The sequence below is a fragment of the Eubalaena glacialis genome, chromosome 4, assembly GCF_028564815.1.
Source record: "Eubalaena glacialis isolate mEubGla1 chromosome 4, mEubGla1.1.hap2.+ XY, whole genome shotgun sequence".
NCBI classification, from domain to species: Eukaryota; Metazoa; Chordata; class Mammalia; order Artiodactyla; family Balaenidae; genus Eubalaena; species Eubalaena glacialis.
In genome coordinates, this window is record NC_083719.1 from 180,346,853 (window position 1) to 180,491,031 (window position 144,179).

The 144,179-nt window shown below is 39.7% G+C and overlaps 4 protein-coding genes, 2 long non-coding RNA genes and 1 pseudogene across 11 annotated transcripts; 5 read left to right on the top strand and 2 right to left on the bottom strand.

Moving 5' to 3' along the window:
- Nucleotides 1–18,828: 18,828 nt before the first annotated feature.
- Nucleotides 18,829–28,309, top strand: LOC133091355 (olfactory receptor 7D4-like). Of its 2 annotated transcripts, none has more exons than XM_061190569.1 (3): nucleotides 18,829–19,070; nucleotides 20,518–20,605; nucleotides 27,290–28,309. In XM_061190569.1, exon 3 carries the CDS (start codon nucleotides 27,306–27,308, stop codon nucleotides 28,278–28,280), a length of 975 nt encoding a protein of 324 aa, XP_061046552.1. In that variant the 5' UTR covers nucleotides 18,829–19,070; nucleotides 20,518–20,605; nucleotides 27,290–27,305; the 3' UTR covers nucleotides 28,281–28,309. The 2 variants fall into 2 exon arrangements, with proteins under 2 accessions (XP_061046552.1, XP_061046553.1); XM_061190570.1 differs by lacking the exon at nucleotides 18,829–19,070 and adding an exon at nucleotides 19,115–19,181 and having other exon boundaries at nucleotides 20,520–20,605.
- A 14,690-nt stretch (nucleotides 28,310–42,999) lies between these two features.
- On the top strand, nucleotides 43,000–43,934 carry LOC133091359 (olfactory receptor 7D4-like; annotated as a pseudogene).
- A 2,260-nt stretch (nucleotides 43,935–46,194) lies between these two features.
- On the bottom strand, nucleotides 46,195–76,545 carry LOC133091360 (zinc finger protein 426-like). Its single transcript, XM_061190576.1, has 8 exons — nucleotides 76,317–76,545; nucleotides 63,976–64,059; nucleotides 63,260–63,386; nucleotides 62,573–62,656; nucleotides 61,436–61,500; nucleotides 60,681–60,957; nucleotides 56,451–56,631; nucleotides 46,195–46,268 (listed from the first exon to the last, which is right to left on the bottom strand). The coding sequence occupies exons 2-8, from the start codon at nucleotides 64,003–64,005 to the stop codon at nucleotides 46,262–46,264; spliced, it is 771 nt and encodes a 256-aa protein (XP_061046559.1). The 5' UTR covers nucleotides 64,006–64,059; nucleotides 76,317–76,545; the 3' UTR covers nucleotides 46,195–46,261.
- Nucleotides 76,546–76,704: 159 nt separating this feature from the next.
- Nucleotides 76,705–82,213, top strand: LOC133091365 (uncharacterized). 2 transcript variants are annotated; one of them, XR_009700879.1, is made up of 3 exons: nucleotides 76,705–76,747; nucleotides 77,856–77,923; nucleotides 82,055–82,213. It is a non-coding gene; the product is annotated as an uncharacterized LOC133091365 (long non-coding RNA). The 2 variants fall into 2 exon arrangements; XR_009700878.1 differs by lacking the exon at nucleotides 76,705–76,747 and adding an exon at nucleotides 77,425–77,497.
- On the bottom strand, nucleotides 79,117–111,272 carry LOC133091351 (zinc finger protein 177-like). 4 transcript variants are annotated; one of them, XM_061190563.1, is made up of 10 exons: nucleotides 110,822–111,272; nucleotides 103,221–103,439; nucleotides 102,631–102,684; nucleotides 100,599–100,681; nucleotides 99,953–100,060; nucleotides 82,867–82,952; nucleotides 82,131–82,257; nucleotides 81,602–81,694; nucleotides 81,004–81,086; nucleotides 79,117–80,470 (listed from the first exon to the last, which is right to left on the bottom strand). In XM_061190563.1, the coding sequence occupies exons 4-10, from the start codon at nucleotides 100,654–100,656 to the stop codon at nucleotides 79,361–79,363; spliced, it is 1,665 nt and encodes a 554-aa protein (XP_061046546.1). In that variant the 5' UTR covers nucleotides 100,657–100,681; nucleotides 102,631–102,684; nucleotides 103,221–103,439; nucleotides 110,822–111,272; the 3' UTR covers nucleotides 79,117–79,360. The 4 variants fall into 4 exon arrangements, with proteins under 4 accessions (XP_061046546.1, XP_061046544.1, XP_061046545.1 ...); XM_061190561.1 differs by having other exon boundaries at nucleotides 102,631–102,719; XM_061190562.1 differs by lacking the exon at nucleotides 102,631–102,684.
- Nucleotides 111,273–120,753: 9,481 nt separating this feature from the next.
- Nucleotides 120,754–122,318, top strand: LOC133091364 (uncharacterized). Its single transcript, XR_009700877.1, has 3 exons — nucleotides 120,754–121,031; nucleotides 121,113–121,174; nucleotides 122,235–122,318. It is a non-coding gene; the product is annotated as an uncharacterized LOC133091364 (long non-coding RNA).
- A 4,020-nt stretch (nucleotides 122,319–126,338) lies between these two features.
- Nucleotides 126,339–135,213, top strand: LOC133090693 (zinc finger protein 699). The gene is made up of 5 exons (XM_061189054.1): nucleotides 126,339–127,006; nucleotides 127,901–128,027; nucleotides 132,411–132,509; nucleotides 132,911–133,094; nucleotides 133,450–135,213. Exons 1-5 carry the CDS (start codon nucleotides 126,758–126,760, stop codon nucleotides 134,906–134,908), a joined length of 2,118 nt encoding a protein of 705 aa, XP_061045037.1. The 5' UTR covers nucleotides 126,339–126,757; the 3' UTR covers nucleotides 134,909–135,213.
- Nucleotides 135,214–144,179: the final 8,966 nt, after the last annotated feature.

Below are 144,179 nucleotides of genomic sequence, written 5' to 3' on the forward strand. Positions count from 1 at the left end.
TTACTGTCGATATCCTCTTTTATAGCTGTTAGCAGTTGCCTTATGTATTGAGGTGCTCCTATGTTGGGTGCGTATATATTTATAATTGTTATATCTTCTTCTTGGATTGATCCCTTGATCATTATGTAGTGTCCTTCCTTGTCTCTTGTAACATTCTTTATTTTAAAGTCTATTTTATCTGATATGAGTATAGCTACTCCAGCTTTCTTTTGATTTCCATTTGCATGGAATATCTTTTTCCATCCCCTCACTTTCAGTCTGTATGTGTCCCTAGGTCTAAAGTGGGTCTCTTGTAGACAGCATATATATGGGTCTTGTTTTTGTATCCATTCAGCAAGCCTGTGTCTTTTGGTTGGAGCATTTAATCCATTCACGTTTAAGGTAATTATCGATATGTATGTTCCTATGACCATTTTCTTAATTGTTTTGGGTTTGTTTTTGTAGGTCCTTTTCTTCTCTTGTGTTTCCCACTTAGAGAAGTTCCTTTAGCATTTGTTGTAGAGCTGGTTTGGTGGTGCTGAATTCTCTTAGCTTTTGCTTGTCTGTAAAGCTTTTGATTTCTCCATCAAATCTAAATGAGATCCTTGCCGGGTAGAGTAATCTTGGTTGTAGTTTCTTCCCTTTCATCACTTTAAGTATATCATGCCACTCCCTTCTGGCTTGTAGAGTTTCTGCTGAGAAATCAGCTGTTAACCTTATGGGAGTTCCCTTGTATGTTATTTGTCATTTTTCCCTTGCTGCTTTCAATAATTTTTCTTTGTCTTTAATTTTTGCCAATTTGATTACTATGTGTCTCGGCGTGTTTCTCCTTGGGTTTATCCTGTATGGGACTCTCTGCGCTTCCTGGACTTGGGTGGCTATTTCCTTTCCCGTGTTAGGGAAGTTTTCGACTATAATCTCTTTAAATATTTTCTCTGGTCCTTTCTCTCTCTCTTCTCTTTCTGGGACCCCTATAATGCGAATGTTGTTGCGTTTAATGTTGTCCCAGAGGTCTCTTAGGCTGTCTTCATTTCTTTTCATTCTTTTTCCTTTAGTCTGTTCCGCAGCAGTGAATTCCACCATTCTGTCTTCCAGGTCACTTATCCGTTCTTCTGCCTCAGTTATTCTGCTATTGATTCCTTCTAGTGTAGTTTTCATTTCAGTGATTGTATTGTTCATCTCTGTTTGTTTGTTCTTTAATTCTTCTAGGTCTTTGTTAATCATTTCTTGCATCTTCTCAATCTTTGCCTCCATTCTTATTCCGAGGTCCTGGATCATCTTCACTGTCATTATTCTGAATTCTTTTTCTGGAAGGTTGCTTGTCTCCACTTCATTTAGTTGTTTTTCTGGGGTTTTTTCTTGTTCCTTCATCTGGTATATAGCCCTCTGCCTTTTCATCTTGTCTATCTTTCTGTAAATGTGGTTTTTGTTCCACAGGCTGCAGGATTGTAGTTTTTCTTGCTTCTGCTGTCTGCCCTCTGGTGGTTGAGGCTATCTAAGAGACTTGATGGGAGGCTCTGGTGGTGGGCAGAGCTGACTGTTGCTTTGGTGGTCAGAGCTCAGTAAAACTTTAATCCACTTGACTGTTGATGGGTGAGGCTGGGTTCCCTCCCTGTTGGTTGTTTTGCCTGAGGCAATCCAACACTGGAGCCTACCTGGGCTCTTTGGTGGGGCTAATGACAGACTCTGGGAGGGCTCACGCCAAGGAATACTTCCCAGAACTTCTGCTGCCAGTTTCCTTGTCCCCACGGTGAAACAGAGCCACCCCCCGCCTCTGCAGGAGACCTTCCAACACTAGCAGGTAGGTCTGGTTCAGTCTCCCCCAGGGTCACTCCTCCTTCCCCTGGGTCCCAATGCGCACACTATTTTGTGTGTGCCCTCCAAGAGTGGGGTCTTTGTTTCCCCCAGTCCTGTCGAAGTCCTGCAATCAATTCCCACTAGGCTTCAAAGTCTGATTCTCTGTGAATTCCTCCTCCCGTTGCCGGACCCCCAGGTTGGGAAGCCTGATGTGGGGCTCAGAACCTTCACTCCAGTGGTTGAACTTCTGTGGTGTAAGTGTTCACCAGTCTGTGAGTCACCCACCCAGCAGTTATGGGATTTGATTTTACTCTGATTGCGCCCCTCCTACCGTCTCATTGTGGCTTCTCCTTTGTCTTTGGATGTGGGGTATCTTTTTTGGTGAGTTCCAGTGTCTTCCTGTCAATGATTGTCCAGAAGCTAGTTGTGATTCTGGTGTTCTCACAAGAGGGAGTGAGAGCACGTCCTTCTCCGCCATCTTGGTTCCTCTCCCCCTATCCACTTTCATCTTGAGTAAAAGTAACATAAATACTTTTCCAGAAGTACAGTATTTTGGTTTCTATTATATTGTGCCCAGATATTTTGTGTGAGCCTGATTTGATTTTTATGTTGTAATTCTGTTTTTGTGTTCCACTTTTTGTGCGTACTGTACTGGAACATTTTTATGGGGAATGGCAAATTGTCTGGCAGTCCACAAATGGTCATTGAATTCCTGTGTGCCAGGGACAGGAAAACAATGGCCATCAAAAGAGACATAGTACTGCCACCATGGGGCTTACTATGTCTATCTAGGAATTCAGATTGAAAATGAAAACTGGCCGTTTTGTAATATGGACATAGAGTGTCTTACTAGGAGGTGGTACTATGTAGTGGGAGGGACTGTTATTTAAATTGTGAAATAAAGCATGAGTAGGATTTACGTAGTCAGGTCATTGAGCTAGGGTGAGGATTTGCAGATTGGGGAGAAAATTACAGGTGACGGGCACTTCATGAGCAAGATACTACATAGTTGGGAGCTTATTTTATTTTTTAAACTGAGAAAGAGGTTTGGTAGAAGAAGAAGGGAGAGTGGGGGTAGTTAGAGTGGAGAGTAGGGACAGGACCGGGAATGAGGTACTCTGGACAATATTCAAAGGCCAAGGAAACTTCTGAAACATTTTAAGCAGGAAAGTGATTTGACATCATTTACAACTGAAATAGAACCCAATAACTCCTACTTTGGGAAAGGACTTTTGGAAAGATGAGAGTGAAGGCATGGAGACAAGATAGAATCTTATGTTGCGTAAGTTTTAAAACACAATCATGGTAATACAGATGTCACAGTTGTTACGGAAAGAAAATGATGAAGTAATTTGAGAGTTTTGTAGAAGGAGAAAGTGGAAGAATCTGGGCATTTCCTTCACCTATTTATTTCCTAGAGGATATACCCCCCAATTAATGCATGCTTGATTAGCACTTAGTGAAAACATTCAACCCAGGGCTGTTCTTAGGGAACTTGTAAACTATTAGAAGAGGCAACCATCTATCCAAGAAAATAAATGTATTATTAAAATGTATTAGGGTTCTGGAGCTAAAGTAGAGGACCATATTATTTTCTCTATGTGGGAGTAGTTGAAGGTTAAGAAAAGAGTGATATTTAAGTCATAAAAAGACAAGGCGTAGGAGTTATCCATGTTGGACGTGAGGGGAGTAGGAGGTAGGGAAAGTGGTCTGTATTTGGTTGATTACTTTTCTAGGGTGACTGAGGGGAGTGCATGAAGGGTTACTCCCAGATTTGACAGTGGAGGCATTTTACTTGATTGGGAAAAATGCTGAGGGAGGAATCTAATCCTCAATGTAGAACTGACATGAAAAACAAGTAGTATCTTTTTAAATGCTGTGAATCAAGAGAAAATATGAATGTGTTTTAATTTTATGAACAACAAATTCATTCAACAATTTAATCAGAATCAGTGGCTGAGCACTGAAAAATAACTTCTCCATGAAAATTCACTTTGTTATTATAATCTGAGCAAATGCTTATCTACATAAACATATGGTGGTTTTGAGATACCTGTTCCTACTCAAAGGAGGCCTCCGATTCCCTAAAGGTTCATCCAGAGTAACCAGTCTTGTTTGACTCCTTATAGACACTGATGTATTAGGGGACTAGGATCACTCCATAGGTAAATGATGAGAAGATTCCCCTGGCAATGTGGGTTGCCACAAAGCACTGAAGTGTCCATGTGATGTGGCAATTTCCATATTACTTTGTGTATTTGCCACTTCTTGGTCCCAGTGAAGTAGCTGTGACATAGTGAAGTAATTGATGAAGGTTCTGAAGATAAAGTTGGTGAGGATGTGCATATACTGTTGGTTGGGGAGTTCATTGGAAAACAATTTAAAATTTGCACAGGGCTTCCCTGGTGGCGCAGTGGTTGAGAGTCTGCCTGCCAATGCAGGGGACACGGGTTCGAGCCCTGGTCTGGGAAGATCCCACGTGCCGCGGAGCAGCTGGGCCCATGAGCCACAATTACTGAGCCTGCGCGTCTGGAGCCTGTGCTCCGCAACAAGAGAGGCCGCGATACTGAGAGGCCCGCACACTGCGATGAAGAGTGGTCCCCGCTTGCCACAACTAGAGAAAGCCCTTGCACAGAAACGAAGACCCAACACAGCCATAAATAAATAAATAAACACTTAAAAAAAAAAAAAAAGTAAAAGTCTATTAATTAAAAAAAAAAAAAAAAAACGAGGTATGCCTGTACCTGTAATTTAAAATTTGCACATATGCCTGCACATGTGTATCAAGATAAAAGTAAAAACTTTTCATTCCAGTGTTATCTGAAAGAATCCTAAGTTGGAAACAATTCAAATGTGGATTAACAGAAGAATGGACAAATTGTGGTATGCTTATACCATTGGAAAACTCTGAAGCAAATGGAAGGAATAAATCAAAGGTGGATGCAACAGTGTGCATAAACTTCACAAACATAATGTTGAGTGAAAGAAGCCAGACATAAAAGAGAGCATGGCCCTAATAGGGACATGAAAAGATGCTCAACATCGCTAATTATTAGAGAAATGCAGATCAAAACTACAATGAGGTACCACCTCAAACAAGCCAGAATGGCCATCATTAAAAAGTCTACAAATAAAAAATGCTGAAGAGGATGTGGAGAAAAGGGAACCCTCCTACACTGTTGGTGGGAATGTAAATTGGTGCAGCCATTATGGAAAACAGTGTGGAGGTTCCTCAAAAAACTAAAAATAGAGTTGCTGTGTGATCTGGCATTCCCAGTCCTGGACATATATCTGGACAAAACTATAATTTGAAAAGATACATGCACCCTTATGTTCATAGTAACACTATTTACAATAGCCAAGACATGGAAACAACCTGAATGTCCATTGACAGATGAATGGTTAAATAAGATGTGATATACATATATATCTATATCTATATATAGATAGATATAGATATCTATATATATTTATATATATATGATGGAATATATATATCTTTTTTACTCAGCCATAAAAAAGAATGAAACAGTGCCATTTGCAACAACATGGATAGACCTAGAGATTATCATACTAAGTGAAATAAGTCAGAAAGACAGATACCATATGATATCACTTACATGTGGAATCTATAATATGACACAAATGAATTTATTTATGAAACAGAAAGAGACTCACAGACATAGAGAACAGACTTGTGGTTACCAAGAGGGAGAGTGGGTAGGGGAGGGATGGATTGGGAGTTTGGGATTAGCAGATGCAAACTATTATATATAGAACGGATAAACAACAAGGTCCTACTGCATAGCACAGGGAACTATATTCAATATCCTGTAATAAACCATAGTGGAAAAGAAAAAGAGCATGGCCCTCTGATGCAGACCTCATTAGGGAAGGTGTATGTATTAGTTATCCATTGCTGCCTAACATGTTAAAACAAATTTTGAGCCTTAAAACAACACGCATTTATTATCTCACAGTTTCTTTGGGTCAGGAGTACAGATATAACTTAGGCAGGTACTCTTCTCAGGATAACTCTCCGCACTGCAGTGAAAGCATTTGTTGAGTTGCTTTTTCATCATGCTTAATTAGGGAAACTTAACAAGAGCTTAACCAGGGAAGATACTTGTTCTACAGTCACTTGGGTAACTTGAAAAATTCATTTCCTTACAGCTGTAGAACAGCTTGCTGGTGCCAGCTTGAGGCTACCTTTGACTCCTAGAGGCCATAAAAAGTTTCTACACACATGGTCACATACTTCATTAAGCCAGCTATCTGAGGGTCTGAACTCAGAGAGGGCCTGGAGCCTCCGTAGAATTCTAGACTTACACTTGGTGAAGTCAGCTCTCTAATATAATTCCTGTATTGGTGACTGAAATGAGCCTTATTAAATGTAGGTCACCACTGAGTCCAAATTTCAGTCATTCAACAAAGCAAGCTGTTAGAACCATCTCCAAGTCCATGAGCTAATATATTAAGTCCAGACTAACAAGCACACCATGTCAGTCAGTTGGCTTGTTTAGATTATATTCCAATCTTCTTGGTCTAACAACCTTAGAATCCATTCCTACACATGTTCCCTGGTCTCTTCTGATACATATTTGCTGAGTGGATTTCTTTTGTATGTAAGCGATTTTCTCCTGGCTTACGGTGCATACCTGTCCATTTGGATTCTGCACTAGTTGTGAGTCTAGAGACAACAGTAGGTAATTGTGGTGGGTCTTGAGAATGAGCATTCCTTCCAAGGCATCTGCTCCAAGTGAGATTATCAAGCAGAGGAAGGCGAGTCTCCTCAGAAACCTAAGGACTAGCTACTTCCCTCATAAGGGAGGCTCAGAGTGTCTTGGGGGGGTCAGGATTGTGAGTTTCATCTGGGTCCATATAGATGTCCCTGTGCCAAGTTTCCTGTCTCATTCTTCTCTGATCAGTACCCTCATTATCACATGAAAAAGTATGTGAGACTGACTTTAACCGTGTTGAATAATTGAACTTTACATGATTTTTAGCAATATCTTCCCTGTGTTACCACATGAAAAGAGTTTTTAACCTGTCATGGAATCTCTCTGGTCTCAGAATTTGACTTGACCTCCAAGGTAGCAGATCTGACCTTGTCATTTTTGGGGCAGCTATACTCAAAAGAATCCATCACTCATCACATCCATTATAATCATCCTTATTGTTGTACCATTAAGTGTAGCATTCGCCTAGTCTCCCAAGGCGAATACCGTAATCACCATAGGGGATAGCTTGACCATTGTAATTCTGTGAATGTCTTTTCCATTGGTAAGGTGCTGAGCTCTATGCCCGAGTCCAAAGGCTTCACCAAACATATCCCAAATCTTATCTTTTTACTGCTTTGTCTCCAGGGATCACTGTACTCAATTCTGTATGAGTCTGCATGAAATTAGGAGGCAGAAATTACACTTAAGCTGGAGAATTGTGATATAAAGATGTAAAGAGAATTCTAACACATATCCTAGAGTTCATGGATAGTACCTAGGGAAGGCCCAAACTTGTAGGGGGGTTCTCTCCCGAAGACTGGACTTCAGACCTTGCTGGAGAAGGGGGTGTGGCAGCCTGTTAGATGGTGAAGAAGTTTTCTAGGTTGCCAGGGCTAGAAGTAGTCAGCAGTCACTGGGCAAGGAGGAAGCATCCCTCTGGGCTGCAGAAGAGCCATGACTGTGGGAAGATGTAGAGAGGGAATTGGGGTGCCACTGCCAGTGCAGGACCTAGAGCACTAAGTGTCCATGCAGGGAGGCTGTGGGAAACAAGTTAAAGGTGTGCAGATAAGCTGAGGCTGGTGTGAGTGCTCAGAAGAAGATGGTGTTCCTCCCACCCTTACATTCTTTCTTTCTTTTCTTTCTGTTTTTGTTTTTTTGGCCACACTGTGGCTTGCAGGATCTTAATTCCCAGACCAGGGATTGAACCCCGGCTTCAGCAGTGAAAGCATGGAGTCCTAACCACTGGACTGCCAGGGAACACCCCACACATACATTCTTAGAGTAATTAAATACATTTCTGAAGACTGAAATATGTGTTGTGTTATGTACAGTTATTTAGCTATAATGTAGATGTACTTGAAGAGTGATGTGAAGGATCTCTGGTGTTTTTCAATCACCAATCACTGAGTGACTTCATTGGGCCTGACTCTGTGCTATTCTTTGTACTGGTAGACGCTGACATCCAAAACAGACACAGTGTTACCTATGATGTGCAAAAACCAAAAAACAGACAAAAACTCTCCAAACAAAAGCTGATCCTAGTGTTAGACAACACTGTGAAAAAGCATTGCTGCACATAATGAGGTCATCATATTAAAGATTCTGTTTCTCCAAAAATTAAAAAATAAAATGTATATCCCCTCAATAATATTGTTGCAAATATCTCAAACACTGAATGACAGGAGTAGAAGTAGACAAATCTGCAGTTCTAGTGGGAGATTTTAATGTATTTCACACATATTTTTCATTAAACAGAGGAAAATCAACTAGTATATACATTTGAAAATAATGTGGAAACTGCTTAATATACATATATTGCATTGTGTATCTAGTACCTGAGTGAAATCAGAAAGTGCTTGTCTGGGAGTGAGTGTGAAGGAATGGACTGGAAGGGGCAAGAAAGCTTTTCAGGGAGATAACTATGTTCAGTATCTTGAATAGAAAGGTGATCACATATGTATATGCAGTTGTTAAAACTCATCCACTAAATACTTAATATCTGTGTATTTGATTAGACATTAATTATATCCAATTAAAATATACCTAAAGTGCAACATTCTATTAGAAACCACCTGACTAAAGACATTTTGGGCTCATTCAGACCAAGGATCTGTAGTTTGAGACCCCTAGTAGTAAGTACATTTATACTAAGAATCTAAACACAGATTTTTTTATGACCATTATGTTTTGAGTTTTAGTCTTCTCAACTGAAGAATAAGTACTGTGGAGTTAGTGAGGGCGAATTTGTTTCACTGATATTTATATCTGTGGAACTTTCATTGTTTGTCATCATTTGAATACCATTTTGTACATTAGCATTTGGTCTGTTGGTCTTTGTTTGATATATTAAAGGTTATTGATATTTAACAAAAGAAATTAACCCTAAATACAGAATGTTAGAAGAGAAAGGAACACGAAGGACGTCTGTGGAAGAAATGAATAAACATAAAAGTGAATTTGGTAGAAAATGGAACTGATAAATAATATGAAAAGGCAGTTGTTTGAAAAGATTCATAAAATAGACAGATGTTGAACAATGTATGATAGGGCAGCAGACCTGTTTGTTTCCAACTGAGACTTATGGGGGCTTCTCAGTTCTTTCATGTGTTCTGAGTTCTTTTGTAAAAGCTTTGCAATTCTTTTTTTTTTTTGAGTCAGATGTGGAAGAACCAATGATTATTTTCCTTTTGTTTCATTATTTTGTCTAGGAATCAGCAGAATATATGTGCTTTCTTTCTCTCTCTCTGTGTGTATGTGTGTGTGTGTTATTTTCTTACGTGCTTGTTTTCCCATATCACTGATGTCTTTTTCTTTCTTTCTTTATTTATGGCTGCATTGGGTCTTTGTTGCGTTGCACGGGCTTCTCATTGTGGCTTCTCTTGTTGCTGAGCACGGGCTCTGGGTGCGCAGGCTTCAGTAGTTGCGGTGCATGGGCTTAGTTGCTCCACGGCGTGCGGAATCTTCCCAGACCAGGGCTCGAACCTGTGTCCCCTGCATTGGCAGGCAGATTCTTAACCACTGCGCCAACAGGGAAGTCCTCACTGATGTCTTGATACATCAGTTATTATTGTCTGTATTCTCCAGTAGGAATGTTGAATCATAATGCCTAGACATTTTCTTTGTACAGTACTATTAATAACTTCCTAATTATTTACTAAAAGAATAAAGGAATAATAAGCCTGTCATAAGATCCCAAAAGGAGGTTCAAAGCTTCATACTTCTCCAGCATCTATTAAGGGAAGCTTAAGTGTGTTGACTGAATAAAATATTTCATTTTTCAGGGCTTCCCTGGCAGTCCAGTGGTTAAGACTCTGCACTTCCAATGCAGGTGGCACAAGTTTGATCCCTGGTTGGGGAACTGAGATCCCACATGCTGTGTGGTGCAGCCAAAAATAAAAACACTTCATTTTTTTCTCTTCATATAGGCAATAGCAGCCTACACCCTTGCTGTCCAATACATATATAGTGTGTAAGGGGGAGGCGTAAATTAGGCACTTGGGATTAACATACACACACTACTATATATATAAAATAGATAACCAACCAGGACCTACAGTAGAGCACAGGGAACTCTACTCAGTATTCTGTAATAACCTATATGGGCAAAGAATCTGAAAAAGAATGAATATATGTATATATATAACTGAATCACTTTGCTGTACACCTGAAACTAACACAACATTGTGAATACTTCAATAAAATTAAAATAATAATTAAAAAACCAAATATAGTGTATAGATTATACAGTGAAAATATTTTCAGTACCAACAATAACAAATGAAAAAAAGTTAGCTTATTTATAAGAATATATTTTATTTTACCCCATATATCCTAAAATATTACTTAAGCATGTAATCTACTAAAAATGAGATATTTTACATTACTTTCTTCATTTAAAGTGTCCAAAATTCACTGCACCGTAAATTTTTATCAGCTATACTTGATTAGTGTGTATTTATTTATATATATGTTTTGGCCATGCCACGCGGCATGTGGGATCTTATTTCCCCAACCAGGGATGGAACCCGTGACCCCTGCAGTGGAAGTGCGGAGTCTCAACCACTCAACCGCCAGGGGAGTCCCTTGATTAGTGTTTAGATTATACAAAATTTACAGTTGAAAGAGCAGATTCAAATACTGAAGTTGTTCCAAATATATAAGGGACTTATAAACTCCTAGTGAGACATCTGGTACGTGATGGTTGTCAGTAAATGGCAGGTGATGTTACTGATACTCTTGTTATAGAGCACACTGTTTTAGTAGCTTTCATATATGTCATCTACACAGGAAGAACTAATTTTTCATGTTGGATGACTGATAATTAATATATGTTGATTTATGATTGATATGAAGCAGGGCTCCAGATAATGATATCTCCAGGGGGATGGAGATGGCCCTATCCACTTATATTCTTAAGCTGCCCTGAAATGATCTTGGTTCAGGAAAAGAGTGTTTATGCAAATTTCACCTTCAGCCTTGTAGGATGACAGCCTATCATATGTCCCATGATAAGTCCTCGTTAATGCTTTTTTTTTTTTTCCAGAGACTCAGCTTGAGGTTCTGCCTTTACAATGCAGATTTCTTTGGTCTGGGCTGGAGCGGTCGGTCATGCTGCTTGTTGATCTAGGAGGAACTGAAATGGGCCAGAGAATGCTGTTCTCTAAGACAGCTTCCTGATCTGTATGCATTAGGTAGAGTTGCTGCGTGCGTAATCCTATGCAAGTATTTTATTGCCTTGATAAGCAAAGAGTCACATTACTCAGGGCTTATGTTTCCTTACCTGTGAAATGAACCCATTATTCTTTGCCAGGTGGGTAACATGGCACACCATTTACCTCTCTGGCTCCAGGTGAGACAGGACTACTCTGTTATTTCATGGCAGTAATGTGTATTTGTGAGTTTTTTGGGTTTTCATTTTTATTTTATTTTTTATTATTTTATTATTATTATTTTTTATTTTGGCCGTGTTGGGTCTTCGTTGCTGTGCGAGGGCTTTCTCTAGTTGCTGCAAGTGGGGGCTACTCTTCGTTGCGGTGTGCGGGCTTCTTATATGCGGTGGCTTCTCTTGTTGCGGAGCGTGGGCTCTAGGTGCGAGGGCTTCAGTAGTTGCAGCACACAGGCTCAGTAGTTGTGGCACGCAGGCCCTAGAGCGTGCAGACTTAAGTAGTTGCGGCACATGGGCTTAGTAGTTGTGGCGTGCGGGCTCTAGGGCACGCTGGCTTCAGTAGCTGTGGTGTGTGGGCTCAGGAGTTGTGGCTCACAGGCTTAGTTGCTCCGTGGCATGTGGGATTTTCCCAGACCAGGGTTCAAACCTGTGTCCCCTGCATTGGCAGGCAGATTCTTAACCACTGCACCTCAAGGGAAGTCCCAGCTTTTGGTTTTTAGTGTGTGTTTATCCCAAAGTTGCAATGTCGATTTTATTTTTTACTTTTTAATTTTTTGTTGATATATCGTTGATTTACAATAGTATATTTGTTTCAGGTGTACAACATAATGATTCAATATTTTAATAGATTATACTCCATTTAAAGTTGTTGCAAAATATTGGCTGTATTCCCTGTGCTGTACAGTATATCCTTGTAGCTTATTTATTTTATACATAGTATTTATAGTTTGTACCTCTTAGTCCCCTACCCTGATCTTACTGGCCCCTCTTCCCCTTCCCCACTGATAGCCACTAGTTTGTTCTCTATACCTCTGAGTCTGTTATTATATTCATTTGTTTCCTTCTTTCAATTTTTAGATTTCACATATAAGTGATAACATGTAGTATTTGTCTTTGTCTGACGTGTTTCATTAAGCATAACACCCTCCAGGTCTATCCATGCTATTGCACATGGCAAATTTTGATTCTTTCTTATGGCTGAATAATATTTCATTTTGTGAATCTTCTTTATCCATTCATGTGTTGATGGACACTTAGGTTGCTTCTATATCTTGGCTACTGTAAATAATGTTGCTGTGAACATTGGGGTGCATGTATCTCTTCAAATTATTGTTTTCATTTCCTTTGGATATATACCTAAAGGAGTGGAATTGCTGGACCATCTTGTAGAAACTACAATTCCTCAACTACGTCTGAGGAATCTCCATACTGTTTTCCATAGTGGCTGTACCAATTTACATTCCCACCAACAGAATATGAGGGTTCCCTTTTTTTCACATCCTCGCCAAATTTGTTATTTATGGTCTTTTTGGTGATAGCCATTCTGACTGGTGTGAAGTGGTATCTCATTGTAGTTTTGATTTGCATTCCTCTGATGATAAGTGATGTTGAGTATCTTTTCATGTGCCTGTTGGCCACCTGTATGTGCTCTTTGGGAAAATGTCTTTTCAGGTCTTCTGTTCATTTTTTAATAGGATTGGTTTTTTTATCTTGAGTTGTATGAGCTGTTTATATATTTTATATATTAACCTATTATCGGTCATATCATTTGAAAATATTTTCTCCCATTCAGTAGATTGTTTTTACATTTTGTCAATGGTTTATTTTGCTGTACAAAAGCTTTTAAGTTTAATTAAAGCCCATTAGTTTATTTTTGCTGTGGTTTCCTTTGCTTTAGGAGAAAGATCCAAAAACATAGTGCTGTGATTTACGTCAAAGAGTGTTCTGCCTGTTTTCTTCTAGGATTTTATGGTTTCTGGTCTTAACATTTAGGTCTTTAATTCATTTTGAGTTTTTTTTATACATGATGTGAGAAAATGTTCTAATTTCATTCTTTTACATGAGCTGTCTAATTTTCTCAGCACCATTTATTGAAGAGACTGTCTTTTCTCCATTGTGTATTCTTGCCTCCTTTGTTGTAGCTTAATTGACTATAAATGTGTGGGTTAATTTCTGGGCTCTCTATTCTGTTCCATTGTTCTGTGTGTCTGTTTTTGTGCCAGTACTATACTGTTTTGATTACTGTAGCTTTGTAGTATAGTCTGAAGTCAAGGAATGTGGTACCTCCAGCTTTGTTCTTTTTTCTCAAGATTTTTTTGGGTATTCAGGGTCTTTTCTGGTTCCACATAAACTTTAGGATTATTTGTTCTGCTTGTGTGTTGTGAGTATTTTGCTGGGGATTGCATTAAATCTGTAGTTGCTTTGGGTCGTATGGACATTTTAACAGCATTAATTCTTCCAATCAATGAACATGGAATATATTTCCACTTCTTTGTAATATCATCTTCTATTTCCTTCAGTGTTTTACAGTTTTCAGAGTATAGGTCTTTTTTGGTTAAGTTTATTCCTAGTAATTTAATTCTTTTTGGTATGTTTTTAAATGGCATTGTTCTCTTGCTTTCTCTTTCTGATAGTTCATTATTACTATATAGAAAAGCAACAGATTTCTGTGTATTAATTTTGTGTGCTGCCACTTTACTGAATTCATTTATTAGTTCTAATAGTTTTTTTTAAATTAATTTTTATTAGAGTATGGTTGCTTTACAATGTTGTGTTAGCCTCCACTGCACAACAAAGTGAATCAGCCATACATTCTAATAATTTTTTGATGGAGACTTTAGGGTTTTTTATATATATATAGTACCATATCATCTGTAAATAGTGACAGTTTTGCTTCTTCCTTTCCAATCTGGATGCCTTTTATTTCTTTTTCTCGTCTGATACTGGTGGCTAGGACTTCCAATACTGTGTTAAATAGAAGTGGTAGGAGTGGGCATCCTTGTCTTACTTCTGATTTTAGACAAAAACCTTTCAGCATTCCATTGAGTATGTTAGCTGTGGGCTTGTCGTAAATGGCCTTCATTATATTGAAATACGTTCCCTCTATACCAGCTTTGATGAGAGTCTTTATCATGAATAGATGTTGAATTTCATCAGATGTTTTTTTCTTCATTTATTGAAATGATTGTGTGACTTTTATTCCTTTTGTTAATGTGGTGTATCACATTGCTTGATTTTCGGATGTCGAACCATACTTGCATCCCTGGAATAAATCCGTTGATCATTGTGAATGATCCTTTTTACAGATTGTTGAATTCTGTTTGCTAATATTTTGTTGAGTATTTTTGCATCTATATTCATCAGGGATATTGGCCTGTAGTTTAGTTTTTTTATACTGCCTTTTTCTAGTTTTGGCATCAGGGTAATGGTGGTCTCATAGAAAGAATTTGGGAGTGTTTCCACCTCTTCAATTTTTTGGAATAGTTTGAGAATAGGTATTAAGGGACTGCCCTGGTGGTCTGGTGGTTAAGACTCCATGCTTCCAATGCAGGGGGGATGGTTTCAATCCCTGGTTGGGGAATTGAGATCCCTCATGCAGCATGGCATAGCCAAAAAAAAAAAAAAAAAAGGTCTTTAAGTCTTCTTTATACGTTTGGTAGAATTCCCCTGTGAACATGTCTGGCCTGGACTTCTGGTTTTTGGGAGTTTTTGGTTCAATTTCAACACTAGTAATCAGTCTGTTTAGATTATCTATTTATTCCTGATGCACTTTTGGAAGGTTGTATGATTCTAGGAATGTATTTCTTCTAGGTTGTCCAGTTTGTTGGCATATAACTGTTCATAGTATTCTCTGTCTTTTTTTCATAGTATTCTCTTATGATTATTTGTATCTCTGTGATATTAGTTGTAATTTCTCCTCTTTCATTTTTTTAATGAGATTATTTTTTATTTATCTATTTTTTAATTAATTGATTTTATTTTTGGCTGTGTTGGGTCTCTGTTGCTGCACGAGGGCTTTCTGTGGTTGCTGCGAGCGGGGGCTACTCCGTTGTGGTGTGTGGGCTTCTCATTGCGGTGGCTTCTCTTGTTGCAGAGCATGGGCTCTAGGCATGTGAGCTTCAGTAGTTGTGGCACGCAGGCTCAGTAGTTGTGGCTCATGGACTCTAGAGTGCAGGCTCAGTAGTTGTGGCGCAGGGGCTTAGTTGCTTCGTGGCATGTGGTATCTTCCCGGACCAGGGCTCTAACCTGTGTCCCCTGCATTGGCAGGCGGATTCTTAACCACTGCGACACCAGAGAAGTCTGTCTTTCATTTCTTATTTTGTTTATTTGGGTCCTCTTTTTTTCTTCATGAGCCGGACTAAAGCCTTATCAACATTATTTATCTTTTCAAAAGACCTGCTCTTGGTTTCACTGATCTTTTCTATTTTTTTGGGGGGGGCTGTCCTCTGTTTTATTTATTTCATTTCTGATGTTTTTTATTTCCTTCCTTCTGCTAACCTTGGGCTTTGTTTTGTTTGTTCTTCTTTTTCTAGTGCATTTGGATGGTAAATTAGGTTGTTTATTTGAGATTTTTCTTTTTTCTTGAGGTAGGCCTATATCATTATAAAATTCTCTTTTATAACTGCTTTTGCTGCATCCCATAAATTTGGGAAAGTTTTGTTTCTGTTTTCATTTGTTTTGAGGTATTTTCCGATTTCTTCTTTGATTTCATCATTGACCCATTGGTTTTGTAGTAGTATGTTGTTTGGTCTCTACCTGTTTGTTCTTTTCCCGTTTTTCTCTCTGTAATTGATTTTTAGTTTCGTACCACTGTGGTCAGAAAAAATGCTGGATATAATTTCTATCCTCTTAAATTTGTTGAGCTTGCATGTCATCTCTCTTGGAGAATGTTCCGTGTGCACTTGAGAAGAATGTTTATTTTGCTGTTTGGAGGTAGAATGTCCTGTAGGTTATCTATTAAGTCCAACTGGCCTAATTTGTCTTTTAAAAAAAAATTTATTAATTTGTTTATTTGGCTGCGCTGGGTCTTAGTTGTGGCACGCAGGATCTTTAGGTGCGGCATGCAGGATCTTTTAGCTGCAGCATGCGTAATCTTTTTTTAGTTGGGGCACATGGGATCTTTTTAGTTGCGGCACATGGGAACTTTTTAGTTGTGGCATGCGAACTCTTAGTTGAAGCATGCGGGATCTAGTGCCCTGACCAGGGATGAAACCTGGGCCCCCTGCATTGGGAGCGTGGAGTCTTAGCCACTGGACCACCAGGGAAGTCCCTGGCCTAATGTGTCTTTTAAGACCACTGTTTTCTTATTGATTTTCTGTCTGGATGATCCGGCCACTGATGTAAGTTGGGTATTAAAATTCCCTATTATTATTGTATTATTGTCAATCTCTCCCTTTATGTCTGCAAGTATTTGCTTTATTTACTTAGATGCTCCTGTATTAGGTCCATATATGTTAACAAATGTTATAATTGATGCCTTTATCATTACATAATGCCCTTCTTTGTCTTTTATTTAGACTTTTATTTATAGTTTTCTCTGTCTGCTATGAGTATGGCTACTCCAGATTTTTTGTTTGTTTGCATTTGCTTGGAATATCTTTTCCCATCCCTTCACTTTCAGTCTGTGTGTGTCTTTAGCTTTACTTAATTTGTGGTTACCATGGGGTTCATATGTTGACCAGTAACTAGATCTACGTGTTTTAAACTAATAGTCATTTAATTTCAAGCACATTCTAAAAGATCTACATTATTTACTCTTTCTTCCACATATTTTGTTTTTGATGTTGTATTTCATGTTTATCTATTGATTGTTGTAATTATTAGTTTCTTTTAATCTTTGTACTAGCTTACTTAATGGTTGGTCCATAGCCTTTACTATATATTTATCTTTACTAGTGGGACTTTTCTTTCCTATACATTCTTTCTTCTTGTAGTTTTTTCTTTTCCACTTAGAAAAGACCCTTTAACATTTCTCTTAGGGTTGTTTTAGTACTGATGAACTCTTTTAGTTTTTGCTTGCTTGAGAAGTTCTCTATCTCTCCTTCAGTTTTGAATGATAACCTTGCTGGGTAGAGTATCTTAGCTTGTAGGTTTTTCCCTTTCAGCACTTTAAATGTATCGTGCCCTTCTGTCCTGCATAGTTTCTGTAGAAAAATCAGCTGATAGCCTTAAGGGGGTCCCTGGTATGTGACTCTTTGTTTTTCTCTTGCTGCCTTTAGAATTCTCTCTTTAACTTTTGCATTTTAATTATGATATATTTTGGTGTGGATCTCTTTGGGTCCATCTTGTTTGGGACTATGTGTGCTTTCTGTACCTGGATATCTGTTTCCTTCTTCAGGTTCAGGAAATTTTCAGCCATAATTTCATCAAATACATTTTTGACCCCTTTATTTCTCTACTCTTTCTGGGACCCCTATAATGAGAATGTTAGAATGCTTCATATTGTCCCACAGGTTCCTTAAACTGTCCTCTTTTCTTTTTTTCTTTTTCATGCTGCAGGGCTTGCAGGATCTTAGTTCCTTGACCAGGAATCGAACCCAGGCCCACAGCAGTGAAAGCACTGAGTCCTAACCACTGGACTGCCAGGGAATTCCGAAACTGTCCTCATTTTTTTTTAAGTTTAATTTAATTTATTTATTTATTATTTTTGGCTGCGTTGGGTCTTTGTTGAATGGATGGCAGATCTAAAAACACCCCAAAAATGTTTTCCAACAATGTGGAGAATTTTAGTTTTACACAATGTAGGTACTAGATGATATTATTTTTAATTTTCTTGGGTGTTATAACTGTATTGTGATTTTTAGTAAGACAATGTTTTTATCGTTAGCAGATGCAGATCAAGTATTTAAAGATCAAAAATCATGTCTCTGTTTTCAACTTACTCAAATAGTTCACCATAAATTTATTTATCTGGGGAGAGAACATGCAAAATGTTAAAAATGGGTGAATCTACTGTCATGGGGATTCACTCTACTATTTTTTGTTTCGTTAGTTTAAGATTTTTTGAAAGAAAAATGTGGGAAGTGGGGTGTGAGGGAAACAGTCCAAACATCCTGTTAATGGCAAATTCAATTAATCTAGTGTTAGTGTAATAAATCTTCTATCCTTTCTTCTTGGGGGACTGTTTTGAAGCTTGGTGGGGATGTATAAGCCTCAGAAGACCAGATGACGAAAACCAAGTATTCTTGCCTTTTGTCAGAAGAAAGACTTGTGGTCTACACACGTTTTTACTTACATATATATGTATGTATGCCCAGGACACTCAAGTATCTTCTCTTTCTACCGAAAGTGTCAAAAGTAAATAAAGGGCAAAGCTCAATTCTCAGATGAAACCTTCTTTTGCATATAAAAGGTAATAAAGGACCCCTTGAACCATCTTTCCAGCAGTGCTCACCAGAATACGGGGGAATCGCCAGATCCATGAGGACATGAGGGCACGGAGCCAGAGTCAACGTGACTCCAACAGCAGAAATTCTTTTCCTTACAGAAAAAAATGAACAAACTTGACTCTGAAGACTTCTGAACAGAGGTAGAGAATGGGTGGAAAGACCTGGTGGACGCTCTCTGGATGCATCTCCCAACTTGGTTCAGCTGATCACAGGAGCGATCTCTAGGTCACAGCTGGACCTGGAGGACCCGCGGCCCCAGCACACGCGAGCAGAGCGGGCCAGGCCGCCCCCAGGAGGCCCCTGAAGCCTCCTGGGACAAACTCGTCCTTGGACGCCCTCATCCATTCCAGGACCCTCTCGTTCACACGGGCCTCACCAAGCTGGGATGGGACTGACCCCCACGAAAGTGGAATCGCTCTGGGAGATGCAGACTCGGTGCCGGAAAGACAGACTGAACCGCTTGCGTCACTTCCATTCCCTGCCTCGGAGAGGAGGGGCGGGGCTTTGGGCATCAGCCAGGTTAGACCACTTCACACAAGTTGTACGTAGTTCCCTCCGGACTGGATGCGGATGGGCCTTTGGCTCGGCTAAGCGCGGCAACTGGGGACAGGATCAGGCCAAAGGGACGAGGTAGAGGCTAGAAACGGGCCGAAGACCCTGCCCACACCCAGGGGCGGGGCTGCGGGACCAGGCCCAGGGTGGGGTTTAGAGGCTGGAAGGGCAAGACTGGGGTTGAGGGTCTACCCCATAGGATGCTCATCAAAAGCTTTCCCACTACCTATCCAGTTTCCTAGACCCTTTATAGGGATTCTTCAATATTGAAAAGCCTGCTCATCCTTGAAGTGGTGGTCCATTCAGTCAATTCTGTTTTTAGGCCTTTGTTTCCCTTGATTGCTTTTTATTTATATGGACACCATGCTAAAGTCTAATAGTGGATTCCTTTGCGATTTCAATGTAGATATATTCTGTAAATCTGAAAAATTGTTTTCTCTTCAGATACATACTTCTGAGTTTGTTTTTCATATCTAACAAGACAGGCTAGGACTTCCTCTACTATGTTAAAATAGCACTGATACCAGGCATTTTTCACCTGCTCAGGAATGGTACTAAAGTTTCTCTGATAATCTTGTTTACTGTGTCAGTCAGTGGCCTTTGAGAGTTAATAAAAATTTAAAAAACCGTCATTTACTAACACATTTTATGAGGCGTGTTCCCATACATTATTAAAAGTGTTTACATCTATCAAATGGTTATTCTGCTACATTAATTTTTCATCTTTTGCTGTAAAAATTTTTTTATGTAACTAAAGAATTCTTCAGTTACATAAAAAAAATTATTTTTAAAAATAATTTCTGGATTTCCTACCTTGCTTTAAAAAGTCTCCTCAAATTCTTGATCATGTACAAATTTCCTAAATTTCTTCTGAAATATACTGCTTTAAAAACATTTAAATATATAACTTTCATGGAATGTATTTTCCTCTGTGGACTGGAGTAGATCCAATATATTTTCCTCCAGAAATACGAAAAAAAATTTTTAGTACCACTTATCGAAGAACTGTCTTTGCCTGCCTGATTTGAAATCCCTAGTTTATTAAACAACAAATTCTTACATATATACCTGAATCAAGTCCCAGATTATTCTGTGCCAGTAAGATATTTACTAATGCCAATATCACTATATTTCCTTTTGATGACAATAATTGAAGTTTTAATACTAGCAGTAAAAATATAATGGTAGCTAATGTTTTTGCATGTTATTGCTCTAGGTGTTTCATACATTAAAGTTCTTAAATGTAACTACTCAATGATATGGGTACTATCATAATTTTCCCTTTTGTTTTGGGGAACAGCTTTATTGAAATATAATTCCTATACCATACATTTCACCCATGTACAACTGTTTATCAGGTTTTCTTATGTTTTATTTCTTTCCTTTTTTTTTTTTTTTTTTTTGTCATGCCAAGAGGCATGTGGGATCTTAGTTCCCCAACCAAGGATCGAACCCCTGCCCACTGCATTGGAAGCAAAGAATCTTAACCACTGGACCACCAGGTAAGTCCCTGTTTTTATGTCTATTAATCTGTTCCTTGTATTTCTTTCATGTTCATGTATTTGCTGTGTTTTAACCCTATGTAAAGGTCAACTTTTCTGGGTTTAAAATAAATTGCAGTCTTTAATAAATCAAAATCATAACACCAGCCTAACTAGTAATCTAAAAAATGGTATTTAATGCTGACAGACATGGAAAGTTCCACTCTTCATTATGCATGAACCAAATTCACTCTCACAATAACACCACAGATGAGAAGCCTGAAACCTGTAATCATGGCATAAGTCTATGTTGTCTGACATTAGGATCTGTTTTCTTGTGTGTGTGTGTGTTTGTTTTTGCTGCGGCATGTGGGATCTTAGTTCCCCAACCAGGGATCGAACCCGTGCCACCTGCATTGGAAGCGCAGAGCCTTAACCACTGGACCATCAGGGAAGCCCCAGGATCTGCTTTCTTATGGAGAGTTTTTGCATGTCATGGGCAGCACTATATATATATATTTTTGGAGTATAATTGTTTTACAATGTTGTGTTAGTTTCTGCTATACAACAACTTGAATCAGCTATATGTACACATATATCCCCTCCCTCTCTCCCCCCACGCCTCCCACACCTCCAGGTCATCACAGATCACGAAGCTGAGCTCCCTGTGCTATATAGCAGCTTCCCACTAGCTATCTGTTTTACACATTGTAGTGTATGTATGTCAATGCTGCTCTCTCAATTCGTCCCAACCTCTCCTTCCCACCCTGTGTCCACAAGTCCGTTCTCTACATGTGCGTTTCTATTCCTGCCCTGCAAATAGGTTCATCAGTACCATTTTTCTTTTTTTTTTCTTTTTTTAAAAATTAATTTATTTTTGGCTGCATTGGGTCTTTATTGCTGCGCACCGGCTTTCTCTAGTTGCGGTGAGTGGGGGCTACTCTTCATTGCAATGCGCAGGCTTCTTATTGTGGTGGCTTCTCTTGTTGCAGAGCATGGGCTCTAGGTGTGCGGGCTTCAGTAGTTGTGGCATGCGGCCTAAGTAGTTGTGGCTCACAGGCTCTAGAGTGCAGGCTCAGTAATTGTGGCGCACCAGCTAGGTTGCTTCATGGCATGTGGGATCTTCCTGGGCCAGGGCTCGAACCCGTGTCCCCTGCATTATTTATTTGGCTGCGCTGGGTCTTAGTTGCGGGATGTGGGATCTTTAGTTGTGGCATGCGGGATCTAGTTCCCTGACCAGGGATTGAACCCGGGCCCCCTGCATTGGAGTGTAGCATCTTAGCCACTGGACCACCAGGAAAGTCCCTAAAACATATGTTTTAAACCAGCTAGCAAATGAAAACTCAGATTTTAAAAGGCCTAGATTTTAAAATTACTACTAAATTCAGACCCTGAACTGAGGGATGTATTGGGTAAAAAAATGAAAAGAAAAAAACCAAACCACTCAGCCAGCATTTCACAGAAGAAGAACTGAATAAACATCTAACACAAAACAGAATTTTAAAATGCACATATGCAGTATCAGTCTTGTAGGTTTCCTGAACAGGGAGGTTAGTAGCCTCACAAGTACAGCTGCCTCAGCCATTCAAAAACAGGAATGTCCCAATCCCCAGTGAATCACAGACCACCCATTATGTGTCAAGTGGCCAAGCAGTCAGGAGGGAGAAAAGGCAGGAGGAAGACAGCTGCCTGTGAGAGCGGCAGGTCTGGGTGAAGAGTGAAGAGAGGACCAGAGCTGCATTGACTGCAGGGACCCAGAAAGACCAGGGGACAAAGCCAATGGGGAACTCAAAGGATGGCACCGCCTGGGGCTGAGGGAGACAACCAGCTTCAAAGTCGTATGGGATAGAAAAGGCCAACAGGAAGCCTTCATGACCCAGGAAAGCTGGGGAACAGTCGCAGCCGTTTCCATCATCATTACTGTTATGTCCACAGCGGGTGATCATGCAGTCTCCACAGCTGTGTCCCCTTATGGTGGTGGCCAGTCTTTACCTCACATTAGTGTATTAATTTCACTGTTTCTGACAAATGAACCTATTTGCAAAACAGAAATAGAATCACAGATGTGGAAAACAAACTTATGGTAAGGGAGAAAGGGCGGAGGGATAAATTGGGAGATTGGGATTGACATATACACACTACTATATACAAAATAGATAAGAAACTACTGTATAGCACAGGGAACTCTATTCAATACTCTGTAATGACCTATATGGGAACAGAATCTAAAAAAGAGTGGATATATGCATATGTATAACTGATTCACTTCGCTGTACAGCAGAAACTAACACAACATTGTAAATCAACTATACTACAATAAAAATTAATTTTTAAAAAATTTCACTGTTTCTGATGATACCGAGCACCTCCCCACAGGGGTATCCAAGTCCCTGTCAGACTCTGACAGTGGCTCTGCCACTTCTCAGGAGGGACTTGGTTCTTTTTCCCACCTGGGCCTGTTTAGGCTCTTCTAACTGGACTGATTTCTGGGTCTCTGGGTCAGTGTGCTGCTGAGGAGTTGACAATGGGCATTTATGTATTCACAAGTCTCAGTACACTTTGTGCAAGGGAACATAAGGTGCCCCTACTCCTCTATTTAGAGCTAATAAAAGGAGCCCTCCCTGATATCAACAAAGGCTTCCATGTTTTGGTTCTTGTAGAAATTAAACATTCCTTAGGAGATACATTGTCACGTTTAAGTCAAACCAAAGAAAGAAGAATTTCTCCTTGGAGAATGTACGTTCTTCCCCCACTACTGCCTACATACACAGAACACTGGCTGAAATATTTCCATTTTCTTATCTTCGTACCTCAAGGGAGCTGAGTTGTTTAGAAAGGGTAAAGTCACTAGAACAATTTGTTTAATGAGGAGCCCTGAGAATTCAACCCTTAAGATGGTAATAATGTCCCCATTGCCCCTTCCCTGTAATTCTCTGATCCCAGCCTCAGTGAAAACCCAAATGGGTTTCCCTGGGACAAAACGCAGAGAAGAGAAAGCTTCAGTGACTGTGTCCCACTAAAGCCTGGTGGAGTAAGAAGGAAAAAAGGAGAGAGGGTGGGTACTGTGCTTTACCTCTAGAATAGTGAGACTGGGACAGTCCCATAGTTATTTAATCTATGACAGGGAAGTCTGTAGTTTGTGGGTACTTTAGTTTCTGTTTCTTTCTCTCCTTTTTTTGGAATGTAGACCCTCTCTCCAATGAGTTATTTTCCAGAGATCCTCCACCTCTTCTCCAATCTTTCCCACAACTGTAGGCTCCTCTTAGATATCCTGTGTCCAATGATTTATTCATTAACTACTCACTGGAGATTTATTATGCACAGGTATTATCAATTTTGTTCCTCATGTGCTTGGATTTTTCTATTAGGTTCCCTTTTTCTGCTGGCAGATTTGACTTCCTGATAGGACCTGATATCTCCCTATTGATGTTGTTGTTTCACCACAATATCATCTAAGAACAATGTAATTATTACTGACATTCGGTATTCAGGCTAATTTCACTTTGTTTTTACCATTCTCTTTAAATCATTAAGAGAATATCCAGTGACTGAATTTGGAGTAGACTACCTTGTCCTCTTCATGAATTTAAAGCAATTGTTTAGTGTTTTAATGTAGAATATCCTGTTGGCTGCAGTTTTAAAATACCTGTTTTTTATTGAGTTAAGACATTGTTCTAAGTTTCCTTATTTAGCGAGAGGCTCTGTCCTGGCTGCTAACCACAGTAATGGCTGTTACATTTTCTCAAATGTATTTTCTACTGTAATTATGGTTATGATTCCTCTTCATTAGCCTATTTTTGAGATGAATTATGACAGCAAACATCCTATATCTAACCAGATATCCATTCCTAGAGTAGGAATTACTTGTTCATGATATATTATTCTTTTAAAATGTATATGAATGCACTTTGTTTAATTTTACTATTCTATTTTGTGCCTCTATTCAGGCATGATGAACTTGGCAGTTTCTTTCTTTGTGTTACAACGATGCTTTTGGTCTCAGTCTTTATTACATATCTAACATTTACATGTGTTCAGCACCTACTATGTTCCAGGCACCATGTAAGTCCCTGGAAAGACGACGAGCAAAAACGGTCACAACCTCTGTCTCACCTGCAAATAAACATAAAATTACCGACATGAGAGGCACATCAAGAACAGTACAGGATGCTCGACTTGTGAGCCTCATACTCTGTCCTTCTGACCCTCACTCTGTTCTCCATCTCACTGGCCTCTCACCCCTTCCATTACCAAGCTCACCAACCCCAAGGCAAACGGTGAATTCTGTTCTCTCAGCCCAAAATACTTGCCCTTTCCTTATTTCCTCTGGTTAACAATTACCCATCCTTCCTCTCGTACCTCAATATTCTCATTTCAGAGAGGCATTTTCTACACACCTTCCCAGACTAAATTGATGCCCAGTTATTTTTTTCTCTTAATTAAATGCATTCTTGGCAGCTGCTCACCTGAGCCTGCCCGCTTCCCCTCCTGCGAGTGTACTATCGCTTAATAAATCCTCACTTTGCTTATATAAAAGAATATTAATTGCATTCTCTAGGCATAATAATACTGAGCTTTTTCCTATCATGGAGAATGTAAACATTTATATTCATCTTAAATTTGCCTTTTATCTTTTTAAGGATGATTTGTTTGATTTATTTTATAGAAGCTTTGAATATTTTTAATCAAATCTGTCAGTCATTTCTTTTACAATTAACTGTGCTGATTTTTAATACAACACATTTCCACTCAGCATTATATATGAGCTCACACTCTCACATGGGCATTGCATTTTATTTTATGGTCTTGTGATTTTGTTTACCCCTCTTATGTGTATAATTCACATACTTTTCCCTCTTCTTGGAAGAATCCACCTGGCAGACGGTATCTGAGAGAGGGATCCAAAGGGATCGTCATTAACTAGAAGTACTGCACTGCGGTCCAAAGAGCTAACAGAGCTGGTGTGTTTATAATGATCAGAATTCCATCTTTGTTGGCTGCCTCTGTTTAAGCGTAATAATGATCAATGATAGTCACACAAGACAGATTTATTGTTAAGAAGCTCACATTTATCAAGTGTCTGCTGTATGTCACAAGAACCACACTAGAAAAATTACATGCATCATCTCATTTAATTCACTCATCAGTCTTATAATGCAGGAAATATTTATAACTTCCATTGTAGAGGCAAGGCATCTGCGGCTAAGAGAGATTAAATAACTTTGTCAACGTCACACAGACCTTGGTGGATCAAAATTCTACTCTAGGAATTCTAACTCAAGATACCATTTTCTAAGTGACATCTCTGTATCATACTGTGGGAGAGTTACGTATCAAAAATAATTGTCATAAAAGTAATAGATTAGCAATAATAATAGCTATCAGTTACTGGGATCCTACCGTGCAGAAAGGCATTTTTAATCTTCACAAAGAAGTTAACAGCAGTAACCATACTTTTAGAAATAAAATATAAGGCACTTAAGACACTTGAGAGTTAAAGTATCCCAACAATAGGGAGCATCAGGTCATAGAACTGTTTGTCTGAGTTGACAATCCATGTCTCAGTAACTATTACTGAGTTACTAGAGTGAAGGAAGTATGGAGAATAAAAAGAAAAGACATTAAATGTCTTCAGTCATTTTACAAGGGTCATTTCATAGATGAAACTGAATTATATCCATAGCTTCATACAGAATTATAACCAGTGAGTAAACAAGTTGTTTCTACTGTATAGCACAGGGAACTAAATTCAATATCCTGAGATCAATCATAATGGAAAAGAATATTTTAAAAAATTTATAGGGAATTCCCTGGTGGTCCAGTGGTTGGAACATCACAGTTTCACTGCTGTGGGCCCAGGTTCGATCCCTGATTGAGGAACTAGGATCCCAAAGTCTGCATGGTGTCGGGAACCAGCTGCAAGCTGACACAGTTCTTGCAGCTTAAAGCATGGCAAAGTCCTGCTTAATTCCTGACAGGACCCGAAAGAGTTATTAGAGAAGATATGAGTCTTGGCCCGTGAGGTTGCTTGCGGTTTCTCTAACTATAGTTTGTCCTTGGCATGCTTCGGTAGTCACAGTCTGTTTTCACGCATGTTTATATCCTGGTTCGCAGAATGTTTTGTACTATAACTTCAACATTAAGGAGATACTGTCTGATGATTCTGTCTGGTGATTTTAACAAAAACATGTATTGTCTACTGCAATATATAAAAAGAGGTTTGATAGGAAATAAAGTGTGTGTGTGCTTGTACACCACCCTCCTGACCCCGTCTCTTCTTAATCCCCTCACCTGCTCTCAGGACTTGTTCCTCAGTCTTCCAGCGACTGACAGCATGGGGCAGCCAAAAAAAAAAAAAAAAAAAAAAGAATGTATATACATATATATATATATGTATGTATAACTGAATCACTTGGCTGTACAGCAGAAATTAACACAGCACTGTATATCAACTATACTCTAATAACAAAAAAAAATTAGAACCAGTGACTAGGAGATACTAAAAATTTTTTCTGCTAAATTTTAAAACAGCTAAATAAATACATTTAAAATGGAAATGGTCTACCATTTGGCTGAGTGAATCACTGTCATTGGAAGGACTAATAGAGGGTGAAGGATATCGACCTAAAGGTGGAATCGTAAGTGATGACTAGCTGAGGTGCCGTTTGGCTGTTCACTGAACGTTGCTTTTGCCTCCCTCCCCAGCAGACGCACCATCCACATGGGAGCAGGAAACCACACGGAAGTATCACAGTTCCTCCTCCTGGGCCTCTCAGACGATCCTGAACTGCAGCCCCTCCTCTTTGGACTGTTCCTGTCCATGTACCTGGTCACTGTGTTGGGGAACCTGCTCATCATCCTGGCCGTCAGCTCGGACTCCCACCTCCACACCCCCATGTACTTCTTCCTCGCCAACCTCTCCTTTGTTGACATCTGTTTCGTCTCCACCACCGTCCCAAGCATGCTAGTGAACATCCAGACACAGAGCAAAGGCATCTCCTACATAGGGTGCCTCACTCAGGTGTATTTTTTTATGATTTTTGCTGTAATGGATAGTTTTCTCCTGACTGTGATGGCCTATGACCGGTTTGTGGCCATCTGCCATCCCCTGCACTACACGGTCATCATAAACCCCCGCTTCTGTGGCCTCCTGGTTCTGATGTGTTGGTTCATCATTTTCTGCGTTGCCCTGGTTCATATTCTACTGCTGAGGCGGCTGACCTTCTATACTGGCACTGAAATTCCACATTTCTTCTGTGAACTGGCTCAGATTCTCAAGGTGGCCTGCTCTGACACCCTCATCAATAACATCTTCTTGTTTGTGGCCACTGCCCTGCTGGGTGTGTTTCCCCTCACTGGAATCCTCTTCTCTTACTCTCGAATTGTCTCCTCTTTAATGAGAATCTCCTCTGCAGCGGGAAAATATAAAGCATTTTCCACCTGTGGGTCTCACCTCTCTGTGGTTTCCTTGTTCTACGGGACAGGCGTGTGGCTCTATCTCACTTCTGCTGTGACCCACTCTCCCCAGAGAAGCTCCATCGCCTCAGTGATGTACACCGTGCTCACCCCCATGCTGAACCCCTTTATCTACAGCCTGAGGAACAAGGATGTGAAGGGGGCCCTGGGAAGGCTCCTCGGTTTAGGTACGACTTGTCTGCGATGGGCCACGTACCTCAGAACTAAGTGGACATTGTGAGGCTCAAAGACAAATGTTGTGATTTAAATGTGGCATGATTTCCCACCACAGTTATCCTCTCAAATATCGATATTCTTCACCTAATTTGGTTGTGTTTGTTTTTCTCTGGAAGAAATGGAATGAAAATCATGCAGTAGTCATAACCAAACTGGTTCACATACCAAGACTGTTCTTATTGTTTTATGTGTATATTTTATGTAATCTTGACAACATTTTTAAAGGTATTTCTCTCATTTACTCCATTTTTCAAAGAGACTGAGATTGGGATGGACGCTAACCTGGAAACCTGACATTGAGCCCACATTCCCAACTTTGCTGTCATGCTTTTCCTGAAAAGAGTGATGTGATTTTCAACTTCAACAGTGGGAACTTAGGTTTGAAAGCTAGTTCGTTCAGGAGATTCATAGTAATATATTGCATCGGGTAACTCTGAGATATTGCTTCATTCTTTGCCTTCCTTCCTCCTTCCTTCTTTCCCTTCCTCTTTTCTTTGTTTTATTGGACATTTATTTCCCATCATCACTGCAGTTTTAAGATATACCCCAAGATCCTAAAACATCTAATAATGAATACAATAGAATAAAACTTCTTTGCTCACATGGATTATTTTGGGGGCAGGGCACTCTTTGGAGGTGCCAGCAGGAGTGGTAGTCACACACCTGTGGAGTGTTTTCAGAACTTAGTCCACTTTTTGAGAATATTGATAAAATTGAGTCTGCAGTGAAGGATGGAATGGTTGAAGCTGTCAGCACTTCCCCTACATTCCCTGGGATCCCTTCACCATCCCCACCAGCCTGACTGCCACTGTCAGCACCAGGTGGAACCTACTTTTCCCAACGCATGACGGCAGACCTGACGGAGAATTATGCCCCACGAGGGACAGCTCTTGATGGACAGGTGTGGGGTATACCGTCTTCTTCACCCCTTAGCTGGAATAATGCTGAAGTTTGGATTTTGTGCCGTTTTCCCTAACTTCCCTACAGGATGAAAACTCTGCTCACTCCTGTGGGAGCTGACTCAAGCTTTATTGGATGTATTTTCTGCCCTGTATCTCTTCCCTTTTCTCTAACCCATGTTCCATGGTCCTTGTTCCTTCAAATAAACAGCTTGCATGTGAATCCTTGGCTGAGCATCTGCTTCTAGGGAACCAAAGCTGAGACACGTGATAAAGACTGTGAAGAGTATCCAAACAATACCATGAATGGAACTAAGGACTTTGAGGGGCAAAAACAACAAAAACAAAATAAAACAAGTAGTGGGTATGTACTAAGATCTTCAAATTACTGGAAAATTATAATTTCTTAGTGAAGAAAAACATATTCAGTGGGGCTTTAATTTAATATGATTCCACTAAGTTTAATCCATAATGTATTTATTGTCTACTTTATACAAACTCAGCTGGGGACCAAAGAGGTAAACACGATTGCAATATAGAGTGGTTAACCATAAAAATACTGGTGTGTAATAAGGCATGCTGAAAACAAAGGTAAAACTTGTCATCTCACATTGAATAATTACAGAGAAAAACTTTTTAAAATTTATGTAACAGATTTATTGATGGATCATGTATATATCATGAAATTCAGCCCTTGAGAGCATAAGATCAATAGTTTTGCTAAATTTATAGTTATGCAACCTTCAGCACAATCCAGTTTTAGAACATTTCTGTCACCCCAGGAAAGTTCTCTTGTGCCCATTTGCAGGTAATATCAAGCGCGACCTCAGTCCTAGGCAACCATTTATCTGCTTCTGTCTCTATTAACTGACCTTCTATAGCTATTTTATAAAAATGGAATCATACAATATATGATCTTTCGTATCTGGCTTCTTTCAATTAGCATAATGATACTGTAGGGTTATTCATGTAGAAAACGTACATCAGTATGTTATTTCTTATAACTGCAGAATAGTATTCAAATGTATGGATGTACCACATTTTGTTTATCCATTTACCAATTGATAGATATTTCGATATTTCCAGTTTGGGGTTAATATGAATAATGCTATTATGAATGTTTGCATATGAGTCTCTGTGCTAAAATATGCTTTTATATCTTTTGGGTAGATATCTCAGAGTAATTGGTGGATCATATGGTAAATTTACATTTAATGTCTAAGAAAACACCAAACTGGTTTTCAAAGTGGCTGTGCTATTTTACAGTCCCACCAGCAATGAACGAAGGTTTCAGTTTTTCCACATTTTCGCCAACACTTGAGATTCAGAAAAAATCTTCTAATGGAGGGATGTAGTTGAGACTGGAGTAACACAAAGTCAGTAGAATTTAACTGGATAACGGGTTTTGGTAGGAAGCAGAGAGGATAGGAGATTGGGAACTAGAGGAAGAAGAAACCACACACACACTTGCATGGGGAAATTCAAGAGTAAAGCATTTCAGGAGGTTATATGGAACTTATGACTGAGTTATAAGTTCTGAGTTATAAGTTACTGAAGTAAGCATAGATATGTAGATGGATGCCAGACTACTGAGAGTCTAGTTTGACATATTAAGGATTCTAAAAACAATTGAGCACAAGGGCCATGCTGTAATCATGGGCATAATATGAGGATTTTAGTATTGCTATGAGCGGGGGAAACTGGAGGCAGAGTGAAGAGTCAGGAGGCTGTTGAAGTAGTTCAGGGAAAGATGATGGGGACCTGACCAAGCCAGTGGCAATAAGACAGGTAGATTTTTTTTTGCATTTTTTTGCTTCAGAGTTTTCCAATGGTATAAGCATACCACAGTTTGTCCATTATTCTGTTAATCTTCATTTGAATTGTTTCCAGCTTAGGATTCTTTCAGATAATACTGGAATGAAAAGTTTTTACATTTATCTTGATACACATGTGCAGGCATATGTATACATTTTAAACTGTTTTCCAATGAACTCCCCAACCAACAGCATATGCACGTCCTCACCAACTTTATCTTCAGAACCTTCATCAATTAGTTCACTATGTCACAGCTAGTTCACTGGGACCAAGAAGTTGCAAATACACACGGTAATAAGGAAACTGCCAAATCACATGGACACTTCAATGCTTTCTGGTAATCCGTATTGCCAGGGGAATCTTCTCATCATTTACCTATGGAGTGATCCTAGTCCCCTAATACATCAGTGTCTATAAGGAGTCAAACAGGACTGGTTACTCTGGATGAAGCTTTAGGGAATAAGAGGCCTCCTTTGAGTAGGAAAAGGTATCTCAAAACCACTATATGTTTATGAAGATAAGCATTTGCTCAGATTATAATAACAAAGTGAATTTTCAGGGAGAAGCTATTTTTCAGTGCTCAGCCACTGATTCTTTTTTCTTTTAATTAATTAATTTATTTATTATTTTATTTTATTTGTTTTTGGCTGTGTTGGGTCTTCGTTGCTGCGCGTGGTCTCTCCCTAGTTGCGGTGAGCGGGGGCTACTCTTTGTTGTGGTGCGCGGGCTTCTCACTGCGGTGGCTTCTCTGGTTGCGGAGCATGGGCTCTAGCCGCGCAGGCTTCAGTAGTTGTGGATCACGGGGTCCAGAACACAAGCTCAGTAGTTGTGGCGCACGGGCTTAGTTACTTCGCGGCATGTGGGATCTTCCCGGACCCGGACCAGGGAAGCCCTCAGCCACTGATTCTAATTAAACTGTTGAATGAATTTGTTGTTCATGAATTAAAATACATTCATATTTTCTCTTGATTCACAGCATTTAAAAAGATACTACTTGTTGGGACTTCCCTGGAGGCGCAGTGGTTAAGAATCTGCTTGCCAGTGCAGGGGACACGGGTGTGATCCCTGGTCCGGGAAGACCCCACATGCCGCGGAGCAACTAAGCCCATGCGCCACAACTACTGAGCCTGCGCTCTAGAGCCCGCAAGCCACAACTACTGAGCCCACGTGCCACAACTACTGAAGCACATGTGCCTAGAGCCCATATTCCACAAGAGAAGCCACCGCAATGAGAAGCCCACGCACCGCAATGAAGAGTAGCCCCTGCTCGCCGCAACTAGAGAAAGCCCGCGCACAGCAACAAAGACTCAACGTAGCCAAAAATAAATAAAAATTTTAATAAAAGATACTACTTGTTTTTCCTGTCAGTTGTACATTGAAGATTAGATTCCTCCCTCAGCATTTTTCCCAATCAAGTAAAATGCCTGCACTGTCAAATCTGGGAGTAACCCTTCATGCACTCCCCTCTGTCACCCTAGAAATGTAATCAACCAAATATAGAATGCTTTCCCTACCTCCTACTCCCCTCACGTCCAACATGGATAACTCCTACACCTTGTCTTTTATGACTTAAATATCATTCTTTTCTTAACTTCAACTACTCTCACATAAAGATAGAGAAAATAATATGGTCCTCTACTTTAGCTCCAGAACCCTAATACATTTTAATAATACATTTATTAATAATACATATTAATAATACATTTATTTTCTTGGAAAGGTGGTTGCCTCCTCCAGTAGTTTACAAGCTCCCTAAGAACAGCCCTGGGTTGAATGTTTTCACTAAGTGCTACTCAAGCATGCATTAATTGGGGGGTATATCCTCTAGGAAATAAATAGGTGAAGGAAATGCCCAGATTCTTTCATTTTCTCCTTCTACAAAAATTCTCAAATCATTTCATCATTTTCTTTCTGTAACAACTGTGACATCTATATTACCATGATTGTGTTTTAAAACTTATGTAACACAGGATTCTATCTTGTCTCCATGCCTTCACTCTCATCTTTCCAAAAGTCCTTTCCCAAAGTAGGAGTTATTGGGTTCTATTTCAGTTGTAAATGATGTCAAATCACTTTCCTGCTTAAAATGTTTCAGAAGTTTCCTTGGCCTTTGAATATTGTCCAGAGTACCTCATTCCCGGTCCTGTCCCTGCTCTCTACACTAACTCCCCCCACTCTCCCTTCTTCTTCTGCCAAACCTCTTTCTCAGTTTAAAAAATAAAAACAATAAGCTCCCAACTATGCAGTATTTTGCTCATGAAGTTCCTGTCACCTGTAATTTTCTCCCCAATCTACAAATCCTCACCCTAGCTCAATGACCTGACTACATAAATCCTACTCATGCTTTATTTCACAGTTTAAATATCAATTCCTCCCAGTACATAGTACCACCTCCTAGTAAGACACTCTATGTCCATATTACAAAACTGCCAGTTTTCATTTTCAATCTGAACTCCTAGATAGACATAGTAAGCCCCATGGTGGCAGTACTATGTCTCTTTTGATGGCCATTGCTTTCCTGTCCCTGGCACACAGCCTAACTCATTAAAGGAATTCAATGACCATTTGTGGATTGCCAGACAATTTGCCATTCTCCACAAAAATGTTCCAGTACAGTACACACAAAAAAAGGAACACAAAAAACAGAATTACAACATAAAAATCAAATAAGGCTCAAATAAAATGTCTGGGCATAATATAATAGAAACCAAAACACTGTACTTCTGGAAAAATATTTGTGTTATTTTTACTCACGATGAAATTGGATAGGATATTCTTTTTGAAAACAAATGCCTTGAAGTTAAAAGCAAAAGGTTTTCCTTATGTTTTTCCATAATAAATCTTAGACATGCTTTTAAAAAGTTGATCAGCAACAGAAAAACAGCAAAAGACCTATGGAAGGGAATTTGTAATATCCAGCAAAATTATATTTGCCCTTAGACCTAGAAAAACAACCTGAGAAGCTCACCCTGAAAATACACCCCTACAAATGTGAAACAATATATACACAAGTTTACTCACTGCAAGTTATTAACAGATGCTAAGTCAATTGTTAGAAAGGTTGTTGAGGAACAAGATATTCTGTGCATCAATGTATCATCCCACAATATTTTTTCCTCAAACAGAAAACTCTATATTTAAAACAGACTGCTCTAGTGATCACTACCTTCAGCAAGTAATCAAACTTAGCATCACAAATCAAAGGATGGCATACATTTATATCTTCCTGACAGAATGCAATTTGATGGACACATCACCCTCAACATATCCTGAACTTATCTTGAAGCCTCTACACTGGCAGTTGGCACCCTTTGGTCACAGGCCTGTTTTTGTAAATAAAGTTTCTCTGGAACACAGCTATGCCCATGGCGGCTCACCCAGTACAAAGGCAAAGCTGAGTAATTCCACACCTATCTGGACCTTTTCAGATAAAAGGTTTGCCAACCTCTGCTCTGGATCCAATTGCCATTTCACAGGAAATACTGATTTAAGACATGGAGGAGACATTTAAACACAGCCTGAAAATAAAATGTGAACTATCAAAATGTGTGACTTTCTAAAAGACTGGGTGTGACTCTTCAAAAAGTCAATATACTGGACAAACAATATGAACTGATCTAGTATAAAAAAGACTAAAACACATAAACAATTGCTACATATAAACCTTGATTGGGTCCTAAATCCCAAAACAACCAAAATCATATTTTGGAACAACACAAAAAAGTTTAGTTTTTACACAGAGTAGACAATAGATTATGTTATTTTTAATTTTTGTGAGCAAAATAGCATTGGGGTTTTAGTAGGACAATATCCTTATCTTTAAAAGATGCATTACCAAGTATTTAAAGGTTAAGTATCATGTATGCAATTTATTTTCAACTTACCGACTCTCAAATAGTTCACCATACAATGCACTTATTTATTTGAGAGAGCAAACATGCAAAATGCTAAATAAAAATAAGTGTATCTACTATAGTGAACATTCATTGTACTAGATGTTTAGATTTCCTTTAAAGATTTTACGAAAAAAAACATGGGGTGTGGTGGGGACACGTGTACTCCAAACATCCTGTTAATGGTAATCTCAATTATTTTAGAACCAGTGTCATAAATCCTCCCATCATTTTCTCCTTGAGGACCCTGTTTTAACTCTGTGCGCGTGTACCGATCTAAGTTCAGCCATCTAAGATCCTTGCTTTTCTTTAGGTGAAAGACTTGTGGTCTACGTAGTATATTTATATTAATATACAGAAATTAGCACACCATGGATACCCAAGAAAGCATCTCATCTTCCAACCTGTATGTACTATTCAAAAATAAAGAACATGCAAAGATGAAGACAAATTCTCAAATGAAACTTTGCATAAGAAAAGAGGAGGCCCTGTGAACCAACTTTCCCTTGCCAGCCAAAGAATATTGCCCACCATCTGGGTCTACTAGGATTGACTCATTGACCACTGCAGTGGCTGACCTTCGCACATCCTGAAAGGAATTCAGAACACAGGTCAGAAATGAGGCACTCTGTGCTCTGGGAAAACTGGCAGATCATGCATGCATTCACATAGTTAGATATTTTCAGAAGAAAATTTTATGAACCCCAATTCTTGCATTCTCCTATACCTAGAAACACACTAAAACCATTAACTAAAGTATTTGTTCCTCCTGACTAGCAGGAACCTTGCGCCAAGATGCTTGATTATGTGAAATAAAATCCATATTTATGGCAAGACAAGAAAAATTTACACATAAAAAACTCTTCTCTGCCCTTTGGCCTCCCCTCTCCCCCCACTGTGTATTGTGTACCCACATTATGCATTGACCAAACCTCCCTCATCCACAGGAATACCTGCTCAACCATAAACAGCAACATTCTCCTAGCATCAAGACAACTTAAAAGGTAACAACCCTTCTTAAGCTTGTAAAGGGTCACATGACGCACCACGATGGCGCTTCAATCTGGATTATGTAAACTGTCAATAATGCACCATTGAGGGACTTCCCTGGCGCTCCAGTGATTAAGACTACGCGCTTCAAGCGCCGGGGACGTGGGTTCCATCCCTGGGAACTAAGATCCTGCATGCTGCGAGGCGCGGCGGGGAAAAAAGTCATTTAATGTAAAGCCCTTTGTCTCAAAAAACTTACATAAACTGAGTCTTGACTTCTAAAAGGCGAAACACTTCTCAGACCGTTCTGAGATGCTCTTCGGGGGTTGTAATCCTCAAATTTGGCTTGAATAAAATTTTCCAATTCTTTCTTAGATCGACTGATTAATTTTTTGTGGACAATTATACATACCCTTCTCCAAAACCACATGTATACTAACATCCCCCCTTACCTCTCCAGAACCATTTCTCAGAGCCATCTCAGAGGCTGACTCCTGGGCAACAGTCCTCACTAACACACTCAATAAACTCAACTCACAACTCTTGCACTTTCAAGTGGACACCCTCATACTCACACGAACACGGCAGGATCACTACCTTCATGATAACCAGAAGGCGCAGGGGCCTGAGCAACCCGCTGGAACAGCGGATATTCATGTCCTCATGGACTAAAGTCACAGGCTTCCGAACAGGGAAGCACGTGCAAGACAAAACCCGTAGACGCCCCTTGCCGCACCTACGACCTCGCTGAAGGCGGGGGCTCAGGTCCGGGCAAACGTGAGAGGAGGGGCCAGGCCTGCCCAAGGAGACCCCTCTGAAAGCCCGAGCCAAACCTGTCCTTTAATGCGCTCCGTACATCCCAGAGCACTCCTTTAACGCGGGCCTCACCAAGGACACGCTGCAACGCACGACGACCAAAGCGACTCCCTCCTCGAGGCGCGCAACCGCGGGACAGAAGACTGCCGCGCACCAGTGACGCACTTCCGCTTCCTACCTCGGTCGTGGCGGGGCGGGGCTCTGAGGTTGGGGCTGTCAGCCAAGTTCCACCATTGCAGGAGGAAGCTTGTCGTTTCTCCCCACGTTGCGGTTGAGGGGCCTGGGGTCGATTCGGGGTCGGGGCCTGGCGCATAAACAGGCCCAGCGGACAAAGTTGAGGCTGGAACTAGGCCTGTGGGCGGGGCTACGGCCAGAGGGCGGGGTCCACAACCGGAAGTGGTGTTGGAGGCGGTGCAAGGCCCAGCGCCAGGATTCGAGGTCAGAAGGAGCGTACGGGGCTGCGTACTCACCCCTCAGGATGCTCCTCAAAGGCTTTTCTACCTGCTTGTCCTCAACTTCCTGTAGCCCTTAGAATGATCCTCACATATTGATAAGCCTGACAATCCATGAGATGGTCTATCTCCTCCATTCAGTCCTGTATTTAACCTTTATTTCCCCGTATTTCTTGTTATTTACACTGGATACCGCGCTAAACTCTAATCATGGATTTCTGTTAGTATTCATAGTGACATTTTTCTGCAACCTTTGTATTTATCTTCTTCAAGTATGTATTTCTGTTTTTTATTTTCCCGATCTTACCATACCGTACAGGGCCTCCCATACTAAGTTGAGAAACAGCACTGATACCAGGTGTTCTTCACTCATTCAGGAATAGTTCTAAATTTTCTCCAAAATCATGTTTGCTGTATATTTCAGTGGGTGGCCCCAGAGGAGTTTATAAAGGTCTTTTGAAATCCTGTTTCCTAGCACATTTTACCAAAATTGTTTATGTGCATTATCAAATGTGTTTTATGCATCTATTAAATTGATAATTATTTTGCTACATTAATATTTCATTCATTGCAAACAAGATATTCACTTTTTATGTAGCCAAAGGACTCTTCTTTTTTAAAATAATTTCTGGGTTTCCTACTAGCCTTAAAAATTCCCTTCCAACTCTAGGTTACATAGATTTCTTAATTTTCTGACTTTTTTTTCTTTTTTTTTGGCTGCGTTAGGTCTTTGTTGCTGCGCAGGGGTGTGGGCTTTCTCTCGTGGCGTTGTGGCGAGGGGGGGCTATTCTTCGTTGCGGTGCACAGGCTTCTCATTGCAGTGGCTTCTCTTGTTGCAGAGCACGGGCTCTAGGCGCGTGGGCTTCAGTAGTTGCGGCCTGTGGGCTCAGTAGTTGTGGCTCATAGGCTCTAGAGCGCAGGCTCAGTAGTTGTGGCGCATGGGCTTAGTTGCTCCGTGGCATGTGCGATCTTCTCGGACCAGGGATCGAACCCGTTCCCCCTGCATTGGCAGGCAGATCCTTAACCACTGCACCTCCAGGGAAGTCTCTGACATTTTAACCTTTAATCCTCAAAGAATGTATTTTGGCATGTGGTGTGGGGTAGTGGATCCAATTATTTTTTTCCTCCAGAAAGAGAGCCAATTGTTTACTGATAATCTATCCTTGACATAGGAATTTGAAATTCTACCTTTATTAAACAATAAATTCCTATATATACTTATATCAGGCTTTAGAGTCTTCTGTGCCAGAAATATTTACTTATGTCTGTATCAGACTCTTTAGATAACAATAGATTTATGTTATTTGAAAATTTAGTTGTAAAAATATAATGGAATTTTGGTTCAATTATAAAGTATCCTTTAGTTACACCATTTTCCTACACACTTAGCATCCACACTGCCATGATTCCACTTTCTGTCTCTATACATTTGCCTTTTCTAGACATTTCTTGTAAATCAAATCATAAAATCTTTCATCAGTATAATTTTTTCACGTAGTATGTTTTTCAGTACTCATATGTGTTGTTGCACATATGATTTCTTTGTATTGTAGAATGATATCCCATAGTATGAATATGTTATGTTTTATTTATTCATCAGTTGATGAATGTTTGGGTTGTTTCCACTTTGTGCATATTATGAGTAATGGTGCTATGAAAAGTCATGTATGTCCTTTTGTTCAGACGTATTTTCATTTATCTTGGGCATTGTTATTAGGGTTATCCAGAGAAACAGAACAAATATATATACATATACATATATATATATACACACACATATGTAGCTATATATGTATATATATATTTGTTGTATATATCTCCTATTATTATCTACCAGGGAAGGAAGGAAAACCCAATCAATTAAAGTAATCGTTATTGTTTTGATTCCTTTATTGATGACTGGTGCTAAATCCCACCAAACCCTTCTGAGGTGCATCATGATATGTGTCTCAGAACTTTCCACTCAGTAGATGAAGAGACATCAGCTCATGCTTTCTACGGGCCAGAGGTGGTCCTAGAGAGATTAGCATCCCCACATTTCTGAGTTGCGCACTTCTGAATATATACCAGATTCCCTCAGATGTCCCATAGTGTGGTATCAGAGAAGCTTCAGGGCAAGAAGCAGAAGGTACTTGGCATGGGCGTGTGGGAAGGTGCTGTCCAGCTGGAGCTGGGCAAAGCGTGTCACTGCTTCCATTGAAATAATTACAGCAGGGACTTCCCCGGTGGCACAGCGGTTAAGACTCCATACTCTCAATGCAGGGGGCCTGGGTTCGATCCCTGGTCTGGGAACTAGATCCCACATGCATGCTGCAACTAAGAGTTCGAATGCCACAACTAATGAGCCCGTGTGCCACAACTAAGGACCCGGTGAGCCACAACTAAGGAGCTTGCCTGCTGCAACTAAGGAGCCCATGTGCCGCAACTAAGGAGCCTATGTGCCACACCTAAGGAGCTGGTGAGCTGCAACTAAGGAGCCCGCCTGCCACAACTAAGACCCAGAGCAACCAAATAAATAAATAAATAATATTTTAAAGATTGTTGGAAAAAAAGAAGAAATTAAGCAGATCTGGCTCAAGGAAAACATGAGGCAAGAGGATTTTTAATTGGTGCCTGTATTAGTTTGCTGGGGCTGCCATAACAAAATACCAGACTGGGTGACTTCAACAATAGAAATGTATTTTCTCACAATCCTGAAGGCTGGAAGTTCAATATCACGGTCTCGGCAGGGTTGGTTTCCTCTCAGGCGTGTCTCCTTGGATTGAAGATGGACATCCCCTTGCTGCCTCTGCACATGGTCATCCCTCTGTGCAGGTGTGCCCTGATCTGTGTTTCCTAATCTCCTCTTATAAGAACACCAGTGAAATTGGATTAGGGCCCACCCTAATGACCTCATGTTAAATTAATTACCTCTTTAAAGGCACTGTCTCTGAATACAGTCACATTATGAGGCACTGGGATTAGGACATCAACACAGGAATTTTGAGTGAACACAATTCAGTCCATAATAGTACCCAAGATATGTAATATACCCTTCTGTAACTATTCCCTTTTGTTAATCATACTGAAAACATGCTGAAAAATAGGAACCTGATGCTGTCTTGACCATAGGTTTTTTTCCCCTTTATATTCCTTTACACTACTATTAGATCTGGAATTTTTCCTTAGAGACAAAAATTACCTAATATTTACATGTCATTAAAAGGTATGTGGAAAACAAGACATTCTGAGATTAACAGATGGATTACATCCATTATACAAATTTTTGTAGTTACAAATGTTCAATTTGTGTAGGTGAAGTTTAATATCAGGCAAAGACTAGGAAAGAGAGAGAAAAACTGGAACATTTCTCTGCTTCCAAGTTCTTTTTTTTTTTTTTCTATTTTTTCGTTTCTTTTTTTTCCAGATGATGAAACCAGTTTATTTCAAATGCTAATAATAGCAATGGTTTGATTCACTGACTCGTGCCTTTAAATATTTATTAACTATTATCTTCTGGGTATGGGTATGAGATTTGCAACAAAATAAAGACCCAAAATTCATAGAGTGTACGTTCTATTGGTAGAAGGTAATATATAAATAAATGGTAAACCTAGACTTTGTGATAAATGCTAATAAAAAAGTAAAGACTAATTAGGAAAATTATTTTAATATAACTTTATTATTACTTAGCCATCTAGAACAATTCCACGTGTGGATCTGTTTACCTTCCCTACGGTGTTACTGTCTCTGATACGAAGTGTTTGAGGAAAAGAAAGGAAGAAAAAAATGTAGGTTTGTTCTTGGAAAGGTTCGGTTGGATGTGCCTGTGAAACACCCCACTAATTTCCACTTGGCAGTGACATGTGTTGATCTGGTGTTCTGTCTTAATGTCAGTAATGGTAGAGAGAATTGGATTTTTATAGAGAAGCAGGTCAGAAAGACAAGATTATGCTTAGCTGAGCCTTACTCATGATGTTTCAGTTCTTGGTTTGGCCCTCACTTCCTAAGGAAAGGCCTTCCCAACTCCTGACGCCCCATGCATCACAGATAAGCTCTCATGGGACACTGTCCATGTTGTTACAGATCACAATCCAAACAGCCAACGGGATTCACTGTAGCGAATCTTGTGTTGCCCACTTCCCTCTTCAGAATTAAAGACTTATTTTTCCAAGCATATGACAGCCCTGAGCTTTCTCTTTGAGAACTGTCCTCGGCTAAAGGAAGCTGCCTCACCCAAGGTCACACCACTCAGATCTCTAGCTGTGGGAGCATAACTGACCACCATCTGTATCCACCACTGTGCCCTGAGATTGCTCTTGCTGCCAGCCGCTGACTGAGCACAGCAGGGTACCAGTGCCCACTGCCATGGTCATACAATTACATTGATCACTAGGGTCAATTACCCTTGCCTGGAGGTGACTCCTGTTCTTAGCATAAAGAACTTGAAATGTTCATGCAGTAGAATAGGTTGGAGTTCAATGGCGGGAATCCCCTGGTGGTCCAGTGGTTAGGACTCAGAGCTTTCACTGCCATGGACCCAGGCTCAATCTCTGGTCAGGGAACTATGATTCCACAAGCCGGCAGCACGGCCATTCCACAAGCTGGCAACACGGCCAAAAAAAAAAAAAAAAATGTTCAATGGGACTTTCACCATGTCTCTGGAACTGTTATCTTTTTAGGTGTCCAGGCCTCCAAACCTGCAGAGGCCAGAAGTGTGGAGACCTGGAGCACAAACACCCCCATAGCAACTGGGAGTGATATTACAAGGGTTCACTTCTGCTTCCAACCCTTGATTTCTGCAACCATGTCCTATAAACTGGAGATACAGCACATTATGATTATTGTTGGTTTAGAGTGTACAGTGCATCCTATGAATTATGTACCCAGAAATTCCTGTGTATTCAAATGCTTGCACTAAACAACATCGTTCTGCTTGAAGTTAAATGTGTTCCCATAACTTCCATCGAATCTTAGGTTTAACCCTCTCATATTAGATACTCCCTTTAGGCTATGTTTTACCTCTGTCCTCCCCTTCCTTGACAAACTTTACAGATCATTTATATTTGCCACATGTATTTCCTCAATACACACTCTTCAACCCAATCTACCTGGTTAAGTGCTGCCCCTGCCCCTCTATTTAGAGGTAATAAATGGAGCCCTCCATAATATCTACAAAGGCTTCCATGTTTTGGTTTTTGTAGAAATTAAACATTCCTTAGGGGATACCTTGTCACTTTTAAAGTCAAACCAAAGAAGGAAGAATTTCTCCTTGGAGAATATACCTTCTTCCCCCATTGCTGCCTCCACACACACAGCATTGGCTGAAATGTTTCCATTTTCTTTTCCTTGTACCTCAAGGGAGCTGAGTTGTTTGGAGAGAGGAAAGTCAATACAACAATTTATTTAATGAGGAGCCCTGAGAATTCAACCCTTGAGATGATAATAACATGTCCCTGTTGCCCCTTCACTGTAATTCTGTGACCCCTGCCTCAGTTGAAACCCAAATGGGTTTCCCCCAGATAGACTGCAGAGAAGAGAAAGCTTCAGTGATGACCATCAGGGACGGTGTCCCAGTAAAGGCTGGTGGAGTAAGAAGGAAAAGAGGAGAGAGGGTGGGTACTGGGCTTTACCTCTAGAATAGTGGGACTGGGACAGTCCCATATATATTTAGTCTATGATGGCGAAGTCTGTAGTTTTCAGACACTTTAGTTTCCACTGAACCCAGTTCTGTTTCTTTCTCTCATTTTGTGGAATCTGGATCCTATCTCCTAAGAGTTATTTCCCAGAGAATCACTACATCTTCTCCAATCTTTCCCACAATCAGCTGTTCACTGAACGTTGCTTTTGCCTCCCTCCCCATTAGACGCACCATCCACATGGGAGCAGGAAACCACACGGGAGTATCGCAGTTCCTCCTCCCGGGCCTCTCAGACGATCCTGAACTGCAGCCCCTCCTCTTTGGACTGTTCCTGTCCATGTACCTGGTCACTGTGCTGGGGAACCTGCTCATCATCCTGGCCGTCAGCTCGGACTCCCACCTCCACACCCCCATGTACTTCTTCCTCGCCAACCTCTCCTTTGTTGACATGTTTCATCTCCACCACTGTCCCGAAGGTGCTGGTGAACATCCAGACACAGAGCAAGGACATCTCCTACACAGGATGCTTCACTCAGGTGTATTTTTTAAATGATTTTTGCTGTAATGGATAGTTTTCTCCTGACTGTGATGGCCTATGACCGGTTTGTGGCCATCTGCCTCCCCCTGCACTACACGGTCATCATGAACCCACGCCTCTGTGGCCTCCTGGTTTTATGTGTTGGTTCATCATTTTCTGGGTTGCCCTGGTTCATACTCTGTTGAGGCGGCTGATCTTCTGTATTGGCACTGAAATTCCACATTTCTTCTGTGAACTGCCTCAGATTCTCAAGGTGGCCTGCTCTGACACCCTCATCAATAACATCGTCTTGTTTGTGGCCACTGACCTGCTGGGTGTGGTTCCCCTCATTAGAATCCTCTTCTCTTACTCTCGAATTGTCTCTTTAATGAGAATCTCCTCTACAGCAGGAAAATATAAAGCATTTTCCACCTGTGGGTCTCACCTCTGTGTGGTCTCCTTGTTCTATGAGACAAGCCTGGGGATCCATCTCAGTACCAATATGACTCATTCTTCCCAGAGAAGCTCCTTTGCCTCTGTAATGTACACTGTGGTTACCCTCATGCTGAACCCCTTCATCTACTGCCTGAGGAACAAGGATGTATGTGAAAGGGGCCCTGGGAAGGCTCCTCAGCCAAGGTGCCCCTTGTCTGTGATGGGTCACTGGCCTCAGAGCTAAGTGGACATTGTGAGGCTCAAAAACAAATGTTGTGAATTTAAATATCTTGGTTCTTTTTTGACCCTGAAAGACATGCTTCATTTCTTCTATTTTCAAAGCACCTATGACTTTGCTTTTATTTGTTTTTGTATTAGTTTCTCCTCAACACCCTCCTCAGTAATTCCTTTTTAACTTTAGTTTTCTATTTGCAGACCATACATATCTATCTTGGGCCAGCTTTCTTACAGCCATTCCAGCAATTTCCGACATTAGATTTATAGCATTTATATCAAATGTGGCATGGTTTCCCCCTAAAATTATCCTCTCAAATGTTGATGTTCTTCACCTTAATTTGGTTGTGTTTGTCTTTCTCTGGAAAAAAATGGAATGAAAATCACACAATACTCATGACCAAACTGGTTCACATATCAAGTCTGTTCTTATTGTATTATGTGTATATTTTATGTAATCTTGACAACATTTTTAAAGGTATTTTCTCTCATTTACCCCATTTTTAAAAGAGAATGAGAATGGGATGGACGCTAACCTGGAAACCTGACATTGAGCCCACATCGCTAACTTTGCTATCACAGTTTTCCTGAAAACAGTGACGTGATTTTCAACTTTAAGAGTGGGAATTTTCTTTTAATTGAACTTTTATTTTATATTAAAGTTAATTTACATTGTTATGTTAGTTTCAGTTATACATATACATATATCCATTCTTTTTCAGATTCTTTTCCCATATAGGTTATTACAAAATATTGAGTTCCCTATGCTATACAAGAGGTCCTTGTTGATTATATATATAGTACTGTGACTATGTAAATCCCAAACTCCTAATTTATCAATCCCCTATCTTTCCACTTTGTTTGGTAACCATAAATTTGTTTTCGAAGTCTGTGAATCTTTTTCTGTTTTGTAAATAAGTTCATTTGTATCATTTTTTTAGATTCCACATATAAGTGATACCATATGATACTGTCTTCCTCTGTCTGACTCACTTCACTCAGTATGACAATCTCTAGGCCCATCCATGTTGCTGTAAATATCATCTCATTCTTTTTTAATGGCTGAGTAATATTCCATTGTATATATGTACCACATATTCTTTATCCATTCCTCTGTTGATGGACATTTAGGTGGGAATTTTTTTTTTTTTAATTTTTTAAATTTTTGGCTGCATTGGGTCTTCGTTGCTGTGTGTGGGCTTTCTCTAGTTGAGGCGAGCGGGGGCTACTCTTCGTTGCGGTGCACGGGCTTCTCATTGCAGTGGCTTCTCTTGTTGTGGAGCACGGGCTCTAGGCACGTGGGCTCAGTAGTGTGGCTCGTGGGCTCTAGAGCACAGGCTCAGTAGTTGTGGCGCACGGGCTTAGCTGCTCCGTGGCATGTGGGATCTTCCCAGACCAGGGCTTGAACCCGTGTCGCCTGCATTGGCAGGGGGATTCTTAACCACTGTGCCACCAGGAAAGTCCCAGGTGGGAATGTTTTGACAGCTAGTTTGTTCAGGTGATTCATAGTAATATATTGCATCAGATAACTCTGTTATATTGCTTCATTCTTTGCCTTCCTTCTTCTTCCCTTCCTCTTTCCTTTCCTTGTTTTATTGGACATTTATTTCCCATCATGGCAGTTTGAAGATACACCACAGATCCTAAAACATCTAGTAATGAATACAACAGAATAAACCTTGTTTTCTAATGTGGTTTATTTTTGGGGAAGGGATGTCTCTGGAGGTGCCAGCAGGAATGATAGTTACACACTTCTGAAATGTATTCAGAACTTAGTCCACTTTTTGAGAAGAATATTGATAGAACTGAGTCTGCAGTGAAGGATGGCATGGTAGAAGTGGCCAGTATTTCTCCTGCACTCCCTGGGATCCCTTCACATCCCCACTGCACACCAGCCTGACTGCCACTGTCACCACCAGGTGGAAACTACTTTTCCCAACGCATGATGGTAGACGTGACAGAGAATTATGCCCCACCAGGGACAGTTCTTGATGGACAGGTGTGGGGTGTACCATCTTCTTCACCCCTCAGCTGGAATAATTCTGAAGTTTGGATTTTGTGCCATTTTCCAGAATTTCCCTACAGGATGGAAACTCTGCTCACTCCTGCAGGAGCTGACTTAAGGTAAACTTTACTGGATGTGTTTTCTTCCCTGTATCAGTTCTCCTCTCTCCAACCCACATACCATGGTCCTTGCTCCTTCCAATAAAGTGCTTGCATGTGAATCCTTGGATCAGCATCTGCTTCTGGGGAACCAAAGCTGAGACAGGTGATAAAGACTGTGAAGAGTATCCAAACAATACCATGAACGGAACTAAGAACTTTGGGGGCAAAAACAACAAAAACAAAATAAAACAAGTATAGGCTATGTATTAAGATCTTCAAAAGTACTGGAAAATCATAATTTTTTAGTGATGAAAAACATATTCAGAGTGGCTTTAATTCAATTTGATTCTACTAAGTTTAATCCATAGTGTATTTATTGCTTACTTCATACAAACTCAACTGGGGACCAAAGAGGTAAACATGACTGAAATACAAAGTGGTAACCATAATAATATTGGTGTGTAATAAGGCATGCTGAAAACAAAGGTAAAACTTTTCAACTCACCTTGATTAAGTCCAGAAAAAAAATCTTTTAAAAATTTATTTAACAGATTTATTGCAGGATCATTTATATACCATTCATTCAGCCATTGAAAGCATAAGTTCAATAGTTTTGGTAAATTTATAGAGTTATGCAACCATCACCACAATCCACAGACCATTTCTATCACCCTAGAAAGTTCCCTCATGCCCATTTGCAGGTATTATCAACTGCCACCTCAGTCCTAGGTAACCACTTATCTGCTTCTGTCTCTCTATAAACTGGCCTTTTCTAGCTATTTTATATAAATGGAATCATACAATAGATGATCTATTGTATCTGGCTTCTTTCACTTAGCATAATGATTTGTCAGGGTTATTCATGTGGAAAACATACATCAGTATTTTGTTCCTTATAATTGCAGAATAGTATTCAAATGTATGGATGTACCACATTTTGTTTATCCATTTACCAATTGACAGCTATGTGGGTATTTCCAGTTTGGGGTTAATATGAATAATGCTATCATGAATGTTTGCATATGAGTCTCTGTGCTAAAATGTGCTTTTATTTCTTTGGGGTAGGTATTGCAGAGTAATTAGTGGGTCGTACGGTAAATTTGTATTTAATTTCTAAGAAAACGCCAAACTTGTTTTCCAAGTGGCTGCACCATTTTACATTCCGACCAGCAACAAATGAAGGTTTCAGTTTTTCCACATTTTTGCCAACACTTAGGATTCAGAAAAACTTCTAATGGGGAATATACTTGAGCAAGAGTAACAAATAATCAGTAGAAATTTAACTGGATAATGGGTTTGGGTAGAAAACAAGATAGGAGATTGGGAACTTGAGAAAGAAGAAACCACACACACACATGCATGTGGAAATTTAAGTAAAGCATTTCAGTAAGATATTTGGAACTTATGTCTGACTTATTAGAAATAAGCATAGATATGTAGATGGAAGACAGACTATTGAGAGTCTAGTTTGACATATTAAGGATTCTAAAAGCAATGGAGCACAAGGGCCATGCTGTAATCATGGGCATAATATGAGGATTTTAGTATTGCTATGAGCGGGGGAAACTGGAGGCAGAGTGAAGAGTTAGGAGGCTGTTGAAGTAGTTCAGGGAAAGATGATGGGGACCTGACCAAGCCAGTGGCAATAAGACAGGTAGATTTTGGAAGAGAGGTGTATTAGTTTCTTGATGCTGCTGTAGCAAATTGCTGTTAAGTCCAGTGGCTTAAAATGACAGAAATTTATTATCTTACATTTCTGGAGGTCAGAATTCTATGTAGTATCAGCAAGGGGCTTACTGCTGGACGCACTAGAGGGGAATCTCTTTCTTTGCCTTTTCCAAATTCTAGAGGCCCCCTGCAGTGCTTGGCTGGTGGTCCTTCCTCCATCTTAAAATATAGCTTGAAATCTCTCTCTTACCCCACTGCCTTCCTCTTATAACGACACTTGTGATTACATTCAGCCCACCCAAGTAATACAGGATAAATTTCCCATCTCAAAATCCTGAAGTTAATTACACCTGCAGAGTCCCTTCTGCCACCGAGGCCAACATGAATGAATGAACCATGTCCTCTGGGCTGCATCTGGACCCCACCCCCGACTAGCTGACCCCTGGCCCATCCACAGCCATGTGAGAGGAATCCTACCATAACCCTCTGCTTTACTGGTGGAGGGCTACAATGGGAGTTTGGATTTCCAGAAATTCGTGTCATCTGAGACTATCTGGGCATTTCCTCTCCCCAGTGCATAGTCACTCTAGCAAAGACTGCAAGTCCTTTTGAGGAGGGTTTGAGAGAAGATTTAGTATGGATTGTGGTGATGGTGCAAGGCCTTCCCGTTGACGAAAAGGTTTTTTCTTATTGACCTATGTCTGGAAATTGTTAGGGGGCTGTGATTTTCTACTGTGATGACACAAATCAGTCTTTGGATTTCCAGACTTGAGACATTGTTTCAATTATGAAGCGGGTCTGGAGGGCCAGTGATGACTACTCAGGACACGGGGGTCCGAGGTTAAATCTGCAGCCAGGGCTCTGGGAGCTCCTGGCCTCATACTCGTATGTAGACAATTATTGGAAATATTTTGGATATTGGAAGCTACCTTTTCAACTGTAATTTTTTGAGAGCTAAACACATATCAGTTACATCTGATGAAAATATAGTAACCAGAGAATTTTGAATACTCCATATGAAGGATTTAAATATCACCATTACCACTTACTATGTTGAAATGTTATGCATATGTTGGGTTAAATAAAATTTATTTAGAAAATGATCTCGGTTATTTCTTTTTGGTTTATTGTGGCTATTGAAAAAATTTAAAGTCTATATGTGGCTTACACAGTATAAACTGCAGCTGGGAATTATGAAGAAAAGAAAAATGAAATATTCAGTCGAGATAGTTGATGTTCCCTTGAAGGAGCCTGGAGAAGCCTGGAGACCTGTATCTCCTTTTAAGTCCTGCTCTCTGGTTTTCTCCTCTAATCTCTCAGGAAATAATTATGTCCCTGTGCTGGAAACTGAGAAGACATGAGCACTGTATACAAAAAATGTACGAGGTCTAATTGCAAGGTAAGATGCTAACAATAGAAAAAAACTGGGTGTCGGGTACACTGGAATTTTCTGTACCGTCTACACATTTTTTTTTGTTGCAAATCTGAACTGTTCCAAAATTTAGAAGTTTATTTAAATATAAAAAGTGATACTGGGGACTTCCCTGGTGGTACAGTGGTTGAGAATCTGCCTTCCAATGCAGGGGTGTGGGTTGGATCCCTGGCTGGGGAACGAAGATCCCACATGCTGCGGGGCAACTAAGCCTGCATGCTCTAGAGCCCGTGCGCCACACCTAGAGAGACGCCCACGCGTCGCAAGGAAAGATTCCGCATGCCGCAACGAACATCCCACGTGCTGCAACTAAGACACAATGCAGCCAAATAAATAAATTTAACAATATATTTACATTAAAAAATGTGATACTGTGTGATTCCATTAATGTCAAATACAAAGACATAAAAGTCATCCTATGCTATTAGAAGTCAGGAAAGTGCTTACCCTGGGAGGCGTGTGTCTGGAAGGGTACACCAGGGGATATTGGGGTAGTGGTAACGTCCTGTGTCTTGATCTGTGTGTTGGTTACATGGGTGTGTTCCACTGTGAAAATGTATCGAGCTAAACACTCATGTGTACTTTCTGTATGTAATATTTTATTTCAATAAAAAGTTAAAAGTTAAAAAAACACGTATGCGGTCTAGACGATCCGATATGATGGTAGGAGGTATGTAATAAAGTAATGATTAATATACCAGTTCAAAAGTGATATGGGAAAAATGAAGCAGGCAAGAAAATAGGGAAGGTCCTACATACACACCCACAGTGGCATAAATATTCTGGGGCAGATAATGGCAGAAAAGGAAAATAAAGATTGACTATTATACCTTGAACCAAAAAAGATTAGAAAAACAATGTCATGATTCCCCCCCACCCAACACCCTCTAAATAAATTTTGCCCAAAACCCTCTAAATAAATTTTAAGTACTGGGTAACTTCAATAAAGTCTTGGTTGGGAAAATTCAATTGAAACAGGTCTGTTCTCTCCCCATCACCTTCGCAAAGGGGAAATACCAAGTCAGACTTTCTCCAACATCTATGTATTGTATGAGTCTCCTTAGATGTGTGTCTTCTCAGAGAACCACCATTGGGAATTATTTATCAGTTCTTCTGTTTTACTTTTATTCATTTATTCTTCAGATATCCTTCATGTTCAACCATTTGATATCTTTTAACCTTCCGTGGTTTTAAAGGTCAACTCTATTTGGTTAAAATCAATCACAGTCTTTGTTTTTTTAATTTTTTGATAAGAAGTGATTTATTACAATAGGACACTTGTGAGGCTTACAAGTGGGCGGGCAAGAGGGTGCCACGCCCAATCACAGTCTAAAACTGAAGAGCAGCCTAAATGGTAATCTTCACAACAGTATTCGAATGACAAAGGTGGAAAGTTCCACAGTTCTTATGCATGAACAAAATCCACCATCATGATAACGCCACAGATGAGAAGCCTGAAGCCTGAAACCATATACATCAAGTCTATATTGTCCGGCATTAGGATCTGCTTTCTTTTGGACAGATTTTAAATGTCCTGGGCAGCATTATGTGTCTTTTGTTTACCAATGTTATTTTTTTTAACCCTGAAGTCATATATGGTCACAGGTGAAAACCAGCTATCTATTTCATAGTAGAGATTCTACTTAATACCACATTCCTCAAACTGGGAAACCCTGTACTGAACAGGTCCAGAAATCTGTTTATTTTCCTGGTGACTGCATAAGATGTTTACTTTTTGTTGTTAAGATACAATTAGTGGGGCTTCCCTGGCGGGGCAGTGGTTGAGAATCCTTCTGCCAAGGCAGGGGACACGGGTTCGATTCCTGGTCCAGGAAGATCCCACATGCTGCGGAGAAACTAAGCCTGTGCACCATAACTTCTGAGCCTGCGTGCCACAACTACTGAAGCCTGTGTGCCTAGAGCCCGTGCTCCGCAACAAGAGAAGCCACTGCAATGAGAAGCCCACGCACCACAATGAAGAGTAGCCCCTGCTCGCCAGAACTAGAGAAAGCCCGTGCACAGCAACGAAGACCCAATGCAGCCAAAAATAAATAAATAAATTTTAAAAAAGATACAATTAGTGTACAATGAAAAGCACATGTAAGCATTCAGGGAATGACTTTGGAAAACTGCACATACTTGAGTAATCACCAGCTGAAACAAGATACAGAACATAATTATCTTTCCTCCAAAGCCCTCCTGCCTGTTCTAGTCCATCCCCTCACCTTCATCCCCAGACAAGCACTTTCTGATTTGTAAGTTACTAGAGAGACAGTATTCAGTACACATATATTAAGCCTTCGCTCATTGTTTTCACATATATGGCCTAACTCATTTTTCTCTATTGTTTGGAGAAACATTATGGGGAGAAAGGTGATTCAGTCCCCCCGTGGAACTGTGTACTATCTCTCTCTCTTTTTTTAAATTTATTTTTAATTATTTATTTATTTTGGCTGCGTTGGGTCTTTGTTGTTGTGCACGGGCTTTATCTAGTTGCGGCGAGCAGGGGCTACTCTTCGTTGTGGTGCGTGGGCTTCTCATTGCCGTGGCTTCTCTTGTTGCGGAGCACAGGCTCTAGGCGCGTGGGCTCAGTAATTGTGGCTCGTGGGCTCTAGAGCACAGGCTCAGTAGTTGTGGCACACGGGCTTAGTTGCTCCGTGGCATGTGGGATCTTTCTGAACCAGGGCTTGAACCCATGTCCCCTGCACTGGCAGGCGGATTCTTAACCACTGCGTCACCAGGGAAGTCCCTGTGTATTATCTCTTCATCCTTTTATTTCTGTCAAACATTCCTTTATATATTTTACAGAAATATTTTAAGTAGAGACACATCTCAACTTTTCCTATTTTGAAGAACTGTAATCTTTTATTGATTATCTGTAGAAATGCTTTAAAGTCTACATTGTCTGACATTAGGATCTGCCTTCTTTTGGAAAGTTTTTGCACATTGTGGGCATTTTATGTCTTTTGGTTACCAATGGCATAGTACCTTGCAGAGAGCCTTGTTCACTGAAGGAATCCAGTGACTTGTGACTAACACAAAACTGCAATTCTTCTTACGATTGTTAAACGATACCTAGTTATAGCAAAATCACTGGCTCTTATGTTGCTTGATGTAATACACAATCCCCCATGGGATATAATAAATATTCCTGTAGAGGCAAATGCAGGAAACAAAAACATAAATTTAAAGTGCTCTAGTGCTATAGACGCTATTACTACATCTTTATACCCAACTGACAAAATTTCTCTATGTCAAAAGCTCCCATTTTGTACTTTTCCCCAACATCCCTATGAATAACACACCTGTCAAGATAAGGTAAGATTTAAAAGTGAACGAGGATACATAGAGACTTAGCATAGTATCCAGCAATTTCCCCTTTGAGTTTCACCCAGAAGAACTGAAAGAACTTGGTAGTTCTATCCACATTCATGTTCATAGCAGCATTATTCACAGTAGCCAAAAGATGTAAGTCCCCTAAGAGTCCATTAATGGATGACTGGATAAACAAAATGTGGTATATATATCCAATGGAGTATTATTTAGCCTTAAAAAGAAATATTCTGTCACATGCAACACCATGCATGAAACTTGAAGGTATTCTACTATATGAAATAAGCCAGACACAAAAAGCCAAATACAGCTGTCCATCGGTATCCACAGGGGACTGTTTACAGGACCTGCCGGGGACAACAAAATCTGGGGATGTTCAAGTCCAAGAGTCAGCCATCTGGATCCAAGGTTCTGCAACCATGGATTCAGCCAACCATGGATCATGTAGCACCGTACTATTTACTGAGGAAAATTCCAAGTATAAGTGGACCGGCGCATTTCAAACCCATGCTGTTCAAGGGCCAACTATACAGTTCCACATACACAAGGTAAGGTAACTAGAGGAATCTATTTCATAGAGACTGAGATGGAAAGTGTGGTGGTGGTTACCAGGACTAGAGCAAGGGGCAACAGGAAGTTGTTATTTAATAAGTACCAAGTATCAATTTGGGATGATGAAAAACATCTGGAGATGGATGGTGGCAATAGTTGCATAACAATAAGAGTGTATTTGGGAATTCCCTGGTGGTTCAGTAGTTAGGACTCTGCTCTCTCACTGCCCAGGGCCCGGGTTCAATCCCTGCTTGGGGAACTAAGATCCTGTACGCCACACGGCGGCCAAAAAATAAAAAAATAAATAAAAGAGTATACTTAATGCCACTGAACTGTATGCTTAAAATGGTTAAGACAGTAAATTTTACTTGATGTGTATTTACAGTAGTAGAAAACTGTGAGTAGAGGATTAGTAGTAGTATTTAATGGATCCTCCAAAAATAATAGATCTGGGGGGAAAAAAATTTTAAACCAGTTTGGTTGGCAGTGCCTTTCTTAGAGACCCAGCTGTATAAAAACCTGCCCATAAAAGGACAGTAAAGTGCTACAGGTTCCTTTAGTAATATTAAATGTATATATATCAGCTGTTTATGTAAAATGGACATTTTAAATCAATTTGCAAATCAAAAGCCAGATTTTTTTAAAAGGCTAGTTTTTTTTTAAACTACTAAACTCAGACCCCAAATGGAGAAATGTAGAGTGTAAAAAAAGTGAATATAAAAAAACAAACTGGGCTTCCCTGGTGGCGCAGTGGTTGAGAGTCTGCCTGCTAATGCAGGGGACACGGGTTCGAGCCCTGGTCTGGGAAGATCCCACATGCCGCGGAGCAACTAGGCCCGTGAGCCACAACTACTGAGCCTGCGCGTCTGGAGCCTGTGCTCCACAACAACAGAGGCCGCGATAGTGAGAGGCCCGTGCACCGCGATGAAGAGTGGCCCCCGCTTGCCGCAACTAGAGAAAGCCCTCGCACAGAAACGAAGACCCAACACAGCCAAAAATAAATAAATAAATAAATAAATAAAAGATTACTATTTAAAAAAAAAAACTGTTTAGCTAGCATTTCAAAGACTAAAACACTGAACAAAACACCTAACACAAAACAGTATTTTTAAATGCCCACATGCAGGGTCACTCCTGTAGGCGGCCGGCACAGGGAGGTCAGTAGCCTCACAAGTACAGCTGCCTCAGCCATTCAGAAACAGGAACGCCCTGTTCCCAGGCAGGCACCAGAGGGTAGGCCAAATGCAGTGGGTCATGCAGGGAGAGCATCGGACACACATCACTGAGAGCCGGTGGTTGGGGAGGGAAGGTGGGCTTTGACACAAATCAGCCACCAAGAAGTGCTTCAAGGAAGAAGCCCACACAATACAGTGTTCTGTATTCCCAGCTGAGGGGAGCTCAGTAGTTCCTGGAGCTGCCCTTGTAGATATTTGGGCTCCAATCTGCCTGGCTGCTGAGGCATCACATGGCCTTCCAGGCCAGCGCAGGGGCCTGGTGCCCCCAGAGTCACCATAGGCTGAACGGTGTACCTGTCTAAACATGTTCCGTGACCAAGAACTCTGGGCTTTGCTCTAGAGACAAGACGTGATAGATTCAGGCGGAAGGATATCCGCAACCTGTCCCTTAACTTTTCCATTAACATTGAGATAAGGATGAAATTGATTCCACTGACGAAAGTGATTCGTAATGGTGAAAGGCACTGTGTTCCAACGGGTCACAAGTGAACTGGTTCAGAAGCTCAGGGTGCAGATCTCTCGTCCCCTCATAGAGCACAAACACAAGCTGACCCTGTTCCGCCCTTCACTCTGATGAATAATCTTCCCCACTCCTCGCCTCAAAGCTCCTGTACTAAAGAGATGCCTTTCTGTTGGTACACGCCGTGGAAAGACATACTGCTCAGGGGCAATAATGTCTTATATAATGTCCCCATCACCAGGGACGCACAGGCCACCCTTTATGTGACAAGTGACAGGGCAGTCAGAGGGAGAGAAGGAGGCAGGAAGACAGCTGCCTGTGAGAGTGGCAGGTCTGGGTAAAGAGTGAAGAAAGGGCCAGAGCTGCACTGACTGCACGGTGCCAGAAAGGCCAGGGGACAAAGCCAATGGGAAACCCAACGGACGGCACCACTGGGGGCTGAGGCAGACAGCCAGCTCCGAAGTCGTCTGGGATAGAAAAGGCCAACATGAAGTACCCAGGAAAGCTGGGGAACAGTCACAGCCATTCCCATCATCATTACTGTTTGGCCACAGCGGGGCAATCATGCAGTCAGTCTCCACAGCTGTGTCCCCTTATGGTGGTGGTCAATTTACCTCATGATAGTGCACTAATTTCACTGTTTCTGATGATACTTAGCACTTTCCCACTGGGGTATCCATTCCCTGTCAAACATAACCTCTCCTAAGACAGGGGCGGCTCTGCCACTTCCCTGGGGGGACTTGGTTCTTTTTGTCACCTGGGCCTGTTTTGTGGCTCTTCTGACTACAGACTGATTTCTGGGTCTCTGGGTCAGTGTGTTGCTGAGGAGTTGACAATGGGCATTGTGGTATTCACAAGTCCCAGTACACTTTGTACAAGGGAAAAGGTATTAAGACTTCAATGAATTAAAAAAAAAAAAAAGACTTCAATGAAAGACATTAATTTAAAAGGTTTCAGGGTAGCAACTAAAGGAAAAGTAGTGGAGCATATAAATTTCAATCATCGACAGTTAAATCATCTGCATGAAAATACACTAACAATGTAGAGAAAGATGGAAAATGAGATAAATATGGAAAAAATAAGATGATACACAGAAACCCAAATTTATTAGTAATTTATTATATTATACAGTAAATGCTCCAAGTAAAAGAAAAGGATTTTAAGATTGGATAGCAAAAACGTAGGTATTTTTAAAGTCCACATAATGTCTGTGTATAAAGTGACATAAAAAAATTAAGCATAGGACTTCCCTGGTGGTACAGTGGTTAAGAATCTGCCTGCCAATGCAGGGGACATGGGTTTGATCCCTGGTCCGGGAAGATCCCACATGCCCTGGAGCAACTAAGCCCGTGCGCCACAACTACTGAGCCTGTGCCCTAGAGCCCTCGAGCCACAACTACTGAGCCCGTGTGCCACAACTACTGAAGCTTGTGCAGTCTAGGGCCTGCATGCTGCAACTACCGAGCTGTTGTGCTGCAACTACTGAAGCCCGTGGGCCTAGGGCCCATGCTCCGCAACAAGAGAAGCCACTGCAATGAAAAGCCTGTGCACAGCAACGAAGAGTAGCCCCTGCTTGCTGCAACTAGAGGAAGCCTGAGCACAGCAACGAAGACCCAATGCAGCCAAAAAATAAATTAAAAATTAAAAAAAAATTAAGCGTAGTATAAGATTGAGAAATTAAGGAAAAGCAAACTGATATAACTACTGATACACTTACTGTTGAGCCTCATTAAGAAGTAGGACAGCAGGTATCCTTGTTCCCTCTTCTTGCCCCAAACATGGGCAAATGTCTGGGGAAGAGCTTTCATTACTGGATTCCAGATGCTTTTCTGTCTTTCCACCCAGCCTGGCCACTACTGTTCTGCCTCTTCCAGGAAGCCACGTCTCCATCACCAAAACTGTTGGACCAGTGACTTGATTATTCCCTTCCTCCAAGGAAAGTTAGCCTGTTTGTATTGGTTCCCTTTGTCCCTTTGTCCCTGAGTCTCTCAGGGGTGACACAGAGGGCCCATGTCGAGTCTGTACTACATTGGGTTGTCTTACAGGAGAGGAATGCTGAGGTTGTGGAATTTATTTCAGTTTCTTTGCAGTAGTAACCAAGCCTGCTTGTTGTCTCAATGGGAGAGATGATCTCATCTTTCCACTTTCCTCACTGCATTTCTCAATTCTGAGAAAAAAAGGGATCAGAGCCTTGTATTCACATGTACAACATGATGAGCAGGAGCAAGAGCGATGCACGGAGGAGGATCTTCAGCAAGCTCCTGGTTCACACATCAACTTGGCTTTTGGAGAATTTTCACATGAAAATGACACCTTGTCAACCACTACAGAACAAGAGTTGGGACGAAATCTGCTTCATGGATCTCAGTGAGCACTTGTTGATGACACTATCACTAGGAATCCAAGCAGCAGAATAAGGCCAACCTGCATTTAAACCTCTAACATGACCCATGAGGTCTCAGACTCAGGCAACTGCAACAAATTCTGCTGGAAATATAGGTCTTATTTCAGAAAATCAGAATGTCATCCAGGGCTAGTATATAATCCATTACACTGCATTCAAGGGAGTTAAGACTAACCTGCTGATAATTCAGTGTCACTGCCAATAATTAAAGAGGTCAACAGACAGGCCAAATAGCAATAGGCATACACAAGAAAGAACCAAACATGACACATTACTCCACATATAAATATGTATAAATGAAGGTTCAGAGGTTAATTCCAGTCCAGGCTTTGTTTTAAGCTTGATTTGGATTATCATTACAATGGTTTGATTAGCCTCAAGAAAGTGTCATCAAGAAGCTGCACCCTGGTGACTTCCCTGGTGGTGCAGTGGTTAAGACTCCACGCCCACAATGCAGGGGGCCCGGGTTCAATCCCTGGTCAGGGAACTAGATCCCAGATGCATGCCACAAGTAAGAGTTTGCATGCCACAACTAAGGAGCCCACCTGCCACAACTGAGACCCAGCAGAACCAAATAAATAAATAAATAAATATATATTTAAAAAAAAAAAAAGCTGTACCCTGATTGGCATACATGATGTAACCCAAGGCTGCTGGAGCATGAGAACTGTGTAACCTTTCATCAGAGGCTGAAATGAGGTTTTTATTATTAGATAAAGTCCTAGGAAGGCAGAACCTGGGTTCTGGCTAACTGACACCTGGCATGATGTGGGGTGCAGGAAGCTTAAGACTGGGGAGGGTGCAGAGGTTAGGCATACCTGCTGGTAAATGCATCAGACCTGGTAATGCAGTAGCTGGGTTCATTGGTGGCACATAAATGAGGGACTGGCTAGTTCTGGTGGCAATAATGGTGCATTTGGTACACCTGTACTGAGGACATTACTGACAGCTAGTAGAATTGAGCCAATAAAAAATCCTGACAGATCCTGTTCAATTTCTGTAATTCCCAGTGGTGACAAAGATGGGGGAGTAACTGAGGAGAGATGAACCTCCGTAAAGCCATCTTTAAGAGGAATAATAGGTGTACTAGTCATTTGTCTGTGTCTGAACCCAAAGCCCACCTTCAGGAACTGCCAGTCACGGCATCAAGCAGCACACATTATCAGGAACAGCCAGTCACATGAGTTTTTCACTTTTCAAGCACTTGGACTGGAGGACAAACCCAGAGGGAGGACATGTCACCTACAGCAGACGTTGCTTGATCCAGACACATGACATGATTGTTTTGCATGGGTGTGGAGCTGAATATGGGGGTGAAAAGGAACAATCATTGCTCTCACCCTCTTCCTGCAAGGCCTGAGGTTGAATGTCCTCCACAGGTGTCGGGGTGTTGTTTCTCCCACAAAGGTCAGGAAATCAGGGTGTCTCACATTAGTAGATGAAATCTCACTTCCTCTCCACTCATCCCATGCTTGACCCTGACCCTGAAAGGATTAGGTGTGAGAGAGGACAAGGCCATCTTTACAAGATTTACAGAGATGTACTATATCCTCCACTTTGGCCATTGGGACTTGATGTAGATGGACTTGGTGAGCCTCATACATAGTCAAGCAGTTCCTGTCTTCACAATATAAGACCAGGTCCATCCAACAGGAAAAACCAGGGGGTCCAAAGAGGATTAAGTGTGAATCCTGTAGGCCCACTTTTGGCCAGGTTGTGACCTGGAAAATGTAGCAACTAGACTGGCCTGGCCTGATGATGAGGGGAAGACGTATCACTGCCCAGGAAAGGTCACGGCCAAATGACAAATGTTCAAAATAGACCTTTGGGACCACCTGGAACACTATCCTTTCTCAGAAACCCTAAGATTTCAGACTCAGGGTAGCATTTCCCATATTTACTACACTCCATTTCTCTTGCCTGTGAATCACCCCATGTTTATTAAGCATGAGCAACAATCTAATGGAAAAAAATGATGACTCTACAATATTTCTCACATTCCTAATGTTCTTCTCCACAGTGAGATCACAAGTGATCATCAAAGTACTCAAGAGATGTACAGTTTTCCAGAAATCTTTTATCAGTAGAGTTCCTCTGCATTGCAAGATCTCCCATATTTAGGGAATATATATTTCCCTTAGCAAACAGTAAAGTGCTTTCCATGTTTCTTAATAGTATGGCTTCACTGTGAGCCCTAACAGGCTGGGTTGTGAGACGGATGGCTTTCCCACATTCCTTATGCTTGAAGACCATCTCTCCAGTGTGCTCTTTTCACGTCAAGTGTATTAGGGCCACTGAGGGCTTTCCCACATACCTGACATCAGTTAGACAAAGTGATTTCTTTCAAGACAAACGAACTAAGAGAATTGAAGGCTTTCTCACATATTCTTCATTTATAGGATTTTGCTAGAGGGTGAGTTTTTCCTGAGGAATTGGAATAACTGAAGGATTTCTCACATTGTTTACATCCTCAGGTTTCTTTCTCTCCACCATGAGTTTGGACATGTTTAGAAAGGTCTGATTTCCAAGTGAAGGCTCTCCCACATTTCTCACATTTGTAAGGTTTTATTCCAGAGTGAATTGTCTTGTGACGATGAAGGTATAAGGAATGTTTAAAGGATTTTCCACACTGATCACATAGAAAGGGCCTCTCTCCAATGTGAGATTTTCTATGGTCCCTAAACTGAGATCTGACAAAAAATTTTCCACAGTCTTCACATAACAACTTTCTAGCATGAGTTTTCATGTGTTCAGTGAGTACAAAAGGCCTGATGAAGGCTTTACCACATTCCGTACATTTATATGGTTTTGTTCCAGTGTGAATTCGATTGTGAATCTTAAGATATGAAGAACTTTTAAAGAATTTTCCACATTTTTCACAAGGAAAAGGCCTCTCTTCACTATGAGATTTTATATGTTCTTTAAGTCTATAGGAAGTAAGGAAGGCTTTCCCACACTCCCTACATTCATGCACTTTTATTTCACTATGATTTTGCATGTGATCATTAAGGAATAAGGGATAAAAATAGGATTTTCCACTTTCCTTATATATAAAGGGCCTCTCTCCAGTATGAGATTTTATATGGCTCCTAAGGTGATAAGCTCTAATGAAGGCTTTCCCACACTCCTTACATATAAAGGGCCTCTCTCCAGTATGAGATTTTATATGGCTCCTAAGGTGATCAGCTCTAATGAAGGCTTTCCCACATTCCTTACATATAAAGGGCTTTTCTCCAGTATGAGATTTTATATGCCTCTTAAGTTCATAAGCTATAACAAAAGCTTTCCCACATTCCTTACATTTATAGGGTTTCTCTCCATTGTGGGTTCCCATGTGAATTTTAATGGATATATGATATTTGTAGACTTTCCCACACTCCTTACATTCATAACTTTTTTGTGTGGTGTGATTTCGTACAGGTATACCACGCCTTGTGGAGTGAACAGAAGCTCTCCCATGTTCCCTCTGTTCACAGCGTTTTTCCCCATTCTGAGTTACTACTTGTGCCTGAAGAGAAGGCTGATTCACACAAGCTTCCTCACCATCACTGCATTCCAAGGCTTTCTCTCCCACGCTGGTTTTCCCGTCCACAATATTTGGAGTCAGGATGATGGCTTTTCCACAGTGATTAAACACAAAATGCTTCGCAACCGTAGAGGTTTTCTTCTGCAGAGTAAGGAAGCTTTTTCCATACTCATTATGCTCGTAAGTGTTGCCTCCATTTTGAGTTCTCCTGCCTGTCCTAAGGCTCAAGTGTTCACTGAAGTCTTTCCTATATTGCTCACAATTACAGAGTTTCCATCCATTGTGGATTCTTGCCTGTGGATGGATAGATGAATGATGATGCAAAGATTGCTCAGACTCATTAATTGATCCTACTCATCTCAAACTTGAAACATCATTACAACGATGAAGATGACCACTTCTACTACATTCATACACCTCTGCCCTGTTGATTTCTTTCAAGTTGAATGATGGAATCCTTCTGCCAGAATGATGTTCCATCTACTCCAACCTTCAAATAATCCTGTACAGCTTCATGGATTGTTGTAAAATCTCAAACGTCCTGTTACATATGTGGAAATGAGGACTTATGGGAACTCTGAAGCAATAAGTATCAAGCTAGGTTTAGGATATCCCCAAATTCATCCTATTCAGAGTATCTCACCATAGACATTGCTCTCCCCTGGGTGACTGCCACCTATTGCAAACATCTATCACTTGTGCTCATGCTATAAATGAAATTCCCTTTCTTTTCTGAACGTGGAAAAAGAGAAATATGATGTTTTAAACTTACCAATGTTACTGTTTCCATCCCAACAGATGTTTCTCCCCCAAGATTATCCTGCTGAATTGCTGAGCCTTTGGTTTTAAGTTGCATTTCCCATAAAAAAAGATAACAAATATAAGAGTTTGTAGAAAGAAACAGGAGGCTGAAGGAGTTAAAAATAATAATACTCATTTGTATTGGTTTCCAAATTAAAGATGTTAAAAATATCAATACATACATACTAGATTTGAGGAGTTTGGCTATGCCAAATATTTAACAATGATAGGAATGCAGAGTCAAAATTCAGTACCTGATTAAAAACAATTCTATGAAAATTAAATATGATGTGGAAAAAAACCTGAATATTATCAGTGAAGGAAAAGAGGAATGTTTGGAAAAATAGCCTACATCAAAATGATAAAGTTAAAAAAAGAAACAGAACAAGCCATTTCGGAAAAAGAAGATGTGGTACATATGTACAATAGCATATTACTCAGCTGTAAAAAAGAATGAAATAATGTCATTTGCAGTTACATGGATGGACCCAGAGATTATCATATTAAGTGAAGTAAGTCAGACAGAGAAAGACAAATATCATATGATATCACTCATATGTGGAATCTAATTTAAAAAAATGATACAAATGGAACTCATTTACAAAACAGAAACAGACTTAAAGATATCAAAAACAAACTTATGGTTACCAAAGGGGAAATGTGGGAGGGAGGGATAAATTAGGAGCTTGGGATTAACATACACACACTACTATATATAAGATAGATAACAACGACCTAATGTATAGCACAGGGAACTCTACTAAGTATTCTGTAATAACCTATATGAGAAAAGAATCTGAAAAAGAATGAAAATATATATATATATATATGTATAACTGAATCAGTTTGCTGTACACCTGAAACTAACATAACATTGTAAATCAACTATACTCCAATAAAATTATATTAAAAAAAGAAAGAACAAGCCATTTTATGAGCTCATAAGAAATTGTGAGTAAATGTGAAGTATGTACGTATGACAACTTGAATATATCCTGAAACATCAGAGACCAGTGACCTCAGCCTTCTGTGAGAAAGCACATCTTAACAAGTTTCCTCATCATTATTCCAAAGACACTGAAATTTTCATTGATCAGGAATCACTCACCTTGGAGGACTCCTCTTCTTTCCACTGTCCTCAAATCATCTTGTTCCAACCAAGAGATCAGAGTGGGTTTCAATGATTGATACCCTGTTTATGAGGAAAGATAAATTAATGAAAGAAGCTCCAGAAAAATAGAAGAAACTGTCCAATGAATCAGCCCCTATATGTCTAAAACTGTGGTAAAACTATTTCAGAAGAGATAAAACAGGAAATTCACCTCCTTCTGTTCGCCACAAAGACTGTTTCTCTCTGGCCCCTGAAGCCCACATTCAGATTGATATAAACAATTACAAAGCTTAAGACTTTTTTCAATACAGGAAACAAAGTAAGTGCAAAAAATGATGTTCATTCACATGGAGAAACCAATATACCAATGAGTGTCAAACTTTGGTGTCCATGAGAACCAAGTCCAGTGTCTGTCACACCACAGATGACTGGGTCCCAATGCCGCAGTTTCATTCAGTAAGTGAAAGGTGGAGTCTGAGAATGCACATTTCTAAGAGCGATGGTGATAATGCTAGTCCTAGAAGCACATTTTCAGATGCCAACCGAATTAAAACCCATTCACGTGAAGAACAGTGTCTGTTAGTTTCCATTATATTCATATGTAACATCACCCATGCTGCAACACAGTAAGTGCATCACATATATCTGTTCCCTAAGAGGCTACAGGAATGATGGCAGCCTTACCTGCTGTGGTCAGGTTCTTGTAGTTCTCCAGCATCACATCTCTGTATAGCTTTCTCTGAAAGGGGTCCAGTAAAGTCCACTCTTCCTGGGTGAAGTCCACAGCTACATCAGCAAAGGTCACTGAGTCCTAAACCATCACACACATACTAGCTTCAGTAAAGTAAGCCCTCCACCAATGGTAGGGACTGGAGACGGGTGACCCATGATTCAAGGTCTCTCATCATCTCCCCCAGGACACACTGGTCCTAGGTTCTCTTCTATCTACACTCACTCATGATTGATATCCTTCAGCTACAGCTCTAATGGAACATGTAATACATGAACTTATCTCAATAGAATGAACCTTAAAGTGTTTTGTTTCTCTCCTGTAGCATAGTCCTAAGCCAACTGGAAGCACTGGTAAACGCTGATGAATGAATACATTCTTTGAGAAATGCACAGTCATCTTCCTTACTGTGTAAGAGCACCAAGCAAAACAAAAAATATGCAGTCACCATCATGAGAGGCAAGATTAGGAGGTCATTACTGAAATACTGAGATTATTCAGGGTGATGTGTCACCAGTATGAGCCTCCACTTAGGGAGGGAATTCATCAGGGACTGAGTCCTGCAGTGGCTTTATTTCTTTAAGAAGCTCTGGACACAGGTCTACCAAGACAGAATGTGTCCATCTGGTGGATACAGTAGCTCATTTTTTAGGAGAGACTTTCTTCTTACCCGAGAACAACTTCTCAAACACTCAGCCATTATCCTTTCTGCCTCTATCTTTTCCTCAGGAAGGTGAAAGTGTCCTTAGAACACCTAGGAGAAAAGAAAGAAGGCATGAGTACCCAGAGATGATCATAATTCCCACAGTCACTGCCTGGAAGTCATTCAACTCTAGCTCGAAATTCCCAATTATCCTTGCACACTCAAGAAATCTCACATATATACACATCACTGCTGTGAAATGCCAGAGTAGTCCTGTCTCACCTGGAGCCAGAAAAGGGGATGGTGAGCCATGCTGCCCATCAGAAAAAGAGTAATGGGTTCATTTTACAGGGGAGGAACCTTAAGACCTGAGTAATGTGACTCTTCATTTGTCAAGGCAATAAAATACACAAATAAGATTATGCAGCAACTCTACCTAAATGCGTATACCAGAAAGCCGAGTTAGAGAACAGCATTATCTGGCTCCCTTCAGCAATTCCTAGATGAACCAGAAGCATGACTGCTCAGGCCCAGACCAAAGGACTGGCAGATCCTAAAGTAGAGTATCTGAAAAAGGACATTAACAAGGACTTCTCATGGGACATATAGCTGTCATGTTGCAATGATGGTGAAATTTGCCTGAAAATTCCTTTCTTTGATGTCAAGATCATGTCAGGCAGCTTATGAATACAAGTGGACAGGACATCTCTATCCCCCTGGAGATCGGGTTACCTGGAGTCCTGCTTCATATCAATCATTAATCAACAAATATTAGTTATCTCACACACAACATCATAAATTAGCTCTTTCTATGTAGATAACATAGTTACTAAAAGAGTATGCTCTACAACAAAAATATCAGTAACATCAATTATTATTCATTGAGGACATTATGTACCAGATATCTCATTAGGAGCTTACAGCTTACCTATATGTTTGAAACAACTTGAATATTGGAATCTACTCTTTCAACTGTAAATTATGTATGCTCTAAGCAGAAATTAAGTATATATGATAAAAATTTAGTGTCCAGTAAATTTAAAACCCTTCAAATGAAAAAAATGTAAAATAGCTCAATTTTTAAATTGACTAAATGTTTAAGTAATATTTTAATATATATGGGATAAAATAAAATATATTCATATAAATAATCTTCATTTTTGTTTATTGTGGGTACTGAAAATATTTTCATTATATATGTGATCTATACATTATATTTATATTGGAAAAGCACTGGTGTAGGTTGCTGCTGGGCTTATGAAGGGAAAAAATAAAACAGTCTATTCGGTCAACATCCTTGAGCTTCTCTTGATGGATGTTGGAGAAGTTTGAAGCTCTAGGCCTCCTTTAGTTCTTATCACTGGATTATTCCTTTCTTTCAATGACTTTGTGCTAGGCAATCAGTTGAGAGCAGTAACATATACAGAAAATATTCTAGGCATTAAATATCCACCATTCTTATTAGGGAAGATAGACAATAAACTAATAATTGATATATCAATTCATTAGTAACATGGGAAAACAATCAAGCAGGTAAAAAAAATAAAGGGTATCCTACACACACACACACACGCACACGCACACACACACACCCCCCACATATATTCTGTTAGTTCCTGGGCCAGATAAAGAAAGAAAGGGGAAATCATTAGGTCTTCCACACTTGGTCAAAAAAAATTAGAAAAAAATTTATCAAACTTTTTACAAAAGAATTCAGAATACATGAAAGTACTGGGAAGCCTCCATGGGTCTCCGTTTGGAAACACTCAAATCAAACAGGTCTGTACTCTTTCCTTGCCTTGGACAAGGAGCAAGGCCCTGTCATACTTAGCCCAACATTTGTCTATTTTATGAATCTTTTCAGACAATCACCTTTTCATATTATTTTTCAGTTCCATTTTTATGGAACTGAAAAATTTGCTTTTATGTTTATTTACTTCTTCCACAGACTTTCTTCATGTTTCTTGTCTTTTAACATTCTGTATTTAAAAGTTAACTTCTTTTTGTTAAATATCAATAACCTTTAATATATCAAACACAGACCACCAGGCCAAATGCTGGTCTACAAAACGGTATACGAATGATGACAATGAAAGTTCCACAGTTCATTACCTATGAACCTATGAACCATATTCATCCTCACTGTCCCCACAGTCCTTATTCTTCAGTAGAGAAGACTAAAACCCATACATACATGAGGTCAAAAAAAATCATGTGTCTAGACTCCCTTATAACTGTACTTACTACTAGGGGTCTCAAACCAGGAGTCCTTAGGCTGAGTAAGTTTAGTGAGGCGGTACCTGCTAAAATGTTTTATTTTTCTGTTTATTTTGTAGTTGGATATAATTAATGTCTAATCAAATACACAGATCTTAAGTATTTAATGGATGAATTTTGATAATTGCATATACTTGTATAATCACCAGCCTAAACAAGAAACAGAACATATTTATTTCCCTGGAAAGCCTTCTTGTCCCTTTCCATCCATTCCTTACTTCTTGCGCTCAGACAAGCACTTTCTGATTTCATTGTTACTAGATACATTATGCTATATATGTATATTAGGCAGTTAATACAGCATTTTCAAACGTAGGTCCTAACTGATTTTTCGTGTACTGTTTAGTGAAACTATGGGCAAAATACATTAAAATCTCGCACTAGAATTTTGAAATTGTTTATTTCTTCTTCCACTTCTTTCAAGTAATGCTTTATATATTTGCAACAATATTATTGAGTGGATACACATTTGATTTTTTATATTTTTGGAGAAACAGATTTGTTTATCATGATCTCTATCTGTACTAATGCTTCTTGACAACGTTGTCTGACATTAGGATCAGCTTTTTTGGGGAGAGTTTCTTTTTTTGGCATATCATTGGTAGCACTGTATCTGTTTTGGATGCCAGTGTCTGCCAGTACAAAGAGTGGCACGGTGTCTGGCACACCAAAGGCACCCACTGACTGGTGACTGACAGAGTGGAGCTCCTTCACATCACTCTTCAAGTACACCTAGATTATACCTAAATAACTGTTCATAACACAACATATATCTGTTTTCAGAAATGTATTTGATTACTCTAAGAATGTAAGGGTGGGAGGAACACCATCTTCTTTCAAGCACTCACACCAGCGTCGGCTTATCTGCACACCTGTCACTTGTTTCCCACAGCCTCCTTATATGGACACTTAGTGCTCTAGGTCCTGCACTGGCAGTGGCACCCCAATTCCCTCTCCACATCTACATCCCGGTCATGGCTTGCCTGCATTCCAGAGGGGAGCTTCCTCCTTGCCCAGTGACTGTTAACTAGTTCTGGCCCTGGCAACCTAGCAAATTTCCTCACATTCAATGGGTTGCCATGATACCTTCTCTAACAAGGTCTGAAATCAATCTTGGGGAGAGGGCCCCACTATAAGCTTGGCCTTCCTTAGGTACTCTCCATGAACTCTAGAATATATGACAGAATTCTCTTTACAACTTTCTACTATACTTCTCCTGTTTAAATCAAAGTATGATTTCTGTCTCTTCATTTCATGCAGACTTATACACAATAGTGAAGATAGGTGATCCCTGGAGACAAAGTAGTAAAGATGACATTTTGGGATATGTTTGGTCAAACCTTTGGACTCAAGCATAGAGCTAAAAGCCTTGCCAATGGGAAAGACATTCACAGAATTACAACTGTCAAGCTATCACCTATGATGATTATGGTACAGCTCTTGCCTTGGGAGACCAGGTGAATGCTACACTTAACGGTACAACAATAATGGTGATTATAATGGTTGTGGTGAGAGATGGATTCTTTTGAGTGTAGTTGCCCAGACAATGACAAGCTCAGATCTGCTATCTCAAGTCAAAGTCTGAAACCAGAGAGATTCCATGACAGGTTAAAAACTCATTTCATGTGGTCACATGGGAAAGATATTGCTAAAAATCAAATGCAGAGTTCAAGTATTCAACCATACTTAAAAGTCAGTCTCACATACTTTTTCATGTGAAAATGAGGCACCGATCAGGGAAGAATGAGACAGGAAACTTGAAATGGGGACATCTACGGGGACCCTGATGACACTCACAATATTGAACCCCCAAGACACTCTGAGCCTCCCTTATCAGGGAAGTAGCTTGCTCTTAGGTTTCTGAAGATACTAGCCTTCCTCTGCTTGACAAATGTGTGATAATCTCACTTACAGCAGATGCCTTGGAAGGAATGCTCATTCTTGAGACCCACCACAATTACCTGCCGTTGCCTCTGGACACACAACTAGTGCAAAATCCAAGGGGACAAGACAGTATGCAACATAAGGTAGGAGAAAACAGCTTACATACAAAATAAGCCCAACTCTGCAAATGTGTATCAAAAGAGTTTGGCGAACATGTAAACTCCTAGGAGTTCCTAAGGGATTAAGCTCAGGCAGTTCCAGTGAGTGCAAGTAAATTGTATGATAGGCTGCCAAGGCTCTTTCAACACCTGAGTACAGTTGCACTACCTCCTCTTCCTCAGTCCATGTCTATGGCTTCCTGTGGTATTCCTTACACCCAGCTGGCTGAGACAAAACCTGGTTTATAGATGGGTGTGCATAGTAAGCTAGTTACACCTGGAAGTTTAGAGCTGAAGCTCTATATCCTTACTGAAGGGATGACCCTGAAAGGCAGTAGTAATTAAAAATCTTCCCAGTGGCAGAAATTCAAGCAGTATATTTGGCTGTCGCTAGGTCTGGAGTGAAAAACAGCCATATGTATGGATACACATTGCTTCACAAACAGTTGTCAATCATTTGACTGGAGAGTCAAAGATGTGAATGGAACAAGATTGGAAGGTTGATGACAAGAAAAGTAGTCTGGGAAAAGGTATATGAAAGGATGTCTCTGAATGCACATAGACTGTAAAGTTATTTGTGCCCTATATGAATGCCCACCAAGAGCAATCCACTATAAATAAGACTATTAATAATCAGGTGGACAAAATGATGCAGTCCATAGATGTCAATTACTTTTCCCAGCCAAAACAGTGTTTCCTCAATGGGTCCATGAACCAAATGGCCATGCTAATGGGGATAAAGCCTATCTGTGGGCTCAACAATATGGACTTCCCTTTTCCATGGATGACCCAGCTAACACTACTGTTGTGTGCCTGGGAATGAACATTTGGGTCACTCCACCAGGTACATAACCCAGACCAGGTGAGGGTCTCATTGAGGGCAAGGGAAATGTGAAACTGATTGTTGAAGAAGTAACCCATGGATGTCAACCACAACCTCAAGACCAATTAGAGAAACAAGAACCGTAGTACTTTTGCACATTTTCTCTTTGCTTATTATATGCATGCATTTATTTAATGCATATGTTTATTTATATAAACTAACGATTCATTTCTATCTCCTCCCCATTTTAATTTTATACATAAGGTGTTAGAGGTTAACATTACCATTTAGTCTTTTTTTTTTTTTTTTTTTTTTCCATTTAGTCTTTAGGAAACTATATCTGGAAGTCTGTGAACAAATGTGAGGAATTCAGTTTTCTTCACTATGTCTTAATCATTCAAGCACTGACTATAATATACCTTCTAGTAAATCAACAGATGAAGGAATAACTTCATCAAGTAAAATTCTCTCAATTTTACCTTCTATAAAACTCTCAAATCATTTCATTTATTTCCTTTTCCATAATAATAATCCAATTGTAATTTACCACCATCGTGTTTTAAAGCTTATTTATCACAAGCTTCTAGGTTGACTCCATGCATTCACTCTCACACTTTCTGAAGACCATTCTCAAACTAGGAGTTGTAAGTAGATTCAAATTACTCCTTTGATTAAAATATTTCCTAAGTTTCCCATGGCCTTAGAATATAATTCAGAGTAAGTAATTCCCTTGGCCCTGTCCCCCACTCTCCAACATACCTCCCAACACTCTCTGGTTCTGCTCTGCTTCAGACAACCCACTTTCCTCACTTTAGGAAATACACTGAATTCGCAACTTCTCTGGAATTTTGCTCATGAAGTTCCTTCATCTGAAATGTTCTCATTCATTCTACACCTCCTCACCTTAGCTAAACAACCTGATTAGCTAAGTCATATCCATGCTTTCATTCTCAACTTAAATATCAACACCTCCCAATATATCTTCTCCCCTCATATTAAGCCATTATTATGTCCAGATAACAAACTTGCCAACAATCACTTAAAATGTCTTCCTAAGTAAACTGTAAACCCCTTAGAAGCAATACTATCCTTATTTCGATCTCCATTGTTTCCTTATTTCTGGAAGACAGCCTAGCTCATTAGGTGGACTGTCAGAATTGCCAATCCCCACACAAATGTTACAGCATAGATATGCACAAATTGAAGTAAAACAAACAAAAAACTGCAACACAAAATGAAATAGGAATCATATAAAATGTCTGTGCACAATACAAATCAAAACACTGTACTTCTGAAAACGTATTTGAGTACTCTTAGGAAGAAAGTGGACTGGATATCGACTTTTTTTTTTTTTCCCCCTCATCTCGCAGCTTGTGGGATATTGGTTTCCTTGACCAGGGATTGAACCCAGGCCCCCAGCAGTGGAAGCATGGAGTCCTAACCGCTGGACCACCAGGGAATTCCCTGGATATCATTTTTGAAAATAAGTGCCTTGAAGTCAAAACTAAAATGTGTTCCTTATGTTTCTCCAGAATAATTTTAATCCTATTTTAATGTTGACTTGGAAACTACCAAATGGCACAAGATTTATGGAAGGGATTTATATACCCAGAAAAATTAACCGTGTTTTGGCCCTTTGACCTAGAAACCCAACCTTAAAATCTAGTCCTGAAGATGAACCTCTACAAACGTGAAACAACATACACAGAGGATCACTGTTAGTAGTGCTAAATCACAGATGCCAGAATAATTGGTAAAGGTTCTTAGAAAACAAGATATTCTGAGTGTCAAAATATTACCCCACATATTACTTTCTTATTCAAGAAGAAAGTAGTTTACCTTTAAAATACAGGTCTCTGGTGATCATTACCTTAAGTAATCAAATGTAGCATCACTAACAGAAGAATGATATAAATCTAGGTCTTCCTGATGAAATACAACTTAAGATATACAACATCATCTATGATATATTTTGTAAATGATCTTTTGAAGCCTGCAGACCAAAAAGTAAGTGACAAACTCTGACTCACAGGCCTTTTTTTGTGAATAAAGTTTTATGGAGAAACAGCCATATACACTTGTTTACTGAGATCTATGGCTACTTCCCCACAACAAAAGTAGAATGGACTAATTCGAGACCTTGTGGCCTGGAAAGCATAAAGTACTTCCTATCTGTCCCTTTTCTTTTCTTTTTTTGTTTTTTGGTCACGCCCTGCAGCATGTGGGATCTTAGTTCCCCCACCAGGGATCGAACCTGCGCCCCCTGCATTGGAAGTGCAAGTCTTAACCACTGGACCACTGGGAAAGTCCCCTGTCCCTTTTCAGACAAAGTGTGTGCTAGCTGTTGTTCTGGATCCAATTACCAGTTGATAGAAATACAAGAAACAGAATAAACATTTAAACACACCATGAAAATAAAATCAGAAATATCAATATGCTCAAATAAACAAGCTAACTTTACACGTCAAGAAACTAGAAAAGGAAGGACAAACAAAGCCCAAAGGTAGTAGAAGGAAGGAAATAATAAAGATCAGAATGGAACTCAAAGAAATAGAGAATAAAAATAAAATAGAAAACACCAATAAAACTGAGAGGTTTGAAAAGATAAACAAAATAAGACAAACCTTTAGCTAACTCACCAAGAAAAAGAAAGAGGACTCAAAATTAAATATGAAAAAGATACTACAACTGATACCACAGAAATACAAAGGATCATAAGAGATTGCTATGAACAACTGTACACCAAAAAACTGGACAACCTAAGAAATGGATAAATTCCTAGAAACATACAACCTACCAAGAGTGAATCATGAAGAGACAGAAAATCTGAACAGACTGATTACATGTAAGGAGATTAATCAGTAGTAAAAAACCTCCCAACAAACCAAAGTCCAGGATCATAAGGCTTCACTGGTGAATTCCATCAAACATTTAAAGAGGAATGAATATCAATCCTTCTCAAAATCTTCCCAAAAAACAGGAAGGAGGGAGTACTTCCAAATATAAGACCAGTGTTATCCTTATACTATAACCAGACAAGAACACTACAAGAAAAGAAAATTACAGGCCACTATCCCTGAAGAACACAGATTCAAAAATCCTCAACAAAATATTAGCAAACCCAAATCAATAATACATTAAGAGGATCATACACCATGATGAAGTGGGATATATCCAGAGATGCGGGACGGTTCCATATCTGCAAATCAATCAATATGATACACATTAACAGAATGAAGGACAAAAATTGGGGACTTCCCTGGTGGCGCAGTGGTTAAGAATCCGCCTTCCAATGCAGGGGACATGGGTTCGATCCCTGGTCGGGGAACTAGATCTCACATGCATGCCGCAACTAAGAGTTCCCATGCCACAACTAAGGAGCCCGCCGGCCGCAACTAAGGAGCACACGTGCAGCAACTAAGGAGCACATGTGCCGCAACTAAGGAGCCTGCCTGCTGCAACAAAGACCTGGTACAACCAAAAAAAAAAAAATTAAAAAGTTAAAAAGAAAAGTTAAAAAAGGGACAAAAATCATATCATAATCTCAACAGAGGCAGAAAAAAGCATTTGACAAAATTTAATATCCATTCATGATTAAAAACTCAACAAAGCAGGTACAGAGGGAATGCTGCTCCATAATAAGGACACATATCACAAGTCCACAGCTAACATCATATTCAACAGTGAAAAGCTGAAAGCTTCTCCTCTAAAGTCAGGAAAAAGACAGGGATACCCATTCTCACCACTTTTATTCAACATAGCATTGGAAGTCCAGCCAGAGCAATTAGGCAAGAAAAAGAAAGAAAAGGCATCTAAATTAGAAAGGAAGAAGTAAAAGTGTCACTCTTTGCAGATGACATGATATTATATATAGAAAACCCAAAAGGCTCCACCAAAATCTGTTAGAACTAATAAATGAATTCAGTAAAGTTGTAGAATGCGAAATCAATATACAAAAATCAACTGCATGGCAGGGGGATAAATTAGGAGTTTGGGATTAACATATACACAGTACTACATATAAAATAGATAATCAACAAGGACCTACTGTAGAGCACAGGGAACTCTACTCAATATGTAATAACTTAATGAGAAAAGAATCTAAAAGAAGAGGGGATATATGTATATGTATAACTGATTCACTTTGCTGTACACCTGAAACTAACACAACATTGTAAATCAACTAGACTCCAATATAAATTAAAAACTAAATTAAATTGAAAAAACAAGAAATTATGCTAATAAAGGAAGCAAGAACTTATAAAAAATATCAATTGGGTTTCTATACACTAATAACAAACTACTAGAAAGAGAAATTAAGAAAACAATCCCATTTACAATTGCATCAGAAAGTAAAATACCTAGGAATAAATTTAACCAAGGACGTGAAAGACCTGTACACTGAAAGATATGAGACGTAGATGAAAGAAATGGAGAAGACAGAAATAAAAGGAAAGATATTCTGTGGCTCATGGATTGGAAGAATTATTGTTAAAATGTCCCCTGTACCAAAGCAATATAAAGATTCAATGCAATTCTTACCAAAATTCCAATGGCGTTTTTCACAGAAATAGAACACACAATCCTAAAATGTGTATGGAACCACAAAAGGCTCTGAATAGCCAAAGTGATCTTGAGAAAAAAGAACAAAGCTAAGGCATCATGCTGCCCAATTTAAACTGTATTACAAAGCTATAGTAATCAAAACAGTATGGTACTGGCACAGAAACAGACACAGAGATCAATGGAACAGAATACAGAGTCCAGAAATTCAAAACCACACAAATACAATTAATTTATGACAAAAAAGCCAAGAATATATGATGGAAAAGGGACGGTCTCTTCAACATGTAATGTTGGGAAAACTGGACAGCCACATGCAAAGGAATGAAACTGGACTACTCTCTTACACCATACACAAAAGTTAACTCAAAATGGATTAAAAACTTGAATGTAAGACCTAAAACCATAAAACTCCTAGAACAGAACATAAGCAGTAAGCTCTTTGGCATTGGTCTTGGAGATGGTTTTTTGTATTTGATAACAAAAGCAAAAATAGCAAAAGCAAAAACAAAGGCACCAAAAGCAAAAATAAACAAGTGGGACTATGTGAAAGTAAAAAACTTACTGCACGGCAAAGGAAACCATCAACAAAATGAAAAGACAATCTACAGAATGGGAGGAAATTTTTGCAAATCATGTATCTGCTAAGGGTTAATATCCAAAATATATGAACTCATACAACTCAACAGGAAAAAATAATGCAATTTAAAAATGGGCAGAGGATCTGAATAGATGTTTTTTCAAAGACGAGATATAGATGGCCAAAAGGTATGTGAAAAGGTGCTCAACGTTACTATTAAGGGAAATGCAAATCAATGCAACGAGATAGCACATCTCTCAGAATGGTTATTATCAAAAAGACAACAAATAACAAGTGTTCGTGAGGATGTGGAGAAAAGGGAACCCTTGTGCACTGCTGGTGGGAACGTAAATTGGGGCTGCCACTAGGGAAAACAGTATGGCGGTTCCTCAAAAAATTAAAAATAGAACTATGATATGATACAGCAATTTCACTTCTGGGTATTTATGTGAAGAAAACAAAGACACTAACTCAAAAGATATATGTACCTCCATGTTCAATGCAATGTTATTTACAATAGCCAAGACATGGAAGCAACCTAAGTGTCAATCTATGAATAAAGAAAGAAAACATAGTGTGTTTGCATGCACACACACACATATACATACCCAACACACACACACAATGGGATAAAAAAAGAAGGAAATCTTGCTGTTTGCAACAACATGGATGGACCTTGAGGTCGCTATGCTAAATGAAGTCAGACAGAGAAAGACAAATACCATATGATCATATGACCTCACTTATATGTAGAACCTTAAAAAAACAAACTAGAATGCATGGATAGACAGATCTACGGTTGCCAGAGGAGGGGAGAGTGGGATGGGATAAATGGGTAAAGGTGGTCAAAAGGTACTAACTTCTAGTTATAAAATAAATAAGCCCTGAGTACATGCAATATACAATATGGTGACTATGGGTAATGATATTGTATTGTATATTTGAAAGTTGCTTAGAGAGTAGATCTTCAAAGTTCTCATCACACACACACACAAATCTGTAACTATGGATGGCGATGGATGTTAACTAGACTTAATTCGGAATAGATATACAAACACTGAATCATTATGTTGTACACTTGCAACTAATATATGTCAATTATATCTCAACTTTAAAAAACTTCAAAACGTGTGACTTTTTAAAACGTGTTACTTTTCAAAAAATCAATATAATGGAGAAATAACAGCCAACGCTCTAGGTTAAAGGAGACTAAAAGACACAAAAAAATTGCCGTATATAAACCCTGATTGCATCTCAGATCCAAAGACACTCAGAAGTGTATTTCAGAACAATGTGGAGGATTTTAGTTTTCACAGAGTAGATAGAAGGTGACACTATTGCTTTAAATTTTCTTGGGGTAAATAATAGTACTGTGGTTTAATTAGCACAATGTCCTTATCTTTAGGAGATGCATTACCAAGTATTTAAAGGTCAAGTATTAATACATGGCTGCAATTTATTTTCAGCTTACTCCCTCGAATAGCTCACCAAAAAATGTATTCATCTAGAGAGAGAGAGAGAGCAAACATGCAAAATGTCCAAAATGGGTGACTCTACTTCAACGGACATTAATTGTACCGAAGCTTCACATTTTATTTAGGTTTACGACTTTTCAAATGAAAAATGTGGGGAAACAGTACTTACACCAAACATCCTGTTAATCAGAAGTTCAATTATCCTAGATATAGGGCAAAAAAGCCTCCATCCGTTTTTCTTGGAACCCCATGTTTTGAAGTTTTGTGGGGAGGTACAGGTTTAGGAAGTTCAGATGAAGAGATAAGGGAGCATCCTTGCTTCTCTTTTGTAGAAAGAGTTGTGGCCTATATAAACATATTTCTATACAAAAAAACGCACCCCATAGACATCCATGAAAGTACATTTCTACCTGAATGTAATGCGCCAAAAATAAAGAACGCGCAAAGATAACGCCAAATTCTCAGACGGAACTTCTTTTTTTGCATAGAAAAGGAAACGGAGGCCCTTTGCCCCACTGCTCACCGGCATGTGCCGGAATCGCCGCGTGCGTGAGGACTCGAGGACACGGGGCTGGAGTCAACGGACCCTAAAGGCGGAAATTCTTTACCTCTCGAAGAAAAATCACGAAGGCTGCTTTGGAGGCTTTTGAAGAGGGGAGCACAGGATGAAACCTAAACGACCCCGCGGAAGCGCCCTTACAATATTTCGCCGGAGCGGCCTCTGGACCTGGCCGTTCCGGGAGGCCCCGAGGCCGCGGCGGAAGTGAGCGGCGTAGGCCTCTCTAAGCAGACCCCAGGGCGGCCCGGGACAAACTCGTCCTAATTCCTCCTTCCACCTGTTTCCCTCTCCTACGCGCCGGCCTACCGGACGCCGGCTTGAGCCGGACCACGACCAACCGGAAACGGCTCAAGAAGCACCCGGCCAGCAGCGGAAGAGACTGCGGCGAACGAAGTTCGCCACTTCCGCTTCCGGCTCGGGAGGGGTCGGAAGAGGCGGGGTTTCCGCGATGGCGCCGTCGGCCACGTTCGCTCCCTTCAGGTGGAGAAATTCTAGTGTTCTCTGGCGTGGGTATAGATGGGTTCCGGGTGGGCTAGGTGCGGGGGCTGGGGACCGAATGAGCCCCAAAGACAAGGTCGAGGCTGGAACCAGTCCTTAGGCGGGGCTGCTGGTGGGGGGCGCGGCCTGTTTCTGAGGCTGGGTTGGAGGTGGGATACCTCTTATGCGTATTTAGATCGCTGAATACTGGCGCCTGAAGGGCATGGCTGCGGGCAGGGACCCACCCCAAGCAAGCACATCTAAAGGTCTTCTACGTGCCTCTCCCCTCGTTCCTAGAGCCCTAACAGTGATTTTCCCATATCGATAATCTTGCCGATCCATGAAGTAGTCTGTCTCCTCCGGTCAATTCCACAAGGCACGACACAGTGCTAAACTCTAATGCTGTCCCCTGCATCTGGGGGTTTTTCATTGTTGTTGTTAAATCAGTAAGCAATCGAAGACAGCATTACGTTTGCTAGACCTCAAAACTACTTGGCACGTAAGATTTAAAGTTTCCCCTTTCTTTTGGTAGGGGGTGGGGGGATTGCTTGTAGCCTCGTAAAGCCCCAGCCTTTATACTTAATTTTTTTCTTTTGGTCTCTTGTGTTTCCCTGTTTTTTCTTTATTTCTTTATTTCTTTAGATATTTACCTGCTAAGCTCCTGGTGGTCCCGAGTGACCCCTGCTGTGAGCAGTGGCCTCCCTTTCTAGACTGTCCCTATCAACCTGAGAGGGACTAGAGTCTATATCCAAGGTGGGGGAATCCTTATTTTGTAACAATTTGGTTTTCAGGAGGATGCTCTTACATGTTGATAGGCAGTGGCACTCAAGAGAGCCCAAGCACACTGACCAGGAGATTTACAAACTGATTTGAGTTGAGAAACCTTCTGAGGTTTCTTGGGAGCAAGAACAAAATGTTCCTTCCCCTTTTCCTTTTTCATTAAACATTGAGCCACCAGTCTCTATGGATGAGATCCCTCATATCCCACTAGGCTGGGGAATAAATCACTACAGAAGCAAAGCAAGGAGCAACAGAGAGATAGGTGAGGGCTGCTGGTGTCTTTGGTTGGGACAGCCACTGGGGGACTCCTGATCTCTTTGTCTCCCACAAGGGATGTCATGGAGGAGATCTCTCTTGGTGTTGCAAGGAACATCATAATTAACATGGTGATGAAGAAAGGTAAGTTGTTTCTGGTTGTCCTTAAAAATCGGTAGGCATTAAATGTTATCCACTAGGTCAATAGCTCACATTTATATCAAGTGAATTAATGAACATTCATTATTAGGGGGAAAAGGATAAACACTATATAAGAATGAAAGGACAATTTACCAGAAACATACAAAATGACTACATTTTTATGCATCCAGTTATACTGCCTCAAAATAAAAGATAGAATTTAAAAAACAATCTGACTACCCACAGTCATCCTGGGGCATTTTAACATACCTCTCTCAATAAAGGGGAGATCATGAGATAAGATTTGTAATGATACAGATTTTAAAAACACAATAAGATTTATCCATCAGATATACTGAAAATCTGTTATACCCAACAAATTATAGAATACACATTGTTTTCAACTATACTTGAAGGATTCTTAAAACTTGACCATATGAGATGTATCAGTTGAGACTGAAATCCACTGAAACAGACTCTTCCCACAAGAGTGGTTTAAACCAGTTAGTTTATTTTTTTCATGTTACAAGAAGTCCAGAAATAAGCAACCCATAGTTGCTTATGCATAGCTAAATAATATCTTATGTCCTTATTATATAATCAGTAGTGTATGACTGTCATCCTATTGGTCTATTCTCTAGGAAAAAAGAAGAGATGAGACAAAGGGCAAATGGTAAAGTGAAAACACCAGATGCGATGCGCCCATCTCCATGGAATTCTTTAGAACCCACAAGCAGTGACCTCTGCCTCCTTTCTCATAGGCCAGGACTGTGGGCTCATGGGCACTCACAGCTGCAAGGAAAGCTGGGAGATGAATCCTTAAGAACTGTCCACACTGCTAATTTGAACACAGTTGTAGTTTTGTTACTTGAAAGAAGGAGGGGAGGAATGGATATTGGGACAGCAACTTCTTGTGTCTCACACATTAGGCCATGTAGCAAGTCTCTAATAATTTTATGTTTGAATCTATGTCTTATAGAATCTGTATCACGAAGACCATGCATTCTGTGCATAATGCAATTAATTTAGAAATCTATAACTAAAAGATAACTAAAATATGCACAGAGTCTGCACATTAAAATATATATTTCTAAATAACCTATAGTTTGGTCCAAGACATCTTGATGAGAAATGGACAATATTTAGTACTTAATTACAATAAAAACATTATATATCAAAACTTTTGTGATGTAGATCAAGGGGAATTTAGAGTGCTGTATAATCTTTAATACTCATCAGTTAATGAGTTGTCACACTTTAAACACTCACTGATAAATACAATCACAGAACCATAACATTTATAAGGTTGGTCCCGGTACAACGTGACTTAAGAGTTGTGCCTGAAGGCTTTCTAAATTGGTCACAATAGGATTTCTCTCCAGAGTGAGTTCTAAAATGAGTGAGATGTGAAGGACCCCTTAAGGCTAGCCTGTAGTCATTTCATTCATATAGTTTCTGCCCAGTATGTATTCGTTTGTGCATTATAAGGTTAGTGCTGGTGCTGAATGCTTTTCCACACTGAATACATTTATAGGGCTTCTCTCCTGTGTGAGTTCTCATATGTACCCTTAGGCAAGAGGAATTCCTAAAGGCCTTCCCACATTCTTTACACTCATAGGTTTTCTCTCCAGTGTGAGTTCTCTTGTGCACAATAAGATAAGAGCCTGTGCTGAAGGATTTTCCACATTGATTACACTCATAAGGTTTCTCTCCAGTGTGAGATCGTGTATGTTTCTTAAGGGATGACTGATCAATAAAGGCTTTCCCACAGTCACTGCATTCATAGGGTTTCTCTCCAGTGTGGGTTCTCATATGTTTCTGAAGGGATGAAGGAACAGTGAAAGCCTTGCCACATTCCTTACAGTCGTAGGGTTTCTCTCCAGTGTGAGTTCTTTTGTGCACATTAAGATGAGAGCTCTGGCTGAAGGATTTTCCGCAATGATTACACTCGTAAGGTTTCTCTCCAGTGTGTGATCTCACATGTTTCTTAAGGGAAGACTGAAAAACAAAGGCTTTCCCACAATTGCTACATTCATAACGTTTCTCTCCAGTGTGAGGTCTCACACATATCTGAAGGGACAAGGGGCCAGTGAAAACTTTCCCATGTTCATTACATTTTGAGCTTTCCTCCACAATACACATTTTTTTGTGGAAACTAAGGGAAGATCTTTTTCCATAGTCACTGCATTCACAGAGTTTCTCTCCAGTAGGTATTTGTTCATGTACTGAAAAGGAAGAGTGTAAGTTGAAGGACATAAGATGTTGATTACACTCAGAAGATTTCTCTCCTGTGAGAGTTAAGTGTTTCCTAAGGGATGACTCTTGATTGAAAATTTTTCCACAACCATTAAATTCAATAATTTTCTCTCCAGTGTGAGTACTCACATGACTCCTAAGAGTTGAGGGATGGCCAAAGTCTTGCCCGTATTCTTTATATTTGTTGCATTTCTCTCTCTTGCAATATCTTGGACAAATAAGGTGACAGTTCTTTCTGAAGAATTTTCCACAATGATTAAATTCCATTGGTTTCTCATCAGGGTGAGTTGCTGCCTACAGAATAAGGAATAAGTGGTGACTAAAGGCTTTCTCACTTTCATCACAGAGGAACTCACTCCCATGTGGATTCTGCCATATATATGAAGCATATTATTATGACTAACATTTTTACCATTTTCAGGGTGTGTGTATACCTTTTACGCTATTCTTGCAAGTTGAAATAGCTGAATACTCTTCCCAAGGCCCCATGGTATTCATTCCCATCAAAGGGCATCCTAAATATAGTTTTTCTAGTCATGTGTGAAGAATGAATGAATTATTTATTAAATACTTAATAACTGAATCACATTTAAGTAAATGTTTACTTTTTGATATTCTCTGCAAGGCAGCAAGTGTTGAGGTAGGTTTGGAGATTTCTCCAATTTTATGGGATTCATAAAGGCTTTCCTGAAGCAGCTTTCTGATGAGTGAATTCCACTTGCCTCAAGTGTCTCCCCTTGTTTGGGTGCTGCTGCTGTTTTAATTCCTTGAAATTCACAGAGTTCTCCCATTCTAAAAAACCAGGAATCATTTCTAGTGAATCTCACCATTTTTATGCCATTGGAAGTTTTCTCCCCAGGAACATTCTGCGTAAGAATTGCGTCTTTTGATTTAAGTTGGGTATCCCAGTCTGAAAGTGAATGGGGAAATTTTTTATAATTATTGGGAGAAAAAGTAGGGATGAAAGAAAAAAGGAGGCAGGCACCCTATGGATTTGTTTTCAAATAATAACACTAAATATAGGAGGAAAATATGAAAGAGAAGATGCAACCAGTGACCAGAGAAATTAATTTAGGAACTTGGCTCTGGAAAAAGATGCCAATGATAGGGACAAGCAATGGAAATGAGAGGTATTTTACTAAGGATTCTGGAGGCTTGAGACAATAAGAGAAGGTATTATCTGGAAAGCAAGCGGGGAGAACTGAACAAAAAGTATTCAAGGAAATGTGAAATTGAAAGAGTAATTAAAATAGTTTTTTCTTTGAGACCAAATGGAAGTATGAATGAATGGAGAGATGGTGAAAGAAGAAAAGCTCATGTAATGGCCTCTGCCTTCTTTCCCACAATGACTGACATTCCCAACTGTATCACCCCTCGCAGCCTGTGGCTATTCCATACAATGACCTCTTTCTGCCTGGGGCTCACCTCTGTAAGCACCTTGGAGAATTCCTCTCTGCTCTGGCCTCAGCTCTTCCTGCTCCACCTCAGTGATCAGACTATGTTTGCAGAGATGATACCCTGCTCATGGGGAAAGACACATGATGTGGGGAGACTGTGAAGGAAACAAGAAATCTTTCCACAAAATTGATTCCAATACTTTGGTTTTAAAGGATTCTGAAGATAGGCAAGTGCAGCTTTAGGAGCAGCAAAACAATCAGATTATATAACTATTTCACAGGGCCCCAAAACAGACATGCACACTCCTTGTCCCACACGACCTGACCCTTGAATTCCAAGCCCAAGATCTGCAAATTACCTAAATTTTTTAAGCATCGAGAAAATACAATCAGTGCATTTTCATGGGAAGCCACAAGACTGCCCCACAAGGGCAGGAACCATCCATTCTGTGTTTACCATGTACTGCCATTCTTTTCACAGTTTCTGGAACAGATATGTGATGAAGAACTATTACGTGTATGAACAAATGAATATGAAGGAATGAGGTCAACTTTACCCACTGAGGCCAGGTTCCTAAAGTTCTCCAGCATCACGTCTCTGTACAGGATTTTCTGAGCAGGGTCCAGCAGTGCCCACTCCTCCTGTGAAAAGTCCACTGCCACTTCCTCGAAGGTCACCAAGTCCTAAAACATCACACGTACACAGGTTCAGCCAAGGACCATCTCTAACTCTGAACCAGAAAGATGGCGAGTGAGGCTGACAGGACTTGGGAAGGAGACCCAATGTGTAGGAAGCTCAGACATGCTTCAGAGGTCTCTCATTATTTGACCCAAGGCTCAATTCTTGGAACTTTCCACTTTTGTCCTCACTCCCTGGACTATATCATCCAGCAGCTTAGCAGCTTTTCTAACACAGTGGAACTGATATTTCCACAACTGGGTTGTGAGGAATCTGCCAGTCTTATTGAAGATCAAGACTGAGCATACTGCAGAATGAGAAAAATACTTAGAAAATGAATGAATGTTTTTCCTAGTGAAAAAAGTCTTTATTTTCCTTCATGGCACCCAGCAGAATATGGAACTAATACTCACCCTGGAGGATTATCTGAAAAAAAAAATTAACAAATGTTGAAGCCTTTCCTAAGACATCCTCTATCTTCCATTCTGAGAAGCCCAGAGAACTGGGGAAGCCTGAGGCCAGCCTGCTTGGGCTGTGAAGCTGTGGGTCATGGGCAAGAGATGTATCTTTTAGGAACAGCAATGCTTTTTTGGAAACAGTAACTTCCCACATACCTGTGACCAGGTTGTCAGCAATCCTGCAGCCATTCTTCCTCTTGTGTCTCCCTCCTGGTCAGGCTCCTGGCCTGGAGCATGCAGACCTAGAGAAGAAGAAAGAAGCCATAAGAGTCAAGGCCTGACAGATAGTCAACACTTACAGGCCTGGAAGCTTCCTCACACTAGCTTTAACCATGCACACACAAATGCACATATATGCACATATACATACAAACAATACAGTACAGATTTTATCTCCCTATCCAAGAACAGTTAGAAATGGAAATACTGTATGTACTTATTTTTTAAACTTTTCCCTAGACTGAACCACCAAAAATGCCTAGAGTCACTCACAAGTCAGGAGCAATGAGCGCTCTAGTGTTAAAATTCCTCAAAATGCCATCTGTCTGTATAAGAAACCAGGACTCCTTTGGGAAATAGCTGAGTCCAATGTGGAACAAGAAATGTTCAAGATGAACCTGGAACAGCTTATACCAGAAAGCAAGGAGCCTACCACACAGGAGAAAACTTTAAAAGGTTCCCACTGGCTTAAGATGGAACAATTTAATAAAGAATAATGACTACAATCAGTTGAAATATACCAAATGTAAAACAAAGCCATGAGTCTATAGTGTTACAAAAAAAAAACCCTCAATGGTCACTACCGGAGGTGGCCAGGATATAATTTTGTTACTCTGAAAATTCGTGAAAAGAATCAAGCGTGTAGGGCTTCCCTGGTGGCTCAGTGGTTAAGAATCCACCTGTCAATGCAGGGGACGCGGGTTCGAGTCCTGGTCCGGGAAGATCCCACATGCCGCAGAGCAACTAAGCCTGTGCGCCACAACTACTGAGCCTGCACTCTAGAGCCCGCGAGCCACAACTACTGAGCCCACGTGCCACAACTGCTGAAGCCTGCGTGCCTAGAGCCCATGCTCCACAACGAGAAGCCACTGCAATGAGAAGCCCGCGCACCGCAGAGTAGCCCCTGCTTGCCACAACTAGAGAAAGCCCGCACACAGCAACGAAGACCCAACACAGCCAAAAATAAATAAAATAAATAAATTTATTTAAAGAAATGTAATTAAAAAAAAGAATCAAGCATATATCACCCCGCTCCCTCCTTTATGAACAATATTTTATGATTACCAAATAGTTGCGATAAGGGAAAGCTCTTTATAGAACAATCACAGAAACTTTATTAGGAGCTTCATTTATTATGAAGAAAATGCTAGAATCAGGAAGTCACCATTCTGCAACCACTAGTAAATTAATGGACTTAGGCAATGACAATAAATGGCTATTAAAATACTAGGTGAAAAGTGAATGGGGATGTTTATTTTCAACTTTTAATTTTGAAAAAATTTCAAACTCAAAAGTTGTGAGAATAGTGTAAATATGATGAACTTCCCTATACTCTTTATCAGTTGTTAAAGTTCTATCACATTTGCTTTCTTTCTCCTCTCTCTGTAGGGGTGTGTGTGTGTGTGTGTGTGTGTGTGTTGTGTGCGTGTGTGTTGGTGTGGGTGTTTCATCAAGAATGATATTGAGAGGAATCTACTTGAGAGGAAATTGCGGATGTCATGACCCTTTTCTCCTACATTCTTCAGAGTGTCATAGGAACTTAGAACATTCTCTAGCACAAACACAATGATTGAAAGCAGGATTTAATATTATTATCTAACATACAATCCATATGCAGAATTTTACCAACTGGCCCAATAATGTCCTTTATAGCAGTCACTTTTTAAACTTCCCATCCAGGATCACGCCCTCAAAGTATGTTTCTTTAATCTTCTTTAATCTGGACCAGTCCCTCAGCCTTTCTTCATCTTCCCAGGTTTGAAAAGTCCAGGCCAGATGTTTTACAGACAGCCTCAGTTTTGGTTTGTCTGTTGTTTTCTCATGATTAGATTCACAAAGCTCATTTTTGGAGGACGTATTATGTGATTGATGTTTGTCCTTCTCTGCATCACTTCAGGAGGCTTATGATGCCAGTCTTGTCTCATTATTGATATTAACTTTGATCATTTGATTAAGGTGGTATGCAGCATGTTTCCCCATTAAGTTACCCTTTTTTTCTTTTGTAATCAACAAGAAATCCGAAGGAGATAATTTAAGACTAAGTACATGTGCTGGGGAACTTTATAAAGTAAGGTCAAGCTGACACTGGGACCAACTGATAAATCTTAACATCTCAAAAGAGACATCTGGACATCATTAGTTCTGATATGATGTAACAAGAAACAACACCAATTATAAAATATTTTTGCCAAAAAAAAAATCCTAACAAATCCTTTAATTAGCAGTTTATAGGAGAAGGGTAAGAGGAGGAGACAGAGGACATGTTAAATGATATTATACACAGGACATAATCAGACAAATCCAGTTTGGAGGAGAAAGAGGAAGGGAGAACTCTTCCTGATTAAGAGACTTAAGAGGCGTAACAATCCATTGTACAGTGTGGCCCTTAGATCTTGATTCGAACGACTATAGAAACACATTCGAGACACTTGGGGTTAACAGAACACAGACAGGGTATTAGACGATATTGGTAAAGAGAAAAGCATCCTGGGTTTCAGCACCAAAAAAAAAAAAAAAAGAGAGAAAGCAGCCCCTGATATGCAGGAGCTGACCTGGTACTCTCAACTAGGCCTTGCTGTTGTGATGAGCTGGCCTGAAACTCACAGCAACGTCTGGGTGTTCTCCTGTTCAACACCCAAAACAGCAACAAGACAAGGTCACTCTGTGACCATGATATATTGAGACAAAAGCAAGAACACTCTGTAATTGTGTCTGAACATGGACAAAATATAAACATTATTTACACCTCAAAAATGACCAAACATCCCCCTTTTCTGGCTAATATGAGTGACTGCTGCTTGTTTATCAATTATAATTTTAGTCTCAGTATAGTTTTCCCCCTTTGTAGGTAACATTTACTAAGATGCCCAACACAGAATACCCTTGCACCCTACAACATCCAATCCAGAACTCACCCCAAAAGCACCTAATACAAGCCCCAATTCTTTTTTTTATAGGTTAGAAAAATGTGTGGGTTCGTTTGTTTTTTTATATTAAGGCTTTGTAGTTGCATTTACTAAGTTCCTGGTTTCAGCTGGCATCTTAAAAATATATCCCTTTAAGTTATATGATGTTAGGTTCTCAATTGACAAAGGTCAACTAGACATTGACAAAGTCTAAAAAATGCCCAACATTGACAAAGAAATTAGTTTGAAAACTAGAGAATCTGCCTTCAAAAATAGCTATTTCTACCGAAGTGGAAAAAAGGTATTGTTGTTGGATTAAACTACAATTTTATTTTAAATATCACCATCCCTCGGGAAATATCAGTATAGCTTGAAAAATCACATTCACTTACAACTCACATTCTTGATCCTTGAAATGACATTTTATAATTCCAATAGGCAGTATGCTTCTGAGTCAGTAGTTTTATCCTGGATGCCCTTTAAAGCAACCTTTTGAATGTTAAAATGATGTATGACTTTTTATTAAACTTACTAGCCAATTTGCTAGTATTTATATCAAGAGCAATGTTCCCATTTTTTTTTTTTAATATTTATTTATTTATTTGGCTGCACCAGGTCTTAGTTGTGGCACGTGGGATCTTCAATCTTCGTTGCAGCATGTGAGATCTAGTTCCCTGACTAGGGATCAAACCCAGGCCCCCTGCATTGGGAGTCTTAGCCACTGGACCACCAGGGAAGTCCCTCCCCTTTCTTTTTTAAAAGTAATTTTAAAATTTATTTTAATTGAGATAACAATGATTTATAAAATGTAAGTTTCACGTGTTCAAAACCAAATTCCTTAATAAGTCTTTTCTAACACTCTCTTACTGAGATATCCCACAGTTCACCATGGTGTGCATTCTGCCTTGCTGCAGTAAGTAATAAATCTAACTTGTTTAACTCTGTGTGCCCCTGGTGGTCTTTAGCTAAAGACCACTGATAACATCAAGAAATACTGTTAATTTGGGGGGGGGGTGATAATGGTGTTGTGATAATGCTAAAAACTTCTGTTAAAAGTTTATTTTAAAAATTTTTTAATTGAAGTATAGTTGATTTACAATGTTGTGTTAGTTTCAGGTGTACAGCAAAGTCATTCAGCTATATATGTGTGTGTATAAAAATATATACATATACACACACATATATATATTCTTTTTCAGATTCTTTTCCATAATAGGTTATTACAACATATTGAATATAGTTCCCTGTGCTATACAGTAGGTCCTTAATTTTTATCTGTTTTATATATAGTTGTGTGTATCTGTTAATCCCAAACTCCTAATTTATTTAAATTAGGAATTAAATTTAAAGTTTATTTTTATTAAAGAATTGTCTTGTCAACCCTCAGAATGGGAGAAAACATTTGCAAATGAAGCAACTGACAAAGGATTAATCTCCAAAATTTACAAGCAGCTCATGCAGCTCAATATCAAAAAAACAAACAACCCAATCCAAAAATGGGCAGAAGACCTAAATAGACATTTCTCCAAAGAAGATATACAGGTTGCCAACAAACACATGAAAGAATGCTCAACATCACTAATCATTAGAGAAATGCAAATCAAAACTACAGTGAGGTATCACCTCACACCAGTCAGAATGGCCATCATCAAAAAATCTACAAACAATAAATGCTGGAGAGGGTGTGGAGAAAAGGGAACCCTCTTGCACTGTTGGTGGGAATGTAAATTGATACAGCCACCATGGAGAACAGTATGGAGGTTCCTTAAAAAACTAAAAATAGAACTACCATATGACCAAGCAATCCCACTACTGGGCATATATCCTGAGAAAACCATAATTCAAATAGAGTCATGTACCACAATGTTCACTGCAGCTCTATTTACAATAGCCAGGACACGGAAGCAACCTAAGTGTCCATCGACAGATGAATGGATAAAGAAGATGTGGCACATATATACAATGGAATATTACTCAGCCATAAAAAGAAACGAAATTGAGTTATTTGTAGTGAGGTGGATGGACCTAGAGACTGTCATACAGAGTGAAGTAAGTCAGAAAAAGAAAAACAAATACCGTATGCTAACACATATATATGGAATCTAAAAAAAAAAAGGTTCTGAAGAACCTAGGGGCAGGACAGGAATAAAGACGCAGACGTAGAGAATGGACGTGAAGACACGCGGAGGGGGAAGGGTAAGCTGGGACAAAGTGAGATAGTGGCATGGACTTATATATACTACCAAATGTAAAACAGATAGCTAGTGGGAAGCAGCTGCATAGCACAGGGAGATCAGCTCGGTGCTTTGTGACCACCTAGAGGGGTGGGATATGGAGGGTGGGAGGGAGACACAAGAGAGAGGGGATATGGGGATACATGTATATGTATAGCTGATTCACTGTGTTATAAAGCAGAAACTAACACACCATTTTAAAGCAATTATACTCCAATAAAGATGTTTTAAAAAAAAAGAATTGTCTCGTAAGTCTCTTGCTCTGTAACAGTTCTCCTTCCTCTTTTGCCCCCAGACTGGGTTAGGCTGGTTGTATCCTTATGATGTCCTTTTCTTTTAGAGATACAACTCAAATTCTGGGTGAAATGACATGATGTTTGATATGTGTTTTAACATGCTCCAGGAAAACAAAACTCAGTTATTATAGTAAGCAAGGGGAAGAATTAAGAATGCAAAATCGTGGTAATCATTGAAGCTGGATAATGGGTACAGGGAGGTTTCATCATAGTACTCTTCACTCCTGAGTATGTTTGAAAATCCATAATTAAAAGTTCTAAAGAAAAGAAAGATAACTTTCCATACAGAAGGAGACAGAGAGAAAATGTACTGGTCTAGACCTTGGCATCAGATATAGTACAAAAAGAAAATCTTACATTTTAGTCCAAATTCACATTACTTGTGTAATCCAAAATTATTCCCTCAAGAGAATAATTTTATTTAAAGAAGGTTCTAGGTTTCATTAAAGAGGGTCCCCCAGGCAATTAGTGTGAGCAAATGGACCTATCTCTGGAAAACTCAACTTCAAGCCAGGCCTCAAAGGATTCCCACAGATAAAATTCTAAGTAAATTGAGGAAGCCACAGTTAAAAAAATTATGAAACACAAATATATAAAATATATAATGTACCATGAGTGAGAAGCAGTCAAAACACAGGCAGCAGGAAAAAGAAAGCACAATACTGCAGGTATTAGACTTTTTAGACATTATGTAAAAAAAACCTATATCTAACAGGCTTAAAGAAATTAAGAGAAATTTGGATGAATATGGAATAAGATACGCTAGAAATGATGAAACAGTTTTAAGAAACAAACGTAATTTTTAGAAATGACAGACTCGTTGAAGTTAGAAATTCAATGCAAGGATTAACCACCAGATTAGAACTTTGTTACACCATTTGATGAGAAACTAGCTAGGAATTTCCTAGAATTAGTAAAAGACACTAACCTTTGGATCCAGGAAGCACAATAAATCCCAGGCTGAAAGAATAAAAAGAAATCCACACCTACATTTATTTTCTTCTTTGGTGTTTGATTCCCCCCCCCCCCACAATCTTAAAAGTAGCCAGGGAAAAAACCCAGGTCACCTAAAAAGGAAAGACAAACTGATGTCTCACGTCTCAAGAGCAACAAGGTATGTCAGAAGAAAGGACGACACCCTCAGTGTGCTGACAGAAAAATAACTTATCAACTTAGAATTCTAAATCCAGTTAAAATATCTTCTTTAGGTTCAAGGGTGAATTTATGAAATCAAACCCTGAATCTAATCAAGCTTCTGGACTAACTACTTTTAATAGGAAATACAGAGATAAACAAGTTAAATAACACAAAGCAGCAGAAATCAGCTAAATCCATAATGTAGGACAAACGCCTTGATATCTCCAATAAGTCAGTGGATTAAAAAAAAAAGGAAAAAGAAGGAGGAGGGGATAAAACAAACTTAAGAGATACATATTCAAAAAAACAAGGTGGGTACCCTGTTAAGATCCTGATTTGAACAAACTGTAAAAAGATATTCTGGAGACAACTGGGGAACTTTGGAGTTTGCCAGGTGGGAAAATGCGGTGATGGTTATGTACCAGCCAGAGACGCATGCTTAAGTACCGATGAAAGGACATGATGTCCAGAATCTGCTGTAAGAACACTCCAGAAAAAAGAAAAAGCAGGTGACTAGGCTACCAGCACTGTCCAACTCTTATGTACACTATCTAATACAATAGCCACCATTTACATATGGCTATTGAGCACCTGAAGTGAGGCTAGTGTTATTTAAGTAATTTACATTTTAACTTAAATTTGAATAGCCACATATGGCTAGTGTATTAGACAGCTCAGGCCTACGGGATCCAAGAATGGTAAAATATTGATAATTGTGAAAACTGAGTGTTGAAGATATGATTCGCTATATTATTTTCTCTACTTTTGTGTGTGCTTGAAAATTTCCATATGAAAAGCTTAAAGTTTTAAAAGAGGAGTAAAATAAAGACATTTTAAAGTAAAGACCCAAGAGAGCTTACCCATCTAAAGATCATCACTAAAGTAAATTCTCAGTATTCCAGGAAATAGGAATTTGTATGTCTGAAATGTTAAGTGAACTTTGATTATATAAAATAATAATAGCAATATCTAATTTGTGAGATGGAAAAGCAAGCTGGAATGCTACTGAATAATAAAAAAATATAAATTGGGAGGGATGTGACTGTAGTCTTATGCTCCTGGTATTCTTCCGTTAGAGAATAAAGGTATTGATTAGCTTTAGACTTTAAGTGTGCATGATAAAATAGCTAGGGCAACTACTGAAGAACACAGTGGGTTTAACTCACAGGCTAGAAGAAAAAATGGAATGAGGAAAAAACTTCAATTATTACAAAGGCAAGAAAAATAAGCAGGGGAAAAAAACAACAAAAGCAAGTAAAATAAACAGCATGTTGTAAGATGGCAGAAAATGTCTTTATCAATAATCACAATAAATGTACAAATAAATGGACTGAACTCTATAGTTTAAAAACAAAGACTGCCATGTTAGATTAAGATAAATTTCAGCTCTATGCTGTTTCATGAGATGCACTAAAAACAAAACAACACAGAAAGACTAAATCTCAAAAATGAAAATGATATACCAGGCAAATATTAACCAAAATAGTTTGTTTGGCTAACTTAATTTCATACATTTTTAAGACAAAAGGCACTACAACAGGTAACTACATTAGGATATAAGATTCAATTAATGAGAAAGTATAAAGATTCTGAAGTTGTATACACAAGTAACATAGTGTCATAAAATTTTTAAACAGAAGCTAACAGAATTAAAGTAGAAATTGACAAACCTCCATCAGTGTAAGAGACTTTAACACACTATTCTGAGTAATGGATAGATCAGAGGAAAAAAAGAGGATTTGAAGGTCTGAATAGTAAAATGAACATCCTTCATCTAAAACACTTATAGACACTACTCTCAATAAATAGAGAATACATATCTTTTTCAAGCATAAGTGGAATGTTTACAAAACTGACCCCACTGCTATACTATAAAGCTAATCTTAAGCCTTTCAAAGAAGATGTATACAGATATGTTCTCTGACCAAAATGAAATTAAGTTATATATTAATTACAAAAGAAAATTATGTTGAACCATATGAAACTGCCATTTTTATAGGTTAAAAAAAAGGTTGAATGTTAGCAGTTTCACCATAGTTCAATCTAATAGAAAAAAGCCATTGACATCTGGAGTTTAGAGAACATTATTACACTTACGAATAACTCATGGGTAAAAGATATAATTAATGAATTAAATTAGAAATTAAAAAGTACATTAATACTATGGTTACTGATCAGTGCTAAGTACCAAAACTTGTAGGTTGCAGCTAATGTGGGCCTTAGGGGAAAAAAATTAGGCTTTATGTACTTATATTAGAAAAAAAAGTTAAAAATTAGTCTAAGTTTCCAATTTAAGAATTTAGGGAATTCCCTGGCAGTCCAATGGTTAGGACTCAGCACTCTCACTACGAAGGGCCTGGGTTCGATCCCTGGTCAGGGAACTAAGATCCTGCATGCCACGCGGCATGGCCAAAAAAAAAAAAAAAAAAAAGATTTAGAGGAAAAAAATCTCAAAATAAATTTTAAAAAATTGAAGGAAAGAAAGAATAATATGATGAACTAGAAAACAAAAATCCAGAAAAGATCAAACAAAAAATATTAATTCTTTGAAAATTAATAGGAAAAATCACGCAAGATTATTCAAGAAAAGAAAGAGGGAGAAGGTGCAAAGAAAATTGAAAAGCAAAAAAGAACACAATTATAGATGCTGCAGAGATTAAACATGTAAGATATTGTGAATAACTGTATGCTAATCAAGCTCAGAAGTTACAGGAAATAGCTCAATTCCTAGAGAAATAAGACTAGAAATAACAAACTAATAGTCCTAAAATAATTATCAAAAATGACCTGGACAGTGAGAGTTGCACAACCTGTGACTGTGATTAATGCCACTGAATTGTATGCTTAAAAATGGTTATAATGGCAAATTTTATATTGTATATATTTTACCACAATTTAAAAAATGTATAAAAGTGGAATAATCTGGGTTGTTGCTGACCCCCTCAGAGAGACTCCAGGTCTTTCCAGCCCAGATAATTCACTGCCCAGATAGATTCTTTAAAAAACAAAACAACAACCAAAAAAGTAAAAACAAAATAAAGAACTAGGCATATAAATTTTTCCCATGAAGAAAACACCAGGCTCAGAGGTTTTATAGATCAGTTCTGCCATTCAAAGAAGAGAGAATTCTAATCTGACTCAAATCTTTCGGGGATTAGACACACTTATGCAAAACTCCAGAAATGGGCACGATCCAAAACGTCATGTGTGCATTTTGATTAATCTATGACAGTACCTTACATAATTACCATGGGGGGAAAGAAGGGGAGGGGATGGACACGCCACTTTTAAGATGACATCACAAAACAGTTTGCCTTATCAAAGGGATTACCTTGACTAAGTAGATAAAGGAAGAGGAATGTTCCTTGAGATTGGTATAATACTGATATCAAACATGACAGCCATTATAAGAAAACAAAATGATATGCAGGTCTCATTAATAAACATAGATACAAAGAGTCTATAGAAAATAAGTCCAAATCAAATACATCAAAAACTGAGAAAGCTAATACATCAGAACCAAGTTGAGTTTATCCCAGGAATGCAAGAGAGGCTTACTAGAAAATCAATTAATATAATTTGTTTCATGAATAGATCAAAGTAGAAAACAGTATGATCATCTCAATAATACAGTAAAAGTGTTTGATAATACCCAACATTGCATAATGATTTAAAAATAATTTTAGCCAACTCTATTAAAAAAAACTCAATTTTTAAAATGGGCAAAATATCTATTTTTCTAAAGAAAATACAATGGCCATTAAGCATATGAAAATATGCTTATTATTAGCCACCAGGAACATGCAAATCAAAACTACAAGATACCACTTGACACTCATTTTGATAGTTATAATCAGAAAGACAAATAACAATTGGTGAGTATGTGGAGAAATCAGAACTCTTATTTGCTGGTGGTAAAAAATAATGGTGCAGCCACTTTAGAAAACAGTTTGGTAGTCCATCAAAATGTTAAATATACGATTATCATATGAATCAGCATTCCACTCCTAGGGATAAACCCAAGAGAAATGAAAACGTAAGTCCACGCAAAAACTTTAACAAGAATGTTCATAACAGCATTATTTACAATAGCCCAAATGTGGAAATAACCCAAATGCCCATCAAATTATGAGTGGATAAATAAAATGTGATGTATCTATACAAAAGAATATTATTTGGCCATTAATAGGAATCAGTACTGACACTTGCTACAATGTGGATGAACCTTGAAAACATTATAGTGAAAGAAACCATTCACAAAAGACAAAATATTGTATGATTCCATTTATATGAAATGTCCAGAATGGACAAGTCTATAAAGACAAGAAATAGATTAGTGAGTGGTAGCCTGGGCCTGGGGGGTAGGGAAGAATGGGGAGTGAGTGCTAATGAGTATGGGATTTCTTTCTGGGATGATGAAATTTTTCTAAAATTAGATTGTGGTGATGGTTGCACAACTCTGGGAATATACTAAAATTCACTGAATTGTACACTTTAGTTACATGTTAATCATAGTAAACGAGGAAAAGAGGAACAGAAGGAAATGTCTTTAAACCTGAAAATGTATCGAAAACATAGAGCAAACATTTCAATTTACTAGATACAAGCTGAAGGCCTTTGAGACACAGAAAAAGAAGTGGCTCCTTCTACTAATCATTGATACAGACAGTGCAGTAAGTTGGGGAGAGCAGAAAAGGATGGGGAGACACAATAGGTTGGAGGACTGTAAAGGAAGAATAAACCTGTCATTCATGGATGATATGTAAACATCCAAAAGCATCTATAGGTTAAGATTATTTGAAAACTAAGAGAGGTGTGCAGCTTGCTGGATGCAAAATACACGTTCTGAGCGCTCAAAATAGAACGGGGGCAGTTGGCAATATCTAGGAATATTACACATGACCCGACAACTTTAGTTCTAAAAATCGACCTTAAAGTCCTAAGTACAGAAATATGAAGAAACATGCACAAGCCTATTCAGATGGAAACAACTCAATCATCCACCAACAGGGGACTAGGCTGCTTCCACACACTAGAGAACTGTAAGCCAGATCAAAGAAAAAAAGGGCAGATCTCAGTGAATTGATGAGTACTTCAAAAAATGTCATAACGGAAGAAAATGAGGTACAAAAAAGGGCATCTTCTTAAGGAAAAGTAAAGTCTGACTTGGGGGAGGCCTTTTAAAGAGGGGAGGACAGGCGATGGAGAAAAGACCCTGCGGACGCGCCCTGCCCTTATTTCCAGACCCTCCTCCTCCCGGGGACAGACCGCCCGAGCAGTCGTTCGGGAGACGGGAAGAAGCCGCGACCCCAGCAGGCACGAATGGAGTGGGTCGGTGCTTGGAGGACAAGCAGGGCATCCTGAGGCCCCGGGCGGGAAGTCGCGCGTGAAGCCCGGCAGGAGGCGCCGCGGTCCAGGAGCAGCTGGCGCCGTAAACCTTACCCTTGACCCCTCCCCACTATCGAACGGCTCTTCAAGACTCGTGGTCGGAACCTGAACTTGGGCCCAGCCGGATCGGACGCCAACGGATATGGAAACGGGTAAGATGCGCGAAGCAGCTATTGAGGACCAAGCCGCCAGCGGACGCGCACCTCCGCTTCGGGTCCCGGGCCTGAGGCTCCCGCCTCCAGTAGTTCAGTACCCCCCGGAACTCCGACAGGGGAGCGGGGCTGGGAAGCGGGCCCGGAGAGAGTGGCTAAGGCCTGGCCAGGGAGCCTGAGCACAGAGTTGAGGCGAAGTGCAGGCAAGTTTATTTTAAGCGAAGGAGGCTTATCAAGTAGAGTAACTTACTCTTGATGGCACATTTAAGTAAAATGGTGTGCAGGCACTTGAGCCCGGGTCTTTGACTCCATATGGTCTCCTCGATGGAAAAAGTAGAGGTCCCCAAGGTTTTGAAAAGGAGACTGAGCAGTCAGAAGGGAAAAGGAGTCCAAACTTCACTACTCAGCCATTATGGATTCTCTTGCGGGGTCACTGCCCCTCCCCTCTTCCTAACCAAAGCAAGCCCCCCAGAAGTCAGAGAACTTTTTTGTCCGGACTCCAATTTAAACAATGATTATCCTGGTATTAAAAACAAAAAACAATCTCGATCAGCACTTTAAGCTACCTGCCAAGAAATGGATTTTATCAGGGCCAAAAGAGGGCTGATTCTTAAATATGCATAACCGGAACCCATGATTTAAAATGGAAATCTGGTAGTAGAGAAAAGACGGATTTTAAGGTGCTTCGGGGTGGTTGTTACTACAGTTAGACAGCCCGAAATAAGGATTTTAAAATTTTCAATAGCTTCCTCTCTGTGCCTTTTCTAGACACCCCCATGAATAAAACATCTGCCTAGACATAAACTTAATCATTAGGAGGATCCTTATTATTTAATGGAATCACCCATATCTGGAGATCTGTATTTAAAAGCTCAACCCCTCGCGGCTGACCATGCCTCTCAGGCAGATCGGCTCCATAAAATATCTGCCCATGTACGGAAGGGCCCAGAAACCTTAGGCACTTAATTACTAATATTAAAGACTAGGAGCACGTGTTTAAACCGGAAAAATATTAATCTACATTCCATTCCAAAAATATTTTAAGGAGGCTAGGTTCTTTCACCACATAATGAGCACAGCCTAACAAGGCAGTATCATGTGAACTGTGGACTCCAGGCTTTGCTCAAGGAACAAAAGCATGATGTTTTGAGGCAGAAGTAAAGTGCCCACTAGCCTTTCTCAGCTCCACTGTAAACACATGGGGGTTGGCATCCCCAACCCTCTTCAAAGTCGAAAACACCAGTACAACTTAACAGTTGGCCCTCTGGGTTCTGTACCTGCAAATACAACCGAATGGTGTAATGCTGCAGTACATATTCATTGAAAAAAAATCTACATATGAATGGACCCATGCAGTTCAAAATCTTGTTGTTCAAGGGTCAACTGTAATGACGTATATCCATTAGAGTATCATACAGGGTATTTTTCACTGCCCTAAAAATCCTCTGTGCTTTGCTTATACATTCCACCCATCACTCTCACCAATCCCTGGCAACCACTGATCTCCACAGTTTTGCCTTTTCCAGAATGTCATATAGTTGGAATCATACAGTATGTAATCTTTCCAGATTGGCTTCTTTCACTTAGTGATATGCATTACTTAGTATATGCATTAAGGTTCTTCCATGTCTTTTCATGGCCTGATAGTTCATTCATTTTAAGCACTGGATAATACTGTGTTGTTTGGATGTGCCAGTTTATCCATTCACCTTCTGAAGGACATCTTGACTGCTTCCAAGTTTTGGCAATTATGAATAAAACTACTGGGCTTCCCTGGTGGCGCAGTGGTTGAGAATCTGCCTGCCAATGCAGGGGGCACGGGTTCGAGCCCTGGTCTGGGAAGATCCCACATGCCACGGAGCAACTAGGCCCGTGAGCCACAACTACTGAGCCTGCGCGTCTGGAGCCTGTGCTCCGCAACGAGAGGCCACGATAGTGAGAGGCCCGCGCACCGCGATGAAGAGTGGCCCCCACTTGCCGCAACTAGAGAAAGCCCTAGCACAGAAACGAAGACCCAACATAGCAATCAATCAATCAATAAATCTTTAAAAAAAAAAACAAAAAAAAACTACTAAAAACATTCATGTGCAAAGAAACAAAAAACCCCCAAAAGCATGCATGTACTGGTTTTTGTGTGGACATAAGTTTTCAACTTACTTGGGTAAATGTCGAGGAGTGTGAATACTGTACCACTTGGTAGGAGTATGTTTAGTTTTGTAAGAAACCACCAAATTGTATCCCAAAGTGGCTGTACAATTTTGTATTTCCACCAGCAATGAAATGAAATTTCCTGTTGCTCTATATCTTCCCCAACATTTATCATTATCAGTGTTCCAGATTTTGGCCATTCTAGATTCATAGATTTGTAGCGCTCTCTTTTTTTCTGATGATATATCATGTGGACCATCTTTTCAAATGCTTATTTGCTATCTGCATATCTTCCTTGGTGAGGCGTCTATTAAGGTCTTAGTCCATTTTTAATCAGCTGTTTATTTTCTTATTGCTGAGTCTTAAGAGTCCTTTATCAGTTGTGTCTTTTGCAAATATTCTCTCAATTTGTGCTTGTCTTCTCACTCTCTCGACAGTGCCTTTTTTAGAGAAGTTTTTAATTTTAATAAAGTCCAGTTTATCAATTATTTCTTTTATGGATCATGTCTTCCATGTCATATTTTAAAAAGTATTGCCACACCCAAGGTCTTCTAGGTTTTCTTCTATGTTATCTTCAAGGAGTTTTATAGTTGTGTTTAACACTTAGGGCTGCAATGCATTTTGAGTTAATTTTTGTGACGAGTGCAAGGTCTGTGTCTAGATTTATTCTTTTGCATGTGGGTGTCTGGTTGTTCCAGCACCATCTGTTGAAAAGAATTATATTTACTACATTCCATTTCCTTTGCTCCTCTGTCAAAGATCAGTTGACCATATTTATGCTCAACATCATTAGCCTTTAAAATTATGGGTCTACCTCGAAAAAAAAACGCACACAGAAAGGCAACTCATTTAAATAAAAATTTACTTGGTTTTCTTTTCCAGTATCAATTTTCTTGTATGCAGTAAGTGAAAACATGTACTCCAAAACTTTCCCAAGGTCTTATTTAAAAACCTCTTTGTAACAAAGGTTTTTCATTAAAAAAAAAAAAAAACTTTTTAGGATTTTTATTTATAAAAATATATAAAAGATATTCATTGAAAGCATTCTAATTGTTTTTACATTCATACATAATCTCTCCTGTGTGACTTTTACAATAAATTAACATAGCCTTTTCCACACTCCCTATATTTATAATTTATGGTTCTTCTCCAGTGTGAATCATGTTTGCTAATGACAAAGAACAATCAAAGACTTTCCTATATCCCTTTCACTCAGGGTATTTCTCATTATGTGTGCTTTCATACTTTCCCAAAGCAGAGAATAAAAACTAAAAAAAATCCTATACTTTTTACATTCGTAAGATTTTCACACCTGTGAACTCACAGCTGAATATTAAAGTATAAGGCAGAGCAAAAGGCTTCCCACATTCCTTACAATAAGGTTATCTCCACTATGAATTAGTACATGTTCAGTAAGTGTGAAAGTATCAAAGGCTTTCCCACACTCTTTACAAGCATGTTTTCTCTCAAGTGTGAATGTGTATACATTCAGAAAGGCATGAAGTATTACTAAAGGTTTTCCCATATTCCTCATATATATGGCTTCTCCCCACTGTGAGTTCTTAAATGTTGAATACGACATGTGGATCGAGTAAAGGATTTCCCACATTCCTTACACTCAAAAGGTTGTTCACCAGTGTGAGTTCTCATGTGTACTGTAAGGCCTGATGAAATAGTGAAGGGTTTCCCACATTTTTTACATTTATACACTTCTCTCCAGTATGTGTTTCTTTTATGTTGACTAAAGTACGAGGATTATCTAAATGCTTTACCACATTCCTTACATTCAAAAGGTCTTTCTGTGCACTCTTTATTTTTTAAATTTTTTAAAATTTAATTATTTATTTTTGGCTACGCCAGCATATGTGGGATCTTAGTTCCCCAATCTGGAATAGAACCCGTGCCCCCTGCATTGGAAGCATAGTCTTAACCACTGGACCACCAGGGAAGTCCCTACACTGAGCATTCTTAAATGTCAAATAAGAAATGAGAATCAAATAAAGGCTTTCCCACAGTGCTTATAAGGTTTTACCCCAGGGTGAGTTTCCAGGTGACTTTTAAAGCAAGATGAAATACTAAACATTTTCCCACATTCCTTACAATGATAAGGCATCTCACCAGTGTGAATTCTTCATATGTACAGCAAGGTATGAGGAACTAGCAAAGGCTTTTCCACATTCCTTACTTTTATAAGGTTTTTCTCCAGTTTGAATTCGCATGTGAATACTGTTTTGAGAAAAGTAAACTCTGGGCTGCACTCCTTACAAACACAGTGTTTCTAGTATAAAATCTTATATGCTTAGCAAGATCTGGGGAATAAGAAAAGGCTTTTTCAAGTTTCTTACATTTCACAGGCATCAGTCCACTATGAATTCTTAAATATTGAATAACATGAAGATTGAGTGAAAGTCTTCCCACATCCTTTACCCTCACAGTGTATTTCTCTAGTGAGTTCGCATATGTACAAAAAGGTTTGTAGAATGAGAAAGAGCTTTCCTACGTTCTTTAAAAGCATACGTCCTCTCTCCACCATGAATTCTTATACATTCCCTAAGGTACGAGGAAGAAGGTAAGCCTTTCTTACAGTCAGCGCATTTATAGGGTTCTCTTGAGTGTAAGTTTTCTTGTGAACCAGGTGTAAATTTTGGCTGAAGGCTGTTTCACACCGATTATACTCAGGAGCATTCTCTCCAGAATGGGTTTTCTTGTGTGATCAAGGGCACAGTTCTTTATGAAGGCATTTTCACACTGATAACACTCACAAGTTTTCTTTCTAATGTAAGTTTTCCTTTGAGCCTTAAGGCATGAGTGTTCACTCAAGGCTTCTTCACAATGGTTAAAATTGATTTCTCTCCAATGTAGTTTCTCTCCTGTCGATGAAGAGATTAATGATGACTTAAAAAGTTTTCCAACCTTGTTATATTCAGAGATTTTCCCCTCTGCCTTGAATTCTGTTTTTCTATACAAGAAACAAATTAGTATGGTTGAAGTTTTTTATTTGTTTTTGTTTTTCTTCCATTTTCACTGCAATGCATGGTTCCAGACCCTCAGTGCTTTCAAGCAGAATGAAGTGATCGTTCTGCTAGAAAGTTTTGTTGTATTCTTTACTTTCACAGGGATTTTTATAGAGTTTAGCTGATAATTGATCAAGATGAAATTATTTATCAAAAACTTCATCTGAATGACATACATGGGAATATTCAGCTGAGTGAACTCTGTGTGAAGAAATATATCGTGAGGGGCGTTTAAAGTTTCTGCCAAATTCACGATGCCCAGAGACTATAAAAAACAGGTGAATGACACTAGTCTCAAATATCTGTCATGGTTATCGTGCTGCTTTCCTATCTTATGGAACTACTAATCTTCCACTAGTGTGGAAGGCAAGGAATTATATCTTGTGAATCTTACCATTTCCACCACACTGGATTTCTTCCCATCCAAAATATTCCACTGAGATGCTGACCATCTGGCATTAAGACAAATCTCCCAATCTGAAATAAGATTAAAAAAAATTACGTTCTTGGAGAAATAAATGGAAGGAAGATGTTAAAAATGAAGGCCAATGTGTATTTACTTTCAAACATTGACTTAAGATATATTTTAAAACAAAAAGAAAGGGGCTTCCCTGGTGGTGCAGTGGTTAAGAATCCACCTGCCAATGCAGGAGACACGGGTTTGAGCCCTGGTCTGGGAAGATCCCACATGCTGCAAAGCAACTAAGCCCGTGCGCCACAACTACTGAGCCTGCGCTCTAGAGCCTTCGAGCCACAGCTACTGAAGCCTGCGCACCTAGAGCCTGTGCTCCGCAACAAGAGAAGCCACCGCAATGAGAAGCCCGTGCACCACAACAAAGAGTAGCCCCCACTCGCTGCGACTAGAGAAAGCCCGCGCACAGCAACGAAGACCCAACAGAGCCAAAAATAAATAAATAAATTTATTAGAAAAAAAAGAAGAGATAAGTTTGGCTGGAGCAAGAGTTTGGCATGATAAGGTGCTGTGGTCAAATTGGTAGGTGATTTACTAAAAAATGATTCTATAAATGTTGAGACTGACAATGAACAGAAAGCAGCATAACCAGGAAAACAACATTGAAAGGAAATGGATAAAGTGCTTCCTGCAAATGCAAATGCAAATTTTAAAGGAAAAAAATGGGACAGATCCTACTGTCAAGCCAAAAGGAAGTTTAAGAAGGCAAATGAAAAGTTGAAGAGAAAGGGAAGTGTGAGGTACCCAAGGAACCTCAGAAACCAAATGACCTCAGCATCCTTAGAAAAAAAATTCTTCAAAAGCCTCCTGTTTAACATTTCCAAATGGACTGCAGCTCTCATGGATTACAGCTGTTTCTCATAAAGAATCACATCTGCCTTTTCCCTCACTTGGAAAACTCTTCCATTTTCTCAGCTTTCCTCTTTGTTCCACCTGAAAGATCAGATCAGGTCTGCATAGCTGGTGCCCTGCTCTCAGAGAAAGATGCCTGAGGTAAGAAGAACATGCAAGGGATGACAAATACTTCCATAAATAAGGGGCCAAGACTCTGCTCTTCAGGGATACCAAATACTGTCAGGTATAACTTAAGAAGCAACAAAATTGTTCATGTCAACTTTATCAAACCAGTAAATTTTCAAATAAGACTAAAATACAAACACACACACACACTCTCTCTCTCTCATTGTGCACCAAAAGGGTTGCCAGTCTTTTGCCTAAAACCCAAGCTCAAGCTTATATACATAATTTTGAAGTCCTAAGCCTTTTATCCTAGAAAAATTAAAGCCAATACAATGAACAGATCTTCATTTTCAAGAGGAACAACCTGGCATCAGACAATTGCCATCTCCATCAATGTTCCCTGGAGAAAGAGGAAGGGAGACTCAAAGTCTAGACAGGTTTTATGTTCTTCCATAATCAACCCCAGGGCTTGATCGTCCTCAAGCCCCTTCTCCTCTCTACCTGGACGTATTCATGGTGACCTCATCCAATTACGTAGCTTTAAGAGCACCTCTCTCACCTAACTGAACGTATCTCACCACAACTAGATTGTGAACTCTTCTGGTCTTATTTTTCTCTGTTGACAGGTTAGCCATAGTCCTGAGCACATTACAGACACAGTAAATGCTGGTAAATGAATTATTCCTCCAGTGACAGTACAAATTTTCAGAAGCACATGTTGGCTCCCTGTCTATCATAGCAAAATGAGAGCACACAATCAGCATGGATGAACTAGACTGAATTAGTAAATACTGGAATGAATTAGTAAATACTGGAGTGATAGTATCATTCTCCTGTGTAAATGAAAGGCCCTAAGACCTGAGGAAATTTAACTGGGGACTCAGTCCCTAAGCAGGCCCTATTTGAAACAGAAGCTCTGTTTCACTAGTAGGAAACATATCCACCTGGTAGGAAGAAGCATGTACTTTTATAAAAGAATAAATTTCCTACTGACCTGAAAATAATTTGTCAGACACCCAGTCACAATCCTTTCCCCTTCTGACTTGTCCTCATGAAAAGAGAAAAAGTCTTGAGAAAGACAACCTTGAGGAGAAGAAACAAAACCTGAGAATCCAGGCTGCCCACAGTTTCCATACTCACAAGCCTGGCAGCCACTCCACACTAATTCTAAATGCACACACACACACACACACACACACACTGCTGCCATAAAATGCCCTATAGCCCGCCTCATCTGAAGTCAGAAATGGGATTTGGGGCTTTGATAAACAAGAAGAAGAGTTTAATAATCTAATCTCATTTTACAGATAAAGAAATTAAAGTCCAGAGAAGTAAAACTGTTGGGTTTTTTTTTGGCTAACAATAACAACTCACCATGTGATTAAGCAGAACCTCTCCCACAAAAATAGGCATACTTACCCCTCTTTCCCAAGTCCCAGGATTTAGACAACAGGATATTGTTATATACTTAAACCCCCTTCTAGACAGCCCAGAAGCAGGACTGCATAGACCCAGACCACAAGACAGGCTGCTCACAGGCCAGTTAAAGCACGGTCTCTGAAAGGAGCATCAACAAGGACTTACCACAAGGGAAAAGGTCAATGGCTGGCATCCTGTGAATCTGTTAATGAAATCTGCCTTAACATGTCTTATTCCCAAAGTTTCTTCAAGACAGTTTCTGAATTTAATGGATAAGTTCATCTCAATTCCTCTTGATTAAGTAGGAGTCTTGCCTCATACCATCAATCTTTATGCAGGAGGCATTACTCATCTGTCATCAAGCATCATTCATTAACCATCTCTCTGTAGAAGATGAAAGTTATATTATGTGAAAGTCATTAGAAACTGTAGACCACATGAATATAAATAATAATTGCCGTTTACTGAGTACTCATTTTGTGCCAGAAACAGTGGAAACTCATATGATTATCAACATAGTTATTATTACTGTCATTCAATAGTTGAGGCAACTTATGTTCAAACAGGAGTAGTAATTGGCCCAAGATCACCAATTAAGAAGTGGTGAGCCAGAGTCTGAATGCAGGTTACTGTCTCAAAAGCCTGAACTCCTGAGGTTACTGTTATTCTCCAATATGAGAATTTACCTTCAATTAAAAAAAAAATGCAATTATCTGTTAAGCACAATAAAGGAAAGCACAATAAAACAAGGTATGCCTGTACATTATAAACTGTAATTGCTGTCAACATACTTTCTTGGAAACAGACATTCTCACAGACCTTGAGCCTGCGACCCTCCATAACCACTTGTCCATTATACTTTGGGTCATGGAAACAATACCCCATAAACTCAGCATCACTGCTGAGGCCTCCTTACGAGAGGAGGGAACCAAATCTGGGCCCTTTGATATATTCCACCTTCAGGAGGGGTCGCCTCCCCTGTCTCTTGCCAGATGCCATGGTGCTGGAGGATGTCACCCCTCCCCCAGACCCTTGACTACCTAGGAAGCCCCCTGGGATTAACTGAGTAAATAGTAATGAGAATTGGAGGACTATACAAATGGCACTGTTAACCATCATATGTGATGGAGCCTGATGGAATGTTGCTGCTTTCCATCCCTTAGGCATGATGTCCCTAAATAAAGGATGGGACCCAAGAAGCAACACACTTGGTCAAACTTCAGGCAGTCATCTCAGCACTGGATGCCCTAGCCAACAAATGGTCCCATCATCACATTTATTATAAACTGTTGGACTATTATCTAAAAATTGTCCTATTTCATGGTATAGAACTCTGGTAATCTCTTGCCTCACAGGCACCGAAAATATAAATCAAAATCACATGTCTTTACATATAACTAAGACTGCAATACAAGGCCTTGCCAGGATGCTCCTTATTCCCTTTGGAGTTATAGGCATTACTGCTAGTAACAAAGACACGCATTTCACTGCTTAGAATACACAAGGTTGGGCTCTCGGAAAAGGCATTCATAGAACTTTCATGACCCCAATAACTGGTTTAACTGAGATGCTTAATAGTCTCCTGAACAATTCCTATTCATTAAATTCCAGTCCAACAAATAAACCTGAAAAAGTCTCTATTTTGCCCCAAACCTTAACCTATATTTACAATTTTTTTTATCTTGCCCTATCCCATAAGGGCTGGAGGCCAGATTGAGGGGGTGTACTCCACTGGGATCTATTCACCATAGATTGTCCCAAAGACCAGGCAGCTGTTCTACTGATATGGGAGCCTAAACTTTGAGCCTAAACTTCATTCAAAAAATAAAAACCCTGTCGAGTTTAGCTACACACCACAGTTTAGGTAACTGTGGACTTATTATTGGTCTGGGTGCTTTCATTGGTTTACAATCCAGAGGCCCAAACCCTCCAAATAAGACAGTGTTTCAACCAAACATGGCAAATGCTGAGATCCACATCAACTGGAGTAGGTACCCACTTGAAAAGGATACTCCAGTCTCACACTCAGCAACATCACCCTGGCCCAGGAGCTCACCACCAGAGACGACGTCACCCCAGGAGACATCATCCCAGTCTGAGATCTCGCCGTTGGAGATGACTTTGCCCCCTGGGCTAACTTCACCCTGACACTAAACCCCAGGGACTGTTTCTTCTAACGCACAGATTGGACATAGGACACTTTGTGCTTTTCTTCCTTTGATATTAGGAATTCTATTATGATTCTGAGTTCCTTGTCTGCTTAGCCCACGATCCAGGTATACTCCTTGCTCTCTGCCAAAACATACACCTCTACACTCCATGCCTACAGGGAAATCTGGTAGAGGTTACTAGTATCGATATCATTCCAAAAATGAATGGACTGTGTGATTCCAACTATATGCAATTTTAGAAAAAGCAAAAGTATGGAGTAGTAAGAAGACCAGAGGTTGCCAACGGTTGTGGGGGTCAGGGAGAACAGGCAGGACACAGGGTTTTTAGGGCAGTGAAAATACTCTGTACGATACTGTAACGAGGGAAACATGTCATTACGTGTTTGTCCAAGGCCACAGAACGTACAACACCAAGAGTGAACTGTAATGTGATCTACGGACTTCGGGTGATTATGAGGTGTCCATGGTGGTTCATCAACTGTAACAAATGTACCGCTCTGGTGGGGGATGCTGATAATGGGGGAGGCTGGGGGGAGAGCAGGGGACAGATGGGAACTCTCTGTACCTTCCCCTCCATTTTGCTGTGAACCTGAAACTGCTCTAAAAACAAAGTTTTAATTTTAAAAAGGAAAAGGAATTAGTGGAGATTACTGCTTTCCCCAGGAGGCACGTGCCTCATATTGGCCAACCCCTGGACCCTCTGGGAAGAGGGCCACCCACTCCATGATGCTTTCTTCCACTAACCGCCTCCAACTTTCCACCAAGACCTTCTGCGTTGCAGCCACCAGCACTCCTTCCCCTTGGTTCCACACACCACCACCAACCTTTACACATACTTTACTAACTTATCAGCTCATCCCCTCCAACACCACCACTGCCAGATGTGTCACCCTAATATGAGAGTATTTCTAATCTACTCTACAACTCCACTAAGATATTGTTAGGGACTGCAAAAAATTTCAAATTTATTTTCTTAACTAATGCAATATAAATGGGAAACTTAAATTATGGGCTGGCCTACAAGGACTCCTCGTACTTTACCTGTGTTTCTCCTTTCCATTATCACAGCAAAATGTTTTCTGTGTTGGTTAGGGGAACTTACGCCACACTGTCTAAAAGTTTCTACTATCATTGTCCCAGTTTCCTTACTCTCATCAAAACATGACTACCGACTGTATTGGACACTCACGCGCGCACGCGCACACACACACACACATTTTTCTGTATATTATGACTTTTGACATCTGAAAAAATCCTTTCTGGCTGGGGAGAGACTGCTTCTTGGGGCTAGCCAACTCTGAGAAATAACAAAGGACTCAACCCGGAGCATGACTTTGATATGCAAACTAACCAATCGAGAACCATACTATCTCCAGCAGACCCATCCACTGTAGGAGGCAATATTTCTCTGCCTTAAACATCCCAGGGCCAGGTAGCAGGCAACTAGAGACCACTCGCATACCCAAAGCCTGCCAAAATTATTCAAAGCAGTCAATCCTGGCTGTTTCCTCTGCCCTGCCTTGCCTTTCCCATGGAAACCCCAATAAAGGCAGTGGCCTAAACCTTCCCCTCTCTCCTGTGCCTTCTGCCTCTTGACCATCCTGGTGTTTTCCCACATCACCCTGCATGGTTACATCTTGCCTTGCCTCTAGGACCTAAGAGTATAATAAACTTTGTTTTTTCCTGGGCCTCCAGTCTCCCCTTGTGGCAGCACCTGACTGACCATCTCATGAAAGAATATGTAACAGAGCTACTATTGCTTTCTTATTCACTGAGAAACTTTGTTCTGTAAAATCAGAGACTATCAGAGATTCACTGTTTGAAATTGTATCAGTAAGACTGAAACATCCCAATTTTGCCTGGAAGATATACATCATTATTTTGATATTTGACATCAAGAAGGAGTCTTGATTTAAAAACCTGGAACTAAGCTTCAAATAAAGGGTTTCTGGACACAATATTCCACATCTATCTTAATTTTATTGTTTCCAAGGAAACAAGAGCCTTGGTTGTTTGTAGTACAGACCTGATGTTAACCCCTTAACACAGTCCTGCTTTCCTTTGAGACTATCAAATTACTGCTTCCTTTAAATTTCACCTAAATGTCACAATTCTCAGAATCCAGTAAGTATACATTTTGCTTTGTTTGGTTGAGACATCCACGGTTCCTCTGCTATGCAGTCTCCCTCACTGCAATGAGTCAAAAAATCTGGGTTTTTTTTGCACCACAGGTTTGCTCCTACTGTTATTAGGCTACTTTGGTTAGGATAATTGGAAGCAACACAAATTCTATCCATAGGACACTAGTTGACTAAACTACCATACATGCACTAATAAAGGGCTCAGCAGCCACAAAAAAAGGAAAATCACTATGAACTGATATAGATGGATTTCCAGTATATAGTTTAATTGGGGAAAGAAGTACATTCATGTGAAGGTAAAAAGGAAGGAAGGAAGGAAAAAAATATATATATATATATGAATTTTGAGAAAGTTTACATCAGAAACTAATAAAATGGAAATGGTTAGCTACTGGTGGTAATGTGATGTGAGACTTCTGAATATACCTTTTTATAAGGTTTTACCTTTGAACCATGAAAAGGTTTTATAAATTAAAAAAATAAGTTAATTCAGAAAGGAAGCAAACCTTAAAACTAAATGTAAACAGAAATGCACATAATAGTGTATCAAACTGATAACAGAACCATGAGAGAAAAGACTTAGAGTTCATACAAATATTTGAGCACAGTACTATGAACTGCATATACTTAATATAAACTATTAAAGACCAAAAAATGCAAAAACACTTAATACTTTATTGAGCAAGTCTACCGTTGGTAGTAATATTGGTATCATAATTTTTGAAACTACTGTACCCATACTGTTGGATAAAACAATATATTAATGGTATTACAAACCAAGGTTTTTATAATAAGAGAAAAGAGATAAAGTATAAAATAAAGAAAAAAGCACATATTAAATTTTTACTAGGAATATGAGTATGAACTTACAATGTAAGAGAATATATATTTTAATTGGGTTTTTGAAGAATAACAATATGAGAGTATGCTCATGATAATAATTTATATGAAAAGGAGGATATAAAATTATAAATACAATCTGATTTCAATTTTGTCTCAAAAAATATGTATATATATATATTTTAGATGACCACTGAAAGGCCTAGATACAGTTATACCCCAGTAGCACTGAGCCCATCACAGAGACCTAGGTGTCTATAAGGAAAGAGACTTCTTGGAGAAATCATTGATTACAGGTCTGTAACTGGAAAGTACAAAGTGAACTGGGGATTTACACTCAAAGACTAATATGTATGTCTTGAAGGAACACATGAATCAAATTAAAAGGACTACTCCTGGGGCTTCCCTGGTGGCGCAGTGGTTGAGAATCCGCCTGCTAATGCAGGTGACACGGGTTCGAGCCCTGGTCTGGGAGGATCCCACATGCCACGGAGCAAGTGGGCCCGTGAGCCACAACTGCTGAGCCTGCGCGTCTGGAGCCTGTGCTCCGCAACAAGAGAGGCCACGACAGTGAGAGGCCCGCGCACCGCGATGAAGAGTGGCCCCCGCTCGCCGCAACTAGAGAAAGCCCTCGCACAGAAACGAAGACCCAACGCAGCCAAAAATAAATAAATTAATTAATAATAAAAAAAAGATACAATCTTTAAAAAAAAAAAAAAAGGACTACTCCTGGCCAAGTTTGGGACAGCTTGAGCATCAAATGACAGCAACTGTTTATAATATGATGAATGAAAGAAAAATCCAGGGATATGTTGTGACACTCCGAAAGGGAAAAAAATATAGAGGGCAGGGGAAGTGGGGAGGGAAAGCTTTTGTTTATAGAAGACTGACAGCTAAAGAATGGAGAAGGAATGACAGAATTAGAAAAAAAAAATACCATTTCATAAGCCCCCAACGTAAAAACAGGTTGAAGTGAAGATCAACAAGTGATGTTAAAACCACTGATTGAAAGGGTTGGGGAAGAGATTATTCCCATATTTCCAAGTATCACCCACAGATTACCAAAAAAAAAAATGTGACTACACAAGAGAGAGATGGGCACCTTGACTAAATGCTTTGCATTCCTAATACGCAGTGGGACAACTTGCATTTATGTGCCTCCTGATGGGATACAATATGAAGTACACAACATCACCTAGGAAATTTTCACGTCTCTAAACCTGCAGTCTAACTTAGTAGCCATTGGCTCACTCTATGTGGCTACTGTGAACATGAAATGTGGCTAGTGTGACTGAGGAACTGAATTCTTAATTTTACTTACTTCTAATTAAGTTTAGAAATAAAACTGCTCAGTTACTAAAAAACTTTTCAGCATGTTTGGAGCAATCTGGGTTTCCAAATCTACTTTTTCAACAGTAAATTTTATGAAAGCTAAATACAGATCAAGTATTTCCAACAAAAATTTAGCATCCACACTGAGATGTGCTTAATGTAAAATACATACCAGATTCCAACAGTTAGTACAAAAGAAATGTAAAATTTTTCATTAATAATTTTATATTAGCTACATTAGTCATTAATTTCACCAATAATTATATATTAATAACTGGATAAATTGGGTTAGATAAGATATATTATTAAAAATAACTTCACTTTTTCCTAACTTGGCTACTAAAATTTTTTAAATTACATCTGTACGTCACATTATACTTGTATTAGACACTACTGCTCTAGACCCAATGTCCACTGTATGAGATAGACAAGTTAATTAAATGAAATCACAGGAAAACATCATATCAGAATGCCAACATTTTAAAATACAAAAATCCTGGAATTGGCAGGAACCAAAAATACAGGCAAATGTTTTAGGTAAAAGAAATCTAAAACCAAAATGCAACGTGCAAATATTTGGATCCTAGCTCTCCAAAAAACCGGACAACTATAAAAGATAGTCTTGGAAAACTGGAAAAATTTTGATTTTCTTGGTGGACAATGCAGTTTTGTTCTTAGTAGGAGACTGTCCTCATTCTTAAGAGATGAACGCTGAAGATTAAAGGTGGACGTGAATATCTGCAACTTCCCATTAAATGGTTCATCATAATATATATAATGAGAGACAAAATCTTAATTAGTGAATCTAGATGAAGGGTTCATGGATGTTCGTTTTATTGACGCCACAGATTTTCTTTAGATAAGAATTTCAAGATGAGGGACTTCCCTGGTGGTCCAGTGGTTAGGACTCCACGCTCTCACTGCAGGGGCCCGGGGTTCAATTCCTGGTTAGGGAACTAAGATCCCCTAAGCTGCGCAGCGCGGACAAAAAATAATAATAATAATAATTTCAAGATGAATACCTGGAAGAAAAATCCACCCGTCAAAACTCATCTTACTTACGGTAAATTCAATTCCAACTTATGCTACTAACAGAAACCAGCCTGCGTCGTCTTCCTTCCCAGAGACTCCTATATTTTTGAAGCTTTGGGGCTTTACAGGGCTCTGATGTGGTAAATTTACTATTTATATGAATTCCTTCACTCCTGCATTTATTTAGATCACACACACGTGCTGCCTAATAACCTGCAAAGGTATCTCTTTCCAACGTAATACAACTTACCAAACTTCAATAACCGACACCCACGGCCAGAACAAAGCCACCGAGTGCTCACCGGGACCCGGGAACAGGGGGCCATTGGGGCCAGAGTCACCGTGACGAGAACGACGGAGATGCTATTCCTTTTCCTTGTGGAGAAAGGACCCAAAGGCTGCTCTGGAGCCTTTTGAAATCGGGAGCATCGCGGATGGAGACAAGGCCTGGCCGACCCGCCTCCTCCCAGAGCTGCCGCCTGGACCTCGGCTGGCCGAGCGGGCCCGGGCTCTCGGGGGAGGGGGCGCCGCCCGGGAGCGCCGGCCGGAGGCCGGGGCGGCCAGGTCAGCGCGCGAGGCCAGCGTCCTCTGACCTCAAGCCTCTTCTTTGGTGTCTTCCCCTCCGGCTTGACCGCACAGAGGAGGGACACACGAAGAGGCGGAAATTTTACCTCAGACCCGCTCCGGAGCGCGCAGCAAAGACAGCCACCGCCTTGCGCACGCGCAGATCCAAACGCGCACGCGCACGCGCACGCGCACTTCCAGGCTCCTCGCACGGCGTAAGGGGCGGGGCCTCGGAGGTTGGGCAGATGGCGGTGGCCGCTTTTCTCTCATCTCGGAGTAGAGGAGAGCTACCCTTTTCCTCCCGCGGTTTGGTGCTGGGGTGCTGGGTTAGGCCCCGGAAGGGGGGGCTGTGGCCCAGGAACTGCGTAGTGGTTTGTTTTCCTCCATAGCCCATGCGTCTTACATGTCTTAAATGAATAACAATTGCTTTTAAATTTTGGTGCATAGTTGAATGCATCATACCTGTCATTGCACAACTCTTGCTGCACTTTCCCCACGGAGGTATGTATACAGTTACCACCTAGCTGTACTTGACCTTTTCACATGGCGACATAAATTCACTGTGCACCATTCATTTTTTCAGTATAGTTTAGCTTCCTCTCTGTGATTCCCCTTACCTGGGAAGGGAGCTGCAAACCGCAGTTAGGGCGAGAGGGAACAAACGCTTCTGCATCTCAGTCTGGGGCCTCTGACACTGGAGGTGAAGAGGTGACCCTAAGTTTAAATCTAAGATGGCTTCTGCTAACTATGTGGCTGAGGCTGCTGTCCTGAAGCAATGGGGAGATTCTTTAGCCACTGAGTTGCGAGAGTGACTGTAATACCCAGCTGGACTCTGGTTTCCATTATGCTTTTGAGCTTGACGATCCATTTTAGCTACCGACAGATAAAGAAAACAGCTTATTGTAATTTGGGAGACCAAGAAATGTGGAGTTCTCAGTATTAGCCTGGAGTCAGTCAAAGGCTAACGGTGCAGTGACCTCACGGCAGAGATTCACCGGTGTTAATAATCATGTCATAGAAGGAGGCAAATAGTTAAGGTGGCAATGCACAGTCTACAATAAGTTTTAGGAATCTTATAAGTCATCGTTCAGTAAAAGGAAAGGGAATTTTTAATGGCTGTTATTCACTCTGGTGTGAGGGACTTGTTTCTCAGCGTTATGGTCATGAACTATATAATGAACCTACTAAATCTGATTGAATTGTAATTTATCCTCAGAAAGTTTACATCTTTATTATTTATTTATTTTTGGCCGCTGCAGCTTGGGAATCTTAGTTCCCCCACCAGGGGTAGAACCCTGGCCCTGGCAGTGAAAGCGTGGAACCCTAACCATTGGACCGCCAGGGAATTCCCAGAAACTTTATGGCTTTAGATAGCAACGTTTTCCAGAGATGAAGAGATTCCTCTTGAGAGGAGGTTAGATCAGGTGACTACACCTAGAATCAAAGTAGAAGAATAGGGAGGTCGAAAGTCTTGGAGATTATGGCTGAGAAACTGGAAGAAGTATTAGGGGCTTTTAGTGAAGACTTGTGGCATAACAGTCCAGGTGTATTGTATTGTCTCATGAAACTGAAATGGTATTAGGAGTCAGGATGTAAAGGAATACTGGAGAAAGCTGAAGAGAGACCTGCTACTGTGAAGTATGTTGATTTCAGAGGTAAAGAAGCCAGAATGGCATTTGGTTTGGGGGCCACAGGAAATGTGGGCACACAATAAAATTTATAGCCCTTAAGTTTTTTACAAAACAATATCAACTCTCATTATTTATTTTTTAAGGGGATAGGAATATTATTATTATTAAACTAGTACACGGAATGAGTAAGCTCTTGACTATGAAATCTGCAACAATAGGTCATACTGCCTCTAGTGCTTTGAGATTTGAGACTGGCACAATTTGCAGAGGCATTGTTATATTGATTCATAAGGGTTCTATAATCTTTCTTTTTCCCACATCTGTAGATGAGGTTGCCTCTGTAGATGAGACATCAGGTACTGAGGAAAGTAAATCAGAAAACTGAAGTAATTATAAGGGGGAAGTGAGTTGGAGACACAAGAATGGAGAGTCCTCAAGGAAAGCCACCATAACTTAGTGTATTAGGACATCAGAGCCTGAGAGATTAAACAACAACAAAAACAACAACAACATCTTTCAGGTGTGCACCTAATATTGACTCTTCATTGAGCCAAAAGTTCCCATCTAAAGGTTAGTGGGGGTGAAGAACTGAGAAAGACGTGTTGAGAATTAAGGGTCCCAAAGAGACAGGCAAGGTTGGGAGAAAGAGAGGGAGAAGGAGAGAATGTGAATATGTTTGGTTAGTAAGTCCCACCATCGAGACCTTTTTATTGCTCCAAGGAACGTTCATGGAAGACTGAGAGAAATTAATGGTGGAGAGTATGTCTCCAGCGTCTTCAAAAACTGACATTTGATGGCCATTATTTACAAATAGAGTTATTTCACCTTGCTGACCCAAGGGTCATTTAAAAAAAATTTTATTGGAGTATAGTTGATTTACAGTGTTGTGTTATTTTCAGGTGTACAGCAAAGTGAATCATTTACATATACATATATCGACTCTTTTTTAGATTCTTTCCCATATAGGTCATTACAGAGTATTGAGTAGAGTTCCCTGTGCTATAAGTAGGTCCTTAATTGTTATCTATTTTATATACCAAGGGTCATTTGTAATGTAAGTTATGAACATTTTCATACCCTCTGTGTGTGTTTGTGTGTGGCAGAGTCAGTCTTGACATCCAAACAAAATTTGGGTGGGGGATCTGTTCTGTATCAGCAGAGTGACCATGACAATAGGACAGCTGGTTCTGTGGCTATTAGCCTCCTTCTCCAGCTGTTCTTGTCTCCTCAGTGGGCTCCTGAACAAAGTAGCCATGATGGCAGGGAAGGAAGTTATGCGTGGGCTTAGCAATATGGACTACCGTAACTGAGCAGGACCCTATGGGACCTTCCCAGAATAGGAACCGCTCCCCCCCATGTCCTCTGCCTGCCTTTTGTCTGTAGAAAACCTTTAGTCAATAAATTTAATGAGAGAAGTGAGAAAATGCAGAAAGAAAGGAAAACAGTCAAGCAAGACAAAATAATAATAGTTTAGCCATTAAACAGATTCAAGGACATTTAGTTCCTCCTCAAGGGCTCTAGATAATATTCTGAGCTACGTCCTTTGAGCTGTTTTGCAGATACTGAAGCCCCCACCAGGTGGAAGAAGACTGTATGCTGCCCACAAGCATGTAGACACCAGACTGGTTGGAACCAGAAGGTTGATGATGTTGACTCCCGATTACCTCACCACCAACCAATCAGAAGAATGTCCACCAGCTGATCACACACCCAACAATCCCCCTCCCTAACCCTGTCTTTAAAATCCTTTCCTTGAAAGCCTTCAGGAGTTTAGGTCTTTTAAGCACTAGCTGCCCTGGACTCCTTGCTTTGCACGCTGCAATAAATGCTGCACTTTCCTTCACCATAATCCGGTGTCAGTAGATTGGCTTTACTACACGAGGGCAAGTGGACCCAAGTTTGGTTCACTAACACTACTACTCACCAAGGCTGATCTGCTAAAGCCCAGGCTGGGTGCCCAGTATGCCAACAGCAAGACCAATACTGAACCACTGATATGGCACCATTCCTTGGAAGAATCAGCCATTTACCAGGTGGCAGGGTGATTGGACCACATCTGTAATGTAAAGGGAAGTGATTGTTTCTTAGTGGAGTAGACACTTAACTCTGCATATGAATTTGCCTTCTGTGTCTTCAGTGTTTCTGCCAAAACCCACCAACTGAGGAATACCTATGCACCCTCATGTTACTCCACACAGTATCACTTCTAACCAAGAAACTCATTTCATAGCACGCTCATGCTCAAATTTTAACACATTTAGAGAATCATTTTACTGTTCTAGAATGGCCTTTTGAAGATTCAGTTGTGGCAGCTAGATAGCAAAGGCTTGCAGGGCTGGGGCAATGACCTCCAGGATGTGGTGTATAATTTAAATCAGCTTCCAATATATGGTGCTGTGTTTCCCATAGCCAGGATTCATGGGTCTAGGAATCAAAGGCTGGAAACGGGAATGGTTCCACTTACTATTACCCCTAATGATCCACTAGCAAAATTTTGCTTCCATCTCCACGATAGGTTGTGCTGATCTAGAGGTCTTGGCTCCAAAGGGAAGAATTCTTCCACCAGGAGGCATAACAATCATTCTACTGAACTGGAAGTTAAGACTGCCACCTGGCAACTTTGGGATCATCAAAGAATCAACAAAGATGGGAGGGGTGGTTACTGCACCAGTTGAGGTGTCTGATCCTGATTACCAAGGGGAAATTGGGTAGCTACTACACAGTGGGAGTAGGAGGGAATATGTCTGGGATGTAGGAGGTATCCAAGGGCATCTCTTAGTATTCCCTTGTCCTATGAATAAAGTCAATGGAAATCTCCACAATCCAATGCAGGTGGGACTACTAATGGCTCAGACTCTTTAGGGATGAAGGTTTCAGTCACCTTCTTAAGCAAAGAACATGATCAACTGAGGTCAAAGGAAATATGGAATTGGTAGTGGAAGAAGGTAGAAGGCAGTGAGGACTACAGAACCCTTGGCACATAACAATTCCACCCAAACTCCTGCAATAAGCAACTTGACCAAAGTCTAGCATGGCTTTTAGCAGCATAAGGTTGTGTCTCTAGAATGGCCCCAGCACTCCCCACCCCTATTAAAATGCCTGCCTGAAAAAGGTCGACACTGCCAGGAAAAGTTACTGTTTTAGCCAATACCTGATGATAGGCTGCTGACCTCTTGTTCCTAGAGCATTTCCTGAAAACGTTTACCATTGTGAATACATATCTCTTATAACTCTGAAGTGTTTCTAAGGATTTGAGAGCCTTTCCTTTGAAATGTAATCATCAGGAAGGATAGGGCCTCTGTTTCCCAACATCTGGGGCTTCCCTGCACAGTGGCCCAGGGTAAGTCCTTTGTCCACTTTCTCCAGCTTCTTCCCTTGCTCCTCCTGGGAGATCAGAAAGAGTGTGTATAGCTGACATGCTGCTCAGGGACAAAAGCAAACAATGAGGTAAGACAGCAAAGGACAACAAACATTTTTTAAAATTGCGGTAAAATATACATAACATAAAATTTAATCATTTTAACCATTTTTAAGTGTACGACTCAGTGGCATTAAGTACATTCGCAATATTGTGCAGCTACCCCCACTATCCATCTCCAAAACTTTTCCATCATCCCAAACAGAAACTCTGTAGGGTAACAAACATTTTTATGAGATTGGTTCAATATTTTGGTCTCCAGGGTCTCTGGAGATGAGAAAGTATCAGTTTAATTGCAGTAAAATGAGGATGTTGAATTTATAATCAACACAGTAAAACTCTAACAAGGTCTCATTCCACAAACTTTCTCTCTACGCCCCACAGTGACCTCTGAAGTGGATGCCCACATGTAGACACTTCAAAGAGCCTCCCGGAAGGAGCAGCCTCCCTTGAGATTGAACTTGAAATGACAGGACAAAATTCACTTTCTGGACACTATTATTCCCTTTAGCCTTATCCTATTATTTTTGGTGCCTATTTTGTACATTTTCCACAGATGATGACATTGTTCTAAACACCCTGGTATATGGGACTTTCCTGGTGGTCCAGTGGTTAAGACTCTGAGCTTCCACTGCAGGGGGTACGGGTTCGATCCCTGGTCGGGGAACTAGGATCCCGCATGCCCTGTGAGTGGTAATGAACAATCATATTACCCTGGACTTCTTGCTGGCCAGTCAAAGCAGGGTGTGTTTGGCTGCCAGCATCTCTTGTTGTACCTGGCTTAATATTTAACTGGCTTGGCTCTGGATGGGGAGCCTGGCTGTGGTATATCCTCCATTCACCTCCAATCACCCTACTGGGAGTCATGGTCCCAGCCACTCTTGTCAGATGTTCCCTAAAAGGAACAGAACCATTTTGGTCCAAGCTCTATCAGTACAGTTTGTTATGGTATCTGTGTTAGTCCCCTATTGCTGCTATGATAGGTGTCGACAAAAGTAATCAATAAGCAATCTACAATAGGAATAGAAAAGAGTTTTATTTGAGCCAAACTGAGGACTATAGCTTGGAAGCCAGCTTCCCAGATTACTTTGAGAAACTGCTCTAGAGAAGCCTGGTTTTCAGGACAGCTTTATGTCTTGTGAGAACAAAGAACATCAAGCAAGTCAGGGATACATTCCTTCAAGGTTTAAAAAAAACAGATCAGCACGTGCACAGCTAGTCAGTATGGCCTTGGCACCTGGGAAGGGAGTCAGTATGGAAGGAGTACCAGCACTGGCGTCCCAGGAAGGGAGGCATTTAATCTTTATTTTTAGCATGGACATTCTTTACTTCTGGTCAATGCACATTTTTCTTTAATAATTAAAGCAGATGTACAATGTATGTTTGATAGGCCACAAACAGGCTATTTTAGTTAGCATAAAATGCAAGTTAACTCATGTATAGGCCAGAATGACTTCCCCATACCTCAATATGTGAACATTTCTTTTTATCACAGGTTACCAGAAACTTAGTATCTTAAAACAACACAAGTATTTTATCTTACAGCTGTAGAGGTCAGGCATCTGAATTGGGTCTCACTGGGCTAAAATCAGGGGGTCCACAGGGCTGTATTTCTTCCAGAGGCTGGAGGGAAGAATTCATTTCCTTGTCTTTCCAGCTTCTAGAGATTGCCTCCATTCCTTGGGTCATGGCTCCACATCACTCTGACTTCTGCTTCCATCCTCACATCTCCTTCTCTGACTCCTGTCTCCCTCTTTCACTTACAAGGATCCCTGTGATTACATTGGGTCCACCTGGGTAACCCATGGTAATCTCCCCATCTCAAAACCCTTAATTTAGTCATACTTGCAAAGTCCCTTTTGCCATAAAAAGTAACATTCATAGGTTCTGCGGATTAGGACATGGGTAATTTTGGCAAGGGGCACTATTCTGCCTACCACAAAAAGTACCTAAAAAGAATTCTTAGCTAGATACATGAAAGATTGGGGGCTAGAGGTGTGGAGAAATGGTGCCCTTGAGACTTTGCCTCTATCCACGTAGACTGCAGGCAAAGACTTGACCTGTGGTGAATCTCGGTGTTGGCCCTGTGATCCTCCCAGAACATGAGAGGATGGGAGGCCTGTCATGAGAGTTTCTCATTGCCTCCTGGGTTCTGATGCTGTAAGAGGCTTTCTGCTCTGCCACCTTCAGAATATAAAACTGCTTAGCTGTGTCTAGATTTGGCTCTTCGAGTACAGGGAAGAGGCCCAGTCACAGATTAGGGGTTAAAGTTGGTGGTCATTTGGAGCCAGCAGTAGAGGATCTGATTGTCCCCAGGGTATCGCTCAAATGGTGTGGTCTAATACAAGGTTTTTTCGGGGGGGGGAAGGGTGGAGGGAAGGGATAATTAGGGAGTTTGGGATTGACGTGTACACATTGCTATTTAAAAAGGATAACCAACAAGGACCTACTGTATAGCACAGGGAACTCTGCTCAATATTATGTGGCAGCCTGGATGGGAGGGGAGTCTGGGGGAGAATGGATACATGTATATGTATGGTTGAGTCGCTTTGCTGTGCACCTGAAACTACCACAATATTGTTATCGGCTATACTCCAATATAAAATAAAAAGTTAAAAAAAGGTCAGTTTATATAAAAAATAAATAAATAAATACAGATACTGAACAGCAAAAAAATACAAGGTTTTGGTTTTTTTGTTTGTTTGTTTGTTTTGGTTGTGCCACACGGCCTGTGAGATTTTAGTTCCCGGACCAGGGATTGAATCCTGGCCCTCAGCAGTGAGAGCGTGGAGTCCTAACCACTGGACCGCCAGGAAATTCCCAAGTCCAAGGTTCTTAGTTCCACTTCCTGGGTCTCCAGAGCAGGTTCGAGTTTGTTCCACTTTGCATTTAGTGGAGCAAAGGATAAAGTACATGGGCAGTAGGTGAGGCTGTCTCTCTCTCCTGTGAAACTTTTACTGAATAGAATGCATTTAGCTAAATCTATAACTTCAAACCATTTACCCATGTTATTTTGAATGTCATCCATTAAGGTGATGATATTTGGTAGGGATGTTATAATGAAGGGAGTAGTCTTGTTTAACCCTCTATAGGCTGTAGGCAGCCTCCATGTATTCATACTGGCTCAGGCCACACCAGGGAATTGAAAGGTGACATGGTAGGAATCAGTACCCCTTCTTTCAGTAAGTCAGCTATGACAGGCCGTAATCCTTCAGCGCCTGTCCTTAGCAGTACTGTGGCATATTGGTCACCCACATGGGTAGGAGAAAGTTAACTGGTTCCCACCAGGTGACACCCACCATAGCAAAAGCTTTAGGTTTGTTTCATGAGGTTGACCGAGGAGGTCCATTCCAATAATGGGAAAAGGGAGAGTCTGGAAGGAACAACCAGGACAGAAGCATCTCTTAGCAAAAGTGGGCCAATTTTAATAGTTAAGCAGGTAATTGCCCTTTTAACTCATCCTCCTCCCAATTCATTCACTTCCTGGGGTGAACGGGGAGTGCTTCTTGGGGGGAGGTCCTTAAGGAGAGAGATGATGTGTATTTCCTCCTTCAAGAGAGAATCAGCCCCTCTTTTTCTGGCCTTCTCCTTTTGCTCTTTTTGTCTTTTGTTACTTTTTGGATGGTCACTGGCAAAGCAGAGGATAAAGTATCAGTTTCTACACAGTATTCCTATTGTGGGCCACCGTGCTGAATTTTTTTTCTCCAGTAGAGGGCACCAGACCTTTTTTTCCAGGATCCTCCACTCCATCACTTCTCATCTCCCCAAGATTTTGGGCTCCTACCTCCTCTCTAGGTGTCCTCCTGGTGAGAAGCTCCCTTAAGCAGGGCCCAACGCCCATGTCGTGGTTTGGAGCATTCTTTTAGTAGGGTAAGCCACCTCCTTTGGGCTCCTAGGGAGGCAGGGATATAAACTTCCTTGACTTCAGTTACTTTAAGCAGTGTTTTAGTTGGGCCAGCCCAAGGGTTGGGGGGGGGGTGTCTCAATATCCCTCTGGGGAGCAGCTAGAATGATGATGCTGTCCTTCACAGCAGATCTGACTGGGTCACAGCAGAGGCATGCTGGCTGTGGACAAAGACGCCTCCCCTAACTGTGCTTCGGGGACCGGCCTTGGCTTGCCATTTGTGCCTTATTGGCTAGTTAACCTGCTACAGTGGTCCCCAGGGATGAGGACATCGTCTTGTCTCAAAGTGCCCCAAATCACCAGCCTGACTGTGGGACCTCCTCTTGCTACAGTCCCACCCCTCGACCTGATCCCACCCTAAACTCAACTCTTTGGAATATTCAACTAAGCCACGCCCCTAGGCCTGGTCGCGCTCCATCTCCGCCCCACAGGCCTAATCAAGCCCCGCCCATAGCCTGGTCCCGCTCCAGGCCCTCTCCAACCCCAAGTCCTAGGTTGACCCGGCCCCAAGACCCAGTGGCGTCTCTCCGCGAAAGGAAATTAGCACTTCTCCTCCACTTGCGGCTGGAAGCTGCCACCGCCCCTCCCAACCGAAATTTCCCAGCTCCTGAGGCCCCGCCCCTGACGCTGTGCGTGGCGCAGAAACCGGAAGCAGCCGTGCACTTCTGCTCGTGCGCAAGCCGGCGGCCATGTCCCCTTGCAGCCCCGTCTAAATCTGATGTAAATTTTGCCTCAGTCCGCGTCCTACCTGGTTCAGCCCAGCCCGCCCCAAGTCCGGTGCGCGGGAGGTGGAGAGCTTGGCCTTGGGGTCAGAGGCCAAAAGGCGGCCGCTTGGGCTGTGCCCACCGCTCCACGCTGGGACACCAGCGCCCGGGGCCTCCAGCAGCCGCGGCTGGTACCAAACTCACTGAATCAGGAACTCTGTGAGGGTCCAGCAGTCGGGGTGAGTCTGCTGCAGGCGAGAGTTGGAGAGCCATCCTCGTATTTAATCGGCCTCCAAAATCATCCTCTGCTCTCTTTCCAGAAAGGAAAAGCATCCCTGCCATTCGGCTCACGGGGACGAGTCTCAACCTCGTCTCTGCGCAGGTCTGTGGATTTCAGCTTGTTCTGTGAGAATGGGGTGACATTTACCTAACTCCGTCCCCACCTCTCCCTTCCTGGTGCGAGAGAGATTATTTTTAACCTGTGATTTCTTTTTTTTCCTCTTCCTTTGGGCATCAGTTTGCTACATTATATTCAGCTGCATAAAAGTGAACTGATTACTTAGTATCTTTTTAACCCCCCTTGCCAGTTGCAGCTCTAAATGTTAGTCATTTATCTGTAGATTTTTAAAAAATTTCACACCGAAAGTGTGATCATATGTCAGTTTCAGCGTTTTCTTTCTTATTCTTTGTACCTTATATTCTTTTTATTTATTTAGTGCGTTTGCCAGGACTTTCAGTTCAATGTAGAATAGCATTTAAGTGCATCCTTGTCTTGTTCCTGATCCCAGAGGGAATTATTCTGCCATTTCACCATTAAATAGGATGTTTGCTGTAGGTGTTTGTAAGTAATATATATTTTTTCTAATTAAAGCCTATTTCCCTCTAGTCCTAGTGGGTTAAATTATTATCATCAATGCATATTGATAGAGATCAGTCACTATTTTGTATCGCAGGGGATGAGTCATATGATCTTTTTCTATTAATGTGAATTATATTAATCATTTTAATTATGTTAATCATTTTAACCACACTTCATTCCTAGGAGGAAATGAACTTAGTTTGTGATTATTATCTTCATTATTCATTTCTGGACTGTACTAATATTTTAATATTTTGCCCTTGTGTATATGAATGAGATCTTTCATATATATGTGTGTGTGTGTGTGTGTGTGTGTGTGTGTGTATACACATATATTTGAGTTTTGAGTACTTTTCTGGTCTTGGAAATACACAGGAAAAGAGCACCCCCCACCCCCCCCAAAATGGAATTATGAATCCTTTACTTACTTGGTGAACCTGTCTGTAAAACAATCTGCAACTTCTGTTTCCTTTGTAGGTATGTTCTAAACTGCTAATTTTTTTCTTTAATGACTGGATGTAAACAGGTTTTGTGTTTATATTCATTTATTTATTTTATTTTATTTTATTTTTTGGTCCTGCAGCATGCGGGATCTTAGCTCCCTGACCAGGGATCGAACCCGCGCCCCCTGCGTTGGAAGCGCAGAGTCTTAACCACTGGACCGCCAGGGAAGTCCCTATATTTTTTAATTTTTTAAACATTTTTTTCACTTTATTATTTTTTTAAATTGAAGTATAGTTGATTTACAATGTTGTGTTAATTTCTGCTGTACAGCAAAGTGACTCAGTTATACACATATATACATTCTTTTTTAATATTCTTTTCCATTATGGTTTATCCCAGGATATTGAATATAGTTCCCTGTGCTATACAATAGGATCTTGTTGTTTATCCATTCTATATGTAATAGTTTGCATCTGCTAACCCCAAACGCCTAGTCTATCCCTCTCCCACCCTCTCTCCCCCTTGGTAACCACAAATCTGTTCTCTATATCTGTGAGTCTGTTTCTGTTTTGTAGATAGTTTCATTTGTGCCATATTTTAGATCCACATATAAGTGATATCATATGGTATTTGTCTTTCTCTTTCTGACTTACTTTACTTAGTGTGATAATTTCTAGTTGCATCCATGTTGCTGCAGATAGCATTATTCCCTTCTCTTTTTTATGGCTGAGTAGTATTCCATTGTATATATGTACCACATCTTCTTTATCTATTCATCTGTTCATGGACATTTAGATTGTTTCCATGTCTTGGCTATTGTGAATAGTGCTGCTTTGAACATAGGGGTGCATGTATCTTTTTGAGTTATAGTTTTCTCTGGGTATATGCCCAGGAGTGGGATTGCTGGGTCATATGGTAATTCTATTTTTAGTTTTTTAAGGAACCTCCATACTGTTTTCCATAGTGGCTGCACCAATTTACATTCCCACTAACAGTGTAGGAGGGTTCCCTTTTTTCCACACCCTCTCCAGTGCTTGTTATCTGTAGACTTTTTAATGATGGCCATTCTGACCAGTGTGAGGTGGGGTACCTCATTATAGTTTTGATTTGCATTTCTCTAACAATTAGTGTTGTTGAGCATCTTTTCATGTGCCTATTTGCCATCTGTATGTCTTTGGAGAAATGTCTATTTAGGTCTTCTGCCGTTTTTTTTTTTTTTGGCTGTGTGGCATGTGGGATCTTAGTTCTCCAACCAGGGATCAAACCCATGCCTCCTGCATTGGAAGCGTGGAGTCTTAACCACTGGACTGCCAGGGAAGTCCTTCTGCCCATTTTTTGATTGGGTTGTTTGTTTTTTTGTTGTTGAGTTGTATGCGCTGTTTGTGTATTTTTGAAATTAAGCCTTGCTGGTTGCATTATTTGTAAATATTTTCTTCCATTCCATAGGTTGTCTTTTTGCTTTGTTTATGGTTTCCTTTGCTGTGCAAAAGCTTGTAAGTTTGATTAGGTCCCATTTATTTTTGTTTTTATTTCTGTTGCCTTGGGAGACTGACCTAAGAAAACATTGGTACAATTTATCTTGGAAAATGCTTTGCCTATGATCTCTTCTAGGAGTTTTGTGGTGTCACATCTTATGTTTAAGTCTTTAAGCCATTTTCAGTTTGTTTTTGTGTATGGTGAGAGGGTGTGTTCTTTTTTTAAAAATTTTTATTGGAGTATAGCTGATTTACAATTTTGTGTTAGTTTCAGGTGTACAGCAAAGTGAGTCAGTTATACAGATACATATATCTACTCTTTTTTAGAGTCTTTTCCCATATAGGCCATTACAGAGTACTGAGTAGAGTTCCTGTGCTATACAGTAGGCCCTTATTAGTTATCTATTTTATATATAGTAGTGTGTATATGTCAGTCACAATCTCCCACTTCATCCCTCTCCCTCCTTGCCCCCTTGGTAACCATAACTTTGTTTTATACATCTGTGACTCTATTTCTGTTTTGTAAGTAAGTTCATTTGTACCTTTTTTTAGATTCCACATATAAGCAATATCATATGATATTTGTCTTTCTCTGTCTGACTTACTTCACTCAGTATGACAGTCTCTGGGTCCATCCATGTTGCTGCAAATGGCATTATTTCATTCTTTTTTATGGCTGACTAATATTCCACTATATATAGGTACTACATCTTCTTTATCCACTCCTCTGTTGATGGACATTTAGGTTGCTTCCATGTCTTGGCTATTGTAAATAGTGCTGCAGTGAACTTTGGGGTACATGTATCTTTTTGAATTATGGTTTTCTCCAGATATATGCCCAGGAGTGGGATTGCTGGATCATATGGTAGTTCTATATTTAGTTTTCTAAGGAACCTCCGTACTGTTCTCCATAGTGGCTGTACCAATTTACATTCCCACCAACAGTGTAGGAGGTTTCCCTTTTCTCCACAGGAGAGGTTGTGTTCTAATTTCATTGATTTACATGCAGCTGTCCAACTTTCCCAGCTACACTTGCTGAAGAGACTATCTTTTTCCCATTGTGTATTCTTGCCTCCTTTGTTGAAGATTAATTGACCGTAGGCGTGTGGGTTTATTTCTGGGCTCTCTGTTCTGTTCCATTGATCTGTATGTCTGTTTTTGTGCCAGTACCACACTGTTTTGATTACTGTAGCTTTGTAGTATTGTCTGAAGCCTAGGAAGGCTATGCCTTTCGCTTTGTTCTTTTTCCTCAGGATTGCTTTGGCAATTCTGGGTCTTTTATGGTTCCATATAAATTTTAGGATTATTTATTCTAGTTCTGTAATGTCATGGGTAATTTGATAGGGATGGCATTAAATCTGTAGATTGCTTTGGGTAGTATTGCCATCTTAGCTTTTCTGATTCTGTTTAAGTTTTTTAAAATATTGTTAATTTTGTCATATACTCATTTTTTTTTCTAAACCTTTATGCTGTTCTTTTTCTGCCCTTATAAGTCAATGGTTAACCCATTGATACTGATTTTTCTTCTATAGGAATTGATGATTTTTGTAAATACAATTAACCCTTGAGCAACATGGGTTTGAAATGCATGCGTCCACTTATATGCAGATTTTTTTCAGTACTAAATACTACAATACTACAGGATCAGTGGTTGGTTGAATCCTTGGATACTGAGGGCTGACTATGAGTTATACTCGAATTTTCCACTGCTGGAGGGTTGGTGCCCCAACCCCTGCAATTGTTCAAGGGTCAGTTGTATATAAATGTATGTACCACACCAGCCGTGGATTTCTAGTGTTATCTGAAACAGTTATTTTAATTTCCTGCTTCTACCCTGTCACATAAGTAGTCCTGATTTGCTAAAGATAAATATGTGTGTATCTCCTTATCCCTATAATGTGATGCATTTTTATATAGCATATACCACCACCTGATAATATTTTGTTAATTTAGTGGTCCTTCTTCAAACGACCCAGGCACTTTAGGATTTTTCTGTTTTGTTCAGTGCTGTGTCTCCTGTGACTGCACGTAGTAGGACAGGGTGAATATTACCTAGATAAATATGAGATGAAGGAGCAGGAGGTAAGGGCCTTAAGGGAAGCATCCTTGCTGAAGACATAGGGCTTAGTCAAGAGAAGGAGCTCAAAGATAAAACACTTGAATAGAATACTTCATTTGTCTACTCTCCATAGTGTGCCCAACAGGGTTCTAGGCCAGACCCTGGTAATGTTAGGGCATAAGGGCCTCACTGACAACTAAATTGTAAGGTATATGTTCAGAAATACACTCATTGGGCATTTAGGCTTTGAAGGTAAATACACGTGCATACACACAGCTCCTCAGCAGCTTTCTAATTGGGAAGCATCGAGCACATAGTTAAGTGACTCTTTCCAAGATTCTTCAACTATAAACTGGTTGTGATAGTATCTGATTTGCAGAGTTTCTATGAATAATCTTTTTGCAGAGGTATGGGCATCTCTTTGCCAAGTCATTCTCATATCTTGGTTGCTCAAATGGAACATGTTGTTAGTAAAGAATGTTACGGTTTGTATTGGCTTTAAAATACATACTTCATCCACGGCAGTGGAAGAAACTGTTGCATTTTCGTTATTTGAAATTTGTGCAGTAGTGCTTCAGATATCACTGTGAGAGATGACATACACTGCTAACTTCACTCCGAGTGTTCTTGTTCTGCTGCTGTACCTCCTGTACAATTCCTGCAGAATTGAATAGGAGAAGTCTTCTCTGCCACCTGCATGTGGAATTCAGTCAGTTGATGCTGTTTCTCAAAAACCAGGTTTTGGGGACCCTGCAGCCCTTGTGGGAGAGGGTCTAGTAGTCAGGGGCTGAGCAGTAATACATGTTAGCCTGCCAAGCGGTGCAGAAATAAATATTGGGAGTGGAACCCCCGGAAGTCTGGCATACAGGTCACACTTTCCTGGATTTGAGATGGTGTGTATATTCTTACTATTGAAGGCGTTCTCTGATTTTTTTTTTTTTATGTTTTCATTATTATGATCAAATTGACAGCTAAATTTTTTTAGACTACAGTTAACTTGCTTACAGAATGGGACTCTTAACCTGTGTTTTTTATGATCTACAGGAACCAGAGGACTGTTTTATAGCTCTAGAGGAGATAAGATTGCTCTAACTTTTTTTTTTCCCCCTCTGTTTTCTTACGAGATTGATGTGTGTTTGCTTGGGTGTCTTGGGGCTATGCATGTCTCTGTGTGTGTGTGTTTTGAGGGGAGTGATCACTCCTAATAGATGTGCTGCAAAATCCACAGTCTTGATTATGGAAATTGTGGGGAGACCCAGATTCTCATGTCTTCTTTCTCCTGCCTCAGCTCTAACTTCTCAATACTCTGTCTTTCTTCATGAAGGGAACATGGAGGAAGAAAGAACAGCTGCTGAGTTACAGAAAAATATGACACAGGTAAGTAAGAGTTAATAATTCTCCAAAAGAATATTTCAGTTCCCCCGGGCCATCGATCTCCTAATTGTTTAGAGCAGGGGTCAGCAACCTGTTCCTGTATTGGGCCACATAGTAAGCATTTTAGGCTTTGAAGGCCATAGAGTTTTTGTTTTACTCAGTTCTGCCATTTTAGTGTGAAAGCAGCCATATACAGTGTATAAACAAATGTTTTATTGTGTTCCAATAAACCTTTACTTACATAAATAGATGATAGGCTGAATTTAGCTCGTGTTGTATAATTTACAGCCCCCTGGCCTTGAGTGCAAGAAAATGTGGCCGGCTGTGGGCCTGGGTTGAATGTTGTGCTTCTTGCAGACTCCTGGGCCCCAGGTTTGTGGGGAAAGAAAAAAAAGAAAAAGAAAAGCTCTCTGTCCCTCAGTGTGTTTTTATTCATTAAAACCTCATCCAGATTTGACCCAGTGTTTTGTGTTGTGCTGGTTGCTATGGTGGAATATAAGGAAGCAGTGAAATTGTTTCTGTAACAAGGAATTTTTGCTGGTTTCAATGTGGAAATTATTATTTCATTTCTAGAGCATTTCTCTCATTTCTGCTATATCCTCTGGATGTTCTGGATTATTGTTAAGACTGGAATTGGTCACCATCAAACTGTGGAAAGATAAATTTATTGTTTCAAAAGTGTTGTTAAATCTGTGAGAAAATTTGATCAGTCAGGATGCTTATGTAGAACGAAGAAGATCTGATGACTGAATCCTAGGGTAGATGTTGGGAGAATAGAATCTTCTGAACTTCCTATGAATTGATTCTCAGTTCCTCAGTATTTCCAGCCTCATTCATCCTCCTGCACACATTGGGGGAGTTGGCACTTTTCTGAACAAAATATGTGGAATGTTTTAGGAACCAGTGGTCTTTGAGGATGTGGCTGTGGACTTTACCCAGGAGGAGTGGGCTTTGCTAGATCTCACTCAGAGAAACCTCTACAGAGATGTGATGCTGGAAAACTTCCGGAACCTGGCCTCATTAGGTAAGGATGGCAACATTCCTTCATTTAGTCGTTTAGAAAACAGTTTTATCTTACTAATTGACTTTGTTCTAGGATTTGGGTTGAGGAATTGGAATAAATTGGTAAATAAGACAGACATGGTCACTGACCCCAAGGAACTTACAGTCTAGTGGCTTCACCATGAAAATAAACAATAACAATGCATATTGTTAAAATATTCTACCAGTATAAAACAACAACAAAAAAAGAATCAGTGGAAATCTCCTTATCCATTCTGACACTGGCACTGAATGCAGAGTTTTCATTTCATCCAGTGTTATAAAGATACTGTTGGTCTTATTTTTCTTCATTTAATCATTCTTTCATTCATTAAGCATTTTTTTGAGGGTGAACTCTATATCAAACCCTTTTGAATGCATACTATAAAAAACAAGATGTCACTGTATTCAAAATGCTTAGGTGTAATGGGCAAGAAGATAAATATGAAATTAACATAAAAAAAGAAAGAAAATAAACATGTATATTGAACTGACTTTCTCTTTTTCTTGTGGTTGGAAGCCTCAAGGCTTATTAAGTGTAGAAATTGTGGGCACAGACTTCAGGGGTCACTTTGGGGCACAGGGAGAAAATTGGTGGTTTGGGACCTTTTGAGAATTTTACTGCTGTTAATGTCCTGTACCCAGAGACCACCAGTTAAGCAAGTTGGGTTTATTACTTGGAGCAGTGAGGGAGAACACATGCCATGGGGAGCCATGGCGTGTCTCAGAAAGAAGGTGTTAGAAAGTAAATATTATAGGATTTGTGTACTTAGGTTGAATGACTTGGGGGTAGGTCTATGGAAGCAGGCTGTATTGGTTTCCTAGGCCTTCCATAACAAAGCACCACAAACTGGGTGGCTAAGAACAACAGAACCTTATTCTTTTAAATTTCTGGAGGTTGGAAGTCTGAAATCAGGGTGTCATGATCCTTCCGAAGGCTCAGGAAAAATCCCTCCTTGTCCCCTTCCTAGCTGTTGGTGGTTGCCAGCAATCCTTGGCTTGCAGCTGCATCACTCTGATCTCTGCCTCCATCTTCACACGGCCTTCATCCTCTGTCTCTAAGTCTTTCTGTCCTTGTAAGGACGCCAGTCATTGCATTTAGGGCCTATCCTAATCCAGTATAACTTATCTTAACTTGATTGTATCTGCAAAGACCCTATTTCCAAATAAAATAACATTCTGAAATTCTGGGAGGACAGGGATTTTTTTCTCAGTACACTTTATTTTTCTTAGAGCAGTTTATAGGTTCACAGCAAAATTGAGTGACAGGTACAGATAGATATTTCCCATATACCCCCTGTCCCCATACACTCACAGCCTTCCTACCAGAGTGGTATATTTGTTACAGTTGATGAACCTACACTGACACATCATTATCACCCTAAGTCCAGAGTTTATATTAGTGTTCACTTTTGGTGGTGTACATTTTAAGGTTTGGACAAATATATAATGACATATCCACCATTATAGTATCATAAAGTAGCTTCACTACCCTTAAAAATCCTGTATCCCCTCCACCCCAATTTATCTCTCCTTCCCCACAACTCCTGGCAACCACTGATCTTTTTACTGTCTCCATAGTTTTGCCTTTTCCAGAATGTCATGTAGTTGGAATCACACAGTATATATATAGCCTTTTCAGATTGGCTTCTTTCACTTAGTAATATGCATTTAAGGTTTTTCCACCTCTTTTCATGGCTGGATAGCTTATTTCTTTTTAGTGCTGATTTATATTTTATTGTCTGGATGTACCACAGTCTGTTTATCCATTCACCCACTGAAGAACATTTTGATTGCTTCCAAGTTTTGACAATTATGAATAAAGCTGCTGTAAACATCCACATGCAGGTTTTTGTGTAGACATGTTTTTAACTCCTTTGGGTAAATTCCAGGGAGTGCAATTGCCTGTATGTATGGTTAAGAGTATGTTTGGTTTTGTAAGAAACTGCCAAACTGTATTCCAAAGTGGCTGTACCATTTTGCATTCCCACCAGCTCCACATTCTCAAAATTCTTTGCTGTCAGTGTTCCGGATTTTGGCCATTCTTATAGGTGTATAGTGGTATCTCGTTGTTTTCATTTGCATTTTCCTGATGATATATGATGTGGAACATCTTTTCATATGCTTATTTGCCATCTGTGTATCTTCCTTGATGAGGTATCTGTTAAGGTTTTTGGCCCATATTTTTAATCAAGTTGCTTGTTTTCTTTATTGTTGAGTTTTAAGAATTCTGTATATATTTTGGATAACACTTCTTGATCAGATATGTCTTTTGCAGATAATTTCTTCCAGTCTGTGGCTTTTTATTCTCTTGGCAGTTTTTTCTCAGAGCAAAAGTTTTTAATTTTAATGAAGTCCAACTTGTCAATTCTTTCTTTCATGAATTGTGTCTTTCAGGTCATCATCTGTTGACCTTAAAAATAAGATAGTTATTTTACCAACAAAAATGGTTTATTTGGGCATAGCAGAGGAATTGCAGTTTAGGACAAGAAAGCTATAACAAAAGCCATAGGCAAGTCCAAAAAACAAGGGAGAAGAACATAATTTTATAGAGAAAAAGGAGGAAATTGGGAGAGGTTGTTTTGGATGAAAGTCTATTGGAGAAAAATAAGAGTTCAGGGTGATGATGGTTTCATATTGGCTTAGTTGCTGGGGTAGTTGATTTCTTATAGGGGATGCAATGTACATCTTTTCCTGTCAGGATTATAACTGGTGATTCTTGTTTATGATTCTTTTGTTGGAGTCTGTAATTGACAATTCTTCCTGTAATTTGTTTTTTTATAAATTTATTTATTTATTTATTTTTGGCTGCATTGAGTCTTTGTTGCTGCACGCGGGCTTTCTCTATTTGCAGTGAGTGGAGGCTACTCTTCGTTGCGGTGCGTGGGCTTCTCATTTTGGTGGCTTCTTGTTGTGGAGCATGGGCTCTAGGCACGTGGACTTCAGTAGTTGTGGCACGTGGACTTCAGTAGTTGTGGCACGTGGGCTCAGTAGTTGTGGTTCACGGGCTCTAGAGCGCAGGCTCAGTAGTTGTGGTGCATGGGCTTAGTTGCTCCGCGGCAAGTGGGATCTTCCCGGACCAGGGCTCGAACTGGTGACCCCTGCATTGGCAGGCGGATTCTTAACCACTGCGCCACCAGGGAAGCCCTCTTCCTATAATTGATGTCCTGTGGAACTGCATGAAAGCTTCCCCTTCTGACCTCTCAACTCCATTTTAGTGAAGTTTCCCCTGATTAATTTTCACCTATCTAACAAGTCATCGCCAAATCTTAGGTCACCTACATTTTTTCCTATGTTATCTTCTAGGAGTTCTATAGTTTTACGTTTTACATTTAGATCTGTGATCTATTTTGAGCTAATTTTTTACTCCCTATTGATGGGGCCCCAAGTTGTCCTGAAGCTTTGGATGCCTCCCCCTGTATTTTGAGTTAATTTTTGCAAGAGTGTAAGGTCTGTGTCAAGATTCTTTTTTTTTTTTTTTTAATGTATGTTGATGTCTAGTAGTTGTTTTAGCACCGTTTGTTGGAAAGACTATATTTTTCTCCATTGTATTGCCTTTGCACCTTTGTCAAAGATAAGTTGACTATATTTATATGGGCTTATTTATGGACTCTCTATTCTGTTCCACTGATCTGTTTGGACATGATTTTTTTTTTTAATATTATGCTGTCATTTATTTATTTATTTATTTATTTATTTATTTTTATTGGAGTATAGTTGCTTTACAATGTTGTATTAGTTTTTGCTGTACAGCAAAGTGAGTCAGTTATACGTATACATATTTCCACTCTTTTTTAGATTTCCTTCCCATTTAGGTCACCACAGATCATTGAGTAGAGTTTCCTGTGCTATACAGCAGGTTCTCATTAGTTGTCTATTTTATACATAGTAGTGTATATGTAGACATGAATTTTTGAGGGGCACCGTTCAACCCAGTCCATACGTGTTCACTTTAGATTGGATGCTGACAGAAATCTGGATGCAAGGGAAACTCTATTAGTATTTTGTGGATAGCACAGCAACTTTTTTTGTCTGTCCCTAGGCTAAATTATGAAGTAGCCTTCTTTTGTTTCATCTTATCATGATCTCAGAGTAACCTTGTCTGAGATTGGTATTCTGAGATTTATGTTCTCCTGTTGAATATTGGACCAGTTTCTAATAATACTGAGGTTTAGATGTGAATGTCAGATAGTTCTAGACATCAGACCACCCCCTCCCACCTTAAAAAAATAAATTCAACATTTTGTTGCAATTAAACTCCTACTTGCTTTAGAGTAACAGAAGAGCAAAGTTTTTGCCCTGTCTCATGGAAATGTTTATGGTTCCTCATTGTTTTCCCTCATGATATACCTTTCCGCATGAACAGGGTATCCACTACACACACCCTATCTGATCTCCCAGTGGAAACAAGAGGAGGACCTGGAGATAGCAGAGAGAGGACCCACCCAGGGGGAGCATCAGGAAGGCAAGAATCCTTGGGAGAAACTGACTTGGTTGGGGGATATTACATTTGGAAAAATCAAATAAAAGCAAAGTGAAACTTTGCCTTGTCTGAGGAAGCTGATCTTCCACAGATACCTTCGATTACTATTTTGACTTTTCATCAGTCCTTTCACACTTTCCTTGTTCTTGGGAAAGCCCACATTTCCTCTTTGTAATGTAGTATTCGGTCATGTGCGTTTTACCCAGTTCCTTTTTGTTTTGCTCCCCTAGGAATACCCTATTTATGTTACCATCAGTCTCAATCTTCATGGGATTATTGCTTAGTTGCTTTGCCATTTTGACCCTGTGCTTATTGGGAAAGTCCTGAACCAGCCACACTGCCAAAAATCCTTCTCTCATGATGCCTTTATTTTGTTGTTTCAGGTTTTGAGACTCAACTTAAAACTAATGAATTAGTCGCTCCACAAGATATTTATGGAGAAAAAATATCCAGTGAACAGAATGTAGTAAGATTCAAAAGGAGTGCTTCCTCGTTGTCCATTTTACACAAAAGCTGGGAATACCATGGTTTTGATTATCAGAACAAAAACTATGAGAGACATTTGAGGTGAGTGCCATTCATATAAGAGAAAGTAGTGTCTCAGGAGAGAATCTTAAAATGTCACGAAATTTAAAAAACATGTATATAAAACTTGGTCAAAAATTGTGATTTCATATGGAATTTTCGTAAGATATTTTTTCCACAAATGAGACTGAGCTCTTCCATGTTTGACACATAATTCATTTGTAAGCAACCATCAGAAAAACCCCATAAGCCAAAAACTCAGTGATAATATTGGCTATCGTAGAGCCCTCTGTGAGAACTTTCAGCTTATCATTGGACAGGGCAGAAAACAGACGTAGTCATTGAAAATGGTAAAAATTTACTTGCTGCTAATAATGTGCTTTTTATTTTTTAAAAGAAGTCACATGGTGGAGAACATCTATGAACATAACGAAGAAAATCAGTGTAGACAAACCTTCAGCCATATCTCAAATCTTAATATACTCAAGAGAACTACTGAAGTAAAAGCCTATGAATGCCAGGAGTGTAAAAAGGCCTTCACAGATCATTTATCCCTTAAGAATCACATAAGGTCTCACACTGGAAGCAAACCCTATCAGTGTAAGGAATGTGGGAAAGCTTTCCATTTTTTTGCTTGTTTTAAGAAGCATATGAAAACTCCCACTGAAGAGAAACCCTATGAATGTAAGGAATGTACCAAAGCCTTCAGTTGTTCTTCATTCTTTAGGGCGCATATGAAGATTCACACAGGAAAGACAAACTACGAATGCAAGGAATGTGGGAAAACATTTAGCTGTTCTTCATCCCTTACAGAGCACAAAAGAATTCACAGTGGAGATAAGCCTTATGAATGTAAGGAGTGCGGGAAAGCATTTAGTTGTTCCTCCTCACTCTCCAAACACAAAAGAATTCACAGTGGAGATAAGCCATATGAATGTAAGGAGTGTGGGAAGGCTTTCAGTTCCTCTTCTCACCTTATAATACATATAAGAATCCATACTGGAGAGAAGCCTTATGAATGTAAAGAGTGTGGGAAAGCCTTCAGTGAGTCCTCAAAGCTCACCGTACACGTCAGAACACATACGGGAGAGAAACCCTATAAATGTAAGGAATGCGGGAAAGCCTACAATTGTCCGTCCTCCTTAAGTATCCATATGAGAAAACACACTGGGGAGAAACCCTATGAATGTCTGGAATGTGGAAAAGCCTTCTATCTTCCCACTTCCCTGAATACCCATGTGAAAAATCAAAGTAGAGAAAAACCTTATGAATGTAAGGAATGTGGAAAAGCCTTCAGTTGTCCCTCGTCCTTTAGAGCACATGTGAGAGATCACACTGGAAAGGTGCAGTACGAATGTAAGGAATGTGGGAAGGCCTTTAGTCGTTCCTCATCCCTCACCGAACACTTAAGAACTCACAGTGGAGAGAAGCCTTATGAATGTAAGGAATGTGGGAAAGCCTTTATTAGTTCCTCCCACCTTACAGTACATATAAGAACTCACACTGGAGAGAAACCTTATGAATGTAAGAAATGTGGAAAAGCCTTCATTTACCCCTCAGCCCTTAGGATCCACATGAGAACGCACACTGGGGAGAAACCCTATGAATGTAAGGACTGTGGGAAAGCCTTTCGCCATTCTTCATACCTTACTGTCCACACAAGGATGCACACTGGAGAGAAACCCTTTGAATGTCTGGAATGTGGGAAAGCATTCAGTTGTCCTTCATCCTTTCGAAGACATGTAAGAAGCCACACTGGTGAGAAGCCCTATGAATGTAAGGAATGTGGGAAAGCCTTTGTTTGTCCCGCTTACTTTCGAAGACATTTGAAAACTCACACTAGAGGAAACATATAAAGTAAGGAATAAGGAAATGTCTGCAAGGCTTTTTCAGATCTTAGGCAGCACGCAAGATCTCACACTGTGGAGACACCCTGTGAATGTAAGAAATTGTCGCTCATCTTTTTGAAGACTTGAGAACTCACAACTAAGAGAAACCCTGTGTATGTAAATCATGTGGTAACACCTTCATGAACATCACTTACTGTGTTCTAAGAAAATTCATACTAGAAGCAAAGATCGGTGCCTCATCCTTAAAGTGGACTACTGCTGGCTCATTGATTTCCAGTTTTAATTTTCTGATGAATGTTTAAGGTGATAAATTTCCTCTAATACCTTTCAGCTGTAGCTGCATATGTTTTATGAGGTGCTTTTGTTTTGGTTTGGATGTAAATGTTATTTCCATTACAGAGTTTTTTGGACCCATCGGGGAGTTGAAGTGTATTTTTTCGTATGCAGGCATGAGTGGTCTTTTTTTAATTATTATTAGTTTCTAATTAACTCTCATTGTTCTCTAAGTATGCAGTCATTGTGGTATCAACACTTCGGTATTTGTAATTTCTTTCGTAAATGGTAATTTCATTTTGATCTAGTATGGCAGAAACTGGAAATTGCTTACCCAATATTCCCCAACCCCTCTTTTTTTCTACTAAAAGATTATCAGTTTGTACTATTAAAAGCTTTTCCTGTCTAATAAGTAATCCAGTGGAAATAAGTACAAAGGTTTTGAAAGAAGAGTCTCATCTGTTATGATATTTTTGTATTTTGTTCTTTGTCCTTGCTCATGACTGGGAATTGGACCCGATGTTTTGAATTTTTATAAAAGAGACCTTGTGACAGGAAAGCTACAAGTTGGTTGGGCTGGCTTATGTTGTGTTACTTTGGACATGGCTGGGACTACATTTCCCAGAATTACTTCCTTATCCAGTTCCAGGTTAGAGTTGTCTAAAATAAGAGTTTATGTGAGAATTGGAAGGCAGAGGGAAGAAGCCATTATTCTGAGTTTAGCGGGGCCATGAGACAGGAAGACACATGCATAGGTCCTGGTAAGCTCCAGTTTCCAGCTCATTTTCCTAATTATTGGATCCACTGATCAGTACTGGCTCAAAACGGAACATTAAATGCGTGACTTGAGTTATCTCAGAGGCAGCAACTCCATAGACATTTCCATAAATTCCTCTGTCATGGCCATACACAGCTTCTTGGATTTTTTCTGGCAAGTTCTTGCATTGTAATTTTGCTGATATTACAGCCCTTCTGGCACATCAACTGACTGTATAGAGTTGGCCCCAGTTTGGAGCAGGATTGTTGTCATCTGCGTAGTCCAGCCCCGTCATGTCACTCTGCTCAAGGGGAAAAGACACATCTGTGCAAGTTCCCTGTGATCTCAAGACAAGAAGAAGAGCTGTGGACAATGAGGAAGACCAGGTATAATTGAAGTAAGCATCAGACAGGTGTCATCCCATTTTAGTGGAGGAAAGTTTATATTTAACACCTTCAAACGGGGAAGAGTGTACTCCTTTTTTATTTGAGAAGATGAAAGCTATTTGGTTTATGCTGCTTCAGGTACATTTAGCTACACTTTTTCCTTCCATTTTATTTCCCATTTACCTCAAAAAGTGTAGCTGTACCACTTCCCCTTAATCATCTTTTACTGCTTTGTTAAGGCATACATACACTAATATGTATGAAGTGTGCTAATCTTAAGTGTACAGTTTGATGAAATTTCACATTGTATATACCCTGATAAACATAGAACGTTTCCAGGATTCCAGAAAGGTCATTCATCTGCCTTCTCAATAATTGCTCCATAGAGGCAACTGCAATTTTGGCTTTTATTATAATTTATTAGGTTTGCTTGTTCTTGATCTTCATGTAAATGTTAAAATACAGTATGCACAGTTATGCATTTGGCTTCTTTTCTCAACATAACGTCCAATTTGCCTTTTAATTGCTTTTTTGGCAGACTTATGAACTTATTTCTCTTGGTATATGCTATGTATATAGGAATGAAATTATTGAATCATAGGATAGACTTTATGTTTAGTTTTGGTAGGTATTCCAGTTTTCCAGAAAGTTTGATTCCACTTGTACTCCTAAAAGCAATGCATGAAAGTCCCAATTGTTCCACATACCTGGTCAGCACTTTCTAATTTAGCCATTCAACACAGGATATGCTAATATCTTGTTTTTGGTTTTAATTTGCATTTACCTGATATGTAATAATGGTGAATACTTTTTTATGTGCTTGCTGGCTATTTGGATACCTTTTTTTTTTTTTTGCTGTGCCACACGGCTTGCAGGATCTCAGTTCCCTGACCAGGGATTGAACCCAGGCCACGGCAGTGAAAGCTCAGAATCCTAACCACTAGGCCACCAGAGAACCTCCTGGATATCTTCTTTTATGAGGGTACCTATTGAAGCATTTCACTCATTTTTGGTTCCTTTTTTATTTGAAGGGTTTCCTGTGGTTACTTGTCCTTTTTTAATGTATGTGTATCTCTGTCTATATCTAGTTACATACATATACGTAAAACATGTTATAATACACGTAAATTATGTATATTATATATATATATGTGTATTGCAGATAACTTTTCCCAGTCTCTGACATGTCTTCATGCTTTTCATTTTTGTAAACTATAAAGGGAATTTATTGGTTTGATTATTGAAAAATCCTTGGGTATAAGTAACTTCAGAGGTGCCTGGGTCTTGGAGCTAAAAAGATGTTATCTGGATGAGTTCTGTTTCCACGTCTTGTCTGTGCATCTTTCTGCATAAGCTATTCTTCCTTGTGGGCTCTTTTTCTTCACAGTGGCCCTCAGAAGATCCAGGCTGCTTTCTTTCTGAGTTGAAGTCTCAGGGAGAAGAGAGTGATTGTCTTTCTGAACAATTCCAATGATTATTACAGTTGAATCTGATTGGCTCACTTGCCAACTGTTGTCGAATCACTGTGGCCAGAGGAATGTAATTCTCTGGTTTGTTTAGGACTGGCTCCCATACTCATCTAGAAAAAGAGAGTGGAGTCAGTCCTAACTGAATCATAGGGTCCTGGCAATTGTGATGTATATGGTGAAGGGAAGGAGACAGCAGGGGGCAGGTAGGGTGTAGAAATAGAGGTAATAATAACATCAGCTAACACAATATGCTTATTCTGGTCTTAGCACTGGGAGGGAACTATGAAGTCTGGGAACTCTCAGCCAAGGCTAAGTAGTTCTAGAAATCCTTTCAGAAAGGTTCGATTCCGTCTGTTACCATCTCTTTAGATTGCTAAGATGGTTTCTCAATCTTTACTTGGCTTTTTTTCATCAGGATTGTCTTCCTTCTCTATTCCTGATTTGATTCTATATTAATTTTAGATCTTATCAATTTTCACATATCTGGGACTTTGCTTGGAATTGCATTGACTTTAGAGAATAACCTGAATAAAATTGACATCTTTACAATACTGAGTCTTCTAATTGATGAACATAATATAATTATCCATTTATCCAGGTCGTCTTTAATTCCTCTTAACAGTGTTTTGTAGTTTTAATTGTAGAGGTCTTGAAGTAACTTTGTTTAATTTATTTCTAGGTATGTGGTATGTTTTCCTTTGTAAATATTTTTTTTTTATTTTTCGATTTTGGGGGCTAGCACATAGGATTGCAATTTCTTTTTGTACATTGATCTTTTATCCATGACATTTATAAATTCAATTATTTATTCAAATAGTTGATGAATTATTTTGGATTTTCTGTGTATACAATCCTGTCAGTGCCAATAAAAGAAAGTCTTACTTGATTTCTAAACTTTACCTTTTATTTTTCTTGCCTCATTGCTTTATAGTGATAAATAGAAATGGTATAAATGAACATCTTTGCCTTGTTCCTGATGTTAGGGGAAAGTACTCCATATTTTACCATTAAGTATAATAATAGCTGTAAGTTTTTCATAGATAACTTTTTTAAATGAAAGGAATTCTGTTCCTCGATTGTCAAGAGTTTTTTTTTTTTTAATCATCAATGATATTGAATTTTATCTAGTGCCTTTTCTGTCTATGTCAGAGTCTTTAAAAACTCCTTTGGTCTCTTAATGTGGTGAATTACTACATTCCTTGATTTTCAAATGGCAAAACAAGATGTATTCCTGGAATAAACCATACTTGGAAATGGTATATATTAGCTTATTAGCCTTTTCATTTTGCTAGATTCAAAATGCTATTTAAAAAAAACTTATTTCTGTATCTGTGTTAATGAGGCTTGTCTTGTAATTTCTTTTATGTTAATATACTTGTATGCTTTGTATCAGGTTTATGCTGCTTCATAAAAGAAGTTGGAAATTGTTTTGAAAGACTATATGAAGTTTAAACTATCTACTATCTATTTTTTATGTGTTTGGAAAAATTCACCTGGGAATCTAGTTTTGGGTTTTCTTCATAGGAAGCTTTTGTAAGATAGTTTCACTCGTGAATTACATCAAACGTATAAATAGACAAAAGATTATTTAAATTTTTTATTTGTTTTTGTGTTAGTTTTGCTAAATTTTATCTGTCCATTCCATAACTTTCCAAATTTGTTGGCATAAAGTTATTCATAATATCCTATAATTTCTTTTTAATGTCTGAAAGCTGTAATTATATCCCCTTTTTCATTCCTGATCTTAGTAGTTTATGTGGTCCCTTTCTTTTTCTTCATCTTGGTAGGGATTTTGATATGTCAATTTTTTTTGAAGAACCAACTCTCAGTTTATTATGCTTCTATTTCTTTAATTTTTGGTCTTATTCCTTCTACTGAATTTGGGTTTAATTTTCTCTTATTTCCCTAGCTATTTGCGATAGTCGCTTGTATCAGTACCTGCCTTCTACTGTGTCCAGTTTGCTTATATAACCATCCAATCAGAATATTCTACTATTTACATTATCAGTTGCAATGCATTTGAGATATATGCAGAGGATCACCTTTATGTGCCTGTTATCATAAGGCCATATGGTTTCCTTTTTGGAATGGAAAGAAAACTGGACTGGAATCAAGACACCTGATTTCTAGTCTTCACTTTTCAACTCTACCTCTGTGACCTTCGAAAAAAGTCATTTAAGCTTTCTGGTCCTTAGTTTGGTTGTGTGTGTGTGTGTGTGTGTGTTAAACTCTATTATGAAATCATTACAAGTTCATATTTTTGTAAAAAAAAAAATGTATATGGAAGTCCCATGTATTCATCACCCAGTTTCCTCCAGTGGAAAGCCACAGAACTTATTCAGATTTCACCAATTTTAAATACGTGTGTGTGTGTGTGTGTGTGTGTGTGTGTGTTTGCAGTTTTAGCACTTGTGTAGATTAATGGAACCACTAACCACAATCAAGATACAGAACTGTTCCATTACCACAAAAGAACTCTCTCTTAGGCTACTTCTTTGAAGTCACACCCAAACCTCTCTGTCACTAGCCCTGACAACCACTAATCTGTTCTTCATTTCTATAATTTTACTTCAAGAATGTTATATTAATGGAATCATACATTATATAACCTTCTGAGATGGACTTGTCGCTCAGCATAATCCCCTTCAGATTCATCCAAGTTCTTGTGTGTAGCCGTGTTTGTTTTCATTGCTGAGATGTTAGTGATAGATTTTTTGGAGATGCTCTTCATCAAATTAAGTTACCCTCTTCCTAGTTTGCAGAGATGTAAAAAAAAAAAAAAAACCCTGAATATCATGAATAGGTTTTGGGGTTTGTCATGTCTTTTCTGCACCAATTGATATGACCATGGCCTGTTTTTTTGTTTGGTTGGTTTTTGGTTGTTTTTTTTTTTTAAGTATAGTTGATTTCCAATGTTGTGATAGTTTCAGGTATATAGCAAAATGATTCAGTTATCCGTATATAGGTTATTACAAGGTATTGAATATAGTTCACTGTGCTGTACAGTAAATCCTTGTTGCTTATCTATGACCATAGCCTGTTGATATGATGGATTCCATTGATTTTCATGTAATGGACCAAACTTGCACATCTGGAATGCGTCTCCAGTTGTGATGTGGAATTCCTTTTACGTATTGCTGGATTCAGCTTATTAACATTTTGTTGAGGATTTTTGTGTCTAAGTTCATGAAATATGTTGGTCTATAGTTTTCTTTTTTGGCCTTTCTTTGACTTTTTTTTTTTTTTTTTTAATTTGGCCACGCCACGCATCATGTCGGGTCTTAGTTCCCTGACCAGGGATTGAACCCACAGCCCCTGAATTGGAAGCGCAGAGTCTTAACCACTGGACTGCCAGGGAAGTCCCTGACTGGTTTTTATATTTATTTTTAAAATTTATTTTATTTATTTATTTTTGGCTACTTTGGGTCTTTGTTGCTGCATGGGCTTTCTCTAGTTGCAGTGAGTGGGAGCTGCTCTTCGTTGCAGTGCGTGTGCTTCTCACTGCGGTGGCTTCTCTTTGTTGCAGAGCATGGGCTCTAGGTGCGCAGGCTTCAGTAGTTGTGCACACAGGCTCTGTAGTTGTGGCTCGTGGGCTCTAGAGCGCAGGCTCAGTAGTTGTGGCACAGGGGCTTAGTTGCTCCATGGCACGTGGGATCTTCCCATACCAGGGATCGAACCTGTGTCCCCTGCATTGGCAGGCAGATTCTTAACCATTGCGCCACCAGGGAAGTCCTGTGACTGGTTTTTATATCAAGGCATTACTGCCTTCACAAAGTGAGTTGGAAAGTGTTCCCTCTCCTTTTATGGATTGTGTAAAATTGGTGCTAATCTTCTTTAAATATTTGGCAAATTTTTCCAGTGAAATTATCTAGGGCTGGAGATTTCTTTGTGGGGGAGTTTTAAAATTACTAATTCAATGCCTTTAATGGTTGTAGGACTATTCAGGTTATCTATTTAATTGTGGTTGTGTGTTATTGATTTTTTTCAAAAAAAACAGCTTTTTCTTTCATTGAGTTTCTCTGTTTTCCTGTTTTCAATTTTGTTGATTTCTGCTCTTATTTATTCCCTTCCTTCTGCTTGTTTTTGGTTTTTTGCTCTTCTTTTTTCTAGGTTGTTTTTTTTTTTTTTTTTTTGAGATGGGAGTTTAGATCATTGACTTGAGATGTCTCTTCTAGTGAAAGCATTTAGTGCTATAAATATCCATGTTGACACTGCTTTGGTTGCATTCCACATATTTTGATATGTTATAATTTTATTTTCATTTAATTCTGTGTATTTTAAATTTTTCCTTTCAGACTTCCTTTTTGACACATGAATTATTTAGAAGGGTGCTGGTTACTTTCCACGTGTTTGGAAATTGTCCTATTGTCTTTCAGTTATTGGTTTCTAGTTAAATTCCATTGTGAACAGCAAATGTATTTCTTGTCATTTGAATTCCAGCTTATTTTTTTAAGTGAAAAAGATGAAACATTGTAAAAATGAAGCAAAAATAGGAAGATATGAACAGAATAAATTAGGAATTTTAAACTTTAAAGATGATTATTGAAATTAAAAAACAGAATCTTTTTTCTTTGCAAACTCTAGAGTTACAAGGTTGAAGAGAAAATTATTAATTTGAAGACAGAAATACAAAGATATAAAACATGATAGAACAGTTATGAGACCTGGAAGATACATCAAGAGATGCAATAGATAATGTGTCTAATAGGTTTCCCAGAAGAAAGAAGGATGAGAATGACATAGAAACATTTCAAGAGTAATGTCTAAGAATTTTCTGTCATTGAAGAGAGAGACCAATTCTTAAGATAGAAATATAAGCAGAAAAAACAAAACAAAACCAAGTGCCTGTATATCTAGGTACTCTAACTGCTGCTCAGGATACGTGTGAGCAAATCAAACCAATATCATGGCCCACATGGAGTTTACATTCTAGTGAAATTAGTCAAGAAGTAAACAATGAAAGCTTTAAGGAAAAATATACTAAGGGGGATAGAAAAGACTTGGGAGGTTACAATTTTAAATTGGGTGATTCCGAAATTGAGAAATGGAGATTTGAACTAAATCATGATGGATGTGAGAAAGGGAACGAGGTGGATATTAAGGAAGGGAAGTACAGGTAGATCAAACAACAGGAACAAACGGCTCGAGGCAGGAATGTCCCTTGTGTGCTCCAAGAATTGTGACATTGGAGTATTTGGTGAAAATTACGTGTACAAAGGTTTAAGAACCAAGGGACCTGTGACACTGCCTGAACCTTCAGATAAATTATTTTTCTCAAAATTTTGGACACATTATCCTGAGTAAAACTTAATAGCAGCGGTTCTAAGTCACTAATACTCTGAGAATCTGATGAAGCATATTGACCAGAACTTCCATAATGAATGATGCAAGCACATATAATTGTGACTATATTTTGTGAAGGTTCTCAAAGCTCCTGTAATTCCATACCTGGAATCCAATTTAGGAATAGGGTATTACACTCCTGTTGAGATACTGTAAATGTGGAGTTGAGAGTCTAGTGATACATGTCTGTTGCCTCTGGCAAGATAAGACTCTTAAATAGGCCAGTGTATACAGCAGTGGTTCTCAACCAGGGGCAATTTTACCCACCAGGTGACATTTGGCAGTGTCTGGAGACGTTTTTGGATGTCACAATGGGTGGTAGTGTGGTGTGTGTGTGTTCCTGGTATCTGGTGAGTAGAGACCAGGACTGCTGCAAGGCACAGGATAGTCCCCCAAACAAAGAATTATCTGGCCCCAAATGCCGTAGTGCTAAGATTGAGAAAGCCCACTATACTGCTAGTCTGTTTCTATGGCAGCCTCCATCTCTACTGAGGTTTGGTATCAGTGGTTCCAAGGGAAACCCTGAGCCCTAATTTGCTGGAATGCCTTAATTTTCATCATCTAGGGAACAGCAAGAGTCCTGAGTGTCCATTGATTAAAGCCGGGGATCTATATATATTTGCCTACAATTTTTGAATGCTCAATAGTGACCACTCTTAATAGATCTATCCTTTCGTTCCTTCAGTGGTTGCTTCTCATGGTCTAAGTACCATGGCCTTCACTCCCACATTGTAGAAAATTAATGGCCCCATTTCTTCTCTCCTTGTGTATTCAAGCCCTTTGTCATGTGATGTGTTTTGGCCAATGGAATGTTAGCCAGCAAAATGTGAACAGAGGCTTAAAACGTGCTGGTGCAGTTGTGCTTGTTAACTTTAGCACCTCTGGCATTACTACAGGACACATGAGTGAACCATCCAAGAGGAGCTAAATAGCCCAGTGCAGATCAGCCAACCCACAGATTTGTGAGCTCAATAAATGCTTGATGTTGGTTTGCTTCTGAGGTTTTTGTAGTTATTTGTTTTGCAGCATATTGTAGCAATAGCTAATTG

Bases quoted from the DNA above. Each gene is read 5' to 3' on its own strand.
- LOC133090693 (XM_061189054.1), top strand. From the start codon at position 126,758: ATGTGTGTTTGCTTGGGTGTCTTGGGGCTATGCATGTCTCTGTGTGTG. The intron at 127,007-127,900 runs GTAAGTAAGAGT...GGAATGTTTTAG, and splicing joins TACAGAAAAATATGACACAG to GAACCAGTGGTCTTTGAGGA. The intron at 133,095-133,449 runs GTGAGTGCCATT...ATTTTTTAAAAG, and splicing joins AACTATGAGAGACATTTGAG to AAGTCACATGGTGGAGAACA.
- LOC133091351 (XM_061190562.1), bottom strand. From the start codon at position 100,656: ATGGTCAGCATCTCAGTGGAATATTTTGGATGGGAAGAAATCCAGTGT. The intron at 82,953-99,952 runs GTGAGTGTTATC...CTTCTTCTCTAG, and splicing joins TTACATTAGAAAGAAAACTT to GTCTGCATGCTCCAGGCCAG. The intron at 81,087-81,601 runs GTGAGCCCCAGG...ATTCACTTTCAG, and splicing joins TCTCCAAGGTGCTTACAGAG to ACTGGGATACCCAACTTAAA.
- LOC133091355 (XM_061190569.1), top strand. From the start codon at position 27,306: ATGGGAGCAGGAAACCACACGGAAGTATCACAGTTCCTCCTCCTGGGC.
- LOC133091360 (XM_061190576.1), bottom strand. From the start codon at position 64,005: ATGGCTGAGTGTTTGAGAAGTTGTTCTCGG. The intron at 61,501-62,572 runs GTGAGTGATTCC...TTAAAACCAAAG, and splicing joins AAGAAGAGGAGTCCTCCAAG to GCTCAGCAATTCAGCAGGAT. The intron at 56,632-60,680 runs GTGAGGAAGCTT...CTGGTCCAACAG, and splicing joins AGCCTTGGAATGCAGTGATG to TTTTGGTGATGGAGACGTGG.